The 129,574-nt window shown below is 38.0% G+C and overlaps 10 protein-coding genes across 15 annotated transcripts; 4 read left to right on the top strand and 6 right to left on the bottom strand.

Moving 5' to 3' along the window:
- Positions 1-7,919: 7,919 nt before the first annotated feature.
- On the top strand, positions 7,920-11,494 carry LOC116259028 (UDP-glucose 6-dehydrogenase 4). 2 transcript variants are annotated; one of them, XM_031636621.2, is made up of 2 exons: positions 7,920-8,064; positions 9,795-11,494. In XM_031636621.2, exon 2 carries the CDS (start codon positions 9,804-9,806, stop codon positions 11,244-11,246), a length of 1,443 nt encoding a protein of 480 aa, XP_031492481.1. In that variant the 5' UTR covers positions 7,920-8,064; positions 9,795-9,803; the 3' UTR covers positions 11,247-11,494. The 2 variants fall into 2 exon arrangements, with proteins under 2 accessions (XP_031492481.1, XP_031492482.1); XM_031636622.2 differs by lacking the exon at positions 7,920-8,064 and adding an exon at positions 8,086-8,209.
- Positions 11,495-19,409: 7,915 nt separating this feature from the next.
- Positions 19,410-23,779, bottom strand: LOC116259064 (uncharacterized). Of its 2 annotated transcripts, none has more exons than XM_031636670.2 (3): positions 22,986-23,779; positions 21,551-21,715; positions 19,410-21,463 (listed from the first exon to the last, which is right to left on the bottom strand). In XM_031636670.2, exons 2-3 carry the CDS (start codon positions 21,705-21,707, stop codon positions 19,899-19,901), a joined length of 1,722 nt encoding a protein of 573 aa, XP_031492530.1. In that variant the 5' UTR covers positions 21,708-21,715; positions 22,986-23,779; the 3' UTR covers positions 19,410-19,898. The 2 variants fall into 2 exon arrangements, with proteins under 2 accessions (XP_031492530.1, XP_031492531.1); XM_031636671.2 differs by having other exon boundaries at positions 19,410-21,388.
- A 10,642-nt stretch (positions 23,780-34,421) lies between these two features.
- LOC116258461 (uncharacterized) lies at positions 34,422-37,316 on the bottom strand. Of its 2 annotated transcripts, none has more exons than XM_031635625.2 (2): positions 37,184-37,316; positions 34,422-36,774 (listed from the first exon to the last, which is right to left on the bottom strand). In XM_031635625.2, exon 2 carries the CDS (start codon positions 36,563-36,565, stop codon positions 34,898-34,900), a length of 1,668 nt encoding a protein of 555 aa, XP_031491485.1. In that variant the 5' UTR covers positions 36,566-36,774; positions 37,184-37,316; the 3' UTR covers positions 34,422-34,897. The 2 variants fall into 2 exon arrangements, with proteins under 2 accessions (XP_031491485.1, XP_049934946.1); XM_050078989.1 differs by lacking the exon at positions 37,184-37,316 and adding an exon at positions 36,902-37,157.
- Positions 37,317-60,447: 23,131 nt separating this feature from the next.
- LOC116258740 (alpha-1,4 glucan phosphorylase L isozyme, chloroplastic/amyloplastic-like) lies at positions 60,448-72,064 on the bottom strand. Its single transcript, XM_031636097.2, has 15 exons — positions 71,747-72,064; positions 69,932-70,161; positions 69,745-69,846; positions 69,204-69,380; positions 68,750-69,025; positions 68,098-68,369; positions 66,761-66,878; positions 66,207-66,656; positions 65,909-66,061; positions 65,064-65,192; positions 64,737-64,973; positions 63,291-63,367; positions 61,797-61,983; positions 61,430-61,630; positions 60,448-60,858 (listed from the first exon to the last, which is right to left on the bottom strand). Exons 1-15 carry the CDS (start codon positions 71,970-71,972, stop codon positions 60,742-60,744), a joined length of 2,952 nt encoding a protein of 983 aa, XP_031491957.1. The 5' UTR covers positions 71,973-72,064; the 3' UTR covers positions 60,448-60,741.
- Positions 72,065-84,964: 12,900 nt separating this feature from the next.
- Positions 84,965-88,321, top strand: LOC116259070 (SNAP25 homologous protein SNAP33-like). 2 transcript variants are annotated; one of them, XM_031636684.2, is made up of 6 exons: positions 84,965-85,182; positions 85,419-86,236; positions 87,327-87,423; positions 87,515-87,642; positions 87,730-87,827; positions 87,965-88,321. In XM_031636684.2, the coding sequence occupies exons 2-6, from the start codon at positions 85,424-85,426 to the stop codon at positions 88,062-88,064; spliced, it is 1,236 nt and encodes a 411-aa protein (XP_031492544.1). In that variant the 5' UTR covers positions 84,965-85,182; positions 85,419-85,423; the 3' UTR covers positions 88,065-88,321. The 2 variants fall into 2 exon arrangements, with proteins under 2 accessions (XP_031492544.1, XP_031492543.1); XM_031636683.2 differs by having other exon boundaries at positions 84,965-85,302.
- A 1,116-nt stretch (positions 88,322-89,437) lies between these two features.
- Positions 89,438-91,370, bottom strand: LOC116258490 (BAG family molecular chaperone regulator 8, chloroplastic-like). Of its 2 annotated transcripts, XM_031635656.2 has the most exons (3): positions 91,215-91,370; positions 90,254-91,096; positions 89,438-90,150 (listed from the first exon to the last, which is right to left on the bottom strand). In XM_031635656.2, exons 2-3 carry the CDS (start codon positions 90,911-90,913, stop codon positions 89,644-89,646), a joined length of 1,167 nt encoding a protein of 388 aa, XP_031491516.1. In that variant the 5' UTR covers positions 90,914-91,096; positions 91,215-91,370; the 3' UTR covers positions 89,438-89,643. The 2 variants fall into 2 exon arrangements, with proteins under 2 accessions (XP_031491516.1, XP_049935143.1); XM_050079186.1 differs by lacking the exon at positions 91,215-91,370 and having other exon boundaries at positions 90,254-91,183.
- A 2,449-nt stretch (positions 91,371-93,819) lies between these two features.
- Positions 93,820-96,962, bottom strand: LOC116259406 (UDP-glucuronate 4-epimerase 2-like). Its single transcript, XM_031637202.2, has one exon. The coding sequence runs from the start codon at positions 96,083-96,085 to the stop codon at positions 94,727-94,729; it is 1,359 nt and encodes a 452-aa protein (XP_031493062.1). The 5' UTR covers positions 96,086-96,962; the 3' UTR covers positions 93,820-94,726.
- A 2,521-nt stretch (positions 96,963-99,483) lies between these two features.
- Positions 99,484-100,949, top strand: LOC116258835 (NAC domain-containing protein 19-like). Its single transcript, XM_031636248.1, has 2 exons — positions 99,484-99,670; positions 100,078-100,949. Exons 1-2 carry the CDS (start codon positions 99,484-99,486, stop codon positions 100,947-100,949), a joined length of 1,059 nt encoding a protein of 352 aa, XP_031492108.1.
- Positions 100,950-111,550: 10,601 nt separating this feature from the next.
- Positions 111,551-113,621, bottom strand: LOC116258897 (UDP-glycosyltransferase 83A1-like). The gene is made up of 2 exons (XM_031636344.2): positions 112,737-113,621; positions 111,551-112,603 (listed from the first exon to the last, which is right to left on the bottom strand). Exons 1-2 carry the CDS (start codon positions 113,266-113,268, stop codon positions 111,732-111,734), a joined length of 1,404 nt encoding a protein of 467 aa, XP_031492204.1. The 5' UTR covers positions 113,269-113,621; the 3' UTR covers positions 111,551-111,731.
- A 27-nt stretch (positions 113,622-113,648) lies between these two features.
- On the top strand, positions 113,649-114,414 carry LOC116258899 (ETHYLENE INSENSITIVE 3-like 1 protein). Its single transcript, XM_050079318.1, is given in 2 exon segments — positions 113,649-113,967; positions 113,969-114,414. Coding segments are annotated over 2 exon segments (597 nt in total). The 5' UTR covers positions 113,649-113,724; the 3' UTR covers positions 114,323-114,414.
- The last annotated feature ends 15,160 nt before the right edge of the window (positions 114,415-129,574 follow it).

The raw sequence follows: 129,574 nt of genomic DNA, 5'->3' as shown, positions 1-129,574 counted from the left end.
ATAGATGATCAGTTTATTGGTGTTAGTACTTCACAACAGAACATAGTGATTGAAAGGAAAAATTGACATCTTCTTGAGGTTACTCCAGGTTTGTTTTTCAAAGTGAATGTTCCCGACATTTTCTGAAGTGATGCAATTGTGAATCCTTGTTATATTATCAATTGTCATTGCCTGAAAAAGTGTGCCCATCTTGATATGGTTCGAGTCCAACTCAGGCCTAATACCAAATCCGGTCTGGCAGGTCCTCATTCAAGCAGACCCGGCCTAACCCGTTGTCCACCTATCATTTGAGTAAGCCTGGGCAATGGGCCTCCGTACCCAGCCCGATCGGGTTTGAAAAAACCGACCCGCACCGGCCCGATCGGGCCTAGTTTTTTTTTTATGATTTTTAATTAATAATAATACACATTTTATTATTAAAACTGTACTTTATATTCAAAAACTTTTATTTTATATTTTAAAAATATTTTTTATTTTAATCAGGCCAAACCCAAAACTCGGCTATCGAGCCCAAGCCGGGGCTCAGGTTCCGAGCGTCGGGTGGACCCGAAGCCCACACTTATCGGGCCGGGCCAGCCGGATGCCCAGATCTACATTTGAGGCACATGAAACTTCAAATTTTTTATAATTTTTCAGTTAAAATGTGTGTTGTTTTTGCCCTTTATATAAAACAGTGCGTAGTGCTGCCATTTCATTCGGACAAATTAAATATGAAGCAACGGTTGAAGTAAACTCTTATTCTTGTCAATGTAAGTAAGATAAAGTAGAAAAAACTAGTAAGATAAAGTGGAAAAAACTGAAGCTCTTAGATTAAATGCGCCTTTTTTGCTTACTTAAATATTTATTTCCCTCTACCACATGCATTTATGCTCCCCTTGCTACCTACCTCATAAACATATGGACTTTGCAATTTTAAAATAATAATCTATAGTATAGTTTATAATCCATAATTCGGACAGCTGAATTCTCGTTGCTTATTAATAAAAATAATCTATCTAAGAAGGAACCAGCACATGGGTAGAAAAATAAAATTTAAAAAAATTAGATGATTTCTGTCAGTATTGAGAAAAGCCAATAGAGAATAAGAACAAAAGGGTAGGTGAATAGAAAATTCAACTGAACCAATAGGCAATATCCTCGGCAACCTTTATGACTTCCACGAGTTTTTAATGCAAAGCGAGTTGGAAGCAGTGTCGGCCGAGACAATTGGGTGATTCTAAGGTTGTTAGTATCGGTATTGGAGCTGTATCGGTTGACTCACATACGACTGTATCAGACTTTTCTTACATTAATTTTTTTTGAAAATTTTTAAAATATTTTAAATTTTTATATAAATAAAAAAAAACCAGACATGATATCGTCAGGGGGCGCTCAATTGGATTCGCATCAATTTGACTGAGTTTTAGAACGACGTTATTTTTTCTGAAATTTTGAAATTAAAAATTGTTTTGAAAAATACCAATTTAGGATAATTGAACAACTTAGTAGTTAGTATCAGTTCAGTCGAGTTTCTTCGTGAAATTCACTTTGAATTTAACGGACGAGAGAGCGATCGACTTCTCTACCTTACTATCTTCTCTTAAGTATGCTAAAAAATTAGATGAAGTTTAAGGATCTCATTTTAGTATATGATACTTACAATATTTGTATTTAAGCCAACTGACCCTAGTTTCAACTCCAAAGTAGGGGTGAACATCCGTAAGAGCCGGCTCAATTGGGAGTCAGGCTCGGGCCGGCCTGAAACCCATTTTGTTGGCCCGGTTTTCCCTTAGGCCCGACTTACTTAAAAAAAATTAAATATATATATATACATATTTATTTACATAGAAATATGTATTAAAATATAATAAAAAATAAAAAAAATTACTGGGCCCAGGCCAGGCCCAACCTGATTTCTTCAAGCGTCCATGCCTGGCCCGATGCGCACCCCTCCTCCCAAGAGCGCATGCTCTCTTTTCCTCTTTCCTTTTTGCTTGTGATTGAAGGTAGAACCTAACTTGGCATATATATATATATATATATATATATATATATATATATATATATATATATATATATATAACAAGAACACTATATTAGTTTCCATAAATATGTCTTAAAGATATCAATGAATAGGACATATTCATAGGACACTACAATCTAGTGTCTGAAAAGGATTAATACAGTGTTTATATGCTGTTTAACAGTCTTTTGAGGGGATGTTGGTAGCGGAAAAAGTCTGTTTTATAAAGAACACTATGTTATATTGTTTCATGAATTTGTTTTGCTCCAGAGTAGGTTCATGAAATAGCAACAAATTGCTCAAGAATTAGATCCATAGGAATGTCTGCTTTCAAATATTAAGGAGGTCAGGTTTTTCCTGAATAACTGCTTCCTTATTTGATAAATCTTGGTTTATAGATCTCTAACTCAAGCACGACCCTCCGCAATAGTTGGATCATGTGGGCCTGATGGGATTCGGATCTATTTTTGCATGGTTAATGCGAGTCCGAAGATATATTTTCTGAATCCCCTATTTAAATTTGTCTTGGAGTTTTTTCAGATTCCTATTACGAACAATAACTCTTAAATTGCCGGTCAAATTTATGAGGCATTAAATGCAAGTTACGTCGATGGTAGCGCTATGGAGCCACAAAGTATGAGAAGTTTATTAAAAAGTAAGGGATTTGCATTTTCTTTTCCTTGTCAATTCTGCTTAAGTTTCTATATAGATTCAGATACCAACCTAAGTCGGACCCGTTTGAATACATAAACCTAAATACCTGGACTTAAAACTACTGGGTATTTAATACCAGACATTTTTTTTTTGGTAGAATTTTTGTTGTACTTTCCATTGGCTCTATTTGTTTGATTTCATGGAACTTTTGTTTGGGTATTGAAAAGTTGATGGACAAAAAATTCCTCCTAGTATAAAAATTCCTCCAAACACTAAAGTTCTGTGTTTGTCTGCAACTGGAACTTTCTGTCGTTTCGGCTCTATAGTAAAGTTCCATAGATTTAAACAGGCCTTAAGATCTAGAGCCCTTAAGAGAATGGCATCTCCTGCAGTAAGCTCGGACCCCTCTGTCTGGTGGATCCCAACCCGCTTAGTAGCACTGGTTCATACATCACAAGTATATTAAGAACTACTTAACCCCTTATGAGTCTCGCAACTCGCAAGATTACTCACAATCTTAAATGCAAGACTAAATTTCATACGTAAACAAAAAATGTGTTGATAAAATATTGCACATAAGGCTGATATGATACGTATCAGCAGATAGAGGCCGTACAAGTAAACATATTTTTTTTGCCTTTTTCACTATTTTTCAAGTTTAAGATCTTTAGAGTAATACGAGCCAATGCACAATGATACACATGAGATGATACAATCTATCAATAAGCAAACAATATGGTAACCAGGGTAATATTCACAACACCTTAAATCTCCTAACCTTGGGTTCTTTCTGTCATGCGGAACTTGTGCTACTCGGATCTGAATTCATTTTCACAACACATGATCCAAATCCAATTACATAAAATCGGATTAAGTTGAATTTGATCGATCAGATCTATTCTTAATCAGATCCACTTTTCAAATGTTAGCACTCTCGAATCTAAATTTGTTTTTTATATTCATCTCCAAATCCGAATCTAAATTTTAAACTGAACTTGATCGATTTTCAAAATATAAGAGCGTTGGATGTTTATGTAAATCCAAATCTGATTATGATCACATGTCATTTCTTAAATCTGAAATGGGTCAGATTTTTCAGGTAACATCTGGTTTGGTTAAATATATGATTTAAATGGCGTACATTGACATCCTTAATCCAACCTCAAATATGAGGTAGAAGACATTGATGAGGTGGTTGCAAGTAAGTCTCGGCATCGGGCTGGCTCGGCCTGGCAACGAGTCGGGCCTGGGCCTACCCGACATCGAAAACCCAGGCCTGGCTCGACTTTGAAATCCCGAGCTCTGCCCGACTCGAAAAACCAGAGCTCGGCCCGAGTAAATTAAAAATTATTTTTTAAATATAAAATAATATATAAATATAATTACTCATAATAAAAAATTATGAATATATATACAAATTAATAAAAAAAAATAAAAACTAATTATGAGGCCCACCTATACTTATAGGGCCAGCCTAGATCTCTTTTTTTTTTTGGGCTGGAGCCGGTGCCCTAGTCGACAGCAGCCTGGCCCCATGCCAAAGTTTAATTGCAAGCCAAGCTCGGAGCGGGGTGTCGGCCGATGATGTGCAAAAGAAAAGACAAAAATATCAAGGTTGTTTTGGTAATTGTGTATGATATCAACATACTTTGTGTCGTTTCCGTTTGAAAGGTGTGTACATCGCCAAGCTTCGTAGACCACCTGTCCATGTCTGTCACTGTCCAACTTGGGTATGACATCCAAGTCTCCCTCCATTCCATGCGGGTGTTTGTTTACTCGAGATTTTAGATCTAGAGATATGATGTTCGTATGCTTTCATTGACGAGTACTCAGTAAAAGATGGTCCGGTAAAATCTATAGTCTACTAAATTAAAAATGTAAGCTAGAAAAAATGTAAGCTAGAATTGAGTTCGAGTCTGATTAGGTTGTGTTTGGTAGCTTTAGATCTTAAATTCAAGACTGCATAAAAAAGTATATTTTGAGAGTTTAAACTCAAGATCTCAGTAGCATCAATTTTAAATCTATGTTACATGTTAAAAACCATGAATTTATGGTCAAATGAAAGATAAAGTGTTCAACCCACGGATCTGAGATCTTAAGGGTCTTAAATCACCAAGAAACTGAGATCCGTGTTGAAACAAATACAGCCTTAAAGGAAAAGGACTATACTACTGTTCAATACAAAGAATAATACATTTCAAACATCGAAAATTTTATGTTTTATCACATGAATACACTGTCGAAAATCTATGTCTAGATCAGGTTGATTTTATGTGGGCAGGGAGGGGGGTTGATTTTTAATTGCGTCATGTAATTTTTGAATTAGAATTCAATTTGGCCCTATCCAGATCTAGAGGTTGGACTGTCGGCCCACCCCTGAAGAAAATCCTGGCTTTGCTCCTGAGTAGGGGTGCAAGTGGTTTGGATCCGTGATGTAGATTAGGGTTTTTGCTTAATCCCCACATAGGGAAAATTGAAAGGAATGCAACAACAAATGACGGGTGGAGGGAATAAACTTATGGCCACTTAGAAATGAGGTAGGCTTGAAAATCTCATGCAAGGAAGGAAGGTTAGAGGTTTCGGCCTTTTTGTTGGGCAGTAGCTCATGCTACAAATTTTTCCTAGACTTCTTTTACCTTCAAATTAACTAAAGTCCTATCGAATCTTAAACCGTCATCAGAAATCTTGGTAGCAAAGCTTTTCGCTGGGAAAACTTGTCACAAGTGCTAAAAGGGCCACGACATCCATCTTAAATGAATATCTTATGGAAATTCTGAAACCTAATGATTTCCTCACTTCTCCAAAAACATGACGACAAAAGGTCCCTGCAATTTCAAACGAAGAAAAAGTTACACTTGATCAAGTTGTAGGAAACCAAACACGGGTTTTCACACAAAGTTGTGAGAGTTTTGAAGTCAGTCACCTGTTCTAAGCATCTGGCTGAACCCAGTCAGTGAAAAAAAAATATTTTCTTGACAGCTTAGTCCCTCGAAGGCTAAGTGGAAGCTATAATAATTCGAGAACAGCACTCCAAACTATAAAAATTAAAGAGTTAATGAGGTACACATTTTTTTTATTTAATTTATACTTATGGGTAGGGGCGGAGCCAGAAATTTTTCATTTTTCATGAAGAAAGCCGATTTAAAGTTTATAAATTTTGACTATGGCTTAAATATCATTTTTCAAAACTTTTATATAAAATAAATGAAGTTTTCATAAATTCACATGTAATTTTTTTTTTTTTTTGAGGTGGGGCTAGGGCCCATGCGATCCCTACCTTGGGTTCGCCCCTGCTTATGGGAAACCATTCCAAGTTCATGCCCTTATGCCTCAAAAGTTTTGGCTTGTTTGGGAGCCTGAGTTAACCTAAATTACATCATACATCATTCAACTCGAGTGTCACACTTATCGAATATAACCCAAAAAAGTTACCACATTAGAGCATAACAACGACTATAAAGTTCAAACCACATACTTGAGTGAGGGGTTGAGGTAGATTTTTTTTTTTGGTTGTAGGAGTCAAAACTATATTTTTAAAATTTTAATAGGGATCAAACTATATTTTTTTCAAAATTTTTTATATAGATTAAACTAAAGTTGTGAAAATTTGATTTCCTGGTGTCCAGATCCAGTTTTGGTGGTCTGTGGTCACAACAAGTGGATTATTTCTGGAGCTGAACTGCATCCAACGCCTTTACAGCCCTCAGTTTGAAGCATCAGATGCCCACTTGCTATTTATTGCCATCTTACACCCGATGTGGCCTTTCAATGCTTTGCTGAGACGTCCTCATAAAAGGAGTCGGTTTTTAGGGTGGCTCCCCATAAGATCTGGGATTTTCAATGCACCGTTGCCTATAATTTGCATGCATAATATAATATAATGCACCCCTATCCATGATTTCATGAATTCCTGCCACATTTTCAAAACAAATTTATTGATTTCTTTAAAAATTGGGTCCAATTTTGAAGAAAAAAGAAAATTAACACTGGCAAAACCTATTATTTTGCATGTCAATACCTGCAATAAGAAGGTCCGGCAAAGGCCATTCTTTACTGCAGCAGAGTCTAAGTCAATGACAGAGCTAGAATTTTTTTTTGGAGAAACATTAATTTACAGATTTGTATACTCGAAGGGGGCACTTATATATAACAAAGTAAATATTAAATAATCTTAAAGTATATATATCAAAATTTTTCGGATCAAATACGAATAAAGAAAAGTCATATCCGAATCCAAACCTGAAATCTGTTTCACAATTCTCATTTCAATTTTACATTCATATCTGAATCAGAATCCGAGTTTTAAACCAAATCTGGCCGATTTTCAAAAATGTAAGAGCACTGAACATAAGATATTTATTTAAAATTAAATTTGATTAGAATCTTAATCAAATAAAATATTTAATTGGATATCAACTTTTTTTTTTCATATCTGATTTTCCAGAATGGTTCAGCCAAAGATAGCGATCCAAATCAGATATATTGAGTATTGACATCCCTACTTAAACTTCCTAGTTCCTATCAATAAAAATCAAACAAGACGTTAGACAAGGTAGTAAATCTTATTGCGACATCTATTTGAAAGATAGAATTCAAGACAGACACTTTTTCAAATTCTTGGTCATTTCTGGTACTAATTTGTATTATTGAAGAAACAACTTTTGTTTTGTTTTTATTTGTAAATGAGTTCCATGTTCTTCTCCCCCTGATTGAAACGTATGGAGTCGGTCCACATCTCCTTTTCTATGCCATTTTCCCATGCATCTTCCTCTCGTTGACAAATCAACCGTTCACACATAGCATACTCAAAGCTTCTTTTTTCTTTCTTTGCTTTCTTTTTACTCATTTACCCAACAGAGCCGACACCAACCATTGAAATTTCCTTCCTTCTGGCCAAAGGCTTCAGGGTGGTAGATGCTCCACATGACCCGCAATCTCTTCATCAACACATAAAAAGTAAAACAAAATTAACTGCTTGGGCAAGAGGTTAAAACAAAGAAGAAGAAGAAGAAGATCTTATGGTGAATAGCCCGACGTAATAATATCTCAAACAAAAAGGTTCTGGTTTTTTCAATGTGGGGTTTCCTAGATCTTGCTCATTATTTTATGTGGTTTTTTGCTTATGCATTTTATAATGTGGGATTTTCTAGTTTTTGCTGACATGATATGTGGTTTCGATTAGCGCGCTACATGTCGTGCATTTGCTCTTCCTGCTTTCTTTTTTTGATCATAGAATAATAATGGGTCCCCCTTAAACCGTTTGTTCGTTAAAGAAGGTAAAAAAAGATTTACGGGGAGGGGAGGGGTTAGATCTCAGGTGGGCGTTCTGTATATAAGGGGTCGAGTGCCTCCAGATCTCTGAGCATACAGAAGATCTGGTTTTTCCTCTCTGCCCTTTCTGTGCTTAGGTAAGGTCTTCTTGATCTTTTTCTTGTTCTTCTTATGTGCATGTGAATTCTGGAGTTCTTAGGAACTTCCAGCTTTTGATCTTCCGGGAAGAGGAGTTAGCGGCAGCGCGGTGACTCTATTGCTCCATTGATTTTGGTGGCACTGGTTTGTGTTGTTGGTCCCTTAATTTGGCCTTTGCTGTGAGCTTGTGATTCGGATCTCGGCTTCTGTTCTCTGATTTTACGTGTGCTTCGTGGGGTTGTTTTCTTTTCGAATTTGTTGGTAGAGGAATATATTTTATTTGGTTTTGGGTCGGATTATTTTCTCCCCGTCGCTGATGAATAAATTGCTGATTTTACCATCTGGGTTGTTCTTTTATATAGTGGTGTTGCTATGAGATTTTCCTGGCAACCATGTTGGGAGATCTGAAGATTTTGATCGATTCATCAACGAGTTTCATAATATGTAGCCGGATCTGGTGTTTTCACGACGTCTTTCACATATTTGAAGCTGAAAAACGAAAGTCAAGTTGAATGCATTTCGACCCTGGCTAATTCGTTTTTTTTCCCTGTTGCACTCGTTCTGATCCTTTTCGAGATCATGCTCTTCTCTATGATCCATTGAGATCTTTCAGATTATTGTTGCGGAGATGATAAATGCCATTACTGCATTTTACCTGTTGATTTTTAAAATTGTTTAGGTAGCAATCTCTTTTATGTTGGTGACCGAAGATCTGTTTCAGATCTGCTTCCTTTATCCCCTGCTGCTTGTTTGTTTTAGTTAGGTCTGTCATCCGCTTTCTAATGATCGTGATTCGTGCGACTTCTTATTGTATTTATTTCACTTCATAAAACTTCCGTTGCATTTTCTAGCGCGCGTTTTGGTAGATATGCTATGTTTTACCAGATTCAGACATTAGCACTCTTTCATTTGCAACCAGGACGGACGGAACAACCTTCCATATCGAACCCTTATCACTTTTCAGAATGCTCATTTATTTTTCAGCATCTCCTCATCCCTCCCTCTCCCTCTTCTTAGTATCAAAGTGTAGGTTTCTCATCTTGGTAAAAAATAAAACTGTGTAAACTTCTATATTCCTATTTGGTTTTTTAATACTTTTTTTTTATGAAATGAAGGATCCTGATGGTTCAGGCGTCCCAGCAACGGGCTAAGAGGTGCCTTGTTGGCCGTACGATACAGTTGCTTGGATTCTTGTTCTTTGAGAAAAAAAAGAATTTTGGCGTCATTGTCTCTGTTCAAACTTCTGTTCTCATTTCTCTCTTGAATTACTTCTATCAATTGCCCTTCTCCTTTCTGCCAAAGGAATGTCAATTTTAATGTTGGCCTTCATCAAATCTCAAAAACAGAGATCTGAACTCAAGGAACAGTTGCCTTCAAAGAAACTGTTATTCACCATGGTCCTTTGAGCAAGGATCTATTTCTATCGTTGACCTTCTCCTGAAGCATGAAAATTGCCATGCTTTCATCTTCCATGGTAGGTTTTTTTTTGTTACAAAATCAAAATTTTAATTAGTTAAGCTAGTTTGGAATCTATTTATTAGTTTAATATCTACTGTATCTACCTGCATCTTTGTCAAGGTAAATGTTGTAACTCTTAATTTAGTTTGTTGTCGGCTATACTGCATGTTTGCAAACTCCTTAATATGTACTAACGGTTTTTGTGAAATTCCCTTTGTTGAATTTCTATAGTGACTGTTCTTGTGAATTTGTGTCTTTGTTCATCTTATAGATCAACAAAATGGTGAAGATCTGCTGCCTTGGTGCTGGCTATGTTGGTGGCCCAACCATGGCCGTGATTGCCCTGAAGTGCCCAAAAATTGAAGTGGTTGTAGTTGATATATCTGTAGCTCGGATATCTGCCTGGAATTCTGATCAACTTCCGATCTATGAGCCAGGCCTTGACGATGTTGTCAAGAGTTGCAGGGGGAGGAACCTTTTCTTCAGCACTGACATAGAGAAGCATATCTCCGAAGCTGACATAATATTTGTCTCTGTCAATACACCTACAAAAACCAGAGGTCTTGGAGCTGGCAAGGCAGCTGATCTCACATACTGGGAGAGTGCTGCTCGCATGATAGCTGATGTCTCAACATCTGACAAGATTGTGGTTGAGAAATCAACAGTGCCAGTTAAGACTGCAGAAGCAATCGAGAAGATCCTCACCCACAATCGCAAAGGCATAAACTTTCAGATCCTCTCAAACCCTGAATTTCTGGCAGAAGGCACAGCAATTCAAGATCTCTTTCAGCCTGACAGGGTGCTGATTGGTGGGCGGGAGACACCTGATGGCAGGAAAGCCGTGCAGGCTCTCAAAGAAGTTTATGCGCACTGGGTCCCTGAAGATAGGATCATCACCACCAATCTGTGGTCAGCTGAGTTGACTAAGCTGGCTGCCAATGCCTTCTTGGCACAGAGGATCTCCTCTACGAATGCAATGTCTGCACTTTGTGAAGCCACAGGAGCAGATATTACAGAAGTTTCCCATGCTGTGGGGAAGGATTCAAGAATTGGTCCGAAGTTCTTGAATGCTAGTGTTGGATTTGGTGGATCATGCTTCCAGAAGGACATCCTGAACCTGGTATACATCTGTGAGTGCAACGGCTTGCCTGAGGTTGCTAATTATTGGAAGCAGGTCATCAAGATCAATGACTACCAGAAGAGCCGGTTCGTTAACCGGGTAGTTTCGTCCATGTTCAACACTGTTGCTGGTAAAAAAATTGCGGTTCTCGGCTTTGCATTCAAGAAAGACACAGGAGACACCAGGGAGACACCTGCAATTGATGTCTGCAATGGCCTTCTTGGTGACAAGGCAAACGTCAGCATCTATGATCCTCAAGTGACTGAGGATCAGATCCAAAGGGACCTTTCCATGAAGAAATTTGACTGGGACCATCCAATTCATCTGCAGCCAAGAAGCCCCACTGCCGTCAAGCAGGTGAGTGTTGTGTGGGATGCATATGAAGCAACAAAGGATGCACATGCCATCTGCATCTTAACTGAGTGGGATGAGTTCAAGAACCTAGATTACCAAAAGATCTATGATAACATGCAGAAGCCTGCATTCGTGTTTGATGGCCGAAATGTTGTTGACACTGAGCACCTGAGGAACATTGGTTTCATAGTTTACTCAATTGGCAAGCCGCTGGATCCATGGCTCAAGGACATGCCTGTTATGGCATAGAGTGAAGAATGGAAGTAGTAGTACACTCTAGGATGATATTCATTTCAGACAGGGCATTTGATTTGCTATTCTACGCCTCTTTTGGCTATTGTTTCTCTTTGAGTGTTGCCTCCTCGCGTTCAGCTTTTGCCTGCCTTGCTGCAGTTTCCTTTTCTTTTGTTTCCCATACAATGAAATGACCTTTCAAAGGGTTGCAATTTATCAATTGCACTAGTTTTTCACTAAACAATGGTATGAGTATCTGTTTACTGGCTTGTAAATTTTTCTCTTAGAGCATTAGATCCCTATCGCCTGGACCGTTAACGGTTAAGCCCTTTAAGACCAACAATCTTCATACTCCTGGAAGTCGGTGGTTAAAACATGTGACCCTGGCCTTGTGAATCCTGCCATGTTCTCTTACTCCCAGGTAAGGGAAATCTTCTGGTAGATTAAGAATGTGATTTTCTGATGGAAATGTTGGACTTAGCTTATTCAAATGTAAGAAAAATATAAAAATATATAGGAAAAAAATACACAGATACACACGAAACTGTAAAACTTTATATTGCATTAATATCGTGATAATCTGAAATAATTTATATTGGGTTTCAAAAGATCTTGTCATAAAATTGCATGAACCTAAAGAACAGTGTGCCAACCGTCTTTTGATGCATGAGGGCAACTTCTTGATCTGGTTTGAATATTGAACAGAACTCTACTACTTGCATCAGCTTGTAATCCATCATAGATACAGAAAAGTAGATGTTTCAACTTGAAAGCTTAAGTCTTAAACTTCAAAGGCTGGAGCCTAGATTCCATGAATACCAGACGAGATCAAATGGTGCAAATGAAGTTCATTTCACCGGATGTATGATCTCATACAGCGAGTTTGGAGGCAGACATGGAATACAAAATAATCCATTCATAAAGTTGGTTGGATATGCACTAATTTACCAACTTCACCAACTTGCAGCAGCTTTATGTTTTCTTGATGATTCATGTTCTCAAGATTTTCCTGGGTTCAGTGAGTTACTGTGAAGTATGGGAAGATGACCAGATTGGCATCGCCTAAACTGGAGGGCCTCACTATGAGGCCATTAATGGCTAGCATGTGGACTTGAAGTGGCTGGAAATGGAAAGGGCGAACGGGGGTTGAGGAGTGCTGTGGCTGTCAGCTGTAAAAAAGCGCAAAAACTGAAAGCTCCCCAAGTTATGTAACTTCGTTCCTTATCAGCCAAACAAAGAAAGAACCAGGTTAATTGAACGCTTGTTTATTATTTCAGCCAAAAAAAAGAAACAATGAACCAGGTTTTTGCTACTAACTAAAGCTGGGTTTGACACCCAAATGACAGAAAAGACGGAATCGACAATTTTGTTTTTGCCCACAAACTGATATAAATCAATTCTGACAGAAAAAGAAAGGCAGAGAACGACTGAACGAGCAAGAAGACTTCTTTAATTTGTTAAACAAAAGGATCGACGTCACAAAGAAATCTTATATTTTGAAAATACGTGATATTGTCGTCGTTTCACAGCCAATCAATAATATATCGGCAGAATATCTCAATATGTTCGGCACATCACAGAAAGAAGGAAAATAATGTGCTCTATTATGATATTATTCTAAATTATTTGAGTCTTCCGTAGAAGTTTCAGTTCTTTCATGTTACGTTGTTTTCAAATTTTTTTTCCTACTACTGCATTTTTGCAAGAAAGGCATTAGTACCCAAGTCTCTCTCTCTCTCTCTCTCTCTGAGTGTGTGTGTGTGTGTGTGCGTTGTATGAACAAAGAAAATGCAAATATCTTCCTCCAACTAAGTACCCAAAGATTCTATCTGGCTTTCAATGAAACCATTAGAATAAGGATTTGGACTAAGAGAGATTGAATTAAGGAAACAATTAGTACTGACTACTGTGCATTAAGAGAAAGGACTAACAAACAACTGGTCCAGTACCATGATCACGATCACATACCAGTGTGGTGGGCTCTCCTCCTGCCATTGGTTCACAACAAAATGAGAAACCGAGTTATGCAATACGAAACTCAGATACATAGTTGTTTCCAATTGAAGCCATTAATGCCTGATAAACCTTGTTTATTATTGAGACGAATGGAACATAAACTACCTAGCTCCTAATCTATACGTGGCTTGTAGATGATTCAAATGTGACAGGTTCCACCTGGATCGAGGATGAAAATTAGATTGAATCCTCTTTCACAAATGGAGCATACCCCTTGCACATCAGGAAGAGCGTTGAGGTGTAAAGTGAATAAGAAAGCGTGAATTAAAAATGAAAAGCATGTATATGAGAAGATCGGGATAGCTGTCATCGTTCAATCTAAGCGTATTCAGGCCTTTCTACAAAAATGCAATAGTAGATCGGGATATAAAAGTGAAAGGCATGTATATGAGAAGATCGGGATAGCTGCATTTCGAGTTGAGAAGAATGAAATGTTTATTGTCCCGAAAAAGATTCATTTACGAGAAAACAAATATGATCTACGCAAGATGAATATGTTTCTCATATCCCGACCAAATACACGAGGATACGTTGAAAGGAAGAAGTTGAAATGGATACTCATATTGACCCTCTTCGATTGTAAGAAAGAATTTAACGTGGTAAATTTATTATGATAATTTTTTTTGAAAAAAAAATACAGGATAAAATTTTACCCTTTTCAGATTCGATGCCCTGTTTGATTGCAGGAAGTTTTTTGTAAAATAAAATTAATCGTATTTGATGCACAAGAAGGAAGAGGAAGATAAAGACGGCTTCAACAGCTCCAAAAGAGGAACAGACAGCGATAAAAAGGAAGAGGCAGCGACAGAGGGGATCTCCTCTTCGACAAAGAGGAAGACACAGAGATGGAGAGCTTAGATTGCCAGCTTCAGGAGGCAGACGAAAGCCTTCGACGGAGAGGAAGAGGCAGCAATAGAGAGGAATAGGCAGCGACAGAGGAGAAGGGGGCTTCGGTGGAACGGGAAAGACGAGAAAAAAAGGACAAAAGGAGAGAGCCCTAATAGCTTTCAAATTTGTCCGTGCAAAAAAGTCAGACATGAAGAGGTCTGACTTTTTTCCGCGTTAACTTTTCCTGAGTCGCACAAACTTTTGCGCGTTAATTGTTTTGGCATTTGATGCACTCATCTTAAACCGGTTGAAAATTCTCTTCGTCGTCGCAGTTTTCACCCGCTCATCAAATTTTACCCCGGCAATCAAACAGTGCCTAATTTCTTTGTGAAATCATGACTATTTGTCCCCTTTGTGTGCTGATCAAGATTACTGAAGCCATTAGTCACGCCGGTAAAACATAGAGCCCGATCCTTTTATGGCCTGAAGTGCAGTCAAACACTTAATGGAAGGATGAAATTCTCCGTTGAGCAGAACTATGTCGGCTAAAGGAAACAATGCAGAGTCTTCCCGATCATAGAAACATTGAGGTTGAACCTGATGCACTCACTCCTTGCGACAACCATGTCAGGCAACTTGGATATTAATGGGTAATGTGCATGCATCATAGTGGATATAGAAGAGCAGAAAAGCTATGCATCAATGTTGTACGATACGTACAATATGAGGTTGATACGCACGATATCATATGTATCTTTTACAAAATACGATACGATACACACTTCGTATGGTACGATACAGGTTGATTTCAAAAAATGAAGGCTGGAACCCCCCTTTTCGAGCTTTTTTTTTTTATAAAAACTCAACCCTTCTTCATTTTTAACCTAGATATTGTGCTACCGTGGAGGGAAATTATTGATTTTCATCATTAAATCATCCATTAAACCATGAATTTGTACGTGGATAGCTGATTCTCATTAGGAGGAAAGAGATTTTTTTTAATCATGAAGATAAAAATGAAGAAGAAGATGGAGATGATGATGAGAATGAATATGATGAAGATTATGAATGAAAGTCGAAAGTGCTTTCATTTTATATGTATTGACATTGAACATTTTAACAATTTCATTATCTTGTGATGTAATACATAACATCTAAAACTTTTTACATCTCATAGACTTTATGACTTATAAATATGTGTTTTTTATAAAAAACATATTATTCTTGTTTTTATTGATTTTTTTTTTATTTTTTTTTATTTTTTTTAATTTATTAAAAAAATGATACAGTTATGATATTTTACGATACAACGTATCTTAAAACCAAACCGATACGACTTACAATATGCTTTTTACAACATTGGTTACCAGAGCTAAAAAATAGTTAGTTCGCGCTGCAGATTTGAAGCTTAATTCAGTCCTGTTAATCCATTGCGCTATGCGGTCAACTTAATTCTGTCCCGTTGGATATCATTGGCTGGTCCTTCTCGAGCGGCACACCCATCTGTACAATCACGTTAACAGGGACGCAAAATTAACCTTACCTGCTTCTTGGAAAAATATACTGAGTTAAATTGCCAACTCTCGCAGAAATTGAAAAGGCGACATGGTAATGGCAATGACAGTGGAAAAACATTGTAAAGCTGCTTTAAGGATGGTAACATTCTTTAGCCTATTACACATAGAATACTCAATACTGACTTTGCCCTGATCCATCCTATGAATCCAACTTTCTTGCATCCAGTCAATTTGTGGCTAAAAATATTTCCCCGACATGCACTGCTTACAAATTTTTTTAAGGACAATGTTATCATGAATATATCTGCAAAAAAGAGTAAATAATCTTTTGTTGTGTATGCATATGCCAGGGAGAGAAAGGTTCTTTTTCTGTACGCTTGACTGCTTTTCTATTCCTTAAGACAAAACAAGTGTTGTGTCATATCGGGTCTCTAGATTGAAGTATTGGTCGCAACAACCACTTTTCTGGATCATCTAATGAGATCAAATGGACCGGTTCCAGCTGTTTCAAGAATAGCAACCAAACAAGCTACTGATGAACACAAACTCTAGAAAATCAACGTAAGCATTCTGAAATTACTTCTTCCCCATAAACATACTCCAAACAATCCATAAACACAAACCAACTGCTAATCGCTTGGCACACCTCACTTTGCATGGCTTATGAAACACAAACAATCCATAAACACAAACCAACTGCTAATCGCTTGGCACACCTCACTTTGCATGGCTTATGAAACACCAGCAAGCTCCAGAAAATCAATGTAAACATTCTAAGATTATTTCTTCAGCCACAGAAAAATACAAACAATCTATAAACATTTGGCATGGCTTATGAAATGCCAGCCTTACTATAAAATGAAGACACCAACTTGTCCCAAGTGCTGAATTAGAACATTCATTCATCAAGCTTCCATTTAGATTCTTATTTTCTTTTGTAGGGACCATATCCAACAACTTCAAAAGTGACCACAACAAAAGAATCAATGACCTTTTTCTCAGGATTTATCTTCAAATCCTACCAAAACGAGCAATACCATAAAAAAGGAACTTGCCACTCTTCCATATGAACAAGAAACGAAGTTATGGTAGAATTAGCACTATCATGTATAGGCCTATTCTAACTTTTGGAAGGGAAGCAGTGCAAGGAGGGACAGAATGAACACAACAATGTACTGGAACTTAAGGATCGCACACTGGGGATGGCCTTCGGCAGGTTTGGCAGTCTAACATGAGCTCTGTAAACATGAGCATCTCCAATAACATGAACAAATTACTTAGGAACAAAAAAAACTAAGAATGGAGAAGAACAAAAGAAAGAAATTCGATTAGGCAGCCTCACAACAGGTACAGGTAGTTCACCTTCTAGAACCAAAAGTTTTAGCTACACTCAGCTGACCATGCCTTTTGTTCTAAAACCATATAAACCAAATTATTCTAACCATTGCAGAAAAAGGGAAACAAGCATGATTCTTATTTCTGATCTCAAAATGTCTCACTGCACGGGCCAGTCTAAAAGGAAACAAAGCATGAATAAATCAAATCAGAAAGTTGTTCCCACAAAGGTCAATATCTATTAATTATTCAGGATTTGGGTTCAACAAGGGATATCCCTTTCAACTTGGAACGAGGTCTATGGACTTAAACCCCAAGGAACCGGATTAAGAGAAGTACAAAGTTAGTTGCCAAAAGCACCTCGTGGGCCTAAACAGTGGAATTACAAAAAGGCCTAAGCAGGCACTCTGGCAACCCAAAAACAGTATATGAAAGGAAAAAAGATGAGGATGAAGAAGGAGAAGAAAAAAGGGATAAAAAAAGAAGAAATTAATGGAAAAAGATGCAGTTAGAGGAAGAAAATAGGAGAGAACTTCTGAAACTTTTTTTTTTTTTTGTTTAACTTAGACACATACATGCGCCATGGCCCAGCCTAGATGAAAAGGTGGGGGTCCCTAGAACCTAGGAACAAGTGTTTCAGAACTGTCAAACCAATTGTTTCTTTGCAAGGTTTCCTAACGGGACATATCAACAAGAAATAGAGGGCATACCACCAATGTTGTAAAAAGCGTATCGTAAGCCGTATCGGTCTGGCTTTAAGATACGCTGTATCGTAAAATATCGTATGTTTTTTAAAAAAATAATAAAAAATTCTCAAAAAGTAATAAAAAATCAATAAAAATTACCGTATTGTACCTGTATCGTAACCGTATAGTACGATACGATGCCTGTATCGTAACTGTACGATACAGGTGGTGTATTGTATTACATTTTTGAAACACGACGATACGTATCGTACGATACGACCCCAGTATCATACGATACATACAACACGGCATACCACAGACATGAGCAATCATGTACTTGGGAGAATATATGAAGTTATCCTGAATGGCATGCTAAGACACATTTCAGCAGACAAAATGGTACATGATAGCAAATAAGGACACAGAAAACTAATGAAGAGTAGAACACAAAGCTCCCATTGGGCACATAAAACTATGAAGGTAAGTGATAGTAAATATGGACAATGAACTGAGCACACAACCACAAACTTCCACTTATTAACTAGATAAAAAAATCAACCTCGGCAATTCTTAATGGAAACACAGTTCTCAGGAGCCATACAACCTTTAGAGTTTACAGTCTAGACTCTAGACTACCCAATTAGTTCTTAAAACTGAATAAAGATAGACTAAAACAGCAAGGATATACAAACAAAAAGAAAAAAGAATAGGTCCAGAGTTAAAGACAAATATCATTCACTAGAGTACATAAATAAACTTGCAGATTACATAGGCAAAAATATCAATGAATAACAGAGGACTTCCATAGACACAAAATTAACACTTTAGAGCCAAGAGCTTGAGTTAACCCAAACCTGAAGTCCAATAAGGAACTTAAAGGATTTTTCCATATCTTCAATAGAAACAAACAACTAACTGCATCAACATATATTTACCAAGCTCCAGTAAAAAATTTTCAAAATAAGAACTACACTTTATTAATCTAACTAGGAACAAGCAACTAAAGTGAATCAGATACACACACTATCAAGTTAAGAGGACAAATGAACCAATGAAAACATCTCCCTGAAACACTTGTTGACAACTGTACAAGAGTGGTCAAAAGAGCAATTATTCAGTAATTTAAACTAACAGCAATTACAAGAAAAAACACTTGCCCCACCTGTCCATTGGCTTGAGAGCACTGATTGGCTTCTGAATCAGAGATCAGCTACTGAATGAAGGGTTCTCAATTCTTGCTGCAACTGCACAAACAGACAGACAGACAGAGAGAGAGAGAGAGAGAGAGAAAGAGAGAGAGAGAGAGAGAGAGAGAGAGAGAGAGAGAGAGAGAGAGAGAGAGTGGCATTTTAAGGATTGGAATTCTCATGGACTTTTTCTCTTTTCCCTTGCATTTGAATCAGACAATGAGGCTTTCAGAGTTTTTTGCTCAACAAGAAAATGGTACCTTCATAAGTGCTGAGTAACATGGATTGGATGCACCTGATTGTGGAATCAGACAATTTGCTTCATTTTTTTTTTTTGAGAGATTAATTGATGCAATTATAGCTTTTTAGTTGTTAATTTGGTTGTTTCTTTTTTAAAAAAGGGCCCGCACCCCGCACCTGCGTGACATAGCACAGACATGATTCACTTGAAAACAGTTGCCCGAGGAACACTGCCACAACCAAGTCATAAGCTCACATGAAAACCACAGAGCTAGAAGGCACCCTTCAAAATCCAGCAACACCACTAAAAATGAGAACATAACCATGGTGATCTCTCCAGGTTTTGCATTATAGATATGGCTCAGATGCTTATAACAAGTAAATAAAAAATTTACATCAAAAATTGATTTCCACATTCATTTCTTACATCAGGGAGAAGGGTTTATATCGAACATCCTACAAGTGAGGACAAGAGATTCCAAGAAAAAGGACTTGGGATGGGATAACAAGCAAAAATTTAACTTCTTCTAGACTTGTATACATAGACCAACAAAAGAAAAAAAACATAAACAATTAACATTCAAAGAAAAGGAAAAAATGAGGACGACACGATTGGTACTCTTAAGAGATGTGAAAAGTATCCCTGTATTCTTCTCGAGATTTGAGCAGTATCCTTAAAAGAGGCAGTGGGAGGACGTCGTCAATTTTCATAGTAGAAGATAATTTGACCTTCCACCATGAACATACAGAGAGAGTCTACCCTTGCAACCATTCACTAGTATTAGAGTAATGTCTTAAAACTCTTAACCAACAAGTATGGATGCAGAAGCAGCAAGAGCATAATACTTGAACACGCATCTAGCTGATTCTAGAACTGTCCCTCAGCACCTCATTATTCCAGGCTTCATCACCAAACACTTCCTTCATCATACTACAGGTAGGTAGGATGTCAACATCTTTCCCAGACATTGAAACAAACCCAATATCCCAGATCTTTGAATCACAAGGATGTTCACAGAGGAACCCTTCCCCAAACACACCACCAGACTCCTTGTTGCCACATGTACGTGCTTCAGCCATATTACCTTGAGCCTTGACAGTAGCTTCAGGACATGGACATGGCATAGCTGAAGTATCTATAGCAGTTTGGAAATCATTGCCATGATGGCAACACTCACATGGCACAGAAGACGCATTGCGTGTGTCTTGAGCATCTGTACATCTGTCCTGATTTGCTTCATCAAGATGGATATCTAGACCAGAAACACAACCACCATCAGGTGAGTTTGTAAAACAGTTTTGGGCATCAAGTTCTCCAGAAACATCTTCAGTCACAGCCTCCTCCTCCTCCTCCTCCTCCTCCCATTTTTCATTCCCCTCAATTCCTTCCTCCTCACCATCATCATCATCATCATCATCATCATCATCATATTCTTCCTCATTCTCACAAACATGATAGACAGAAGTGAGCTCATCATGATCAACTGCTTCAGACTCCATAACAGAATCTTCATCTTCTTCTGATTCTGCTAACTCATTATAATCACCGCCCTGCCACTCATCATTATCACTGTCAACATCACAAGTCTCCCATCGATTCTGAAGAGTTCTTTTGCCAAGGATAAAGACATTAAAATAATAACTGACTAATTCTTTCTTGGACCTTGCGGGGAATGCTAGAGAGAGTTCAGCCCAAAAATTTTTTCCCATTGACACAGGATTTGAATAGACAACTTCCTGGAACAAGTTTACTTCGTCCATGCTCCAGCGTCTTGCAACATCCTCCCCCATCTCATCAAACCCCAACTCCATTAATATATTTTGCCCAAGAAGTGACTTCAGCTTTTCCTTCTCTTCTGCTATGTGCTGTCTGACACACCTCACAGATCCTTGGTCGAGGCAGGTACAGTGAACTCTACTGCTCCCAATATTTTTGTCATGGTAAGAATCTGATTCCATGTCAGGCATTTGGATTATACAAGAACCCATTTTCCTCTGATCATCTTCCTCAAACACAATATCCATCTTTCTTGAAGAGAATGGTGAATTCAGAAGCTCTGGCTCCCATACAGGCACATGTGCTTGATGATCAGGCCCAATGGCTACAGGTTTCCGAGGATAATAATCAAGCAATGCAAATTCAGGCTCCTTGATGCGTGTTAAAACATGTCTTGAGCAATAGTCATGCAGGCCACAGGTTCCTGATTCCTCTACTGGCGAATCACAGCCCACTTCATGTCCACGGAAGGCATTGATCTGGTTACTAGGAACTCCAGAAGTATCGGTGGTGGGTGGGAAGGAGGAACTAAAAATGTCATGAACACCCTTGTTCTGGGATACTCTTCCACCTGGAACCACAGACCCAATGAAGGTATCAGCTACGAGCATATTGTTGTCTTCACATCTTAAAGGCCATTTAACACCTTCAATAAATTTTCAGATGAAAGGATGTTCAGGAGGAAAAAACCCAAAAAATAGATAACTTGGAAACAGAAAGATATCTTTGTTACCTGAATCAAATAGCTCATGAGGTAAATTGTTGCACTGGAAGATTTCTTCAAAAGTAGGCAGACGATTGTTGCATTCCAACTGCCCAGCATGCTTCTTGGAAGTAAGTTGGCATGACTCATCCTCACAAAATGGCCGCTTCTTATGCTCAAGAACCATATTTTAACCTGCAAGAGGAATCATTCAGATAATACATCCAAGGCAAAGAGCAAGTCCTCATACACTTATTTGATTGGGAAGGAACTTAACATCAAATTGTTACACAGTGACGTATAGTGCCAGGTGGCTTTTTTGACCAATCCAACAAAAAAAAAAAAAAGAAAGGAGGAGGAAAAAGAAACCATGCCCACATGATGCAGTAGAAAAGCAAAGAATAGATATCCTTGCACAAGGATGGCCTTGGGAGGAAAGGACACACGTCTACAAGATGGCAAGAAAAAAGTTTGGAACTATGGCGCACACTAATGTCCAGGAGAGCTTTTAACATCCTATATTAATCATTGAATGAATGTTTTTTCAGGGTAGGAAACCATGAAAACAAGAACAAGTACAAGCAACAAGTAGAATCCCAGACGATGATTCAACCAGACCAGACAAACATGTTCTGCCTTCAACTTTTTTAAACCAAAAGGAGACATGAAATCCCACGAAAAATGCATCAAGAGTCCGTCAACAAAAGCACATAACCATAGCATGTAGGCTTCCACACAATTTATGTGCTGTGTTCGCAAGTAGTTTTTACGACCAAACTCTGGTCACTCAACCGAGTCCCCTGTACAAGCCATCCAGATAATTATCATCTACTGTGATTTGTTACTCATGTGTGTCCATGATAGATGACCAAATTATATTCTGGTCATTATGCCCTTTACCTTAGGAACAGTAATAGGAAGCAAAGAAGGTAAGTTTCTAATGCGTGATGTTTGGACCAAACTCTGGTCACTCAACCCAGTCCGCTGTACAACCCGTCCAGATAATTATCAGCTACTGTGATTTGTTACTCATGTGTCCGTGACAGATGACCAAATTACACTCTGGTCACTATGAACCTTACATAGGAACAGTAATAAGAATCAAAGAAGCTAATTTTCTAATGCGTGATGTTTGACTGTTTAGCACACGGCCGAGACAAAAAACATCTAAAAGTATAATATGACAAGATCAAACGGCATGGCCACACAATCACCTATAGTGAGCTGGCCGGCGCTTCCAAAACCTTGAAATAAACTGGTTTTCAATTCCTTAATTCACACAAGTTCAGTGACAAAATCCAAGCATGCTCTGTCCAAAATTCAGCATGCAAAGAATGAGTAAGCGAAACAAAACACCAGAAGATAACAGCCATGGAGAAATGCAGCTATTGTTGTCACAAAAACTACAACAATCAAGCTAACCACAAGCTCTAACAAACATGCGCAGAATAACAATCCAACTTACCTTGGAAGAACACTCCAGGCAAGAATCCTCAGGCAACGGACCCAAATGGTAATTATCTACGAAATTAAAGAGCCTATTGTACAAATTGGAGTCAAGTAATGAAACAATTATTAAAGCCCCAAAATGATTGTTCAACAACCCCAGAAACTGAGGATCAGATCAGATGGGAGCAAAAACTTGGAAGTGCTGTACAGATAAGAGAGTAAAAACGAAATCGATAAAAGGGAGCTAGCAATCAGACGAAGGATTACTTGACATAGGCAGGACACCACGAGATCAAGCGATGATTAGACAGATCGACTTAATCCCCCAATTAGGGCCACAGACAATGGGAAAACCCCGAAAATTTCACCCAATCAAATCCTCAAACGACGAACAGATGAAAAGAAGACAAGTGACGCACAACGATACCTGACGGACATAGGGCGGAGCGAGAAGCCCCAAACCCTAACCCTAAATTCGAATCACCAACAGAGAACACCAAATCAAGGACGGATCTAGAGGCTAAACTATCACAGATCGAACGGCCTTTTACGCAAAACGCGAGATCTAAATATCGATTGAAGAAGGACGAACCCAACAAGAAACCCTAACCCTAAATTCGTCCGACGCGGAGTGAAAAATAGGGGAAATCGGTATCAATCGGAAGAGGGGAAAGGAAGGAGACGTGGAAAGGAAAGAAGGGAAGCGATCGAGACGGGAAGCCGATGAAGGATATTGACGGAATCTAATCTCCGGCCGATCGACGGGGGAAGGGAAAGGGGAAAAGGGAAACTTTAGGGCTTGAAGTTACAGGAACTCGTTAAAATCCCCCGAGGACTCTTTTCACTCTCGACGTCGGGCGTTAACCGGGTCGGGTCCGCTTGGCCTTTTCAGATCCGAGTTCAACAAAATCTATCAATGAATAAGGTTCATATCCAGGTTTCGGTAACGACTGAAAATGCGGATCCATATCCGATAACAGGAACCAGTGCAATCCCGATCTTAAAAATAAATAGGCTTTCTGGTCATGAATGATCTTTTAACTGGGTCCAAAATAGTGAAAATCCAAAGTATACCGAACTTGTTCTGAACGACGATTTGACCTTGTTGGGAAAACTAATAGGTTCAAATGCGAACAAATGTTAGAATCCATCTAGTCCTAATATTTTTTCTCGAGTGAACAAAGGTTAACAATCCACTACCCCCTTATTTCGAGACCATTGAGGTCCTGGACTGCATTGAGATCTGAATGAGATATGATACACTTTGTAAGATAAGTGTCGTGAACCCATCATTTCCGATTTAACAAAATAGCATTCATAGGAATTGACTCGGGGATGTTGAGACCTAAATGAGATATGATACACTTTGTAAGACAAGTGTCGTGAACCCACCATTTCCGGTTTAAGAAAGTAGCACTCATAGGAATTGACTCGGGGATGTGTTTTCTATGCATCTTTCTGTCGACCAATGCTACACCCCTCGAAACCTCTTCATCAAGTTTGGGTCTGAGTTTGATTAACTAATATTATCCCCACATGTGCTGTTTAGAGATGCAAGTATAAAACGGTAGGAAGCTTACCAAGAAATTAATTTTTTTGTTATAGAGGATATTTTACTAACTCAACTCAAGTTTGACAAGCCACTCTTTAGATTATCTTGACGTTATAAAAGGTCATTTGACAGTACTGATACTTTGTGAATGTTTTATAAATGTACCTGCCTTTAAGATTGAGCGAGATTCAACGAACGTTAGTTCTATTATTTCAAGAATTTGCTCCAATCTTTAGGCATATTCATGAGACACTCACAGAGCATTCTAGCTGTCGCTCTATGAATATGACTTAATATTTGAGTTAGATTCATGAGATACTTACAAAGTGTTCTTCTTACCAAACAACACGAGGAACTACAGTGGTGTAGAAGTAAGTAGATGTGCACCCACTCTCACATTTAAGAACCTTTGGAATCATCTATTTTTTCAACAGACTTTTTAAGGCTTGTAAAAAAATTCAAACTTAAAGAACTAACTTTTGAAATCATCTATTTGCAATCGAGACTTTGCGGCTAGAGAGAGAGAGAGAGAGAGAGAGAAAAATGGTTAATTTTGCAAGATGGACCTTTTAAGTAGTGCTGTTGTTGGGCACGGCTCTGAACATAGGTTCAAACTTCATTGTAGCTTGTTGGAAATTTCGAAGATGAAGGAAAATAGGTTTGGCAAATGTAATAATTGGACCAATAGTTGGTAGGCGGTCAGTTGCTGGTTCGAATCTTAGAGGCACTGGCAACCAACAAACTTTTTTGAAAGAAACCTTCGAGTAATGTGAGGATTCTTGCCTTTCTTCAAATCTTGGGTTTCGCAAAAACCTTCGAGCCTGCCTACTTTCTATCTATGTTCGAGTCATAACACTAAAATTGCATACACCAGCTAGATTATGTTGAATTTAAGCTTACCGAGAACAATACACAATTACAATTTTAAACGGCAATAAGATTTCAAGTCAAAATTTGTTGGCACTCAAACAACATCTACAAGGTGAAGTACAATTTTTTTTGTTCAAATTTTGAAGTTGCAAAGTTGTTGACGCAAGTTAAATAAGGATGCACATGACACATGAGGAAATATATCCCATTGCCCACATGTATGAAACGGGAGAAAACAATGAACTTCAAGAAGAAAAAGAAACTAACCGCATTAAGCCTACCAAACCTTGTTCTAGTGCAAATCTTACAGTAAGATCCAAAGCAAATGATAAATACTGATGATGTCCAAATCCAAAACAAGAAATGAACATGGTTTATGAATCAAAATCTAAACATAGTGGATCCAATTGATTTTGGATCTTGTTTTTAATTTCAACCTGCCAAACCTTGTTCTAGTGCAAATCTTATAGTAAGATCCAAAGAAAATGATAAATACTATTGTCCAAATCTAAAACAAGAAAAATGGACATGGTTTATGAATCGAAGTCTAGACATAGTGTGTCCAATTGCTTTTGGTTCTTCTTCTTAATTTCCTTTCTACAAGCTCACTGGTGCATTATTCTTTTGTGGATTTTGGATAAAACTTGAATATGAAGAATATGCATGTTTATATGACCTGGAGATCAACATCACAATGATCTTACGATTGATGCCATTGTCATCCATAATAACCTCTTCCAACTCTTTTCAACCATTTTTCGTCAATCTCATCATCTTAGACATGACCAATCGGAAGGAGGCGGAAGGATGTGTGTGGGCAATTGCCCACATGAAACCAAAAAACAATAATAATATTAGCATTTAAGGTAATTTTTCTCAATTACATGCTTATGCCTATTAAAAATTTAAAATTTATTATCAGTATTCTTTAATAAAAAATTTCCAACTTTCACGTCAATCAGTGAGTGGCTGATGTTGGTTGGTAAGAAACAATGTCCTACGTCCATAGTTTGTCTGTTTTCATCTCGGGGCGGGTGTATCAGTAAACATGAGCTATCTTATCGTGATAAGGAACACCTTTTTCTTTTCTTTTTTTTTTTTTTTTTTGAAGTACAAGGGACTTCTTTAGGGGTTGAAAAGACATCTCTATGCTTTGTGCTTGTGATCAGTGGATGTCACTCCAAAGAGTTCAATTAGGCACTACTTCTGGTTCCAGGCATTAATTCAGAAAAATCTTAGTCCTTTTAAATACAAAGTAAAATAACGTATATATATATATATATATATATATATATATATATATATATATATATATATATATATATATATATATATATAGAGAGAGAGAGAGAGAGAGAGAGAGAGAGAGAGTAAAAACTGTTGGAAAAAGTAAATTGACAATGACCAGTGCTTGACCATGGTTTTTAACGAGATAATGCATCTTTTGTGATGATTTTTAGAAACACAAAATTAAAAAGCAACTATATGATCACAAGGGTAGCCAGTTGGTTTCAATTATATATATATATATATATATATATATATATATATATATATATATATATATATTTAAGTGGGTAGTTAGATAATTAAGGGGGTGTTTGATTAGACCAAAGTTGTGAAATTCCAGAGTTAAAATCCTCATTTTTTATGAAATAAGAATTGTGTCATGAGATGAAGCATTTTGATTCCGGAATTATACACTCACTCTAGAATCAAAATTCCTGAATTGTGATTCTACCTTTGAGGGGTGAAATTATGATTCTAGAATTTTAGAAAGTTTTTCATCTTTTTTTAGGACACATGTCATGATCATTCTAAACATCAAATTTAAAATTTTTATTCATGTTTTATCAAACACATTATTCCCAATTCTAGAATAAAAAATCCATACTATCAAACACAAAGAGAAATTAGAACTGGAATTTTCATTCAAATTCCAGTTTGATGTGAAATTTTGTTTTTTAGAATTCTAGTTCAGTAATCAAAATTCAAGGGCATCAAACACCACATAAGGGTGCGGGTTAAGATAAATCAGATCTAATGAGAGGTTTTGGATCTAGCATACGCTAATTTTATAAGTATAAGAGGGGTATTGAAATGGATAAGCAAGTCAGTTTCGTGGGTTTGGACAAGAACTGGTTTAAAAAATTGGAACTAGATTTGGATGATAAGCAAGATCCACTTAGATATGTATTTTTGGAGCTTCTTCGATAAGATTACTACAACCGGCACACTGCAACCACATAAAGTAAGGATTCTACTTGTTGAAAATATAATTACATTAATTCCAAACAGAATGCTACATTACCAAATCCAAGTTATTGAGACGCTTGGTTATGGTTTTTGTGGCCCATTGCTTTAGAAACTTTATGATTGTGATTTATGATTGTGATTAGGGATGTCAATATATCCGATTTGAATCGGATATCCGACCGATCCGATCCGAAAAAAACGGATATGAATAAAAATTTAATATCCGATTAAGAAATCGGATCGGATTCAGATTTAATAAATGACATCCGATCGGATTCGGATATACATGAATATCAGATCGGATACGGATTCGGATCAGATTCAATTTTAGACAAATATCCTCTATCTAATACTTGAAAAATGGCAAAATCCAGTTCAAAATTCGGATTCGGATATAAATATAAAAATCAGATTTGGATCGGATTCGGATTGTAAAATCGGATTTCGGATTCGGATTCAGATATGACTTTGCTTTATCCGAATTCAAATCCGAATCCGAATCCGAATCCGAATATATGAATATCAGAAAAAACGGATATGGTTGAAGATGTATCTGATCCGAATCCGATCCGTTGACATCCCTAATTGTGATTGTTTTCTAGTGCTTTTGGAGGCAAAACGAATGAAAAGTCCATATCACATGTTTGATTCACTTGGAATCAATGGAGTTTTAGAATCGTTATTCTCATTTTTCATAAATGAGAATTAGTTACAAAACAAAGAATTTTAATTCTAGAATTATAGACTCATTCAAGAATCAAATTTCCGGAATTATAATCCAACATAGGGGGTTGAATTGGGGCGTTTGATATACCCATAATCATGGCATTTTAGAATCAAAATGCTCATTTTTTAAGAATTTGAAATTATTAAGCAAACAGGGTATTTTGTTTCTGTAATTAGGAAACAAAAACCTAGAATTTTGGTTCTATTCCAGTTTGAAGAGGAATTTTGATTCTGGAATGTTCATTATCGAATCAAAATTCCAAGCCGTCAAACGCCCCATTAAGAGAAGCATCTATTCCTTCTAATAATATCTTCTTACCTTGAAGGAAATATTTTTTGTGTTTGAGTGCAAAAAAAAAAAAAACTTATATTTGATAGCTAGCTTACATATGACATGCCCTTCACTTTAAAATTTCTATTTTTAGTTGCTTTATAAATGACAATGAGACAAGACATATGGTAATCAAGTAAGAATGGAGGATTGTTTGCTATTAATGGCAGACCAATTATTTTGTTCTCCAATCATTTTCAACATATATCTAAAGTAGTTTGGCATCAATGACTTGGAACCTACACATAGAAATTATGTGACAATCAAAATAACTTATGGGTTGTATTTCAAAAAGCATTGGAAATTTCATGTCGTCGTCATAGTTGTCAGTGGTGTTACCTTCATTGATGATTTCATAAGTTTAAATCAACTTGATCCAATGCAGCATTAGTTAGATTGTTTCACTTGTTTTTCTCTTTTTAAATGCTTGCTAGTTACATTGGCTATATGCTTGTCTCATTACTTAAAAAATTTTGGCATAAAAGAACAACTATTTCGTCCTCACACTTAATTTCAAGTTGGACTTACTGAGAAAAAAACCTACAAATGTCATTAACTCAGTTTGACAATGATTTTCATTATCAATATTCCAAGAGATTCTGGTTTGAAGCTTTTAGTTTTGTAGTATTTTTAATTTGTTAGTTAACTCCTTTGTGCTTTTATGGAATTATTGTTTCCTTAGTGTTCAAAATGAGTTTGGTTTTAAATCTTTGGTTTGGAAGTTCTCCATCTAGAATTTTTATTATAAAGGATATGTTTGCTTGTATATGTGAACTGGCCACTTATGCATATCGAGGCACGTAAATTTTCATTGAAGCCCCTGCATAACCCCTTAGAGTATGTGGCCTGTCTTTTGTGCATCGGGTTGCCGCCCTCGTCGCGCTTCAATTCGCATGTCAGTGGCCTCCTGTTTACACCATACAATGTTGATGCTCAATGATTAAAAACGGAGACTGGCTGCTTACCATATCCTATCCCGTCTATTGTGTCATCACTCTTGGATATAACCCTCCTTCACTTTATAATTCTCTTGAGCAATAATTAATCCTATCACCTATACTGATTAAGGTTCCTTAAATATTTAACATATTGAACAACCACTCTTTACCACAAATGTTAAAAAGTTGTAAGGCATTTTAAGATGACAATTCAATGAGAGGTCGAAACCGCCTCCTCCCTCACCTTCGAGCTGCTTCAGAACTTGGGTGGGAAGCGGAATACTCATCAATTGAGGTGCAACACACATTCACTGTTTGCAGTCCAGAAGATACAACTCTGGGCATCGGGCTGGCTAGACATCCAAAACCCGAGCCCGGGCCCAACCCGACTCGAAAAACCCTAGCCCGAGCCTGGCTCGATTTTATTTAAAAATATATATTTTAAATAAAAAATTATATAAATATAATTAATTATAATAAATATTATAAATATATATCAAAATTGATAAAAAAATTAAAAAATAATTCATTATCGGGCCCATTCGAGCCGGCCCTATCTTGATAAATTATTGGGCTGACCCGGGCCGACTCAATAAATTAGAGGGCCGGCCCGGGTTCCCCTTTTTCGGGGCCCGGGCATGAGTGGAGCCAGTATCGAGTACCCAGCAATGGCCCTGTCCGGTGCCCAGGCTTAAGTACATATGAGAATGAAGTTAACGACCGACCTTTAAATAGCCTTCAAATATGATTTTTCTTTATTCATATTCAAATCCAAATATGTGAATATAAAAAAAAACGGATATGGTTAAAAGGGTATTTTCAATTAGAATATGATCAATTTACATTCTATGTCACCAGAGTAGGGTGCAGGTGCCGGAGCTGGAGCGGTACATCCCAAAAAATTTAGGTGCGACGGTGCGAAGAGGGTATTTTATTATTATTATTTTTTAATTTATTATATATATAACAGAATACGTATGTATATATTATTATTACAATTTAGTTATTAATGTATATAACACACTTGAATAATTGTATTGCATAGAAAAATATCAAAACAACATATATTATATAAGTAATTTAGTAATATGACATTTTAATTGGGCTCGGGTGTGAGTTGGAGCAGCACCCATGTTCGGTGGTGCGCACCCGACTCGATGCGACTTGGGTGCGACAGTAAAATAGAAGAGTCTGGTGACTTAGTTTACATCCCTAGCTATTCTTGCACCCAACAAAGTATGTCTGGACTATAGGGCAGGGGAGTGACCTTGAGCTCTGGGTGCGCAACAAAACTTCTCGACCAGAGGTGGTATACCCTAAGTAAGATATAAAATTCAAAAGGTGAAAGTTGTTCCGATCCATGGTAATCCTATTTGCACGTGAAAATTTAGAATAGCAAATTTCCCATTGCAACAAGTGGATACTAGAAAAAAGATTTGAAGAGGCAGGAGCAAGGAAGATGTAAAATTTATCATGGTATTAATGAATGTGAAGTTAGACATAACCCTACCAAGGTTTGTTTATACATAAACATCCAGTCAGATTCAGATCCGGATTCAGGTCAGATTTAGTTTTAAACAAATATCTTATATCTAGTGCCCTTACATTTTGAAAGTCAGTTGGATTCGGTTTAAATTTTAGATTTGGATTTGGATTTGGATTTGAATTCAAATATCAGATTCATATTGAGAAATCAAATTTCAAAGTTGGATTGAGATATGCTTCTTCATTCACATTTGAATTTAAATTCTAATCCAAATACGTGAACACCCTGAAAGCAGATACAATTAATAACATTTGATTACAATCCAATCAGTCTCTGATCATTCATCTAGTTAGCATTAGTGTGCGAATTACCTTTTTCTCATTTGTATTTAGAACATAAATCGTAGACATGAAGAGGCAAAAGTATCCATGTTCTCGTACCTCTATGAAAATTATTCTTGCAAATGTGTCTGGTCGAACAAAAAATATTGCCCATATAGATTTTCATATGTTTTCATAAATGGTAGTTAAGTTCACAATTATTAAAACCCATTCATATATTATTCAACAATTTGCCTTATCCAACCTTTTTCATATACAATTACACATGGTTTTTTGGTGATCTATGGTCAACTGGACCTTTTTTTGCTATTAAACAAACAAAAATGGCCAATTGCTATGCGGTAGAACACTTAAGGTGGAGCTAGGGTTGTGTCGGTTTGTGTAGGGGTTGATGCCCATGAAAGTTGAACCAAGGACTGGCTACCTACCAGTCACTGGTCCGACCAGCTATTATTAGAGGAACTCCATATAAGCTGGCGTGGCCCACTCCAGCAAAATTTTTTTTATTTATTTTTCATATTTTTACATAGATTTCTTACAATTATTTATTTATTTATATAGATTATGCACCTTCAAAAATGAGAATTTCTATAAGAGTGCCCCATAGCCAAAAAATTGTGGATCCACCACTGATTGAATATTTCTTATTATGAAAATTTGAAATCAGCCGGCTACCTACCTCTGTATCTGGATGGTTGTGTGTGTGTGTGTGTTCTTTTTTTAAATTTTGTGTATTGAAAACTGCTGCAAAAATACATTCCATCACTAATATGTGTGGTCAAACAACCGATTGTCGTTGTTAATGCACATTTTAAGATGGTTTTTAGTTACACAAAACAGAAAAACACCATCCAACCATAAAGGTAACTAGCCATTTTTGATTCCTCCTTGTATTATATATATTCAATTGTTTATAGTCAAAACGGCGGAAAACATAGAAAATTTAAAATTTCTACATACATCCAAATCTTAAACAGCAATGTACCGTCTGGTTTTTCCTTTTTCTTCAAGTTCTTTCGAAAGAAAAAGAGTCCCACATTTGTCATTGTGCTTCTTGGCTTTTAAAGCTGTGGTTAATTCTTAGATTGCAAACCAAGCAGAGTAACAATAAGTACTGTCAAGTAAAGGAAAAGCAGGGAGCCAAGATCCCCATATTATAAAAAAGAGATGGTTAGGCTTTTGGCAGGTAAAAGCCAACTCACTAGAGGGTCACATGCCCTTTCACATATAAAATTCAAGTCCCATGTTCCCTGTTTGCTGTGCTCACAACCCAATTATTGCCCTCCAAAGCTTATTTCCACAAACTTCAAATTCTCACTGATCCCTATGCATTTAGCAAAAGAAAGGCAGGCAACAAGGGGGCAGTGGATCAATTACTTTACTCTCATGTGTGTTGCTTCACTTGCATTCATGGAAGCACAGAAAGAGAGACTTGTATTTACCACACTCTGACTTTCAAAGAACCAGACAAGGTCATCTATTCTGCAAGGAGCAGCTTCAAGTACACTTTACTGAGAAAAAAGGAAGTTGCCCCCACAAGAGCCCTTTTGCTTCATCAGCATGATGGGGCAGAATTCTTAAGCAACAATCTAACTTTAGGCTAAAAAAACTGGCTCCAGATTAGCTGCTTTTTGGGGAGTTTTGGACTGAGATGATCCCTCACATGACTGGAAGAAACAAGGAGATCAAGCAAGCCTAGACACAACCTGGCAGTCCAGAATATCAGGAATCTGTAGAAAGAGACGCTGTCGAGTGTTTCTTTCTCAGTGGAGTACTAGAGAGAGAGAGAGAGAGAGAGATTCCATCTGCTTATATTTTCATTTTTTAAATGGGACTGTCGGAGAGATGAAGATCCTCAGAAGCATCAGAAACGGTGTTAAACTAAAGGTATGGAGAGTGAGTTATTAATCTAATTAAGAAAAAAAGAGTCCCACTTAATTTTTCCCAAGTTGGTAGTGAAGACGAGCAACAATCAGAAAAAAATTAATGTTTCAAGCCAATAATAAAATGCGCGCAGTTGTAAGTTGTAACATTTACCAAACAAAGAATGACAAGGATCCTTGCATGAATTGCATACCATTCAGCTCTAATACTGCAAAAACAGAGGGCCTGTGATCTCAATATACGACTGGTAGGGCTTCGACGTGTTACATTTCCTGCAGAAGTAGGGAAGCTAAGTAGCAGAGATCATATGGTCTTGGTTTAGTTCCGCCAAGAAACAAGCAGTTGGGTATCTGGCCTCTGCATCCCACTGTTTCAAGGATGCTCTTCGGGTAGTACTGGTCTTGAACATGAGGACAAAGCTCTAAATAAACAGTAAAGTACAATTAACAATAATCAGCTATTATTGACACAATTAAAAAGAATCATCCATTATCGAGCATGAAAAAGATATCCACGTGTATGCCACATGTCTCCCCTTCAGAAGCACAAGCCTTAAAATTATCAAGAAGGCCCATGATGATGAGCACTTCCTTGAACCTGGCAATGGCTAAACGCAGTAACACTGTGCCAAGAAATTTATAGTTTATGGTGTTACATTCCAGACCATAAAAAATATATCAAGAAAAAGCAATTCTACTATGCCTCTTTGCAGTACGATTTGGGGAAACTATCATTTACAGTGGCAACCAGTACCATCTTGATCTTCCAAAACATTCTTACTGCAACAACTTACTGGGGAAAAACACAGATGAATTCTCTACTATGAAGGATGCTGCACATTGATGAAGAGTTCCTAAAAACGTCCTGTACTGTAGGGAAGAGAATTCCTAAGACATTCTAAAAATTAGTCGACTACAGATAGCCACTGAGACAAGCCAAACATTAGCCAGATAACATTCATTTGAAAGAAGATACATTATATGATAATGGTCACCACTCGCCACAGACTAAGAAATTTAACAGAAATAACAGATATCAGCTACACAATTTGAATCAGTGGCTGCTTGCTTGCAGTAAATGAGCTTCATTAACAATTCAAATAACAATGTAACATCTCTCTCACCTTAGCACGTTATTCGCAATCGAAATTCTTAAGAGTACTGACAGTATAAAAAGAAGAGTGAAAAAGAGAGAAACAGGTACTGAACGTATACAAGAAAAGAGGAAGGAGAAACAGAGGACCGCTGCCAGGCGCTTGATGAGGAGATCTCACCCTGTTACCTTTCCGGCATAGCAATTCAAGAAAAAATGAATTAGAAAAGAGGAAAACGAAGAAAAGAACCATGAAGCATATTTACACTCTTGTTTCCTATCGAAACTCCGCTATTGTCTGCATCAAACTCCGTTCATAAGACCCAGGTAGATGAAGAACGGAATAGGCATGGGGGAAAAAAATAACGCCAAATGAGCCTTCAACTTGCATCATTTCCTGCCAACTAAAACAAAATTAATTCGCTTCATCTCGATTTCCGTCAAGTTTGAGTCTAAACTTGCAGGCATGGTGGTGGAAGAGGCCGTATACGATGTAGATCAGCACGCTTTCTGCTGACGATAGAATTCTCTGCAGCAAGTTGGGCTTCCTCCTTCTTTTCGATCACATTACGCTTCTGATCATCACTGCCCCACAAAGATTTAAATTCAGAATGACCATTGACTTCTTCATCATGAGGAGCAGGAAGGTTAAGATCGAGAAGATCTGCAATTACAGGCATCTGCTGTGGAATCCCGACTGGCCTACAAGCATTTTCTCTGAACTCAGCATCTCCATTTGGGAAAAGATGGGACCTCTTGTGTCCTCCTAATGCTTGCCCAGAAGCGAATACCTTCAAACACATTGGGCACTGATGCAATTTTGCCCTCTTCACCGATCCATTGTCCGCTTCATCATCGGCTTTCGCGTTCTCTATCAAGGGCTTCTTTTCTGCCATGGCTGTATCAACTTGGTCTGGAAGCAAGTCGTTGTTCTCAGCGCTACTGTTCTCACTGTAGTCGATCTTTGAGAAACAGCCTTTCACCTTCTTGTGACTTGCCCTGTGCCCCCCAAGTGCCTGGTACGAATGAAAAACCTTGTTGCAAGTAGTACACTCATATCTTGCTTGCTTGAACGGCTGCTTTCCCAAACTCGAGTCAGAGGAATCATGCCTCGTACTTTTGTGGGCAGTCCTTCCTTGTTCGCTAGCAAAGAAATTCAATCTACCATGTCTAAAAGAATCCCTCTCCAGTTCTGAATCCGAAAATTCAGACCCCAGTTCTTCACAATCATTGACCGGCTCTTTCTTGAATCCATTTAGAGAGACAGCATTGTTCCTGCGCTCATACGATCCGCTACGGACATCGGATTTAGCCTTTTTAGACACATTGAACGCATGTCTACTAGTACCATTCTCATCAACATCCAGCTGTGACTGGAAAAAATCATTCCTGTGCTTCTTCTGCGGACGAACATCGGCATCGACATGTTTCATGTTTTCTTCATCAGCTTCCTTCTTAAAGCCTGATCTAAGCTCCCGTGACGCAGAAGCATCATCAGAAGAGTCCAGTAAGTTCTCTCGCGAAGTATCGTTCCAAACATCCCTAGACAACATCATCAAAGAAATAGCTACATCTTCCTGCTCTTGCTCAATATCACAAGAAGAATTCACGCCGGAAAAACCAGAGACGGACGAAGATGCAGTTTGCCTAGAGATTCTCTTCGATCGCCTCCTCTTCAGTCCACATTCGTTATCGGAATGACCGTCCACAACGTTCATCTGCTTCTGCTCTTCCACACACGGCCCCTCGACGAAGCTCTGTTGTGAACTCTTCCCTCTGGAATGGCTCCTCATATGACCAAACAGTGCCCTCAACGAAGGGAACCACTTACCGCAATCTTTACAAATTCTGCTGTCTTTAGCAGCTAAACGAACCGAATCGGAGAACCTCCATGACTTCTTGGGGTTCTCCCTCAATCCATACGCACCCTGCTTGTGACTCTCAGAACCACCCGCTTCCTCGTCCCCTCCATTACCAACCTTCCCCATCGGGCACCCCTCATCTGCATCAGTCGATGGCATCGTCATGTGAGACCTCATGTGCCCACCAAGCGCCCTCCCACACATGAACTTCTTCTTGCAGTACTTGCAAGAATGCCTGTACTCTCGCTTATCCTCCATCCCAGAACCACTCAGAATTCGCCACCCCCAGAAACAGACAAGAAGTCTAGCCAACCGGTACCGAATTAAGAGAAAATTCTCAACTTGGTTGGATCCCTCAGTTCGAAATAAGAAACGAAAAAAGCCCCAAATGAAGTATGGAGTTTGCAGAGGCACCAAGCTTCAGTTTCCGAGAAAGAACAAGATCCAAGAACAAGATCACTCGCTTCCTGCAAATGGGTAGTCGGAATTCCGAATCAGAAGACTGATCGAAGCAAAACCTTCTATTGGACAGAGCAAATGACAACAGAAGAAACAAATCAAAATCACTAAAAAGATGTTACAGAAGAAACCAACTTCTCAACAAGCAGGAACAAGATCCTAACAGCTGAAAACTGCTAAATTGCACAACCCCGATTCATCTTTTCCTGGTGCAAGGAGATCAAATTCAATGATGGAGGTAGCAGAGAAACGAGTAAAAGCTCCCTCCCTCATTCTCTCCCCTTCTCTCTGCGGAAGGAGAAGAAGAAGCAGGGCTGCCGAAGAAAAATACCATGCATGGAAGCAAAGATAAAAGAAAAAAAGGAAAGCAAAGATAGGAAGCGGAGCACGTGTAGAGGAGTGAGATGCGTACGCCACCTCATCCAACGGCCTTGCTTTGTAGGATCTTCCACTTAGCATCCCTATGTGGGGAATGGACCAAACCGTCCGCTAACTATTCCTTCCCTTTTGTCCTTCTCTTTCTCCCCCTCCTCCTCCTCATCATCGGAAGCCAACACCCCCCGACTGCAAGGGTTCGAACCTCCGCTACCGTTATTCTTTTGGACTTTTCTTGTGGCCACCCTCCTCTCCCTCTCTCCGTCCCCTTCCCCCTCTCTTCATTTATCTTCAATTTCTTCCCACACCAATGAAATGTTTGTATCATGAGTCCGTTTTCACAGAAAAAATTCATGGGAAAGGAAATCTCAGGAATTTGATGATTCGATCGCCAATTACTTTCTGTATATGCCAACAAACAAAAACTCTGTTTCTCTATCAAGAGGAATTAAGTTTAAGAGTTTCGTGTTAAATGGAAATCGAGGGTTCAAATTTCGAAACTACTCGATCTTTATATACCAACAAACAGAAACTCTATTTCTTCTGCATCAAGAGGAATTGAGCTTAACATTTTCATGTTAAAAGGAAGTTGGGAGTTCGAATTACTTGATCTTTATATGCCAACTAACAAAAACTCTACTTCCCTGTCGAGAGAAATTAGACTTAAGCATTTCTTGTTAAAAGGAAGTCGAGAGCTAAAATTTCAAAACTACTCTCTCTTTATGTACCAACGAACAGAAACACTGTTTCTTCTGCATCAAGAGGAAGCGCGCTTAAGATTTTCATGTTAAAAGCAAGTGGGGTGTTCGAATTACTTGATCTTTATATGCCAACAAACCAAAAACTCTGTTTCTCTATCTCTATCAAGAGGAATCGTGCTTAAGAGTTTCATGTTAATTAAAAGGAAGTTGGGGGTTCGAACTTTTTTCGAACACTCACCGCATATCTCGGCATAGAACTTAGCAGAGGTCAGCCTAACCTCAGCTTACCCCATAAAAAGAAGCGCCTTCTTTAGATTACGTAACTCGCCAACCATTGCCATTTATTTATCATGTTCGTTGCCTTGTTGTTACTGATCTTCATTATTTCATTTGGGTGGTCCTCTTCTTCTTCCTCAAGGAAAGTGTTCATGTGCAGGTTAAGTGGAGCAGACAATTATCCACAGTAGTACATCAAGCTGATTCACGGACCGTATCGGTTTGATTTTTAATTCGTTAGATATCGATTGACGAATTCAAATGGTCGATTAGTTTATTAGAGAGTAAGCATTATTATATGCAAAGTAGCAACAATTCAATATATTGTTAGACCTAATGGTGTACTAGTGGTCAAATATATATATGTATGGTTAAGTTGGCGTCTGCAAACTGGTAAGTGAGGATGTCTCTGTTTGTTTCCATGATTTGTTGAGCTTCTAGCAATCAATGCATATATATATATATATATATATATATATATATATATATATATATATATATATATATATATATATATATATATAATCTGATGTTAAAAATAGGAAAGTGTTGATACAAACGTTTGGTTTATATTAACTTTTTACGTTTGGTCAGATTCAACAGTACACAGTTTTTTACTGTTCAGTTACATTTTGACCAGGTTTTTTGAAACTGATTTCACTTATAATAAACTCGAAAGGCTCGCAAGTCTGAAAGAGGGGTGAAAATTTAATGCCTCTCAGTATTTCATAGATTCAAACCAATGTAGAACGATCGACCGTAAATCCTCATAAAATCTTTGTTGCGTCTGGATCGCGAGGTTTCTCTTGCGAAACTAATGAATTCCCTCATAAGGATATGTTTCAAAATTAAAGATTAAAGGACCTGTGAAAATTCGACATACAAATTGAAACTTATGAGACAACAAATATTAAATCATATTTTATTTTGTAATGTTTGATCAATACAGTACATTTTTGAGATTCTTTTAGAATTCTGTTATTTTATACATCCCAACTGCACGTATCAAGTTGGTTTCATCAGAATTACAATAATTTCAGGTGGCAAAAAAAATAATGACAACTAAGAATTCATATTTAGTGACCATTATGACAAGTTTTAAATATTTAGTGATCCGGTAACATCCATGATAATTTCAATTTCTCACTACTAGCAAGCCTACCACACAAGGGCATAGGCAATTTCTTTCATATTTATAAAATTTATATGTAAATTTTATAAATTCTAGTTTAATCTATATAAAAAAATATGAAAAATTATATTTTGGTCTTTGTTAAAAAATTTGAAAGTATAGTTTCGGTCCCTGCAACTAAAAATTTGCTAACGAAAGAATTCCTCGCTCTGCTGCCAACTAGGTGAGCCAGAGATGAAAAGAGACTAAAAATTGAAAGCTAAATTAAGGTGTTTGCATGGAGTTGGAGCAGTGAACCTGAGACTTCAAAATGTGCAAGGTTCTGCTTAAGAGTGTTTCACGAGCCCAGTTAGACTGTTACCCTGGGCCAGCTTGAGCTCAAAACTTAAGAGTTGAGCTCCGCTTCACTTAGCTCGAGACTCATGAAGCTTAAAGCAAAGAACTGTTCTAAATAAACACCCAGTATATGAATAATACATTTTCTAAGGAAAAACAGTTAATGTGGAAGGTTAATTTTCTAAATATGTGATTAAACAAGCTAATTAATGGCCTATGCAAGCTGAGTCCTCATTTTTTGCTCTAATTCAATTTATGCAACACTTGCCTTTCAACTCATTTGCATGACTAGACTTTAAAAACTACTTTTGTTAATTTCGGCAACACCCAGAGCCAATGCCTTCGCCCTCCCTTTATCCCTTTAGGTATCAGGCTCAAGGTGATACTTCTCTATATGCTTTAATGCGTATATCAGCAGGGGCAGAGCCATAATTTTTTCATGAAGCATGCCAAATTAAAGTTTTTAGATTTTGATTAGGGCTGAAATATCATTTTTCAAAATTTTTATACAAAACAAGTGAAATTTTTTAAAATTTACATGTAATTTTTAAAAGAACTTTTTTGAGGTGGGGAGGCCCAAGCGGGCCCTACATTGGCTCAGCCCCCCTGTACATCAGTGTTCTCTTTCCTTTTACAGCACAGAGAGTTGAACATAGAAACTGCCTACCAACCAGTGTCCGTTGTGCCGACTCCCTTAGTTAGGACTAATTTTTTGTTAATTAAGATAATGGTGTTGGTATTTTCTTAAAAACAAAATGAACATTCTCTTGAACGCTTGAATATGGAAGAACTGCGACTTGTTCAACCGTAAGGCCCTTCATTTCCATTGTTACGTGTTTGAATCCATGTGTGGGATAACTTTTTCTAGTTACCAAACAACCTTTGCCATTCCACTTCCGTTAAATTGTTTCCATCGCCCGATCGATCAGTTTCAAGGGTGGAGTACGTACACTGCACAACTCTGATGCGCCACCATTCTCTGCATATAATATTCCTTGATTATTTAAATAAGAAGTAGTTGTTCCTGTCGCATTGATTATTTTAAAACCATGCCTGACCTCATTATGATTCTAAGCGCAAGAGATTCCTAAATCCAAATAGTAAATGGCTCATTTTATAATATATGAGAGGCCAATCTAATTTAAAGGTAAGATAGAAGCGTTCGTTTGGCTTTGTCATTTTATTTAATGACACTTGAGATCATATCCTTAAGAACTTGACCAATATATATATATATATATATATATATATATATATATATATATATATATATATATATATATATGTATAATAATGTATTAGAAGATATGCTACCTCTCATTATATGTATGCCTTTTAGATGGCATGGTTAAAAGTTAAAAATTTGTCACTAAAAAAACAGCCACTATATTGACATTAGCAAAAGTTTATGGTGTGACTACTTTTATGATGTTTTTAGCAATTTTTTTCTTCTTAACAATAATTTTTTAAATTTTAGTCACCCAGCAGTATTCAACAACGTTAACTTTTCTTATGTACATATAATTTATGAATTTCTTTGTTCAGGTCTAGATGGAGGAATCTTCTACCTCTTATAGCATATCTTCTAATATATATATATATATATATATATATATATATATATATAGAGAGAGAGAGAGAGAGAGAAAACCAGTTACAAGGTTGAATTTGCCCTTTTATTAGCATTTAAATGGAGCTTTTAAGAAGCAAGCTCACGCGGACGCCATTGCAAGGAGTTGGTGATATCATGCTTGCATTTCCTTGCACTTACGGCTTGGAAATGGACAAGGCAACCTGGTTCTTTCCGGTTACCAAAATTGGACATGCACCGGCAGCCTACCAGTCTACCTAACACCTTCCTTCAAAGGGCAATCATGTCCAATGTTGTTAATAATGATTCCGGAGGCCAATCGTTGGCTTGTATGATGTTTCTGCTTACCAGGTTGGCGTGACATCTTTAGATACATTATTATTGTTGTTGTTGGTGTGGTGTTTAAGCCCGGGCATCGGGTTGACCCGTTGCTCTTTTTTTTGAGCTCAAGCCTAGGTTTGATTCTGAGTCGAGCCGGGTACTGGGTACCCACCGGCAGCCCGGCCTGGTGCCCAGGCTTAGTGGTGTTGCCGTTTGTTGATTTTTTCCAGTGAACCAAAGGGAATTTCAAGTCCAAAACTACAAGGAAAGGTGAGTGGTTCTACGATACACCTTTCAACCTACATGTAACACTATTTTTAGTTTAACATCTATATGTATCAAAATAAAAACACATTGTCAGCCCACAAGTTATGCTACACCTTCTGAAGACAGATGGTCCATGATTAAATTAAGCTGTGAGTAAAACCCTAGGATTTCAATCATTACGGACATCAAATCGATGTAGCTTTCATTGTCATTGAGAAGATGGGTTGACATGATGTGAAATTGGCTGATCACAAAGCTGCCATCAGCTAAACCCCAAAGGGTTTAAAAATTAGAAATTAGATCAAATATCCCAAATTATAATATTTTTTAAAATAAACAGAAAATATATAAAAAACCAAAAAAATAAGCAAAATTATGATCAATATATGGCAGCTCCTGCTGGTAACCAATCACATCAAGTTGCCACCTAGTTCATGCAGGCCATTTTTTCCTCCAGTGGTGGTTCTAACATAATTGGTTTATAGTCATGGTTCAGATCTCATTGGTACAAGCTAAAAGTTCAAATGTTAGTGGTCATTTGGATTTGGAGCAAGAACACTTCGTGAATGTTTCATGAGTTTATTCCAAATTTCAAAACAGATTTATAAAACAATAATATTTCATGAACGTACTCTAATGTTTTTGAGACGGGTTTATAAAACACTTACGAAATATTTTCAATGCCAAACAACCCCTAAGAGATCATTTGACAACAATCTTTATTTTATAATCTTTGAGACATATTCATAAGACACTTACGTGTTCCATAAATACACCTCAATCAATCTTTATATCATAATCTTTAAGACAGATTCATAAAACACTTACGAAGTATTCCCAATGTCAAACAACCCCTAAGAGATCATTTGACAGCAGACACACATTATAGATATTTCATGAACCTATCCTAAAATTAGGGCAAATTCATGGAGCATCAAAACAATTGTTTCATGAATACATCTCAATCTTTAGGTCAGATTTATACAATGCTTATAAATTGTTTTTACTGCCAAACAACACTCTCAAGGATCCTAAAAAAAAAAAACACTAAGAGAGTTTTATTATTAAGCATGAGATGATTCCATTACGGATTTTCCATCGATCCAAAAAGAAAAGTTGAAGTTCTACATCAATTGAGGAGCAAATGGTTGCTGTTCAAGTAAACACACCAACACCAACTCATTTAATAGTCAGATTAAACAGATCAATGCACACCAACAATAGCATTTTAGATGAAGAAGGGCATTTTCCCTCCAAAATGTTGCTTTGAGGGTGTTTGGGTGCATTCTAAATGTGATTTTAAGAAACATGGTTTCTTAAAAACACATTCTTTTAACATAAGGTTGTGTTTGATAGCCTTGGATTTAAAAAATTCAACGCTGCATAAAAAAGGTATGTTTTGAGAGATCTCATTTAAACTGAGGTATATATATATATATATATATATATATATATATTATATTGGGGGTGGTGAACCATGGATCTGAACTCCTCATATCACGGTGGACCTAAGTGAAACAAACACAACCTAAGTGAAAAAAAATGGTGTTTTTTGACAAATCTGTCACGCCCATTTTTTCAAAAACTCATTAAAGAAAAAGCTTTTGCAAATCCAGGATTTAGGAAAATTGACATTTTCAAGGTGTTATCCAAACGCTAACTAAAAATTGGAATCTGATTATTAATAAACCTGGTTTACTTGGCATTAAATTCTTGGTTGCCATGTCCAAATCTGGATGCAAGACAGCAGTACCTGCTTCTTTTTTTTCTTCTGAAAAATGAGGCAACTGGATCTGATCATCGTCCAGATCAAGAATAGATCTGACGCAAAATACTGGTCCAAATCCTGATCACCGTTCGAAGTATTCACAATTTAAATGAATGCACATTAAGACGCTGAATTTGCAAACTATCCCAACCCCGTATCTATAATATTCGGATCCAAAACCGACACAAAAGGGATCGATGGGACCCAGATCTATATTGGAAGGCAATAACGAGAGATGCAATAGGAAAACAAAAAGTCTTTTGGCATGTGAGAAAAATATTCTACCTTATCTTGATCCAAATCTAAACTAGATCCACTAAAACCATGAACTGGAGGGCATCAAATTAACAACATTTCGAAAACCCAAATCAGATTACACCACATTTTTTACGAAATAAAATTAATAGTTAGATAAGCTAGCTGTTTTTCAAGCACAATAAGCTCAGTTGCAAAATCATTATCTTATGTTTATTTCACTGCAGATCTCAGATCCAAAGTGATTCGAGATCTCGATGGATTTAAGGTCCGACCTCCCCTCCATCTGACCTTAAATCCATGGTTTTTAATATATAGCATAGATTTAATCCATGCTACTGAGATCCTAGTTTGTTAAAATTGACCATCTCCCAAAGCACACCTTTTAATGCAGTCTCAAATTTAAGATCTAAGGCTATCAAATGCAACCTAAGGTGTTCTATGCAAGTCACCAGCTTCAAAATCCAACCTCTGCTTTGTAGAATACTTTCAAGATATAATTCTTAAAGGTTAATAGATAAATTATGAGATTTAGTCCATTAAATTCTTGTTAACTTGTCACTTGATATTCCTATCTCATTGAAATTTCATTGCCAACATATAAATACAACAAACAGGCCTAAATCCGAGATGCTTTACTTCACGAGCCAAATAAGTACCAGCTTACTCAAATTCAAGAGCTGGCCCAACAAAAAGCACTTTGGCTTTTATAAAATATAAGTATATTATCAGAATGGCAAGATGTCACAAGACAAAAAAAAAATATATGCAAAAGAAATGGGAAGAGAAAGAGAGATGGGGGAGAAGAGAGAGAAACAAGAACCGGTTCACTTAACCTCCATATAAGCACTCATAATCCCAAAACATTCCACAGTCAAGATAACACCTTCTAAGGTTTGAATTGAGGACCTAGTTATAGCATGCCACCCAACCCAATTGGTTGCGCTACCTATCACTTGGCAGAAAAAGAGAGAGAAAGTGTGTGTGTATGTGTATGCAGCAAAATGAAGGTACCAAAAGTGAGATCACTTTGTGAGTGCTCGGGGCCGAGCATCAAATAAGGGTGGAGCATGGAAAAAGGCGGAATCTAGTACTCAAACCAAGTAGTCAAGTACCTTTCTCCTTTTTGTAAGAACACTGTGCAATAGTAGGCCCTATAGCCCTTGGCCGGGTCCATACGCATAGTTGGAGGAGAAGGTGCACCGAGTGGCTAAGCTACATGTGGGCCTATGTAGGCAGTAAATAGAAAATGGACTTAGGCCCCCAGTCCAGCCATAGGAGCTGCCCCAACTGGACTCAGGAGTGCCTTTGTCTCACAAAAGCATTATAGATCATCAGGCCGAGTGCACCCATTTAGATAGCATATATGGTCTGTTGTAGGGGCGGAGCCAAGTGAGGGTGGGCAGGAGCCATTATCTGCGCTCAAATTTTGGAAAGTTAAAATTTTATATGCATAATTATAAAAAATTTTCATTTGGCATCGGGCTGAGCGGGGCCAGGCTGGCTCGGTTCGGAGTTGGGCCCGGGATCCAATTTGGTGGCCTGGTTCAGCTTAGGCTAGGTTTAATTTAAGAAAATAAATAAAATAAATAAATAAATATATATATATATATAATAAAAAAATAAAAAACTTATCGGGCCCGGAACTGGCCTGAAAGCCCGACAGGCCCGCAGCCCGACGCTCACCCTTATGGACACGCCCCTGGCATGATACTTACCTTCCAAACAAAGAGTTTGGAAATTCATGGATTCTGAGTTAACCCCAAGGGGGGCAAAGAAAACAGGTCAAAAAACTCAAGCCACAGTCATACCAGCAGAGAAAAAAGAGGGTTCATGAACTTGGTGTCTAAAAGAATGCTGCTGGTGTTCTTCGGTCTTGTTGTTTTTGGATTCACTATATTTGAATCTGGATCTGGATATGATCTCGTTGTAGTTACCTGAAAAATAGAGGCATTGTTGGAATGAAGTTGGCTATATATATATCCAAACCAATTTGTGGGGTTTTTTCATCTTTCTAGGAGATGGAAGAGAATATGATTCATGGCAACCATTCATCTCTTCACATATCCATTACTTGTGAACTAAGTCACACGGGTACGCGCACGTGACCTGTCCAAGAACTCGTATCTGTGGGTACGGCGACACAGGTATGTGGGTAATGACTATATTCTAAAACTTAAAAACTTAATACTTAAATTTTGATTTTTCCTTTTTCTTGGTTTTCCATCTGTCTAGAGTTTATATTTTTCTCTGATTTTTCTTTAATTTTGAGAATAATTTGTGGATTATAATATATGTAATAGATGCATTTATACTGTACTCATACTTGCCTCGCTATACTCATACCCGTATCTACGTGACTGTCATTTAAGAATGTGATACTTGTAAATGTACCAAATTTATGAAATGTCACTAAGTCCGAATGCACACATAAGATCAAAACTGTATGCACTCTATAAATACATATATATAGCCACAATCATTCTTTGACAGAAGACTTGTCAGATTGTAGCTCTCTCTGAACGAAAATGGGAAGTTTTCTGAGATCGAGTTCCACAATGTTGCTTAGTGTTTATTATATTTCATTTGCTTCACATCTTCTCTCATTTTCATGCCAAAAGTGAGCTTATCGATGTGACTTTTAGTAATCTGCTTGGGCTTCCTCGTGATATTATAATTTACCTTTTATACCTCTTTTTTCCTCTCTCTCTCTCTCTCTCTCTCTCTCTCTCTCTCTATATATATATATATATATATATATATATATATATATATATATATATATATATATATAGCCATTATTAGACAGAAGACTTGTCAGATTGCCACTCACTCTAACGGAAATGGGATGTTTTCTGAGATCGAGTTTCACATTGTCGCTTAGTATTTATTTTATTTCATTTGTTTTACATCTTCCCTCATTTTGATCCCAAAAAAAGTGTGCCTATCGATGTGATCTCTCGTTGCCTGCTTGGCTCCTTCGTGAGATCATATTTCTCCTTCAATACCTCTTTTTCCTCTCTCTCTCTCTCTCTCTCTCTATATATATATATATATATATACACACACACACAACCATTCTTTGATAGAAGACTTGCCAGATTGCCACTCACTCTGAACGTAAATGGGAAGTTTTCTAAGATTGAGTTCCACATTGTCGCTTAGTGTTTATTTTATATATATATATATATATATATATATATATATATATATATATAGAGAGAGAGAGAGAGAGAGAGAGAGGGAGGGAGAGGAAAAAAGAGATAAAAAGTAAAATATGATATGATATCACGAAGGAGTCCAAGCAAGTAACGAGAAGTATAAGCTCACTTTTAGCATGAAAATGAGGGAAGATGTGAAGCAAATGAAATATAATAAACACTAAGCGACAGTGTGGAACTCGATTTCAGAAAACTTCCCCTTTCCATTTAGAGAGAGTGACAATCTGGCAAGTCTTCTTTCAAAAAATGGTTGTGGCTATATATATATGTATATAGAGAGAGAGGGAGAGAGGAAAAAAGAAGTATAAAAAGTAAAATATGATATCACGAAAGAGCCCAAGCAGTGAACGAAAAGTCACATCGATAGGATGTAAATCAAGTGAAATAAAATAAGCACTAAGCGACAATGTGACACTCGATCTCAGAAAACATCCCATTCCGTTTTTGAGTGAGCGGCAATCTGACAAGTCTTCTATCCAAAAATGGCTATGGCTAGGTATATATATAGGGAGAGAGAGAGAGAGAGAGAGAGGAAAAAAGTGGTATGAAAAGAGAAATATGATCTCACGAAGGAGCCCAAACAGGTAACGAGAAGTCAGACACACTTTTGGCAAAGTATAGCGGTGGCAAAGTGGTGTTGGAGTGAGATTTGAATTTCTTTCTTTTAAGATTCAGAAATTATGCAATAACAACAGCGATCTAGCAGCCAAAGTGGCTGAATGGCGATGATAGTGCATATTGGTCATGGGGGCATTGTCAGCAAAATCAACAAAGGTAAATACACTCGAAGAAGTTGAATGCGCTGATCTCTAGAAGCCTAAGCCGGCAAGCTGCTTATATATATCACTTGTCTCGTACACACAGCCCAATGCAATGCATCCAATTATGTGATTCCTATTTTGTGGAATCCACATTATATATATATAGCACTGGATTCCTCCAATGGCCTCGCTATATATAGAAAATGTGGATTCCTTTAATCTATCACAAATACCGATATATATATATATGATTTTAGTTTTTCAAATGACTAACCTTTTAATCAAAGTCGTATAATTTATTATGATGGAAAAAATTGAGTATTAATTCCTACTTTTTTTTATATATTTTTTTTCTTAACCATGACGACCTTTGTTAGATGACTAGCTATAGTTACCATTCACTCACTCACTAAAAGAATCCAGGTATATATAGATATATATATATATCTTATGTAGATGGATTGCTAAAAAAATATATATATAAAAAAATGGGAACTAATACTCAATTTTTAGTCTTTGTTTTTTCTTTAACCGTCCATCATAATAAATTATATGACTTTAATTAAAAGGTTAATCATTTGAAAAACTAGAATCACCAAATGTATATATATATATATATATATATATATATAGAGAGAGAGAGAGAGAGAGAGATTGTGACTGGGCAAATGCTTTCGTTAAATGTTTAATTTTTATTTATCCTTTTCGATTTTGAATTTGTTCATTTTTATTTATTAGTTTAAAATTTAGAGTAGTAGCACTCCTTGGCCAAAACTTTTTTTTGGGCCACCATTGCCTTTGTGTGCCTCTCTCTCTCTATCTCTCTCTCTAACCTTGGAAGAGACACTTTGCCTCAATTTGCGCAAAGGAATTGATGCCCATAAGAATTAAACGGGAATGTTGTGTCCTAATAGTGAACAATGCTTCCAACAGGGGTAGAGACATAATTTTTTTTTTTAATGAAGAACACTAATTCATCACATTCTTAAAACGTAATTGGTGTATAAATAATTAAATAGTCATTAAAGTTGTCAATAGATCAGATTTGAATAGAATGTACACTTTACCACATCCATTTTTTCCAACATATAAAGATTTATACCATATTTGGATAAAAAATATGAACTCATAAATTTGCATATGATCCGAATCTAAATCACATTTTTAAACTGAACCGAAACCACATTATCTACAAGATATTTAGTTAAAATTATACATAATCTAAGACTGAATACGGAACCCAATCCAGATAATATTCATTTAAACCTGAATATAAATCCAATCATATGTCATTTTTTATATTTGAATCTGGATTCTTCATCGAATATAAAAAAAATTATATATTCAATGCTTTTATGTGGTTCAATTGTATGTCATATTTAAGTAAAACTTGTCGACATTCCTACTTCAATGCTAAGTTTAGGCATCAGGCCGATACCCGACTTACTCGTGCCAAAAAAAAGAGCATTGCATCGGACCGACCTGGGTGGGTCCAACTAATCTGGGTTGATTCCATAAAATTTGTTGAATATTGTTTTTATTGATTTTTATGTATAATTGTAATATTTTATTACGATTAATTATATATATATATATATAAATTTTAATAAGGTCGCAAACTCAAGCTTGAAGAGTCAACCAGTTGTCCAGGCCCCACGATTTGGCAGAACGCAAACACGGTGCTTTTTAGGAGGTTTGTTTCGCTGGCGGTTCATTCCGTTCATCCGCACGTCTCCTCCTTTCCACGGACACGGATCGTCCTGTTTGGACCGAGGACAACGGTTGTTCTTGAGACATCAGGAACAGCGTCCCCCAAACGAAAATCAAACAGGCCCACGCTTTCTTGCGTAGCGACCTGTTTGATTGACGCGGGGATGCGTTTGGTCTTCAGTTCTCAAAAATAAAAAAAAAGTTTTGATAAGAGGTCTCTTTAACCGAGGGAATGGATGTCAGAGATGGCTTTGAGACTCCAAGATAGAAGAAAGTTCAAAAACAAATAGGAGAAGGAACGAAGTGTGTCAGGACTGGGAATAATTAAGAAAAGGCCAAACTGGGATCCGACTCTTTTCTGTGCCGTCAATGTCAGCGATGGCTGCCAACTTCTCAAAGACAAAGAACAGTAACTCATGCAAACATTTGCGATAAGGAGCTCAATATTTAGCATAATACCAAATATGTGCCTAGAACTTTTAAAGTTTCTTTTATGATGAATTATTGAACTTTTGTCAACATCTACCAAACAGAAGGAGATATCTCGAAAAGGCTGTAGCCATAGTTGGCTGACTCACCGAGTTGAATCGGGAATCACCCTCGTCAGCTCCGATTGCTAGAAAACCTAGCCAAGAGTCAACATGCACCAAGATGTTTTGACTCATAAAGATGTAAAAGCGGATTAGGTTCAGGTCCCATATCTGGTCCCGCCCTTGTTCACCAAAGCGCATCTAGTGAGAGACACTTGAGTCATTGGCCTACGTCTGGCGTAGACATCACATATGACTGGAGATGTAATAGTCTGACCCATTCCTGGGCTCGGGTTTCAATCTTAAAAAAGCTAGGAACCAGGACAATCATCTCATTAATGACTCATTTTATAAACCCTTCGATACAGAACTAAACTTATAGGGTGTTACAGAACAAGAGTTTGGTTTTATCATAATGAGACTAGAATTAGATTTTTGACTGGTTGGTATAGGTATTCGCCCAAACTGTAATGGGCTTGAAACATGTGTTTTTTAAGCATATATGTTTTCAAAACATGATATTCTTCTTATGAAAAAGCACCTTATGGAACATCAAGTATGAACCAGATCCAGATCCCAACACTCATAAATATTTGTACTTGTTTAATGCAATGACATAGCTTTTGTTATTTCATTTCTAATTAGAACCTAAGTCTATAATAGTGGCTTGTGCATTTCCCATATTTACTCAGTCCGAGGGTGGTCCTTTATTGCATCATTCATCTCGAGCATTGTGTATACCACTGTTTGGTGGTCCAAAAAGTAACGCTCACGAGAATCAAGACACATCGTTAGCATTATCAGACTGATCAATTATGTTGTGCCCCTCGAACCCTAAGATGCGAACATTAGATTCAATATGACTGGGTCTGCATCATATCCAAAAGTTTTTTTTTGACACTTAGAACCTCTTGGGTGGTGAGGTTAGATATTGATCCCCTGACCTCATTCTATTGCTAAGCAGGTAGGTAGTGACTCTGACATTGGTCAAGTGGATGTACCTAACCCTTCTTGTTCATTCACGCACGCAGTTAAAATATTTACTTGGTCAGATGCTAAATTTGAATCGGTCTCTTGACTCGCCACTCAAGTAGGAAACAAGGTGCTCAGATGTCCATTTTGGGGTTTAACTTTTGACCGTAATTTCAGAAATGTAGTTTCATATTTTCAATTTTTTTTTACCCGGCCAATATTTTCTAATGACAACATTTGAATATTGAGTTTCAACCATCTAAGCGGTATAGTGAGTCAAGATAAGTCAGAGCTCAGTCAAGGCTAGTTGGGCCAAGTCAAGGGAAAGCCAGGGATGAGCCGAGACAACCTTGACTCGTGGCTAGGTTTTCTAGCAATCTAAGCGGACTAGGGAGAGTCAGCCAACCATGGCTACGAGATATCTCCTTCTATTTGGTAGATGTTGACAAAAGTTCAAAAAAAAACTTAAAAAGTTGAATGCACGTTTTTTGTATTATGCCAAATAATGAGCTCCTTATCGTAAATGTTTGCAGCAATGAAGTTACTGTTCTTTGTCTTTAAGAAGTTGGCAGCTATCGCTGACACCGACGGCACAGAAAAGACCAGGATTCCAGTTTGGGCTTTCCTTAATTATTCCCAGTCCTGACAGAGTCTTCGTTCCTGCTCCTATTTGTTTTTGAACTTTTTTGTCTCTGAAAAGAAAAAGATACCTTGGAGTCTCTGACATCCAATCCCTCGGTTAAAGGGACCTCTACAACTAAAGAGTAAAGACTATTTTTTATTTTTGAGAACTGAAGAACAAACGCTTCCCCGCGTCAATCAAACAGGACGCTACGCAAAAAGCCGTGGGCCTGTTTGATTTTTCGTTTTCGGGACGCTGTTCCTGGTGTCTCAAGACCGGGAACAGCAACCGTTGCCCTGGGTCGACACAAGACTACCAAATCAGTTGATTAGGCCTGGACACTTCACGAGTTTGTAAAAAATGATATTAAATTAGTAAAATAATATTATAATTGCACATAAAAATTAATAAAAATAATATTAAACAAATCTTATAGAGTCAAACCGAGTTTAGTTGGACCCACCCGGGCCGGGTCGATGCCTTTGGTTTTTTTTTTTTTTTTTTGGCAAGAGTCAAGCCAGGTATCCGTCCTGATGCTCAATAAGTTCTATTTAGATCTGACATACAATTTATTGAACCACATAAAAGCATTGAATATTTGAATATAGATTTTTTTTTTTAATTTCCCATGAAGAATTCAGATATATTCAAATATAAAAAGTGACATGTGATTGGATTTATATTCAGATGTAAATAAATATTATCTGGATTGAGTTTCGCATTCAGTCTTAGATTATATATAAGTTTAACTAGATATCATATAGTTAGTGTTGATAATATGGTTTGGGTTCAGTTAAAACAATCTAATTTAGATTTTGATCCAAATATGGTATAAATCTTTATCATCGGAATATGAATTCAAATCCGAATATATAAATATTTGAAAAAATGGATATGACAAAGTATACATTCCATTAAAATCTGATCTATTGACAAACTTTAATGGCTATTTAATTATTTATACACTAACTACACTTTAAGAATGTTATGAATTAGTGTGCTTCAGTAGAAAAAATGATGTCTCTGCCCCTGTTGGAAGCATTTATTCACTATTAGGACCCAACATTCCCGTTTAATTCTTATGGGCATCAATTCCTTTCTGCAAATTGGCCGAGTGTCTCTCCCAAGGTTAGAGAGAGAGAGAGAGAGGCACACCAAAGCAATGGTGGCCCAAAAAAAAGTTTTGGCCAAAGAGTACTGAAACTCTAAATTTTGAACCTCTATCGGGTACTAATATGTAATAAATGAAAATAGACAAATTCAAACCCGAAAAGGATAAATAAAAATTCAACATTTAATGTAAGTAATTTGTGTTGCCCACACTGGTCAAGCACTAGTTCTGTAGGGTGGATCGGGTCTAGGTTTTTGTCTTGGGTCATCCAAAATCCGAATTTAGTACAACCAACCAAATTGACAAAATCATGAAGTCCGGAATGTCAATATGTTTATTTTGAATTGGACATCGGAGCGAACCGTTCTGAAAAAAGCAGGTACGAATAAAATTCCACTAAGAAATCATATCATATTTGGATTTAAAAAATGACATCTCAGATTCGGATTCACATTCAGTTATACATAAATATCTGATTGGATTCGGATTTGGATCGGCTTTACTTTAAAGTAAATATCATATATTCAGTTCTCCTACATTTTGAAAATCACCATGATTTAGTTCAAAATTTGGATTAGGATTCAAATATGAGTACAAAAATCGGATTCAGATTGTGAAATCAAAATTCAAGTTCAGATTCAGATATGACATTTGTTCATCTGTATTCGAATCAAAGCATATGAATTTTTGAAAAGACGGATATAGTTAATAGTATATCCGATTAAAATCGGATCAGTTGACATCCCTACTACCAAGAAAAATCATGATTAATTCCAAGAAATTTGCTAAGTGTGGCTCTTCTTAACATAACCAGGAGATCTTTATTTCAACGCTTAAACTATACTGTTTTTTTTTTTTTGTGCATAGCCATTGGGGTGATGTAATGATCCTAATTTTATATAGAGTAGGTTCATACTAAATAATCATTTAAAGTGGGCATACACAGCCCTCACCCGCGCATAGGCGGAGGCACATGGGGGCTGGTCAACGAGCCGACTCGAACTCATTCGACAAACTTGGCTCGAACTCGACTGGTTTATTAAAAGAGTCGAGTTAAGAAATGAACTCGACAAGCTAAACGAATCGTGCTCAAGTTAAGTGGGCGCGGCTCAGTTAAACTTGGTTAAGCTCAAGAAAGAAAATATATAAAATACGTCTCATAAAATGATCAAGAAAAGTAGATCGTTCAAATGGGTATGCACGAAACTGCTATGTGGGAGGTTCCTCTTTTGAAAAAATATAAATTTTTTTAATGAAATGCTTGGCTCGGCTCAAGCCAATCTTCGGCTCGAGCTTAATCCAGTCGAATCGAGCCGAGTTTGAGTTTAAATAACTTGAGTTGAATCGAGCTAGAACTATTGAAATGGAACTCAAGCTTTCAAGACACAAGAGCCGAGTTTGAGTTGGCTCAACTCGCTCGAACTCGCTCATGAACAGCCCTACAGTCAATATTGAGATTAAAATAGGCACCACCATGGGGTTGGTCTCAGTTATGGCTGGAAGTGAGTTGGATTTGATTTAAAGTTTCTCTCTTATTATTTATTCTACCGGATCCGAGTCCGGGCCAACTTCTGATGTGTTTCATTGCCTTGGATCTGATCCATTTGTTACCTTAGCGTCGCTCAAGGCACTAGAATGTGCCTTCTTTTCAATTTAGGAGCAGAGTGGATAATAATACTCAAATTTTAGATTTTCAAGGGGAAGAACCATGTAAAGAAAAAAAAAATGGCTCCGAAGTACCAATATAGAAATAACGAATTTTTGTTGGCCTGTGTGGGCAACTGCCTACACAAGCGCACACCTGCCTCCGCCCCCTGTTTGATCATTTTTTGCCTATATTTCTCCTCCAAATTAAGGTTTAGGTCATTCTTGCTGCTCATCTTAGGATCTTATATAGTTGTTTATTCAAACTCGGATTCGTGTCCTATCTTTTTAAAAGTGATTTTGGATCTGAGTATCATAAGGTATCCGACATACAAAAATATTTGGGATGGATATTTTATCAGACCCTAGGTGAATATTGGACCCAGATTTGGATTAGTTTGTGAAACTGCATACCGGATCCAAATCTAATGAAACCTGAATCCCCTTGCAAAGTCCAACTAAACAGATCCAAAATCGGATGTCCACGATCCACTTGCATCCCTCAACTTAGTCCATCTTTGGCTTTTTTTGGTTGTTTTTATGTGAAGAATGTCATGTGGAAACTGCTTTCTTCCACTAGATGTTAACATGTTCAGACTGTTGGAGTTTGTGAGGGCATTGAATTGGAGTGGACAAATTTGATACCTCATGTCTACTATTCATTGATGTGGAGACAAGTTTGATGCAACCTACCTATTTGGCAACATGCTATGAAGAGAAAAACAACATAGAGACAGGGACAATATATCTGCAGAAGCCTTAGGACAATATATCTTACTTTTTTATATTATCTGATGTATGAACATATACTCTCTCTCTCTAAGGGACTCATATCCCTATCTCATTCTTATCTTCCACACCACCAATCATATTGGAACACAATATGGGGTCCATGGCAGTTTTGTCGACCCCATTAACGATGTCAACGGATCGGATTCAAATCAGATAGAGAAAAGACCATATCCAACTACCCAGATATGACTTATTTTGATTTGATATATTGCAAAAATTCAAATTTGAATGCAAAGACTACACATACTTATTTCATCATTTTAAGGGCAAATTTGGTGTCTCAATGGAATTTTAGCATTGAAAGAACATGAGGCTCACATTAGAAACATTGAAAGAGAGAGAGAGAGAGAGAGAGATTGCACTCTCCAAGATTCGAACTAATGATGTGGTTAAAATCAGGGGCAGAGCTAGGATTTTTTTCAAGGGTGGGCCAAATGGTCGTTTGACCGGGCCAAACGGTCAAACGAATTTATCTGGGTAAGGCCAAATTAAACCAGAATACAAAAAATACATTACACAACTAAAGATTTTCAAATTTTTTAATGTACATTTTTTTTTAGTTAGCTAGGGTGATAATTAATGACTTCAAATTTTTTTCATTCAAAAACTATAGTCAATGACTTCATCCTTAAAACCAAGAAACATGATAATTATTCAACTAAGATAAGGTTGGCTTCTTTTCAATTACGTATATAAATGACCGTTCATTAAACTCAGTACGGGTTTTTGCTAAAAGAAACGAGATTCTGCGCACTAGTAAACTGATTAATTTCCTCGGCCCTAAAGCAAGTTGTCCATTAAACACTAAGCTAAAGATATTTAATATCATGTATTCTATATATAATCAGTTTCTCATTCCTATAGTGGGGTAGATACAATGGCCTCCCCTCAAGTTTTGGAAACTCAAATTTTATCTATCGAAAATTTTAGTTCCGCTCCGTAAAACTTTTGAAAAAGTAGAAGTTGGGAAGGTGAAATCATCTACCCAAGTTTTGAAAAATTAAATTTTATCTATTAAAATGTTCATCACTTTTAGTTCAACCCTGAAAAAACTTTTGAAAAAGATAGTGAATAGTTGAGGGTTGGCACAACCGTTGGGATGGTAGCTCCAGTTCTTATTTCAAATCCCTGAGGGACCAACTTTCTTGTGTTGTAAATAAGGGACACTTGACACCCGACACTAAAAGTTTCGAAATATTCTTCCTGTTCACCTTGGTAACCTTGGTAGTGATTAATCTCTGTAAAAAAGTTTTCAAAAAAAATTCTACTTAATTGGCAGAATTATTCGGCCTTTTTAAAGATTGAATTAATCCTATCTCTGACCTGCGCATGATGTTTACTAATAATCCTTCGCTGTTGGCTGCAACTTTGCAAATCGTCTCGTCAACGTGATTATGATCATGATCATGTTCTTTCTGCTGTTGTCAAATCGGACGATGGTGGTAGTGAAGCACCGCACCAGCACTAGCGTCCTTTGATCTTAAGACTGCTTCCGGTGCCAAACCTGGTGATGCTGCCGGAATCCGGTAGTTCGAAGTTCGGCGGCGGTGTTTCCCTTCGTAAGTCGCTATTACGATGCCGGGATCCTCCAATGAACGCTTGCTTCTGATACAAGATCGGCCTTTTACTTGCCATGATATGTGTGGGGATGGAAAAACGGTCCGCATTACAAGTAGCTGGCGATTTCTACTGGAGAAACTAGTCGCAACTCACAACCGATTTTTACTTCTTTTTTTTTTTTGGTTAGTTTTCTTGTAAAATCTGCGATATGGCCATATGGATGAATGCGATCTTCATAACTGATTAAACACTAGAAAACTATGTAAAAAAATGTCTATTTTTGTACATATGAAATTGAGATTTTATAAAAGTTTAATAAAAATAAACAGTCAGAATTGTTTAATTGACATATAAAACTCATATCTTACATGCTAAAAAATATGGGTTTTATGTTAATTTGCATATTTTAATACATTAAGAGTATATCTCATAATTATTATTTTTTTAATGGCAAACATATGTAACTTGACAGACACTTCCTTTATAGCTCAAAGAATTTATGAAAGTATACAAAGAAAAGGAAAAAAAAAAAACAGACAAACCACTAAAAACATATGAAATCCCAAACAAGGTATGAATTAGGTTAATCGGCCCCAATCATCTAGAAAGAAAAATCCCAAAGGGGAGGTGAAAATTCTTATTAAAGTGCAAATTTTTTAAGAGGCACCAATACATAAATAAGAAAAATTGTTAAAAAATATCAATATAAAAATGACAAGTTTTTTGAGGGGTGAATATTCTCATTTGTTGTTTTTGAGAAAGAAATTAGAGGAACATTGTTCACTTGAAACCCCTATTATAAATGGGATTAGATAGATCTTATTACTAATTTAATTTCAAACTCATTCCATTGAATCTAGAAATTTTAAATCTGGTTTCATAATATAAATAGTTTGTACGTTCAAGTAAGAACGGCATCACCAATTTACATTATCTGTTGTATTCAATTTTTATTGGAATATACACATTCTCTGACTCGCTTTGAGCTCATCTTCTAGCTAGATAATTTTAAATAATAGCACTTCCAAAAGTTAAACATAAAAATTCTCGCGTCTTCCAATGCCACTAAATCCCCTGCAAGGGCTCCAACTCTATAGAAATTTGGTCCATAAGAACTAAGAAGTAATCTTGATCATTACTCTTTCTAATATGAATGATAGGAATTAGAAAATCAAGGAGGAAAAGAAGATAGAATACTTTAGTCATCCAGCAATTAGTTAACAACTTTCTTTTTTTTTGTTTTCTCTTAGAAAAGTCAATAGTCAACATGATTCCTTAAGAATCTATACCTATCAATTTCTTACACACACACACACACACATATATATATATATATATAGTAGTTGGTAAATGTGAGACCACTTGGTTGGTTGAGAAATAAAAATCAGACCACTTAAATTTGTGTTGACAATTATTTTAAGTAAACTGTTGACATTGTTCATGGACACCAATTTAATATAAACCATGTTTCTATTTAATATATTATTTTTTGTACAAAAAATTTCAAATTTTCTGTTATCATAATTTTTGATATTATAAGAGCGCAATACAAAAGATACATGTTTTTCTGACGCAAGAAAAATGTTGGCGAAAGCATAATAACATCGGCAAAACTATTTACAACATTGAAGACAAAAGTGATGCTAGTAAAAGCTTTTCTGACATTTTTAAAAAAATTGTCAGTATGCTCATATGTTTTGGTCGTCGATGAATATAACTAATCGGTGTAGAGGTTTTACAGCACAGTTCATTTTTTATCATGAAAAAAAAAATTATCGAAGTAAAAAAAAAATGACCAACTTAATACATGTTATTATAGGCGCCTCATACCAAATCTAACGACTCATTTGCATGCTTTGCCCCGCGCAGACATCTTCAGTGATCAAGTTGGAGGTGGTTTTGTAGTGAGCAGGAGAATTAATCTTATATGGGCGAGAACCGAAGCCCTCCTTCCTGTTGACCATTGACAAAAGTAGGCCTAGGCATTGGGTGGGGCCATAGCCCATGACTGTGGACTAAACCCAGCTTGACACTTGAAACACCAACTTGAGACCCAGTTAAAATTAATATATATATATATTAATAAGTGCCCCAAATTCACCTATTTTATATGATATAATATGGTAAAGTAGTTAATGTACTAGATCTCGGGATCGGTGCTAAGTTTGCATGGGTTGCACCCATTTTTATTTTTTAATTAAAACTACTCTAAAATAATTTAAATTGATTTTAAACTAAAAATAAAAAAATAAACAACGCCCTGCATTTTATCGGCGCGCGCACGATATTGCATATCGGCAAGATACAAGCTAGTGTAGATAGATGGATATTAGCGAGAGTGCTTTTAGTTATTTTATCAATAAAGAAATATTTTTATTGCCAATAAGCACCTTATTCAATAGCTTTCCTAAGTTCCTAAGTGATAAGAGGAACACAAATTTAGGATTCGTGGATTATCAATCTGAGAAATCATCCAAACTCTTCTAAGCTATCGTTCAATGCAATGCATTGGTGCTTAATCACACACATCAGATACAATGCATTGAGTAGAGTGATTGGATGAAAAACCCGAAGATTTCAATTCTTCCTTTGGCAAACTGATAGCACATGGAGAAGCTGCGGATGGTAAGAAGAAAAATTAACATGGGAAAGCGAGTTGTAGAAATCCACGGGGTCTGGCCTTAAATCCACGGTTTTCAAATCCAAGGCTCAAACTCCGTAACTATATGGTCATTTAGTTGAACAAAGTAGAAGATTCAAGATGCCTGAAGTTTTAGCAGATTTAAAACTTGAACATGTAAAGGGAAACAATTCTAATTACTTATCCTTACTTTTGTTTCACCGCAGATTCCACAGATTTCAGACCAGCTGTGATTTGAGATCCATCATTAGATTGATCCCCACCCCCCAACAACCCAACCTTAAATCCATGGTTTTTAACATGCAACATGGATTTAAGATCCACGCTACAGAGATCATCAGTGAAATGCATCTTTTTATGGAGGCTCGAGTCTGAGGCTATCAAGCACAACCTAAGGCTCTAATGAACAAGGAATAAAAATCTAATTGTCTTGACTGGCAGCTTCAACTTATGCAGAGCCTCATAGGTATATAGAAGCCAGCCTTTGTTTTACACATGCTTCAGCTTGTAATAGGTGAGAAGTTGGAGTTGTCAGTTCACGACACAGAATCTGCCTCTAAGATATGACATGGAAACACGTGGATCTCGAGTGAACAATCTTATCCAGAAAGGTTCAATAGTTTCCATTGCCGACGGAAAAAATTCCCAGTGGAAAAACATTTTCTGTTTTCTAGCAGCAGAACTTGTCTAATTATAGGTGGCCCTGCCCGGCCATACTAAATCCATTAATATAGCTAAATTAAGAAGGAGATCTAATTACTTTGAGCTCACAATGCCATAGAGTTCAGGGTGGTTCATAAAGCTTGACAGAAAACCAGGAACTCAAGTCTCAACTAAGATGAGCAAATTCCAGGAAAGATTACTCGTCTCGAATCAAGAAGGTGATCTAACGACGTTGCCAGGCTCTCCAAAATTAGCCATTTAGGCAAAATCTAGCCGCAGGATCACCCAAACAGAAGGAATCCAATTCACACGCCCAATGGCTAGTTTTTGCCTCTCATGAGACATACCATCTCAAAGCAGATGTTTTTCCTACAATCTGAGATGTTCTATCTATGACCTCCTGAAAATTGTTACACGTCATAAGTTGCATCATTATTTTGCTGGAGGAAATAGTTCATGATATTATTGCAACCATCAGCTTTATGACTAAATACAAGATAAAAAAGAGTGTTGTTTGTGATGGGCATGCAGAATCCCTTGACAGAAAAGTATCAGCTTGCCTATTCATTATTTATCGCAAGATATACAGGCTTCCTTAGTGTCGTAGGCTTGGACACGGCGCTCAGATAAGCTTAGCTAGAGTAGCTAACCATGGTGGAGGATGAAAAACAAACTACCTTCCAAAGAGAAGCAAGCGATCAGGTTCGGCCTTCAGACATCCACATCTCAAGACAAGTGAGCAGGGTGGATGCCCCATATGTCTCTGGCATACTCGTGTATGGTTCTATCGCTGCTAAACTTGTAGGAGCCTGCGGTGTTCATGATTGACATTTTTGTCCATCTCTGCACGGAAGGAATAACAGAAAGAGAAAGTTCAAAGAGGTCAGCATTTTCTAGTGAAAGACAGTGCAAAGACTTAGCACTTTGTAATGCTAATGTTTAGACAAGCTGCAACCGAGGGGTCGTTTGGCCGAGGGGTCGTTTGGCAGTTGGAACACTCTTATGAGTGTTCCATAAATGTACTCCAAAGATTGTGGCAGATTCATGCAACACTAACTAGGTGTTCATTTCCAACAACCCCAAAATGTTGGGGAGGCAATTGAATGTCTAAAAAAGCTTCTAGAAAACACAATCATGGTTCCTTTTCCTGCTAATATTCATTAACCTTGTGAGCATTGTCTGTGTACAAAGTCTTAACACAAACAACAAGCTCAGTGATTGATGCAATCCATGGGAATCGTGGCAGCTAAGTTATATGCCCGCAGCATATGAGACTAATGACAACTAAGGCACACTTAGGCGCATATATGGCTTTTAAGCAGGGCTAAAGTCTTGTGCAAAACAATACATGCACACAATGAGATAAAACTGTATGAAGAGAATCAAAATTTGCTGCTCTATGGATTCAACTTACTTTCTGGTCTCTGTAAGCAGCATCAACTTCCTGTTGACATTCGATATAACTTGGAAAGTCCTTACCAACAAGGAAATAGTCTCCTCGGCCATACCCCACATTCCCTTCCAAGGATCCAAGCAAAGAAGAGTAATCGTACTTTCCAAAGGCCCCACTTAGGATAAATTCTTTTGCCTCCTCAAATCGAGGATCAGGTTCAAACTGTAAAAAATAATATAAATTAGAGGAAAAGAAAATAGCCTCAACGCAGCACATTTTCATCCATTCTTTTTCTACATAAAAGGAAAGTCCAAACTAGATAAAGCACCAGAAACCAAAATAAGAAAGTGAATGGTTGGATATAGATGTTTTGACTAGATGCTGATACCTTTCCTTCAGCTCTTTCTTTCCTCAATCCAGCAATCTCATGAGCTTGTGCACCAAACAGGAAAAAGTTCTCTGCACCAACCTCTTCACGTATTTCGACATTAGCCCCATCAAGTGTCCCAATCAAAACACAGCCATTCATTGCAAACTTCATATTACTCGTGCCACTAGCCTCCATCCCAGCAGTACTGTGTTAAACAACCACAGATAAGTATTTAGTGACATGCATGAATACTTACGTGCACCTCTTAGGAAATCTGGTGTAGTTAAGAACTAGTGGGGTCAGCTTGCCAGAACAAGTCAGACAAAACAAAGTTCCTTTCGCAGAAACTCAAAAGCCTTACCTTCTACACAACCTGATGTAGTTCCCATCAAGCAATAAATTTGTGGCATACAAAATCACAAATGCTTTAGCCTTTTAATTTTAGCTAGTTTCATGAGAACTGAAACATAACACCATTAGTTCACCTGTTCATCGAAATATTTTGTTCTTTCTAACTGTGATTTTCAGACTTTCACTAATATTAGTTGGATGAGGATCCTGTCACAATGAATGGCGATACTGTGTGTGTTTGTTTCCATGAAGCTAACAGTACCAGTCCAACATACTGCTAATCTGCAGTTTTTTACCTACAATAAGTCAATAACCTCGTTCACTCAGAAATTTTCATCTTGTTCACTCAGTTTTTTCCATTTGAAAATTTGAACCATATTGTTCAGGGATTTTTTTTTTTATAGTATTAGTCTGGAAGTTCATTTTCTTGGAAACTCAAATACAGAAAAGAAATAATATAAATTTTTAAAATTTGACTTAACATCTAATCATCTTCAAAAGCATGTACTTTAATAGTATTTAAAAACATAAAATTTTTAAAATATATTAAAATTCACTTTTCTCTGAAAAAAGGGAAAGACACGAAAGAAATACACTTTTTTCATTTTGGTTCTTTTTCAATATAGTGCAATTCTCCTTTTTCGTTGCTCTTTAAGTTTCCTTTTTTTGCGTTCTGAAACTTTGATATTTGTGACAGTGATTTGGCTTGGGAACATCTCACACCAAGTAGGGACGTCAATGGGCCAGGGTCAAATCAGACCCATGCATTAGCAAGTTCTTCAACCTGACCTGATTGCATTTCAATTTGAACATCAAGGACATGAGTATGTAAATACAAACCCAAGTCCAAATCGAAGATCTACATGCATTCCACACTTCCAGTTCAAGTTCTTTAAAGATCTGAATTTGGGTTTGAGTCAGATTTGTACTGTGTGCAAAACCATTTACCAGAAACTAGTTTTGATTACTAATCATAACATATTTTATTGTCAAAGAACTAGCTAGGTTTGAGTTCATTTTCATAATCGTCTAAATCTGAACCAGCAAACACCCAAAATGAGGTACACACTAATGTATGAAAGCAGCCGGAAGTGAAAGAGTTTCTTACCAAGTACATAATCCTACATCAACTTTGACAGCATATGATCTTATTACAAGTACCTGATGTGCTGAGATAGTTCACTGGCAGGAATGAGCAGTTCTGCAACACTGACATTGTAGTTAGGAACAAAAATTACCTGTATAAACAGAAAGATCAGTTAACTCCCATGAAGTTGATGAAGAAAAAAGAGGTGTGCTAAAAGCACCTATAACAACACCCAAGAATTATATATGTTATATACATGGAGACATGAGCAGTGCATTGTGGCATCAGGCAGGGTCAAAGACCTGATTTACATGAGGGCCTGATTGACCAACTTTAAAGTTACTTGCTGAAAAATTCACCTGATTATTGCCAGGTAGAGATCAGCCCAAGTGTTATGAGGCGAAGATTGAATTTTACCTGTTGTTCAATTCCACCACCAACACTGCACCCCCCCCCCCCCCCCCAACCAAAAAAAAAAAAACCTTCTTTGTGATAACTAGCAGATTCAGCCTAACTTCTGATGAGAGGGAGTGGGTTTCTATCACCAACAGCAAAAGATGGCAGGTGTACTAGTTTTGCAACTTGCCAATCAACCCCCATTCCCTTAAGCACAACCTTAAAAAATTTAACCATATATAACTACATCACATTTATAATTAGCACAGTGTAACTATACTGAGGGCCCAGCTGAATGGTGCTTAACCAGTTCAACAACCTACTGTGTCAGGTTTCATCTCACCTCCCAATTAAGGACAAATATGTTGCCCAGAAATGACCGGTATTGGCAGCCATAGGATATGCAGACAAAGCAGGCAGCTAAAATGTAAATAACACCTTTTCCCAACATTTCTAGAAAAGTTTCAAGTCAAAAAAAGTGTACACATGTGGAACTGAATCACCAAGCCTCTGGTGGAAAGATAGACTTGACATATTGCAACATATCCCTTAAAGCTCAGCATGGTCTTTTTTTTTTTTTTTTTCCTTTTTTCCACGTTCATTTCTCTAAGAAGATAAGTTGTGATATGAACGTAATGCACTGGGCCAGAGGTTAACCAGAAGAGTTCATGAGGGAGAAAAAGGCTGGGTTTCAGCATGTTCACATAATAATTAAGCTGAAAATTACAAATCCAAACTTACACTAGGTGAACAACAAAGTACTTGAACTCCAAATCTGCAAAAAATTGACTGCACTAACCAAGATAAGAAATGTGCCATGAAATGATGTTGGCCATATATCAACAAGAAGAGGTTATGTCTTTTTTTTTTCTTTTCTTTTCTCAGGGTTAAAACATTATGACCCCAACAATGAACCGATATTAGAAATCTGGATAACAGTTAGCGTCAACCTCCAGGAGTTCAAATTTCAGATATTATCTAAAATAAGAATGAAACATATTCCATGCTTCATGAATAAAGAGATTAAATAAATACTGAAAACTTAAAATTGAAGTTGTTCGTCGTTGCCTTGCAATGGAAATTGTCCTGCAGCTATTACACATCATATCTGATGGACATCATACCTTCAGCAGATCACCAATATCAGGATCATGATTTATAACAGCTCCAACATCATTGACTAGTTTTACTATTCTCTTTGCTTGCACATATGTAGCAAAAGCCTTTCCTCCAAGTATGCATACCCGTGGAACAAATTCTGCATTTCTTTCTTCAGGACTCATCTCCTTCATTTTCTTATACCGGTATACAATGCCTAGGATATTCAACAACTGCCGCTTATATTCGTGGATGCGCTTCACCTGAAAAAAAAAAAAATAGAAGGATGAGAGTCATGAGACAGTAACTCCCACGTAACGCAAACATAAAAGAACACCAGAACAAGAGGCTACCTGAATATCAAACATTGCGTCTGGGCTGACAACATAGCCTGTCTTTTCTTTGATGAATGAAACTAACTTTAATTTGTTGCTTCTTTTTGCAGAAATCCACTCAGCATGCAGTTCTTCATTCTCAGAAAACTGTAAAAAGAAATCAAAATGAGAAAGGATCCATGTCAATGATAATGTCCACAGAGACCGTTGTCTGTTGCTCAGCATTGTCTTAAATAAACATGTCAGTTTGTTAACCATACATAAAAACAGGTGATTGTGCAACACAACATGCCTTTAGATGTGATTGTCCTGTTTGGATGAATTTGTGCCTATATTGCCCTTTCTTCTATTTTATGAGGTTACTTAAACAACATGGCATAGACCATGGATTTCAAATACCACTTTTTCCTTTAGATGTATTAAGCTCCTAACAGATGATTGATAACGGTGCACTTGAAGGCCACAAAAAAACTTAGTCCAGGGACCGGATGTAGCTAGGAAACCACACAATAGTACTTGATTCTTCAAATTCGGGATCATAGCTCATACCTAAGAAGCACCTAAGTTTTACTCTTCTACTTCACTTCTTCTACTTCACTTTAGGTCTGATCTAAGAACAGAGGGGAGGGAGTCTGATCGTGAAGCCATGAATCTAAAGATCTGAGGCTCCTGAGATTGGAACAGATCTGAGGCAATCAGATGCACCTCAACTGAAGAAAAAAATGAGATGAACACGAAGTAGCATTCCAAAAAGTAAAACCATATTCCCCAGTTTCCTTCAACCAACAGAAGTTTCAGCTAAGAACAGAAGCAAGAATAAGATGCAAAGATCAAAAAGTAAAATAACAGTACAAAAAGGTCACCTGCCGAAGCTCGGCTAGTTTCTCAGTGTTCAGTATCCAGTCCTCCGTACCAAGCCATTTGGTAATTATTCCACTCAGCCCTGGATTGCAGAAACGCATCCATCGCCTTGGGGTTACTCCATTCGTCTTATTTTGGAACTTCTCAGGCCACAGCTGCAGAGAGAGAGAGAGAGAGAGAGAGAGAGAGAGAGAGAGAGGGCACATGACAGGCCATTTGGACATCATTCACAAGCTGGAATGCAGAAATTAGCAGCATATTTGTTTTCCATAAAAAAGAGGAGCATGACTGGACGTTAACCTTGTAAAAGTCATTGAAAACTTCATTTTTTACTATGTCACTGTGTATTTCAGCAACACCATTTACAGCATGGCCTGCAACAACACACAGATTTGCCATGCGAACAGTCTTCGGGAGTTGGATTTCTGGCACTTTAGCTTTTTCTTCCTCTTCGTTCTGTTTTGGTTTATCAGTTGTAGCTTTCATCTCCGAAGATTCCAGGGTTTGGACCTCTGGTCCTTTACCTTCTGTCAGCTCTTCATTCATAATTTTGTTCTCAGTAGATTTGATTTCCCCATCTGCACTAACTGCAGTTTCCTCAGCCTTTTCTTCTTTCACTTCAGGTTTAATGAATAATGGTGCAACTGATGCAGGAAAAGGAGAATTTTCTAGTATCCTCATTTCAGAGATCTTTTTCTCCAATAAGTCAATATCCTCCGTGCCATATTCTGTAACAAGCTTCCCAATTAACTGCATGAAGTGCACAGAACTACATTAAAAGTTAAAAGTTAAAACAAATCATGAAACCACTCAGAAAATTTCTGAAACAAGAAACTGCACTTTGTAATGTCAACCTCCTCATCTATCCTTTCTATGATCTCCACATGCCGTGGCAGCAGATTTTGCATGATCTCTAAGCTCCACTTCTCCAGTGCCTCGGGAAGAACTGTGTGATTTGTGTAGGCAACAGTTCTGCAAAATTGAACTATTATTGCAATTTGCATGAAGACCATGCCAAATGCAAAATCACTGCTTGTAGATACCATGTTAACAAGAAAGCTTCGCTTCTTAACCATTAGGTTGGGCTGAATTCCTCATAGGTTACAGAACTACAGATAGAAAGAAATGATTATCATTCCCCTTGAACACCATTTACTATTAATAGTTCACTATCACTCTTTAGCACTGAAAAGACAAGGTTTTGGTCATAGCACATGAGAATTTCTCTATGTTGGAGAAACCAGATTCAGTCTTGAAACAGGTTATTAATAAAGGGAGATTAAGGGGTTTCCACCAACGGGAAATAGGATTATCTCGCAAGAATGATGATTCCCATGATCATGATTTTTTATTCTAATTTGCAACCATGAGTCCTGCTTGACACAGTTGGCAGTCATAACCCATGAAGATACCAATTATTATGACTGCAACTCGAACTTACAAGACCAAAGACCCCGATTTCATCAGGAATTCAAATTCTATGACTGCTAAATGGAAACCTACTTCTCTAAAGAAAGCACCTTTTTTCCATAAAATCACGCTTCTTTCAGGAACTTCTGTTCTTATGCTCATACATTGTATACACAACTTCCAAGTTCCACATATCTCCTTTAGTTGAATCCTCAAAAATAATATACTATCTATCTCTAGCTTCAATGCCCAAAAAACTTCCTACCTAAAATACCTGCCAAAATATGACTCACACCAACACAAACACACACACACTCCCCCACCCCCGGCCAGTGGCAATCCTTTACATTTAACAGACACCTAGAAATAGAAAAACTAAACTTAAAAATGAAGCATTTTGTTAAAAACAATCACACATCAACAGGAAAATTAGTTCTTTTTGCTAGAATGACAAAAGTGAGAAATTCATAAATTTGATATGCAGAAATTGCTTCATTGGCTTTGTTGCCCTGGTTGGCTGAATCTAGACACATAAAAACTGCCTGAATGCAACTTTCACTACTGAAACACAAAGTTTGTCTTCATATTGTCCTTTAATATAAAATTATAAATAACTGCTTTACTATGCAATGACAAATTTGCCTTGAATTAAGCCACTAATAGATATGATACATACATGGAGGCACACACACACACAGAGATACATACATACATACATACAGATGCCAATAGGGCTTTGTGTGTGTGTGTTCATATATATAGATTGAGAGAGAAGAGAGACCTTTGTGTAATTTTCCAAGCTTCCTCCCAGCTCAAATCTTTGACATCAATTAATATCCTGAGCAGCTCCGGTATGCACAGTGTTGGGTGCGTATCGTTCATTTGAACAGCAACCTTTGAAGGGAACTCTTCCCAATTGACAACATCTCCAGATCTCCTCTCAAAACGAGCAATGATGTCTTGAAGAGAGGCAGAACACAGGGTGTATTGCTGCTTTAGTCGTAGAATCTTTCCCTCAACAGACTCATCCCCAGGATATAATATATAGCAAATCTGTTAACATAAATAACTATGACAGGGCATTTTGTGACCGAATAATGATAAAAATAATGAGAACCTAAAACCTATTCTAACAAAATAAAACTAAAACTTAAGGTTGTCCATCAAACAGCTACATGCTTGTCCTTTGCATTTATTGGGACATACTATAGAACCCAAAAATGAAGTTGTTGCAAAGCTGGAACCCCAATTATTCCCATAAAAATAGTTACACTAGAATGAAACCTGAGCCCTGAACCCTTGCAAATACAATGTGTTTGAACGTTTTTCAAATCGAAAAATACTCTCCTGAGATCAAGTGAGAGAAAATGCAATGCAGTTGCTTAAAGTAGATTATGCAGGAAGAGAAAAACAAAAATAGGAAACACTTGGACCTTTTCAGCATTTGTCTGGCCCTCAATTGCCTTCGAATGGTCTCCAGCATTGAAAGCTTGCAAATCAAAATCTTGGGCTGGAACTTTTGTGGACCACAAACGGAGGCTAAGTGTCGTTTTAGTTTTGTAACCAGGTATAGGAACATCATAAGCAACAGCATCAATATCTTCTCCACCAACCCAACGTTTTCTCCCATCCAAACCTTCCACAACTTTGCCATAGAACTTCACAGGATAGGTAACATCATATCTTACAATCTCCCAGGGGTTCCCCATCTGCAAGTCAAGTTCTCTACAATCAGTGCATAAAAACTTGTAATGTCATATCTGCCAGTAGGTATGACTTGAATGACAGCACGAAACCATGAGGCAAAATAACATAAAATGGTAGCTTTTAAAAGGAATTAAATAGTGCTGGCATAGAATGTTTTTGAAGATGTCCACAGGGACGTACCTCAAGCCAACTTTCTGCAACCTCTTCTTGACCATCTTTTGTTATGCGCTGGTGAAATAACCCATACTTATACCTGAGGCCATAGCCCCATGCAGGGTAGTCCAATGATGCCAGGGAGTCCAAGAAACATGAAGCTAACCGACCAAGGCCTCCATTCCCAAGTGCAGCATCTGGTTCCTGTTAGTTGACAAGCATGAACATCATTTAGCAACTAAGATCAAATATAAGTGTAGATGGTCAAGGCTCGAAGTAATGCAGACAAAATGAGGAAGGTGAAAAAGTAACATAATCAATCTGGTTTAAACAAAGAAATAAATGCAAGAAAAAGGACATGAAAACAATCACATTCATTTAAGTGAGGATATCACATGAGGACAATGATAAAAAATTTGAGGGAAGACAGTGGGATGGAAATGGCTCTGGCACCAGCTAGCTATCCTCAACTGACCTGAATCTGATTAGTTAGGTGTGGTTTACAAAACCACTATACAGAACAAACATGAGGAACCACGAAAAAGAAAAATGGAGAAAAGGACCTGACCTGTTCCGCAATGTTTTCCAGATCATGGCCAAGCTGCTTCAGTGCTTCTGCATAAGCACCGGTGAGCTCTAAATTCCCTACAGCATTCAAAAGTGCCCTACCCTGCACAAATTGAAAAACTAATGCAACCAGACCCTAGCCACCCCAAGTGGCTTCACAAATCAAAAATAAGAAATAGGAAAATCACCTGTAGAAATTCCATGGATAAATAACATGCCTCCTTTCCATTTATCTTCTCATAATGCTCATATGTTTCATTCAAGTTTTTTATTAGAGAATCACGAACACTCAATGAAGTTGCCTGGTAAGCTTTGGGTAAACCAAAGTCCTTTGGAGAGAATGAAGGAGTGAATTCAGCATGAAATTGGATATTTGATGCAATAGAAGAAGAGTCAAGTGAGGAGGAACTTGAGACAGCTGGAAAAAAAAAATTGTCATTCAAATGGGGGCACTTAAATATTGGAAACATCAGCATACAACTTGTAGCAACAATAATGTAAAACACATTTTTCCAGCTTTTGTATGACACATTTCACAGGTCCACAAGTTCAAAAGGATCAGACCAAGCCATAGCTTGTTGGCACAGGAAAGGGAGGAAAAAGAAGTGAAAACCCACAAGCATGACCGCAAGCACTGCATAAATCATCTGAATAAATTACTAAGTGCATCAAAAATGCAAAAATGAAATCTTCAGATTCTATACTTGATGCAACAAAAGCAGCACTTGAGAGTTAACCTCTCGTAACCTCACTTCGTATGCATGTAACAGCTGCTTTACATTCCCACAGTCACAATGGTTGAATGTTTATAATTATCTGTATAATAATGCATGCACATTTGAGAGCTAACCTCTCATAGACGTGATTCAGAAAAGTTTGTATAGGCTAGTCCAAAAGTGGCACTTCTGGCTTTCCTGAAAGGCAACTATGTAGAATGGAAAAGATTCTAAGACAAATAAATGTGAAAAACAACGAAGATAAAAATGCAGTGTGACAGATGAGCACCATAATCGAAGATTTTAAGAAGAAAATTAAAAAAAGAACAGGAAAGTTTGAAAGAGTAAGGTTCGCATCGGATGTAATGCTGGAAGTTTACTGGCAGGATTCCCCTTAATATCGTTAAAGTTTACTGGCAGGATTCCCCTTAATATCGTTAATCAACCACGAGGAATCATGAAGCCATCATGGTCGGGTTCCCTGTATGGACTCGACAAAAGTTTCGCTGTAATGAGTGATTGAGGTTAACGGTAAGTGGAGCATCTCCTCCAATCGATCGCGGAAACAATGGCGACCTTATGCCGTTCACCTTGGTCCATGAACGGTAATACAAAACGAGAAAGCCCCAAACGCAAATCGTCATGAGTAGCTCTCGCGCGATCCTCACTCACTTAAAGCGACAAACTTGATCAGGGTGACATGCCAATCACGGTTAAACGACATAACAATGACATATCAATGAAGCGTATTCATCAAAATGGCAATCCTATAGGAATTTCAATCTAGGCGATGGTTGAAAAAGGTGAACCAAATATTTCAGTAACTAATACCCTCAAAACGATTAAAAAAACATAATGTTCAAGAAGAAAAAGGGCAGAAGATGATAACCAAAGAAAAAGAGCACGTGACGTCAATGAAGCAAAAGATACAAATGGATATAGTAAAAGTTAAGCATGTCAGCAAAAGAACGACAGTTGATATCTAAAAGCCGTCAAATAGAAAGAAAAAGAGAGAGAAAAAAAAAAGGCAATGAGCACGAAATATACGTGGGCGGAGCGTCAAAAAGCACATAATCCGCAATGGATTCTGAAAAGATCACCATTGCTCAGCCGCATGACATCCTGGATCGTGCCCAGAAGCTCATAAATTCCCAAAATTTCCACAGGTCCACCGGAATTCAAGCATCGTCAACAAACGGAACACTTCCAAGATTTTCAAGAAACATCCCAAAGAAAAACATGAAACAAGCAGAGACCGCACGGAACGGATAAGAGAATGGAACGAACCTACGGCAGGGATCGCAGTCTGCACACTCTGATCGCCCGAGGCGTTCCGGATCACCCGGATCCTTCGGGAACGCCGGTTTCTCCGAGCATTGCATGGAAGAAGGTTCCGGTTCCAAATCCCGGAACTCAGATCACCGATTCCGAGCAGAGAGCTCCGGGAGATCAGGGTTTTGGAGACCTTCCTGGAGACTAGGGTTTGCGAGGGAGGTAAGGAAGACGCAGACATGGCTTACGCAGAGGAAAGATGACACGCTCCCTCTCCCCACTTCCACTTCCCCTTCCTCTCAAGAGTGTGCAACGGAGAAGAAAGGTGACGGAGGGAGAGTGAAGATCACGAGCCGTATTTATGGCGAGAAAAATGACATTGAGCTCCCCAAATTCATAGTCAAGGACGACAAAGACCTTTTGTTACTTTCAATCACAAAAATGCCCTTTGGCTGTTTGTCGTCCGTGCGTGAGAGTTGGCCCAGTCGGGGATTTTAGAGGTCTAATTTCCGAAAATAACCTCATTGATTTTGAACACTAACGAGAATGCCATTGGTCTCACGGTTTCAAAGTGTGAGTTTTCCAAACAATATTTTTTGCAAAAAATACTTGAAGCTTTGGAGAAATAATGAAAGTAAGCTCGTGTTTTTCTAGGTTCCCACGATATCGCTTGAAATGGTTAGAAAAAAAAGTGGTTAAACGAAAAAAAAATAAAGTTTTTTCGTTGTATTTGAATTATGAAGGATGTTAATATATATGAATCGAACATATGATCAAACAGACCCGAACAAACCGGATATGAAGAAAAATTATTATGCGATTAAGAAATTCGATCAGATTCAGATTTAATAAATGGCATTTGATCGGATTTAGATCAGATTTATTTTTAGACAAATATCATGTATCTAATTTTGTTACGTTTTGAAAATTGACAAAATCCGATTCAAAATTTAGATTTAAATTGACAAAATCGGATTCAAAATTTAGATTTAGATTCAGATCTTTATTGAATCAAACATGGTTTGACTCTTGAGAATATTATATTAAAGGTAGAAGGTTGATAGATTCATAAATATGAGATCGGTGGCTATGAAGCACTTTGACGTGACCTTCAAAAGCTTGAGCAATTTGAAGTTGAGTTTTTTTTATGATTTCAAAACAAATTTTTTTCATGTCAATTTTTTTATGCAAATCAAAAGACCAATTCACTTAAATATTTGTTTATGGAAAGAAAAAAAAAAAACTTATGAAATGGAATTAAACGTTCGTAAAAAATGTGAGGGTAAATTTGTAAAAAGCTTTTAGAAAGATCCACTGATCGATGGGGAGGGAGGTCATGGACGGACTTGGAGCAGGTGGGTCCCACCCAGGTGAGGTTTAGCGGTCCGAGAGCGAAGGAGTGGGACAACGGGGAACAGAAAAAGAGGAAAAAGGAAGTGAGGGCATTCAAACTGAAACTGATTCGCCTTTCACGTCCGCTTTTCTCTCTTCCTTTTTTTTTTTTTTTATCGCTTCCTCTTTTCCTTTCCCTTGGCTTCTTTGTGCACCGCGAGACTTTTTTTTCCAGGTGAATTTTGTTTCGGATGACCAACTAGAAAAGCTGGTTAGCATTTGGGTAGCCGGTGTTACCGGAATTGATTTGAATCGGTTCATCAGCATGCTCTACGATTTGTTTTTTATTTTCTCAAATTTTAAAAGTTTTTTTATTTTTATAATTATTCTTATACATAATTAAGAAAATTTATTAATTTGTGTGACCGACTTAAGCCTGACAAATTCAATTCAAATTTTCAATTTTTGGGAAGGTTAGGAAATGTGAAAAAATATATTAAAAACATTTCTACATTATTTATTCAAGACGTGTTAACATTTGCTCAACCATTATCCATAAACAAACTTTTGTGAGCTTTGAAAGTCAATTTCGTGTCTTTACTGACGTTTCCGTCAGAATGTCAGTAAAGGGAACTCATTACGGATGTGTAGTGAGAATAATTATTGGTGGCTATTGTTCTCCATCAATTTCATATATGATCCCTAAATGAAGCCAGACTTGAATTTAAAACATACTGATTGAATCCTAACCAAACTCAGTTCAAAAAGTTGTGTTTCCCATAGGGCTATGTCTATTATTTGGCACAATGTATAATGTCTTTGCCATAAGGATACGTTTATTATTTGGCATTATGTATAATGTCTTCATGTAGTAGGACTGCAGCAATCAAAAGATGACATTTGATCCATGGTTCCCATGCAGCACTTCGTCACATGGTGTATACTCTTCATTCATTAAACAATCTCGGATAATTGTACACAGGGGTGGAGTCAGAATTTTTTCATGAGAAAGACCGAATTAAAGTTTCTAAATTTTGACACTAACCGAGATATCATTTTTTAAAGTTTTTATATAAGGCAACTAAACTTTTTAAAATTTACATGTGACTTTTTTTTTTAAAAAAAATCTGAATTGAGGCCAGGGCCCATACGGGTCTCCCTTTAGCTCTGCACCAGCTTGGAGATCAATAAGACACCATCAGGCTGGGTCTAATAAAGAGAGCACTACTTGAATGATACTTTAAAGTCTTAGGAAATTTGATGCTATATGCTACTAAATTACTTTACTTTGAGATAATTTTAGGATCATCCAACAGGCCAGCCATTTTGTGCACTCATAAAAAACATTACCGTCCCTTCAACTAGTCGAATTAGTAGGCCGGTGCAAGTACATTCATCAGTTCGATTTCTATGGCATTATTCATCTGGACTGTAAATGGTATATGGTATATGCACGATCTTCTGGTTGATAAATATCCCGTACCTTACCTAAGCCCATAAAGGGTTCTAAATACGAAGAGTAGAGAAAAAGTGGATGAGATTTCGGCATATTCGAAATATTCCTTAAAATATAAAAATTTTATTTAAACAAAATGCTGTTTTGGATGAAAGTGGTAAATTATTATTTTTATTATTATAGTAGTGCTACATTACTAATTGTTTGCATAAGAAACAAAAATGCCCTGATGATGAGATTGTTTAACAGTACACCACCATTATTATTATAATCAAAATCAAGCAGCTTGCTCCATCTGGATCGCTATGGATCGTCAACTTGAAGATGGCTGCTGATTGACGGCACTTGCCCCCCTTGCTCATCAAGATAAGATTTTCGTTTAATAACCTATCTTTTAGCCGTAATGTTAAAAGAAACCTTATTCTTTAAACATTTTCACAGCGCGGTTTATGCAGAGAATTAATCAAAAAAAGAGCCGCGAATTAAAGTACATGCCTGTTTGAAGCATGTAAACTTTTGTTCTTTTTTCGTGCTATTTTTTTTACTTGAAGGACATTGAAATTGGTCTATGCTTTTAGTTAGGGTGAAAGCTTTTTGAAAGATTTTTTCGTATTTGAAAAATTTCAAGCTAGGAGGGTCATTTTAGCATTACGGCAAAAAAATGAGTGTTCTTAAGTGAATTTTTTTGTCTCGCTTTAATGACCGTTCGTGCTTGGGACCCATGGAAGGCGCAGGTTTCCGTTTGGAGTTTTCATGAGGGCGTGGCGACAAAGAATATTCCTGCAATGGCTTCATTAATCAATGCACGAAGACAATGGAAGACTGATCACTTGCCCCATGTGGAATATATATATATATGTGGAATATATATATATATGGACGACGCTGCTTCACTTGCTTTTAAGAAATTTGAGACCAAACAATTTATAACTGGAAATAAAACTGCCAAACTTTGCTTTCATTCTATATGTATATGTTTGGCTGCTTTTTTTGATAAAATCATTTATTGTCCCATTATCTTTCGCAATTTAGAACGAGAGCAGATATATGGATTTGAATTTACCTATAACCAATACCAATGGATGAGCCAGAAAAAAAAAAAAAAAAAAAAAATATATATATATATATATATATATATATATATATATATATATATATATATATATATATATATATATATCATGAGCAAATATACTTCAAAAATCAACAGCTAGATTTGAATTTACCTATAACCGATGCCAATGGATGGGGCACTAACTAAAAAACCATCATACCTTAAGATGTGGCGGACCCAGGAATTTTGGGTTGAGAGACACTAATTAAAAAGCCTTCAGATATTAAATGACATCACTTTTATAAATGAGCAAATTTTTTATAGTACCAATATAAAAATAGAGGTTTTTTTTTAGGCTGGTGTGAGCAATTGTCGAGGCCTGCTTATACGTGACTCTGCTGCTGAACTTAAGGGGCACCGCCACAAAATCTTTTAAGTCACATGTATGAAAATAAAGAGATTTTGTGGGGCTGGTGCGGGTAACTGCTCACATATTGTAGTAAATGGCCCCGCTACTGACTGATATGGATAAATACTATAGAGATCTATGATTCACCCAAAAAAAAAAATTATAACGGGACTGGAGCCTCTAATGCAAAGATTACAAATTAATGATGTAAACATTTGCAAGATTTTAGACATCTTTCAAATAAAAGATTTTAGATTCTTATTAGAAAATAATGATATGAAATCATAAATTGCAAGATTTTAAGATCTCGTATCAACCTTGAATTTTAGATTCCATGTAATTAAATGCACCCTTACTGGCCGTTTTGTATTAGGAACAACATGCAAATGTTTTATCTTGGGGTAGATTCATATGACACTTGTTCAAGTGTTTTGGAAAAATGTTTCAATTTTGAGACAAATTCATGAAACACTTGTACCTTGTTCATAATATCAAATGGCCTCTTAGGGAACATGCCAATGAATATTGGAACTGTGGTTCATTTTGTATCATTCCTATTAGCATGATTCAACTTAAATTAATGTGTTTATAATGTTATGCTCAATAAATCATATTAAATTAGACGGTTTTAACATTTATATGTGCTTTCTTAAGACCGCGAAAAAAATGGAGATCGATCAATCTATTTCAAAATTCATGACAACAAAGTCAAAACGTTTTCATTAAACTAACTTGATTTAAATTGTTCTTTGTGAATAAGCACTAAGGCATACATTGTAGAAGCTCAAATAAGACAAAATTTCTCCATCAGCCATGCTTTTTGCCTACTAAAGAACAAACCTATCTTCAATTGTCTATATCCAAATTAGATGCAGGATGTGGTTTTCAGTGTTTTTTAATAACTTGATTTTATAATCTAATCCTCTATATAAACTTGATTTTATAGGAAAAAAGAAAAAAATGAAATGAATTGGCTCCTATATATTACTTTCAAGCCTGATAATAAAAATGCAATCATTTAAGTAAACTTCATTCAATTGATGGTTGGGTCTGAAATTGTTTGGTTGTGTGCATTTATAGAAATGACCTTGGTCATTTTTGTGAAAGACAAACAAATTAAATTTCTCTAGAAGGAAGCTAGGCAAGAAACAGTGGTAATTTAGCTTGAACGGTACTCATTTACAAACATTCATATCTTGGGCAAAAACCAGTGGCAGAGCCAAAAAAATTAGCGAGGGGTGTTCATTTATCAACTTTCATATCTTAAGGGGCAAGAACCAGTGACAGAACCAAAAAAATTAGCAAGGAGTACTCATTCATAAACTTTCTTAGCTTAAGGGGAAAGAACCAATGGCAAAGCTAGAAAAATTAATGAGGGGTACTCATCCATAAACTTTCATATCTTAAGGGATATATATATATATATATATATATATATATATATATATATATATATATATATATATATCAAAGAGCAAATATTTGAAGATGTCAATATAAAAATAAAGAAATTTTGAGGGGATTGTGTGGGCAACTGACCACACCAGTCCTCATATGGCTCCACCACTGACAAGAGCATTATCCATACATGGGGTTTTATGATATAGAGTGAGTGACTAAGTTTGTAAGTCAATTTAGTTATCCTCATTTTCATCATTGCTAAAACATCATTTTTATGATTTTATCAAGTTATTTTTTATGTTTTCCTATTAGTTTTTCATGTACTTTACTGTTTTCTAATTTTTTGGATTTTCTAAATTTTCAAAAATTTTTCCAAGATTGTCAACTTTACCTAAAAATATTTGAGAAAAACCTCACCATTTAAAACTCATTAACGATATTACTTTGAATGAAGAGTGTCATGCATGAAGCATGTATGGAAAAGTTTAACTTCCTCCAAAATTTGAAGACACCTAAGCTTGTGCACGTTTACAAGACACAATGTAAAGAAAACCATTTTGGACCATCTCCGGCTCTTATTTTCCATGGTCATTCATATTAGTCTATATGAATGTACTTCATGGCACCAAATGGGTGAGAAGAGTTAGAGATTTGCCTTTCGGATCGACAGATATATATTTGATTGTTTTAGCTTGGTACTATGACATATAATTAGACCAGATAATGAATTCATTCTTGTTCCAGCACTCAAATTGTAAAAATCTACGAGGGCAATACTTGAATGCATAAAATGAATTGCATTGTATTAGCACAATACCATTGAGACCTTTATGTACATCAATAGAAAAGGAAAGTTAACAAATTCTGTATACAAAGAGTCAAGAAAATGATTGCATGATCAGGTTGTTACTGAGTTTGGTGACTCAACGCACTTCCTTCAAATATTTTAAAATGAATATGCTTGGCTGTGAGATGGGTATGGATTATAGGCTGATACTTGAATTTGATCCATACCACCAAGAGTTGAAGAGAGTTCTCAACACTCACTCTCAAACTAGAGAATACATGTCTTGTATACCCAGTTTGTGTTTGATAAAGTGAAACTATTCTTTCCCAAGAGCCTTTGTAAAGATGTTTGCAAGCTAATTCTTTGAAGGTACATAAGTTGTTTGCAAGACTCCAACCTTGTTGAGAACTTGAATGAGGTGACTATCCACCTCGATGTGCTTAATATGCTCGCGACAAACATGATTTGCAACAATATGTAGTGCTGCTTGATTGTCACAATACACATCCACATGGGTTATATGATTGAGGCCCAAATTAGATAGAAGAGATTTGAGTCATACCTCTTCACATGCAACATTGGCTAAAGATCTATACTTAGCTTCTATTGATGTCCTTGAGACAACTTGTTGCCTTTTAGTTTTCCATGAAATCAAGTTTTGTCCCAAGAAGACACTGTAACCTGATGTTGATCCGTTTGTCTCTTTACAAGATGTGCAATCAACATCACAGAAAGCTCTCAAATGAAGTTCATTTTCACTCTTCATCATAATGCCTTGACTTAGACTCGTTTTTGAGGAATCTGACCACTCTCAAGACTATGTCCTAGTGTATGGTTCTTAGTTCTCTACATGTATCTGCTAAGAATATTGACCTCAAATAAAATCTCAGGATTGGTTATGGTTAGGTAAATATGCTCACCCACCAAGCGACAATATGTACTAGGAATTTTTTCGATTTTCATCGTCTTGAGCTGTCACTGTCTTGAGTTGTCACTGAATCATTTTGCTCCATTGGCGTATTATTTGGTTTAGCTTGAAGCAAGCATGTTTATTCAAGTATATTAAAAAAATACTTCATTTGAGATAGATAAATTCTGTTTTTGTTTTTTTGCAAGTTCAATACCTAAAAAATATTTTAGGCACCAGATCCTTCATATGGAATACGTTCCTGAGATACTTCTATACCTTGTCAATTTTCTCATTGCTATTTCCCACAACCACCAAATCATTAACATATACCAAAATTGTTGTGAAGCTTTCACCTTTATTTAGGGTGAAGAGCGAGTGGCCATACTTGATTAATGAAGTGGATAGTTTCTGAAACTAGTTTGTTGGTGTTTGGCGTACACCGTATAGTGACTTTTTCAGCATACAAACCTTGTTCTCCCCCTTACCATCATACCTAGGTGGTAAGTCCATGTACACCTGTTCTTGCAAATCCCATGCAAGAAAGCATTGTACACGTCTATATGCTCAAGATGCCAATTTAATTTAGCTACAAAAAGATAACAAGCATCTGACATTTTGAACTACATGAGTTAAGGTCTCACTAAAGTCTATCCATTCAATTTGTGAGTAACCCTTTGCAACCAGTCTTGCCTTATGTCTATCTAATTCTCCATTTCCTTTAAACTTAGTTTTGTAAACCCACTTGCATCCAGTGGGTAGTGGGTGTAACATTTGGTAGACAGTCAATAACACTCCTTGTCTGATTTTTTTTCAATGCCCTGTTCACCTATTCAGCCTTCTTTGTCTCTCACTTGCATTGATAATGCCATACATCATCATAGAATTTTGGATCTGTGGTGGTCGATATACTTAATAGAAATATTGAAAGGTAAAAGCTGAGATAATGGGTAGTGAGACGAACCTTGTTTTCTTTGACTCCAATTGAGTTGTTGAATTAAGCAAGGCAGTACTGCAGTAAAGTTCGTTTAACAGAATAAAGGGTTTACTAATTTTGGTTGAGCGACAGTTTTGGTATAATTGCAGGTTGTGTAGTAGAGATGGGTTGAACTTCACGATGATTGAAATTCGACGCTTGAGAATTCAGCTCTACTTTAGTGGTTGGTGAGAGTCGTCCATAATTTTCAGTGGTAAGAGAGATTGATTTTGGTTCACTCCTACTTATATCCTGATTTTTGTTTGCCTCATATGTCAGCTCCTTTATGGGCAAAGGAATGGTAGCACCATGATTTTCTTTTTGAACTCTAGCAAATGGAAATGTATTCTCATAAAATTTACATCTCTGCTAATCATTAACCTTTATATTTGAAGATTATACACAAGGTAAGCTTTCTTCCCAAACGGATACCTTACAACACATCTATAGTCAAGCAATTTAATGATGGAGACAGAGTTCTATTAATCAAATATGTTGTAGCATTACACATTCTCCCCAAAATTTCAACATAAGACTAATTTGAAATTTCAATGCTCGTGCAATTATCAAAAGATGTCTATGTTTCCTTTCTACAACATTGTTTTGGTGGTGTGTAAACATACTGGTTTTATGAACAATTCCCTTACTCTGAAACAAATTGTCATTTCATTGACAAGAAACTCAGTTCCATTATCACTTCTTAGGACTTCTTAGGATTAAAACTGAAGATTTCAATTGGCATTCTCAACAAGATTCAAGAACAATTGCAAATTATTCCTTGTTTCATATTTGCGTCAAATTAAAAAACCCAAGTACATCGATTATATTTAAGAAATAAAATGCTCCTATTAGTGAGGCCTTAGAGTAAGGACTCCAGATATGACAATGAACTAGTTCAATGGTTTTGTAGATGAGGTTTAGCTAATGCTAACGGGTAGACGTGTCTACTTGGACATCAAGCAACCACTACATTAGTGATTCCTAAATTCTATTTGAACATCATATGAGGCAAACATCTTATTTCTAGAGATAACAGGGTGACCTAATCTTAGATGCTAGACGTCAGTTTCATATTAGGATATATTGGTGGCCACATAAAGGGAGTTGTTTGAGTTTTAAGATGGTCTGAACATGCTTCGACAGTGATAAAATCTTTTATGCAATACACACCAACCTTGAGTTCAGTAATCCCAATCAGAGTCTTGGAAATTTAGTCATGAATAAGACAACATTGTTATTAAACAAAAATAGAACAATTGTGATGTTGAGTAAGCTTGCTCACAGAAAGAAGGTTAAATCCAAAATTAGGAACAAAGAGCACATTATTAAGTGTAATGAGAGATGAAACGACAATACTACCTTGATGTGTAGCATAGGCAGTCTTGTTATTAGGCATTCTAATGGGAAATGGGGAATCAAATTTGAAAGTATTATTTAGCTAAGAAAGGAATGATGTGATGTGATCACTAGCCCCACTATTCATATCCACACATCCATGGTTGATATAAAATACATGCAAAATTGCCAATGCAATAGGACAGTTTGTCCTTTAGAAATTGCAGAAGTTGGTTGTATTATTCTACGGTGAATGCAAGAACATTATCATTGCTGGTTTGATAAATAATTTTTGTCGAACCAAGGATGGAATTCATGACAGTAGCAGTCACATTTTCTTCAATTGTTTTTATAGGATTAAATAACTTGTCATTGGGACTTTCCTGTTTCAATCGATTTGGTTTAAAACTAGTAGGATAACTATGAAGTCTAAAGCACTTGTCTTTGGTATGGACAAGACCTTGGCAATAAGTGCACTATGGACGTATCTGAGGTTGTCCCTTACTGATCTTTTAATTTGAATTAATAACATCAAGACTTATATGATCTGTGAAAATGACAACCTTGCCTCTCTTTGCTTTTCTTCTTGTAGAATGAGAGAGTAAGCCTTGTTAATTGAGGGAAAAAGATCCACAAGAAGATTTCTACTCTTATGGCACTATAGGAATCATTCAATCTCATGAGAAATTGGATAAGCTTCTCTTCCTGTAGTTTTATAGTAAGTACATTCATAGCTCCACATAAACAATTAGGTAATGAATTGAATAACTCTAGCTCATCCCATAACGATTTAAGCCTCATGTAATATACAATTATACTTTGAGTTTTTTACAAGTTTCTACATATGGCTGCCTTGATATGGTATTTTCTCAGAGCTATGCTTGCTTTCATGCAAATCAATCCATGTTTCATAAGCAGTGGTAGCATACATCACACTGCTTGTAATATCCTTTAAAAGCAAATTAATGATCCATGATAATATCATTTGTGTTGCATCTTCTCCACAGTGTGTGATCTACAGAAGATCGATCTGGTTCTCTTAATGAGCCATCAATAAATCCAAGTTTATTTTTTGTTGTCAAGGCCATGTTAAAAGATATACTCCACGTGGGATAATTGTCCCCAATCAGAGGTTACGATACTAGAGCAGCACTAGGATTATCTGAATGACAAAGATAAAGTGAGCTGTAGAGTTCAATTGTGCTGATATTATGAGTGCGATTGTTGTCACCAACATTCTCAGAATGTGATTCAAAAGTGAAAGAATGAAGGTCATCTGATCCTTCAAAAGATGTAGCCATAGTAACAATATAGAAGAAGCAAATGCTTACTTATCACACATTGAAAACCTTAATAACAAACTGTTACTAATGAGGAGGACATCAGGACAATGAGTGCTCTAATATCATGGAAAAGTTTAATGAACAGAGCAATGGAACATGGCATAGAGAAGACGAGTGTAATATTTGAACACCCAAAATGAATCCCATTGTATTAGCACAATACCATTGATGTCTTTATATACATCAACAGAAAATGAACATAACAAATTCTATACACAAAGAACGATTAGGTTGTTGCTGAGTTTGGTGACTCAACATACTCCCTTCACATATTTTAAAACTGATATGCTCTATTGTGAGAATAGTATGGATTATAGGCTGATACATGAATTTGATTCATACCATCAAGGCCTGATGAGAGGAGTTGTCAACACAAATAAGCAAAGTTTGATATAGATGTTATGCTTCTTAAGTATAAAAGAAGTAGATGGCTGTAGTTTTTCTAATATACTAAAAGATAGTTTTTGTGTTGGTAAAATATGATTAAAAGGTCAATTACGATGAAGCAGAATATAAGGAACTTATGCATCCAATAGAACATGAACAAAATCTCTGAAGGAGTTGGTGGAATAGATAGTGTGGGGGCTGGTAGGCAGCTAGTCTCTGTTTTGAGCTTTTGAGATGTCTACTTTTCTGTGCTACAAAAGAATGACACCGATATGCAAGTTGAAGCATTGCCAAGGCATCATCCCAAGACACCGAAGGCAGGTTTGGTATCTTGGGAGGCGGAGGGAAGGGTGGAGGCTTCACTCTCTTTTTGGTAGGATGAAATACTCTATTTACTCACCCGACAATATTAGAAAATGGACTGTAGTTTAATACCTTTGAACACAGGGTTTGAAATGCACCCACAGGTTAAAAAACTAGAGATTAATTTGCAAAACCACACATGACAGTTTGCAATATAACTCGAGTAAATATCATTTTACAAAGAAACCCCTTTTCAGGTTGAGAGGAAATTCACAATGTTTCCAAGAGGCTTATGATGAGTAGAAAATTTTTACTCTAATGTGAATTCTAATCAGTTGTCATGCATGGTATTAAGGAGACAAGTCCATCTATCCATCAGATAGAGGTATCGACTTTTATGATGAATAAGTAAATATTGACATCGGAAACACAATTAAAATTACATAATGCAAGATTCAATTCTACATCCGATTCACATTTCAAATTGACAATACGACTCACGTTAGATTACCAATCAAACATGGATTTTGTATAGGTTCTTTCTTACCAAATCTCATTGATATCCAATTCTGAGGACATTTGAATTTGATTGCGTGACACAATTTGGATACCATTTTTTTATATTTTCTTATTCTTTGATTCTAGATCCAATTATGCAATCGAACTAAGAAAACCAAACAATAGTTGCTGTAGCCGACTGGTGGACATCCCTAAATCTAATTCTTTCTCCCTCTGTTTATTAATGGACAAGGTGCATCCAACCTAGAGATTCATCTCTTTTCTGGCAATGTGAGATCACATACTAGTTATGTATGCTTTTGCTTCTACATTAAATGGTCACTTGACAACAAAAACATTTTGTGAGTGTCCTACGAGTTTACCCCAAAAATTGACGCATGCTTATTGTATGCTATGACAATTGTTATATTGACCTGCTTCACTCTTGAGGGCAAATTTATAAGACACATAGGCGTCTCTGCTGCCAAACTATCTTTTGAAGACTGACACTGGTTTGTTTGGCTGCAGAGACATTATGTGAATGTTACATGAATTTTTTTAAAAGTTGAGATTGATTTATGAAATACTAGAACTAATGTTTCACAAATATGAATTAAGTCAGATTTATAAAACACTCACAAAGTGAATGTTGCCTATCAACCAGATAAAAAACCAGATAAAATTCAATCATGCAAGTTTCAAGCATATATACACGTATGACGTTTTGGCCAACTCTAATTGATTTAGGAGAATACATGATTCGGCCGATACATTGAGTCGGCAGCCAGGCCGACTCGGTTCTGTATCTGATCCTTAAAATGTTGTTGTACACGTCCAACGGTGAGGGTCCGAAACCACGTGAGCGCGCCATTTTCTTTCTATGCTAAAAGCTGATGACGGGTCCAAGTTTGGCCCGACCCGAAAACTGTGGTATCCGTTCCTCAATAATTCATGGCCAGATTTCGGAGAAATTTTTTAAAATAATTTTGAAAAAGAACAAAATGGCAGTCGCTCGGCTGCAACGGTCATGTCTCTCTCTCTCGTACCAATCTAGTTCGTTTGGGAGAGTTCGAAGAGTGTTGTCCCCTTTCTTCCCATCTTCCTACATTAGCCTTGTTGGTCGCTGGTAATCGATCAAAATCCTGGTCTCCTCCTCTCTCCTCTTCATCTTCAGGAGCCTTGCTTGGGACTGATCCTACCTGCAATAGGCAAGAAATCTTGGAAGCGTGGCACTGCAAAGCTCTCCATTCCACTCGTTCTTTGGTTGTTATCTTCGTGATTTCTGCTCCTTGATAGACTACACTTCATTTTCTTTTGGAATTTCGTTGTGATTTCTTCCTTTTAGTGGACTACCCAGTTCCTGAGTTTCGTTTCTGATTTGATGTAAGGCTGGAAAACCCTCTGCCGCACAGTCTTTGTAGTTTATTCTTCGCCCCCATTTTCGTTTTGCTCCAGTATTAGTTTCCTTTGATTTACCGCTTGCTGTTTCTTGTGACAAGACACTATGTCAAGATTGGGTGAAGATAACAAGGCCAAACACTTTGGTTACGATTCTGAGAATCATGCGACCAATCCATTTGATTCTGATTCCGATTCGGAGGCTGCTGCAACAACCCCTGTGAAGCCCCTCGGATCTTCAACTAAGCCCTTTGTTGAGGTCTCATCTAAGAATCCCTTTGGTGATGAAGATACCACGCCTGCAAAGAAGGAGCCTTTTGGTCAGGCAAGTGGTGACAAGAAATCCAGTTCCATGAACCGTCATACCGAAGATGAAAATGATTCTCAGGCAAATAAATCTCTGAGCGGTAGTAGTCTGTACAGAATCAATAGTGCCAGATTTGTTGCTCAAGTGATGGAGAAGGCTGTTTCTTTTGGTGAATCTGCTGTCAAAACAGCCGAGAGATTGAAGGAAGCCGGGATTGTTCAATCTCAAAGACTTATGGCGCGGAATGCTGCCGAAGAGCAGAAGAGGCAGCGTGACGAATTGTTCTCGGTTCATAAAGAGAAGAGTGCTATTGCAGCTGCTTCTCCTGCCGCTGTTTCTAGTTCGCCATTTTCTCTCTGGTGGGCATCGAGAAGCAGATACAAGAATGACTCTCGCGATGAGGGTGCATTTGAAAATCAGACCGTTGAGGACTTGGAGAATTATTCACTCTGCAAGTCTAAGGAGACGACAGAGACGGTAAATGGCTGCATGAAAATTGCAGAAGAGATTAGGGAAGAAGCAACAAAGACGTTGGTCAGTCTTCATCATCAAGGCGATCAGATCACAAGGGCACACGCGGACGCAGCCACCATTGACTATGATCTTAGCAGGGTAAATGATTCTTCTTTCTTCACATTCTACGGCTCTTTACTACCATCTTTAAGACATGCCAGGATCGATGTCTGTTTTTCTGCCGCGTAGTCCTACCACTGAGATGATTGGTTTGTTTACTTTGTGCTTGCGCAGTTCATAGCACAAGTGTGCTGTTTTTGGATGTTATTTTCTTGGAACGTGTCATTTTAGTCCTTGCAGCATGATTTGTCATTGTGTCTCAGAATTAATCAAGTTGCGGATGATAATAATGATGTTCATTTGGCTTAGTTAATTTCTCATTTGATGCATGGGAAGAGAACTATAATAGTAGAATTCCATGCCTCAAATTATGGAAGGAAAATTAAAAAAGAAAAGATTCTCGACCAAAGCAGATTATGCTTACAGAAAGTGTATTGGAGGCAACCGTGAGTTTCGTCCACATGCTGAATTCATACTTAACTGTGGTAAGAAGATAAATCCAGAAAAAGCTTGATTGTTTGGGAACTAAACAACCTAGCACATAATTTTTGGGATATTAAGTAGCCTATACTTGTAACCTTTAGAAGGGAAACTTCTATTTCACAATAGAAGTAGCTGATTTTCTGGTACCTTTAAAATAAAAAATGCACCTACGGATTTGTTTATGCATGTGAAAACTTCCTTTCTCAAAGCAATTAATTGATGAGGCAGAACTCTCTTGACGACTTTTTCTTCTTTCTGTTGCTTTAAATAGGTCGGTGCCTAGAAGTTTTTTTGCAATTGCAGGTTTGGCAGTCCTACAGTTGCTTATTGGCATTGTCATAAAAAAATATCTTGTGTTGTTCTAGCATTTCCATCTTTTTCCTGGTTATTGAAAATACAACAATCTATCGTACACCTACTCAAATGGGACAGTGGCAGCTAAAAAATAGAAAAAGTTATTGAAGCACTTCGGATTTCATTGGAACCCACTAATCTCTGAAGAACTTTTGAAGATTATGGTCAGCTTGCTTGAGGGAGGAAGGGGTGGTATAAGAATCCTAATAAGCATTTATTTTTTCATTACTTCTAAAGCGTTGTCTTTCTTCAAGCTTATGGTTTTCTCAAATACATCAATATTCTTCATCAGGGGGAGAAGCTGCTTGGTAGTCTGGGTGGAATCTTCTCAAAAACATGGAGACCAACTAAGACCCGACCAATCTCTGGTCCTGCGATTATGGCAGAAGGTTTGCTGAAGCACTGAACTGCTCTGCATGTTTTCCAAGCTTCCCCTTTCACGTGGACCACAGTTTGTTGATTTTCTTTCCTGATTGACAGATAGGACAGTGAAGAGAACGGTTCACTTAGAACAGAAGGAGCAGTTGGGAATATCCCATAGTCCCAAACGATGTTCTAAAGCTCAACAGTATTCAAATTCACAAACAACTGTTGGGGAAAGAATTGAGGTCTGACTCTGAACATTTTGATGGGTTTACATCCGGATTTACATAGTGCCAGTGGAATCCAATTGTACTTTTCTCTCTTATCAACAGATAGAAAATGCAAAGCAGGACGATGCGCTTTCTGATTTGAGCAACTTGCTGGGGGAGCTGAAGGTTATGGCCATTGATATGGGGTCGGAGATAGAAAGGTGAGCAGACAAAGCCAGTTATCATGCATAGATTTTTAGTATCTCATAACATATTCCATATATTAGTATAGCGACATAACTTCTGTACCACATTGATGCTTTATTTTGTAACACTCCACTAATTCTGATATTTGTAGACAACATAAGGCATTGGATCACTTTCACAGTGATGTGGAAGAACTGAACTACAGAGTGAAAGGTGCCAATGTTCGTAGTCGGCGGTTGTTGGGAAAGTAAGCCACAGTGCTGCAATAGCACCAAATTTCTCCGTTATCCCGGATTGTTGTAATGCATTTGTTTGTTATCAATTTATGATCATACACGTCAACTTTAGCATAATATTCTTTTTCATTTCATTCTATGTAACAATATAATAAACTCTAGATACTGCATCTCCTTAGAGAGCAGTTTATTCTTCATCTGTAATATGTTTTGCTTCATTTATTCAAATAGAGAAGATATTAATTTATTGTCAGGAAATTTTATCTAGTTTTTGTGATTCCTAACCTTTTCAGATGTAGATAGGTCTGTTTCAGCAAATTTCCATCACATCACGCTGCACATATATAGAAGAAGACCCAAAAACATGTTTTGCCTAAACCATAATTCCAATTCAAAAGTTTGAACTTTTTCATTTTCCACTAGTTCAATTAAATCAAGTTTCTGAATCACCTTAATGCTGGCGAAGGTTTTCCTGCAGAGAGATCAATCTGTATTTGTTCACAATAAATGCATGCATCGCTTGAATTGGAATTATGGTTTAGGAAGTTAGCCATTTTATGAGTCCAAACAAGCTTTAAATGGGCCAAACATAACCATCTCACCAATTGTGGTCTGCAAATGCAAAAGACATAAACAACAAAGGATCACCACCGTCTCTACCGCAAATTCGAAGCAAGCATTTGCCTACGCTGGCATTTGTATGAAGGCAAAACGGTATTCCAGTCTTGTTAAGAAAGAATGTCATTCATTTCAATCGTAAAACTAAAACCTGCTTTGGCACCTCGAAGTTGTAACTCTCAACAGGAGCGTGCATAATGTTTTGTGAATCGCTTTGGGGAGAAAGGAATCAAAAAAAGTGCAAAGGGCTTGCTCTCATAAGTTTGGTGATTGGAACTTGGAAGCAGATAAGTGGTTTCTCCAATTTTTTTTTTTTTTCAGATGTGGCATGCTACAAAAAAACTACGACTGGAATGGAGTGTTCAACGATTACCTCATTTCAACACCCTGCACAAACCACACACACAGGGAGAGAGAGAGAAATTGAGATCTATAAAACTAGAGGCTTATATATATGTCGGGTATGATTCATTTGAAGACATACATACAAGAATAGGCCTCAAAGTTCCGTAGGCTCTTAAGCCTTATGCAAATAAGCTTCATACTTGCACTAATGCCATTTCAGTTTTAATTGATTTCACTACACTAAATACTGAATGTAGGCTAACTTCCTTTCACTGATGGCACGTATTTTCAGATCGGAGACAAATCCACGTCACTGTCATTCTATCTGCTTTGCATTTATCAAAGTCTATCCATTGATGAATCCATATGTAATTCGACTGCTTTTATCTACTTTTCTTAATATCTTGCGATATGCATCAAGGAAGTAGAAACAAAAATCACTCTTCAATTGTTCATAAAACCATAAATTGGAGGAGCAGACATTTCTGCTTCTAAAAGGTTCCAAAAGTGAGGGGAAAAAATTTCCCAAAAATTACAGCTCCAACAAATAAGCAAAAAGCAGATCAGTTCATCGTCAAGGAGAAAAAGCAAAATACACAAAGTCAACAAACTTTTTTTGGCAAACCAAACATTATAGTTGTTTAGCAAATTCCTGCAGCAACTCGGTGCTTCTAGGCTCCATCTGGAGCGGCAATGGTGCGGCCAACCCGAAACTGTTACCTTCCCAGTGAACAGGGAGCCGATCCTCCTCAGATTTCTCTTCAAAAGAAAAACCACCATTGTCACCAGCATCAAGAGCCTCCACAATTTTTTTCACATTTGGTGCATCATTGTTCACATGGCTCTTGCATTCGGTCCCATCTCTGCCACCAATATCTGGAGAGAACTCACCAGCTTTCCCCAATCCGATAAACCCAGTCTCTCTTCCGGAACCAGCGTGCTCTCTCACATCATGATTGAAGGATCCATCACAACTGAAATGCCTCCCCACCTTCTCTGCACCGCCATTGTTGGATTCACTAGCTACCCACCTCCTTGTATGGTCATTTGTGGAAAAAGACCCGTTTAGAACGTCTAAAACCCCAGCCAGATCTCTGCTCACCGATCTCTTCGCCTCCATAATCATTGAATCTCCAGTCTGCCAAGCAACCAGCAGAACATGAACAACAAATAAGCCATAGACCCAGTTCAGAAACCAATGGAAGACCAAGGAACGGAAGATGGATTCAATCGAGTTTTACCCGAATTGCATCGACCTTGGCGAGGAGATCCGCGGTTCTCTCCACGAGCTCTCGCCTGGCTTCCTCTTTCCGGCAAAGGAGGGCGAGCTGGGTTTGATCAGAGAGCCTGAGTCTGAGGTTGTTTAAAAAGGTTTGGGCGAAAGCGATGAGCTTGAGGTGGCGGAGCATCTGGGATCGCCGCAACAGGAAGGCGCGGAAATGGGTCTGGATGGTGCGAGCCGCATGGTCCCTAAGCGAATGAGCCATGGAGTTATTGTACGATCTCGGTGGCGTCTGAATCTGGGTATTCTTGGCATGGGGACGAGGAGGGGTTGAAGAAGCTGGCGGCGGCGATGGTGATGCTGGTATCAGAGAGAGGCGGCGGAGTGCAGACTCCATGGTCGAGACGCGATGGAGAAGGGATTGAAGATCAAGGGGATCTGCCTTCGACTGTGGTGGCGATGGTGGAGTTGCTGTTGGTGGTGGTGGAGGTGGCGACTGCGGTTGCTGGAGGGAAGCGGCAAGGTAGCTTGCGATGGTTAACAGACCAGAATCGATGGTGGTTGGTGGTGGTGATGGTGGGGGAATAAAACTGGAAGTGGAACAGCAGTAGCAGCAGCAGCAGCAGCACTGCTGTTGGTGGTGGTGGTGATGATGGTGGCAGTAGTGGTTTCCGGCCATGAGGTATTGGAAGAGACGGAAAATCTCGAACCAGGGTTTTGGCAAAAAAATTGCTTATCTGAGACGAGGGATGTGGACCTTGGTTTTCCTCTTTCTTTCTCCGAGGCCCGACAGCGCTCTGATCTGCTCTTCCCTTTCTATCTCCAGCAATTGAAGCGTGTCAGAACTGGTTTTGGGCAGGCGCTGAGAAGGAAGTTGAAGCACATATTAAGGCGGATTTTGAAAATAAAATCACTTCCCAAGTAGATTTCAGAGTCATTATTTTGAGAAGGCTTAAACTTGGCAGAACTAATACAAATACCTTAGCTTTCTAAAATCCTCCCTTTTTCATCCGATGGGCGTACGAACCCGCTTCCCCGGCACCGTTTGATGGCAGATTTAGTATTGTTAAGTGCGTTCGCACCACGGTGTTGGTAAGTGCGTGCGTGGTGCGCATGCTTCACAACGCATCAAGATTCTCCATGCATCAAAAGCAACGGTGTGGTTACTGGTGAGGCGCAATATCACCTAATGCATGCGCCTCAATGGTGGTGTGAGGCGCACGCTTGTGGTGCTTGAAATGTGCGCTTAAGTCACCTTTTTTCTTTTTTTTTTTGTTTCTAAAAGCATGTTTAAAACGCTTACATTTTCCCTGCCCAATCCTTCTGTGCCCAAGATTTGTAATGAAGGGAGATCTGTCTCTGGTATCTCTTGTAATATGATTCATGATGCCCAAGAGTTGCCATGAGCATTTCGCAGGCTAGGGCCAAAATGAGAGAGAAACGTTGTTTTCACCCTCGGAACTCCGCTCATTTGTCCAGATCCATAGTTGCTTCGCCTCCCCCTGATGGTTGGTGGATGAGAGAAAGAAGCCGAAGCCCCATATACAGCCCAATCTTTGTTTATTTAGGGGCTGTCTGACATTAAGAACACTAGTGAATGTTTGATGAATGTGTCCTAAACTATTGATAATTTCGTAGAACACTTATTCAAGAGTGAATCTACCTCAACTTTAGAGCAATTCAAGGAACACTAACACTTGATGTTTCTAACGTCAAACAACCTCTAAATATACTAGACTTGCTCTTGTATAGACTTTTGGATTAATAAAACCTGTTTCGTCAATTAAGATCACTACATCCACGTTGGAAACCCAATCACACATACTTCTCATGTGTGATTAAGTTTCCTCTCCATGCTACTCCACGATCTTCCAATCAGCAAAGAGAAGAAAGAAAGGAAGGGCTATAGGAAGAAGAAAGTTATGAAGAAATGAGAGAGAGAAGAGAAAGGGAGGTCACCCAAAAATCATGTCAGCTGCTGGCAAAGAAGGGTGGAGATCGTTGGCTCTCATAGCATGTTACAGCCGGCAGTTTTAGATAGAGAAAAATTGATCATTAATTAACCCTAATATCTATAATAAAGAAATTATGGCTGCGGTAAAGCCATACAAATAACATCAATGAAAAAAAAAATGTTTAAAGAGAAATCCTATCTATTAAATCTTGCAAAGGACCACCTAGAAACTTAAAACTTTCTAATTCCACATGATTAACAAGAAAGCAATGAATCCACAGACAGGAAATGTGTGTACACGGACACTGTGGTGCGGGAAAATTGAGGACCGAGGGGAAATATGCAACAAGCCTCGAGATTGGCTTCGTCTCTTACATAGTCCATCTTAAATTTACATCTATCATGAATAGGAAGTGCAGTAGTGTCCAGCAAAAGTTGGTATGAATATCTTAGCAGAAGTGTATTCTTTGTTGTGAAAATGTGTTTCTGGAATGACCAATTTTTTGGCTGCAGATGTAGAGCAGTTCCATAACGTTTGCAGTACGACTGTCATACATAAAAGGATCTAACTGCATCAAAATATCATGCCTGAATACAAACATAGCCGAAGTTTGTAAAAATCTGACAGCTTGTCACCCGATCTTGTTTAATGCATCTTTCCATTTGATTGGCATTCCTGAATACAACCATAATTGGCGAAACAGAAACTCATAAAATGTAGAAGCTTTTTAGCTGGACAAGATGAAAAAAAGAAAAATTATAAAGGATTCGAATCAGATATGAGACAACAGGTACCAGGTTTAGGGGCAAAAGCAAAAGAGAACTACCCATTTTCAAACTTGAACAGGGTTGAGAAAAAAAAGCTGTCAGGTGCAAGGTTCACTCTGTTCATCAGGCAGGCATCTCGTACATAGCCATCTTTTATCAATAGAGGAGGGGAAACCCCCAGCACTTTCCGGATGAAAAAAAAAAAAACTAGGCATAACACTAGAGTTTTAGGGGCTCTTAGTCCTTATGCATAAAAGCTCCATACATGTGTATATCTTGGTGTGAATATCTTAATGGAAGTGTATCCTTTGCTGTGAAAAAGTGTTTCTGAAACAACCAATTCTTGGTTTGTAGATGTCATAAAATCCTATATACTTTTGGAATTTAAGACGCTAAGTTTTTATGAAATCAAATAATGTAGATGGCATCTTTATGGTATTAAATTTGATCATAACAGCTTGAAACATTGAGTTAAAGTACATCTGTAACATAATCGGAAGCATTTGAGAAGGCAGCATAACTTTGTTTAAAAGAAAGGCTAGGATCGAAAAGTTACTTATCTAAAAGAAGCACTAGAAAGAAACATGCTGTATCGAACATGCACAATCACATCAATAACCTGCGTCACAGGAATGTCGTTAAAGGTACACTAAGATAGAGCAATTCTGTAAAGTATGCAGCCTGACTGTCGTACATAAAAGGATCATGATTGCCATCAAAATATCATGCATAAATACAACCGTGGCCGAATTTTACAGAATCGGCCACAGCTTGTCGGCTGTCGCGCAATTTTGTTTTAATGTATCTTTCCATTTCATTGGCAGCACGACTGAATACAACCACAATTAGCAAAACAAGAGTTTGTAAAATGAACAAGTCTTTTTGCTGGACAAGATGAAAGAAAGAAGAACTGAAGGATTCAGACCATGTCTAAGGACACGAGAGCAAGGCTTAGGGACAAAGGGAAAAAGGAGCTACGCATTTTCAACTTGAATAGCAGTAAAAAAAAAAAAGGGTGCCAGACTTCTACGAACAAGCATGGATGTCATGGAAATCAAGGGATCAGCTCAATCAGGGGAGATCTAGTCAATTAGAGCTGCTGCAGTTGAACCAAGTAAAGGTTTTGGGGGTCGAGGAACCTTTTCTTTTGAGCTCTACACCCTCCAAAAGGCAATTACAAGTACATTAGATAAATCAGCGTAACCATGATTCCCACCATCTTGAGAAAGTGTTTCTCCATAATTGAAAAAAGGAACACAAAATACAGAGGTTGAGAAACAAACAGTGCAGTTCAGTTCAGACATTCATTTTGTTAGTCTCATGAACTGCACACCTCTTATCACCAAAGCTTGTCACCTCTGCAAGAACCAGAAGTGGTTCAGAGGGCAGATACTCTCATGTGCCATGTTCAAGTGCAGACTAGCCATCTACAAATGAATTGTATCCATCCATCCTCCATACAAATTTTGAAACCCACCAAAAAAAAAAAAAAAGAGGAGCGAACAGTGCTATCTGCCAACCCAGTGGAGATCTTTTATCCCCTTGACAATAATATTTTGCGCAGCAATGATCTATTACAATGAAGAATAAGAGGTTCCGGCGTTTTCTAGCTCCATTATCACCCTTATGAATCACAAGCAATCGAGAACAAAACTCAAACAACAGGGATCAATCACAGGCCTTTATATGATTGTCACTAAAAAATGGAAGCAGTGAGACTACTATCAAAATCAATAAGTTTTCAGGCAGTTCTACCATCAAAACCATGAATCAGAGCCCAAAACTACTGCCCGCACGACGCTTCCTACCAGAATTTTTGTAGTAGTCTAGATACCATTTCACGAACTTCTTCAATCCAGTTTGCAAGTCTGTCGTCGGCCTATAGCCCAACTCTTCTTGTGCGAGGCTGATGTTCGCGTGCGTGAACGGCACATCTCCATTCCTCGGCAACTTCATCACTTTCCTCTTTGCCTTCACCTTCAATAGTTTCTCCAAGATGTTGACCAATTCGGTCACAGGAGCTGGCGAGGTGTTCCCCAGATTGAAGGTTCTCAACTGGGCAGGACCCCTCTTCTTCCCACCGCTGCCTGTGCTCTTCTTAGCTGTGTCCAATGAGGCCAGACACCCCTTGACAATATCATCAATGTAGGTGAAGTCCCTGGCGACAGCACCATGATCAGCATCTTCGAAGATGGGTATGCTTTTCCCTTTCAAGATGTCTCTTGTAAAGAAGAAATAAGCCATGTCTGGCCTACCCCAAGGCCCATAAACTGTGAAAAACCTCAGCCCAGTAATGGAGAGGCCATGAATATGGTTATACGTGTGGGCTATCTCTTCCCCTGCCTTTTTGGTGGCCGCATAGAGGCTCGCTGGCTGGTCCGTTCGATCAGACTCTGAAAATGGCACCTTTGTGTTCAATCCATAGACCGAACTGGAAGATGCCCATACGATGGCAGGCTGCGGATTCGCCATTCGACATGCTTCGAAGAGGTTCACCAAGCCGGCGACATTGCTCTGGACGTAGGAGCTCGGGTTCTGCAATGCGTACCTCACGCCGGCTTGGGCAGCGAGGTGGAGGACGTGAGTGAACGGGACGACATCGAAGAGCTTCGCCAAGAGGGCGGCGTCATTGATGTCTCCTTCGACGATGTAGACGCCGACGGATTTTTGGAGTTGGAGTTGCCGTGCACGCTTCAGAGAGGGCTCGTAGTAATCGTTGAAGTTGTCAAGGCCAAGCACGCCATCGCCTCGGCGCTTCAGGGCGGCGGAGACGTGTGATCCCACGAAGCCGGCGGCGCCGGTAACCAGTACGGTCGGAGCGTTGGGCCGCTTGGTCCTGATGGAGGAGCGGACGAGCTTCTCCCATGATCGCCCTCCATAGGAGGCGTGAATGGTGAAGAAGGAAGGAGAGGCGGAAGATGGGGATGGTCGGAGGAAGAAGAAGAGGATTGCGCTGATGATGACGGCCGACCAGAAAGCCAGTTTATAGAAGGAGGATTGGAAGCGGAGGTTGCGACGGAAGGAAAAGGGAGCAGACTTCTCCAGTTTGAATTTGCCTGGCGTGGAAGGAATGCCATTGACGTCCTCCGTGTCTAGATCTTCGGGAAAGGGTTTTAGCAGTTGAGACATCTCTCCCTCTTGTTTCCGTAAATCTGCTCTTATTCAAGGATTGAATAGGGAAAGATGAGCGAAAGGAGAAACATGCCCCTGCTAGTTTCTGAACTTTTCCTGTGTGCACAAGAAAAAACGATGGGGATATTCGAGGTTGGCGTCTGAAATGGGTTTCTATATTATCAAAATGACTAGGAATATGATAGTTTTGACCTACACGGAAATGGTCGAGAGCTAGAGTGAGAGAGAGAATCAGAGGAAATGGTCAGAAGAGGCCTGGGCGTTGAACATTGTCTTAAGAAATGGGGAATCTTGATATCGCTTCAGGGCTTCAGGTTGAATAAGATCAAGAACAGAAGAAATTGGGGTTCTTCTTGGAAAGTTGTTGGAAAGGCGTCTGCCCCTTGATGCAAAGAACGTGGTGGGCTGAAAGTATGTATCTAATACGACAATGGCAGCGAGCAAAACAAGCAAGAGAAGAGACAAGCCTTTCCGGCAGAGACTGCAGAGAAGGAAAGAGGGCAGGCTTTCAGGACGGGGAGAAAGGCAAGAGAAATTGTAATTGACTTCTTCCCCTTCTTCCGTCATATATTTGCTTCTGCTGATAGCACTTGCCAAAAAGTGGTGCAGAGAGGAGCACAGCACATCATTGCGTTAGCAAGAAGGCGAGGCGACGAGGGAGTAAGGATCGGACGCAGAGAAGAAAAATCTATTCAAGTCAAACAGCCGATAATAAATGAGGGTCGTTGCGAACAGATTCCTTGGGTTTTACACTTCCATTGTTTAATGGCACCCTTAATTGCCCAAGAAAATTCGTCTGTGCGAGCATGAAAGAGAGGCGGGCGATTGGGTGGAAGGCCATGAATTTCTGTAGGGATCATGTGGATGGACAAAGAACTCATTGACATTCATTATAAAGGGTGGTTGTTTTTTTAAGAGGAAAGACCATGGTGGTAATATATATATATATATATATATATATATATATATATATATATATATATATATAGAGAGAGAGAGAGAGAGAGATATTGTAACGAGTTGTAAGTGACAAGTCGACCTCATTTAAGGGTTCAACCTGTCTATTATTCATTTTCATTATTTTTTTAAGATTTTCTAATTTTTTTCCCTTTGTATTATTCTTATATATTCTTTTCTAGAAATATACGTAGCTTATATACTTTTCTTTTCTAGAAACATATGTATTAAAGTTTTATGTTGATTCCTAATTGATTCAATTAAATTCAATCCATCATTAAATCGGCAGTCTAGCTAATTGATCCCATTCACTTTTTGACGTCACTGTTTGCGATTGTTCCAAGAAAAGTTACAAAAGAGCTTAAGCACAACGTGCCAACAAGAACTCATCAAAGTAAAGCTTGCTTATGAAACAATTTACCTCAAATAATGGTAGACAGGTAGAGCCAGAAATTGAAGTGATGGGGAGCATAAATATATAAGTCAATTTGTAGATGAAACAAGTTACTGTTACTCATGTGTATATAGATAAAGTTGCAAAATAAAATTTTGGTAACTTGGAGAGGCATGTGCCCCTCCAAACCTTCCACAAGCTTATATGTGGTAATGCCATTGTCCCTCGCTTCAAGGGGTCATTTGACACGCATATCATATTGTTACTGTCTATGTAAAGGGTTTTATGAATCTGCTTTAATTTCTATCTAAAAATTAGGGATAGATTCATGGAACACTATGTAAAGGGTTTTATGAATCTGCTTTAATCTTTTTTGTTGAATAATAACGATTTGACGATTTGTTTCCAGTGCCAAACAACCTCCAAATAAACATGCGAGAATGAGAATAGATGCTCTTTTTGAGAGAAAAGCTCAAGAAAGGTAAAAACTTTAGAAAAAGATGAACATGCAATGTCAGTTGAAGTGTAGACTCTGTCACGTTCTTTCTCTTTTCATCGAAACATTTGGTTCAAGTTTTAAAAACTAAGTTTTTAATCAAGTATTCATAAAACTTGATTTTCATAAAACCAAATTTTCCTAAGGACTTATTCAAAAGTCTAGTTCAAGTAAGTTGTTATGTAGCCCTCTTATAAGCCCCTTAATTTCGTACAATTTTAGATATAAAACTAAAATTTTCAAAATAAACCAGGTTTTAGCCTCACTAGCTCCCAAATCCACGACATGAAATAGCTGCCAAAACAATGTGAGATAAAGATACAAATGAGAAACACTAATGCACGGGAAAACAAAAGAAAAATGTTTATTTTCATGCCTATTTTTCTTTATAAAATTAAAAAAAACATGTTTTTGTAATTCATGCTTCTTATGAAAACCTATCAAATAAAAAGAGAGGTACTTTATTATGACATTCCATATGCAGTACCTAATTTAAAATGAATCTTCCTCAACCTATAAAATAAAATAAAAAATGTTAGCTGCGACTACTTATTAATGGGAAGGAAAGGGCCTAGTTTGAGAACAAGAGGACTGAGATAAGGTGACCGGCTTTCTTCCTATTTGTTTCTCACATTTATGGACAGTCTGACCCGAACGAACTATTGCAGTGAAAAATAAGCTGAAGCACATTTAAATGAAAGAAAGTTTGAACAGTAAGTAAGGAGGAAAGAATATTTTGGTAATTTATTAAAAAAAATGTCTTTCTAGCTTTTTTTTTTTTTCGTGTGAACTAAGGGTATTTTAGTCATTAACTATCGATAGAACAACGTAGACCTCTCTCGAAAGTTTGCTCTTTAGAAACACATTTTCATAATGATTAAATGACATTTTTACCCTTCCAAGCGACATATTGGATCTAAATGAAAATCTAAGTTGTTTGTTAGTGTTTCCCGTTTTTTCAATTAAGTTCCTACTTTAGTTGTTCAAACCTACAAGACTAAGATCTAATGATCACAATCTATTTACATCAATTTGGGATAGAGCTAGGCTTTTCAAGTTCAACCATTTATATAGAATTCGATCATATGTCATTTTTTTTTTGTATCTGATCTGATTTCTTAATCATGATATCAAATTTTTTTATGTTCAATTTTTTCCAAATGGTTTGGTCGGATGTCTTGGATGTGATTCATAAGATCCAAAACCGATATCTAACATTTGCATGTAATTGGACATTCATCCGATTCATATATCCGACAGATTTGGAGAGTCATTAGGTGCAGGCAGGATCCTGGCCCCCTCCCAAACAAATTAGACATAAATTTTTATTATAAAAATTAAAAAAATAATATTTTAACTTTTATCAAAATTTTAAAACCATAATTCTGCTCCCTCATACTGCCCTGGGTTCAAAGCCCAGGACGTTGACACTTGAAGTCCGCCTCATGTAACATTCTCGTGCATTCTGAGCATTTCTCTTCCGAATCTCTTGTTTTGGCTGAATCTTGACGTTCTTGGGCTTCTTTCTCAGTTGGCTGTGCTGTGAGGATGGGGAAACCAAGGCAGCCCCGCAAAACAAAAAGGGTAGCAAGGTTCGACTTCGACGATGCAGATCGTCTCTTGATTTACTACCTCCGGAAGAAAGTGTATGATCCAGACGGCCTGCACTCCGAGTACGGCGACCTCATCCCCACCGTCGACATGTTCTCCATCGATCCAGATACCTTCATTCGAGGTTCTCCCTCTCACTCTCTAAGTTAACTAATTTGCTTACCATGGTCATCAAGTTAGGCAAGACGGATAAAACATGCTTTGTAAACCTGTACTTTCTCTGAATTGTCATTGAGTTAGTCGATTCGAAGAATCTTCATGCTCCACTGACTTCGTTGCAAAGAAGACTGATGTTAATTAGTTGTAACAAATCACGGCAAAATAAACGAATTCGCTTGCTTAATCCATTGATAACAAGAAATTCATTCTCTTCTCCGGCGCCAATGGTTTAATTTCACCGTTCTTGACATCTAACGCCTAATAAACAGTTCTACACAGCTACATTTTCTGGTTGATTTCTGCATCTGTTCGTCGTTCTTGATATCTAAGCAATGGAAATTCGCACGTTGATGTGTAAGCGTTTGATTACAGTGAAAACACCCAATCAGAAGGAGGTCTGGTACTTCTTCTCTCCAATTGATAGACCACCGGGGAGCGGGCCGATTCCCTCAGATCGACCAGTTGGTGACGGCTTTTGGATGATGAGCGCTCCCCAAGAAGACATTGTTGACGAACAAGGCCACAAGATCGGCGAGAGAAGGAGCCGACGCTACCGTAACTGGACCATGCACGAATACCGACTCATTGATTCTCAACATGCTGAGACGAGCACTGCCAAGAAGACGATCGAGGACAACGCGCCCCATAACTATGTACTCTGCAAGATTTTTGAAGAAGAAGCTGCAAAGCAGGAAGACGATGAAGCGGAAGGTGGTGGAATCCAACAGGAAGCAAGTGCTGCAACCCCAAGTCATGCGGGGCAGTCGATATCTTCGCCGGATATTACGTCGGACGATCTTTTAGACTGGAAAGATCCGGCGGAGGATTATGATGAGCAGATTGAGACAGAGCCCTCGGCCATGGGTTCTCCAGAGAGCGTAGAACCGAGTTTCAGCACGAACACAACAGGTGCCTGGCGGCCTCGTGAGTCCTGTGTCCCGTACACGCCGGACCGAGCTGTACCAGCCGGCGAGTGTGGCGGCGCCACCGAATTACCGGTTATCAAGGAGCATCATCTGTGGACGGACCTGCGGCTTGAACCACTGCCCTGGTTGGGCCAGCCTCCGACTAAGAGTAAAACCAACACAAACCCTCGGCTGCACACTCGTGATGATCCAGAGTGCACCATAAGTGTGCCAAATCCAAGCTCGCCACACGACTTGGTTGAAATGGGGTCAGCCAAGGGGACAAGTTTTGCAGGGAGCTCTACTTCATCTACAGCAGAACAGAAAGATGATACTTAGATACAATGAATTTCAGATGATATTGGTTAGACTCTTATGCTCCAGTGCAACTTGTTTCGATCAGAGGACTTCATGATTTCCATGCTTGGCTTAACGATCTACTTGTTTTTCATCATGAGATGTTAGAGCCAAATTAAAGAAGTTTGATTTTGTTTCAAGCCATCACAATTTACAGACAAGCACCTTCTTTTACTAGTCATGAATTCACTTTATGATCATTGTCATCCTGCTCCACACACACACACACACACACACACACATATATATATATATATGATTTTTTTTTTCATGAAACCCACTGTCAACCAAGGCAAAAATTTTTGGTTCAGAAGATACACTTTTGGGAGAAAATAAACTCATGCATAATAAACTGATTTCTTAATATTGTGATTGTTGAATGGTAGCTCACGTCGTCCTCAACAACAGTTTCCAAACTCTTTTGATCGTTAAATCAGGATTAGTCAGCCAATAAATCAGTCAATTAAGCCTCTTATTTCAATCCCCTCAAAAAGTTAGAACATTTATTTTCAAATCCTGTCGAATTATATGTATATATTGAAAGAGAGAGAGAGAGAGAGAGAACCATTTAAATTAAAATATATGCCGGGATAATCAGATTATTCTTGAACTATTTAAATAACAAAATTAGTTTAGTAAGTAAAATCGCTGCTAACTTCTAATGAAAGTGGAACAACCAGGTCGTGTTTGATAGCCTCAGACTCGGATATGATGCTGATCCGAGATTCATGCCGCATCCGGCAAATAGTGGATTGCATGAATTCTCAAATTTGTAGATTTAAGATCCAAACTGGTCATTAATGGGCTACTAACTATTTATCAATTCCAAATGCACCCTGATCAAGTCTTCCTCTAGTAAAAGCTACAAATGACTAATATTTTTCCTTTGTGTTTGAAATGTCGTTTGCACAAGCAAATGAACAATTTAACAATATCTGTGAAAAAATATGTAAGCCTTTGTCGAATAACAGTACTAGGAAATACAAAATGAACACAATTATACAAATGTGACGATCCATGTGATCCACTATTTGTTCAAAACTATAAACAACGAGACTCATGCAGCATGAATTTCAGATCAGCCTTAACTGAAGTTATCAAACACCATCTGGTTGTTCAGCTTTTCCGTTAAATAAAGCTATTAGCTTGTACATACTGAACTAATTCACCCCTATATATACATGTCCGTGTGTGATACTAGGCTACGTAAGAGATGAAACCATACTTCTCAATTTTATATTAAAAATATTATAAACAAATTATGAACATCCTAACGTATTCATAAGCAGCAACCAATGTAATCATGTTTTAATTCAGTTATCTTTGTAAAAAAACGCTGATTTTTCCTACTATAAAAAGTTGAAGCCATAAGAATGCCTATTCATTTTTTGACTATTAAAAAAACATGATTAAAATGTAAAATGACTTAACTTAATACATGTTCCCCATTAAATCACTCTTGAGGTCATATCATAAGGTTAGATTGCAAGAAAAGATTTAATAATTATTTTTGGTAGGTCTAGTTGCTGTGTCTTGCCTAAATGGTCAAGTATTTACCAATCTCTCCCTTTTTCGCTATATACACACACACACACACATATATATATATATCACTTGAAACAAAATGAAACTTCTTAATTTTGGCACTAACATTTAAAGATGAAGCATATGTACACACCAACCAGGTGATTGTTAAACCAAGCATGGGAACCATGAAGTCCTCTGATCCAAACAAGTTACAGTGGAGCATAAGAATCTAACCAATATCATCTGAAATTCATTGTATCTAAGCACCATCTTTCTGTTCTGCTGTAGATGAAGGAGAGCTTCCTGCCAAACTTGAGCCAAAGTCTGACCCCAGTCCAACCAAGCGGAGTGGCGAGCCGGGATTCGGCCCACTTGTGGTGTCTTCTGCATCAGCACGAGTCTGATCTACAGCCGGTGTTTGTCATGGTTTTTGCTTAAGTCGGACGCCTGCCCAACCAGGGCTGTGGTTCAAATGGCTGTTTCATCGACAGATGATGCTCCTTAAGAACTGCTGGTAACGCAAGAATATACAGACCATCGGAATCATGGTGCAGCTCTGTCCGGCGTTTACAGACCACCGGAATCATGGTGAGGCAACTCGGGCTCTACGCCTGCGCATTCCTGAGACCCCATGGCCGAAGGACCCTGGAATATACAGTGAAGGGATTGATCGTCCAGCATTCCTGAGATCGCTTTTCCCTTTTGCTTCCCATCGTCAAGTTTACAATCAAGATGATCCGATGGTCTGAAACAGGCGCACTCCCTGCCCACTGATCCAAGTTTACAATCCAAGAAACTTTATGCTCTACCGACTTCAGTAAAAGAAAAGGGATCTTTAATTGAAAGAAAAAAATCATGGTGGCAAAATGAATAACAAAATCATGCGCATAAATCATCGATAACCAAGAAACTACGAGAGTAGATATATTCTTCCCGTTGGTTTCATGACGTTCTTGGTATCTAAGCACATGGAGGATCTGATTTGCGCTGCTACCGCTTCTGGTTTCTGCATCGGTTGGTCTTTCTTTATCACTTCTCGGTTGAGAAATCTGGCGCCATTTGGCTGCGTGAGCGTCTGATTACCTGGAGTGGTCGGATAACCTTTTCTCTTCAATAGAATGACCAAAGAAGGGGCTGAGAAAGAAGAAGAGGAGGAGGAGGAGAAGGAGGTTGTGAAACCTATATCTATGGTGGCTCTGCCACTCTGGTGCAGCTCTCTCTCCTGCGTTTATAGACCACCGGATTCATGGTGACCACCGGAATCATGGTGAGGCAACTCGGCTCTGCGCCTGTGCATTCCGGAGACCCCATGGTCGAAGGACCCTGGAATATACAGTGGAGGGATTGATCATCCAGCATTTCTCTATCTTTCTCTCTCTCGCTTTCCCCGTTTGCTTCCCATCGTCAAGTTTACAGTCAAGATGATCCGATGGTCTGAAACAGACGCACCGCTGGCCACTGATCCAAGTTTACAATCAAAGAAACTTTATGCTCCACTGGCTTCCTTAAAAGAAAACGGATCTTTAATGGTAAGAAATAAATCATGTTGGCCAAATGATTAACAAAATCCTGCGCATAAATCATCGATGACCAAGAAACTACAAGAGTTAATGTCTTCTTCCCTTTGGTTTCATGATCGTTTTTGGTATCTAAGCACACGGATGATCTGATTTGCGCTGCTACCGCTTCTGGTTTCTGCATCGGTTGGTCATTCTTTATCACATCTCGGTTGAGAAATCTGGCGCCATTTTGCCGCGTGAGCGTCTGATTACCTGGAGGTCTGATAACCTTTTCTTTTCAATAGAACGACCAAAGTAGGGGCTGAAAGAAGAAGAAGAAGAGAAGGACACCATGTTGTGAGACCTATATCTATGGTGGCTGCTCGAAATACCAATTCTTCCATCGACTGTCTCATTTATAGCTACTTATTTTCTTGTTTACTGCTTCTTAGATGATTGTTTTCTGGTTGTACAATATCTTTTGATTTGAAAATATGCTCATTCGGTTCGTTGTTTCTATCCTTTTCCGCAGATATCAACCTTATCTTGAGCGTTGCAGCCGACCACGAATATGTGCGCAAGTTTCAGTTGGAGATTCTTTTCTTTGCGTCACTGATCAAGCCAAACTCCTTTCTAAGCTTGTGCTTGAATGGAAAATCAGAAAATCACGGCCATTGGTTTAGTGAAGCCACGGGATTTGAAGGATTCCCTTACCCTAGACAATTTAGTTTGATTGCCCCTAACATTTGGCAGCTTGCCCCTAACATTTGGCAGCCTGAGTTGTGTGCGACGCATATGTTGGCCATAAAATTTTGGTACGTCAGTATGATTAATGATAAAAATATGATTAATGATGAAAATATCATTTAATTTACGCAAAGAGATTGAAGCATCCTTTGCGTGTTTGGCTGTAGCATTAACGATTCGTCCATATTCTGCTTAATACTTGACCACTATACAATATATTATTTCTTTGAGCTCCAAGATTTGGATTTTTCTATCACTTAAGCCACGTTTGATCACATCTCTCTAATGTCTCTCTCCCTCTCTTCCTCAAGAATTCCAGCTGTTTAGGTGGAATTCTAATGCTGGAATAAAAATACCAAGACTGGGCAAAAACATCATGGATTAAAGTTTCCTAGATTTTTGAGCCCTAGTTCAACTTCAGAATACCAATCAAAATTAATTACTGGAGCCAATCCCATAGAGCATATCAATTCTAATGCTTGTGAAAATGAAAATTTTTCATGAGATGAATATCAAATGGCATTAATTTATGGTTTTTTTTAGCTTGTCAACCTGCAGCATGAAATTTATTTATACAGTTCAAAGCATACGAAGATGGTAAATCAAATCTATCGTGCACTTTGAAAGCTTCTCAAGAATGGTTTCACTTTAACAAGCTTTATATTTAATACAAAGATGGATGATCTTTAAAAATCTGAGCTTGCAAATGCATGACATGGTTTTGGTTTGGCAATTATTTCACTCTCTCCCCAACGGGCTTAGCAAAGTTTGCCCGTTTGATGGGCAGACAGAGTGTGTGACAATACCAGTTATATTTTAGTGGCCATTATGCTTTTGAAGCTAAGTTAAGTCTTTCCTTTTCTGTCTAAGCAATGTTCTTTGCAAGGAGGGATGTCAACGAATTAGATTTAAAGTGGATATATTCTTAACCATATCCGCTTCTTTAGGTATTCACATAGTCATATTCGAATTCAAATTTTAGTACCAATGAAGAAATATCAGAATCTGAATCCAAGATCTGGTTTCACAATCCGAATCCAAATTTTAAACTGTATCCAAAGATTTTCAAAAGGTAAGAGCATTGAATATGAGTAATTACTTAAAACTAAATCTGATCTGAATCTGTATCCGATCAGATGTCCTCCACATGATTTATTCCTTAATCAGAGATTATATTTTTTCCCATTTCTGTTCTTCTTTTTTTTCGAAACGGTTCGATTGGACGTGCGAGAAAATGTCATTTAAAGGTTATCCATCTTACCAACATTTAGGGCTACACTGTGTTGCCTCAAGTGAAGGACAAGGCAGTTCCAATTTTTTTTTGCTTATTTTACTTGGAAAGGTGGAAAGGCGTGACATCTAGATAAAAGTAGAAAGAGAAAGAAAAAGGGGGCATTTTGAAATTACAGAAAAAGCGGTGTCTTTTTGAGTCTTTTCACCTTTTCCAATTTTTTTTCATCTGTAAAACATATTTCTTTTATTCTATCTAAACAAGAGCATATTTGTCCACACAAAATTTTCGTGGACTAAAAAAATAGCATGTTTGGTGCAATGTGTTATTACTTACAAGCATGAACATGCATTCCACCTCTACAGTAGAGTTCCGCCTTTTCAAACGGGCTTTGAGATATTTAAATCAGGCGAGGACGACTCTTCTTTAACCCAATGCAGAGCGGAGATAATGGCATGATGGATTTTTGGGCTCTTCGCATCAAGCCTAACGCAGATAGAAGATCTCAGACCCAAGGACTGTGGAATCGAGTCGAGTTGAATCAGCTCAAGTTCGACGGGACTTAAAAAAGTGACGCTTAAACTGGATTTGAATTCAAGTTGAGCTCGCTTGAATTTGAATCGATGATACAGTGTTGAGTTCGAACTCGACTGTTAAGTATATATTGTTTCTTTTAACTTGTTAAATTAGTTAATTCGTTTAGTTGATAATCATTTAATCATTTTTTCAATATAATTTCACATTTTTTATATAGTCCACGTTTAATCCAAACATTTCCTACTAGAGTACGAGGAGCATGGAATACACGAGACAACTTGCTAAGTGATTTGATATCTTTTTCTGTGAATGAGATCTCAATTCCAGCTATGTTTCATTAGATATCTTACAACTAGAATCCCTCTTTTTTCCAATTCAGTTCCTCCACCACCGTGAGATTGGGAGGACCCAATTACTCTCTTTCGAATGCATGAAACAACTCTCTGAGATTTTTTTTCCTTTTAAAAGATACATGAATGAAACAACCTATTGATATTGGAATACCAAAAAGATTCTTTCAATGTATCAACGAATTGGGATACCAAATAGATTCTTTCAAATGCATCATTTTTTGGTCCAACTGAATTCATAGGTAAGGCTGTATTGGGTTGCTTTTTGGTGGGCAATAGGGTTACGAGTAGTTCAATGAACATTAGGGTCAAGAAAGCTAATGGGTAGGTGTGTATGCTGTATATCATGATTTGGGTCAATAGTAGCTGCAAGATGAAAGAGAAAGATGGCTGGATGAATTCTTTCACCTTTGGGTGAGACTGACAGCCTTCGATAGATCCGTTGGAGGATGGCTGGCTGCCACGAGCCTTTGGTTTTTCTGCTCCATCATTGTGCTTTCCACCATGAATATGGGCCCTGTAGAGTTGCATGAAAGTGAGAGCTAGCAAAATGCTTTTCTCTACCATAGAACCTTGTTCTTCTTCTGTATAATATAATGACATGAAAGGATGAGTCGTTGTGCGGCTGTTGGAGATTCTATGGCTGGTTCTTTCGTCACAGGCCACCTTTTTGGGCAGAAACTGGTTAACCTACCTATCTAATTGAGGAAGTTGGGTAAGATGCGGTAGTTGGTGAGTGAGGAGAGTGTGCAAGCGAAGGCAAGGCATGGAAGAGAACCAAAACTGCTAGAGCCAATGGAGATTACCAGACAACCATGAGCCATGCCATTGACAGGTTAGTTCCCCTTTGCCGACCTTGGGCAGTTTACTATAGGCCCAGAAATCTCAGGCGATCATCTTCTTGGCTAGTCTTGGGAGGATCTTGCTTCAATCCTATAACAGGTTGCCTGAACCAGACTTGTTTCTGTCCAGTTAGCACTCCGCGAACATGGCCAACCCCTGATCCCCAAACCCCACAATTTCTCTTGGCCACCCCTTTGCAAGCACTCATATAATTAAAATTCTGACCTGCGGACCCGTTGGTGGCTGGGAAAAGCTAGGAATCTGGTAGGTGGTTGGGAAACACCTTTAGAAAACCCTCATTCTGCCTGTCGTCCATTTGTTTGTTTCTTTGGCCTGTTTTCTTGCTGGCTCATGGTTGAACCTAGGTTGAGGAAGAGGTGGCCACTGGTTGGTTGGTTGAGTAAGCTTGGCTTGTTTGCTTGGTAGCTTGGCCGCCAAGCCTAAGCAAGGTGTCCTGGCTGTCGATGGCGTCTAAGGGCCGAAGGCTTGGCTGCTTAGAGCATGGTCGACGCTTGGCCTGACCAAGGCTGGGGCTTACAATATGAATCTTAGGCAAGGCAGGCACCATTTCTATGGTTTTATGGCTGTCTGCTTGACCTAGGACCTCCACATGAGGCACGACTTAGAACAAGCCTCAAGCACCATGGAAGTTGGTTGGCAAGAGTGCCTGGACTCCAAAAGAGGGTTGTCTGAGCTTTCTCAACTATTTGGGCTTGCAAGCTTAGAAATAGGGCAAGTGGGATGTTGGCAAGTATTCAATTGAAAGTATATCTCGTTAAGTGTCAAGGTTGAGGATAGTTAAGGTCTATCAGCATAAGGAGAAATTTAATCCAAGAAAGCTCCTTGATTTGGAGATGTTTATCTCATGTATGATGCAATGCTGTGCCTATCCACTTGAGAGTTATGATGTGGGGTCGTATTTGTGCATTTGAGGTTTTGGGATCCCCTCCAGGATGGAGAGCTCTGGTGCTATGCTGTAGTTGCTAAAGGAAATGAGGGAACAAATTGGAAATTGTCCATTAATAGTTGAAGGAAAATAATCCATCTCATTACATGATTCGATGATCCTTAGAAGAGTGAGGTTCATACGAATTATAGTGAAAGCAAGGCAAAGAAAGTGATTACAAACCGGGTTAGGTTAATCAAAAGAGAGCACACTACTTAGTTCCTAGTAAGGGAATTGGTGGAACCTCTTCTTAGCATGTGGTCATCTTGGTTGGAGTTCAAGTTAAATAACAGTCGAATAGCATGGGAAGGTCCATGTGCTAGTAAATGGTAGCATGGTAGTCTTTCTTGTTTATATGAACTCTCCCTTTCCGCTTCATTAATGGTTGCCCATTACTCAACCAATCAGCTTCTCCTTTTCTAGGATAAGAAGATGGTGGCAAAGTAAACCCTTCTTCATCATGCACATAATAAGTGGGTCCCATAGCTTTATCTGTGCGCTGCTGGAGGACTTCATTAATTGCTTGTAAGGGCGACATCTGATAAGGTTCAAGCTTTAAAAGGGAAAGAGAGATGGAGGAGAGGTCCTCCCATTTCTGTGTAGTCTGCATTAGTTATAATTTCTTTTGGCTAAACAACTTGGTGAAGTCAAGAATAGTAGGCTGCTCTCTTCTCTGATGAGTTTCCCATGTGAAGCTTCATTTAATGCATGACCAAGCTCCAGCCAACAGTGTTTAGAACTTGGAAAGTAGTGGTGGACAGTAGAGAGATGCTCTCCTTTGTCTGCACAATCAAGGGAGAGACACGGCATCTGTCTTTTGTGTTCCTCGTGTGCGTGCCCATGAAATGAAGGTCAAGGACGACAAAATAGGGGCTGTCCTCATGGGCAGGTCCCACATTAAGGCCTTTGAAGAGGTGGAAGCCTTGTTGGAGTAGTATGCACCTTGTTTTGTCTAGTCTGATATTTTTTGTATAATCTGGGCTGCTTTCTGCAGCAAATATCTTAAATATTATTCTTAGTCTAGGAATTTGAGAGTTTAGGTTGCTTTTAAGCTTTTCTAGTAGGTAGTTCACATGCACTTTTTGCATTGTTATTTGGCCTCTTCGAAGTGCATGTAGGGGAAGGAGATGACTACAAGGAGAAACTCAAGAATGGTAGGAAAGTTCTGAAGCCTTGTTTATCAAGCATTATAGAACCTAACCAATTGCTAACCACCACAATAATCATGTGAGGGGCCATTATAAAGGCCACATTAGATCTCTTAGGGAGTATTTCTGCTTACGGAATTTCTGATCACGAAACCCATGTAGGAGCTCCTCAACATGAAACCAAATCATCAGTACAAATGCTACCATCTTTTTATCGACATAGTTATGAAGACCCTTACTATCATATTGATGAATTTGTTGAAGTATGATCTATAGTGCATGTTATTTTTGGACATGATGCCCTCATAAGTATATTTGGACAAATCACTGTAGAAAAGCCACAATTAGTTTTGTATACTATGAGGGGGATCTGTTCCATGAGTCACAGGAGAGTCTCAAGGAGCGTATGAGACATTGTCCCCTTCATTAGGTACCAAGATGGTAGTTAGGGCATGTTTTTATGAGGGTCAGAATGAAAAGCATAGTCAAATGGTATATGTTGCATGTTTGGCACATTCATATTGAAGTGATGATGATTTATGGACATTGTTTAAGACTTGTAATGACAACTTTGTGCAGCATGTTTCTTCATCGAGATCAGAGAGAGCACCACAAGCATTTGTAGGAGCACCCAAGAAAGGAGGAATGTATATGGTAGGATGATCCCAGGATTGAAAAAGGGTGTATAAAATTGAAGATCAGTTGCAGCAAATATTTGTGCAGTGAATGATACATGCTTGATTTTGTTCAACCACTGCAAATTCTTACAGCAGCGTCCTGTGGCACCCTTGGTCAGGATAACCTGACAAGGTTTTGAGAAATAAAAGTCTTGACAAGTGCGAGAGCATGATGGACATGGTCAATTCTCACACTTGAAGCTGGGGAATTGTTGACAAGGAGTGTTGGAAACGAGTATTAAAGATGGGTTTATTGGAAATTAGAAAATATCCTGGTAGTCTTGATATTTTTGTTTTCTCTTGGAGGGCTGTATTTTAACCCTTTCGCCGACCCCAATCCCTTATTTGGGGGCGATTGGGCTTAATTGCATTAATGATTCTTCGGTATTAGAGCCGGCCTCACTTCGAAGGCTTGAACATCAGCCTATTGCTGGGTTTTTTTTTCTTTCCTTTTCCACTGTCCTCTTCTTCATCTTCCTCTAGGTAATAGGTTGCGTCGTTGATTGATTGTTTTTTTTTTTTTTTGGGCATAAAATTTTTTGTAATCACTTATCGCAAGTCCAATCATTTGAATTGATATGAAATGTCAAGGAAAATGACAAGTAGGTGAGGCAGAAAAGTTTGGGGCAAAGAAACCTGCCTCAAAATAAAACATTAAAACTAGTTGAACCCAACCTTTTCAGATCGGTTTCTAAACATTAAACCCCCATTAAATCATGTTGTTTAACCTTGGGAAATTGTACCATGTGCCCACAAGTGTGTGCCAATATGCTTAATGACCAAAATATTAAGAGAACTTTTTGTAGGAATATAAAAGAAAACTAAAGAAATTAAAAGTTTAAAAATGACATTTCTTTTTAAATGATTTCCACAATACCCCAACTTTTACCCTGTTTCGAGTTTTTTTGCATACACGTCTTGCACGACCTGAGTGAGTGGTGCGTGCAACTCACTCTCTCAGTCGTTGGCCCCTTTTAGCGTTGCAGGGAAAAGGGCATAACTCCCTAAGTGGCATTCTCATTTGAGTTTGCAGAAATGAGGAAGAAAATGAAAATAGATGAGAGGGTACAATACAAGAGAAAAACGAATGAAAAATATTATTAGGTATATGTATACAACACACACTCACATACGCACACATGCACATGTGTGTGCGTGGGCACACATAAACACTCAAACACGCTGCATGCTGGAATTAAATTTCGTTGCTTGAAAGAGTATAGTGTTAACCCTAAAAGACATACCCAAGTAGTTCTCTTTCAGCTGATGAGATCCACAAAAGTAGTAAAGTTCTTCCAGGAATCACCACCCTCCATCACATTCTTCCTCGCCCTGACCTTCATCTCCATCGCCCTCATCCTTATTCTTTCGTCTTTCAACAGCTTCTCAAGCATGTCCTTCATTTCTTCTTTCCTAACTATTCCATCCTTGCCTTTTGACACCCTCAGTCCCACCTTCCACACCTCAACTATGAAGTACTCATTCAAGTGTTGGTCAGCAAAGCATGACCAACATAGGAGAGGAAGGCCATGGTACAGGCCTTCCATGGTTGAGTTCCATCCGCAGTGGGTTAAGAAGCAAGCAATAGAAGGATGAGAGAGCACTTCCTGCTGGGGAGCCCACTCAACCACGCACCCGCGACCCGCGGCCAAAGTTCCGGCAAACCCATCTGGGTAGACCGCGGGTGACCCATCCATGAGGTCTGGCCTAGAAACCCAGAGGAATGGCCTGCCGGTGAGCTCGAGCCCATGAGCTAGCTCAAGAAGTTGGCGCTGGTTCAGTAAGGTGAGGCTTCCAAAGGAAACATATATGACTGAGCGAGCAGGTTGCCGGTCAAGCCAATCAAGACAGCTCGTGTCCTCCGTCCACAGCTTGGAAGGTTGCAAATGCATATCTGATAGCAGAGGCCCAATTGGCATGACATTTTTTATGAGGTTGATCGCAGGGAATTCGATCTCGGGAAAGGAATTACACAAGATATGATCGCTCCGAATTGATTGGAGGCATAACAAAAGAAACTGGAAGGACTCTTTCTCGTTTTCCTGTCCGACGTTAAGCCAGACAAACCAAGCAGGATCCATGGCTGGCATCGTGTCTGATAAGTGTACAGGTCTCTTCTCTATCAGAAATCCTGTGAAAAGCCGAAATTAATCTTATAAATGCAATGGGTAATGCACTTACATTCAGATTTCAGATGTCAATTCAATCTGCAGAAAAATTGGTTGCCAAATTTTTGCTACCCAAATTTGATGGGAGCTTCTTACCGTTCGAATCTATAACTCGTTTTTCCAGCAGCTGGGGAATACTGGCCACGACGGAGAAGGTAGCAGCAGATGCCGGCCAGAAAGCCACCCTGGTAATGTTTAGCTTCTCGGCTACCTCGAGCGCCCAGAACATATGCACATCGGCTATCACACAAGTAATCTTCTGGGCGTCTCTGATGTTGGTGTCGAGAATCAGGTTCTCCAGGGGCCCGGGCATCTCCTTCAGCATGATATTGCTGAACGTGCCGAACTTCTTCCGGTCAGATCCGTTAGCACATCCATCAGGAATAGACACCAACTTGATTTCTCCGGCGAAATCTTGAGAAGAAGGCTTTCCAGGTTGTTCTGCAGCCATCAGTCGCTCATGAATGTGCTCTGTATTGACGAAGGTAACAAGGAAGCCCCGGCGGATGAGGCGATGAGAGAGCTGCATTAAGGGCATGATATGGCCTTGTGCTGGGAAGGGGATTGCAAGGACGTGCGGCTTAGTACTGCTGCTCATGGTGGATCCACTGGGCACAAGACTGTTCATGAGCTTCTGAGTGGATCTTCAAATTTTGGACGCTCGCTTCGTTGTTACATTGCAACAAAGCAAATAGTGTCGGCTTTAATGAGGGGGAAAAGAAAGGTAAAACCATCATAACAAGGAAAACGAAAACATTTTCTTCAGGGGGCGTTTGATGCGCCGGAAATACACTATTCACCGAGATAAAAAATTCAAAAATTTAAAATTTTTCCATTGTATCAAACATAGAAAATTTTTTTCTACCGTTAAAGTCGATTCCGGAAATTTTTTGAAAAAAATTTCCACCTGCAGAGACGGAAATTTTTTTTCGGAAAAAAATTTTTGCCCGTCAGGGCACGCAAGCGCGTCTTCCTTCCTTCTCCTCGTCTTGTCACTCCGCGAGCAATTGGGCACGAAGAACAGGTGCTGCAGGATGACGACGAGAGTGAGGAGGAGATTGATGTCGATGAGCTTGAGCGGAGGATGTGGAGGGACCGAATCCGGTTGAGGCGGCTGAAGGAGCAGAATAAGGCCAAGGAGAACGGAGACATCGCCAAGCAGAGGCAGCCGCCGGAGAAGGCACGGCGGAAGAAGATGTCCAGGGCGCAGAAGTATCAGGCGGAGAACGCTATTCCCGAAAGCCCGGCCATGGTCTCTACACCTCAGACTCTTCAGGAGCTACAGGACACCACGCTGGGGTCTCTGTTGTCTCCCCTTATGCAGCAGTTGCAAACCGCCTCAGAGGCGGTTCCCGCTGGAGAAAGGGTTAGCTCCACCGTGGTGGCCGACCGGCAAGGAGGATTGGTGGCCTCAGTTGGGGCTGCGGAAGGACCAGGGTCCTCCCCCTTACAAGAAGCCTCACAACCTCAAGAAGGCATGGAAGGTTGGTGTGCTCACTGCTGTGATAAAGCACATCTCTCCGGACATGGACAAGATCCGGAGGCTTGTTCGGCAGTCAAAATGCCTGCAGGACAAGATGACAGCAAAGGAAAGTTCTACGTGGTCGGCTATGAAAGAAACCCCTCTTTTGAGAGCTGTGCTTCTGAGAACAGGACCCTGTTCTTGGGGAAAAACAGTGTAGCAGTATGTACTGTAGAGACATTTACTGTTGAAATTAAATCTGCATCACTCAACACTGATATGAGCATTTACTCATGTTGAAGTTCCATTTGATAGCATTGTGTATTGGTGGACCAAGTTTCTGCTCTTTCTTTTTTTTAATATATAGCATCTTTGTTCGAGTTCACAAACATAACCTACTTCCTAATTCCTGAAATTTTTAAGAATACTACTTTAGGCAGATGGATGGTTGCACGGTTAGTTCGGAAGCGGCAACGGCTTATCTGGTGCTTAAAGGCGGTGATTTTTTTATATATTTGTTATTGGTATTTTTTTCATTTCATTTTCCCATACCATCAAACTCAGAAATATAGAATTGGAAATATATTTCTGAGTCATCACACACACCAAAATTAGAATTGGAAAACATTTTTCCATTTCTTATATTTTCAGAAATATATTTCCAGGCCATCAAAGGCCCTCAATGAAGAGAGAAAAAAGAATCCTCTATATTAAGCATAATCTAGAGGACCACCATGTTCACTTTCTAATTTTCCTTTTGAACAATGCAGAAGTGCTTTGAGAAGCATCGATAATGTAATGGCACGTAAATGACAAAAGCTAAATCAATAGACTTTTCCGAGTAAAATGCAGAGGCTTCTCTGCTGCATTGGCTGTAGACGACCGACCGTGAGACCGACGCGCTGAGAGCTAGAGAGATCTAGGGAAAAAGAAAAGATGGAGGCTGCCGAAGCACGACAAAAGAGTTGGACGGAGAAACTTACAAGCGTCGACGAGCACACCGCCGGATTGAGGTTGATCAGTAGCGGCGAAGGTTCACAGGTTCGGACCTTTTCATTGGCCCTTCTTTTAACATATGGTACGGACATTAGGTATGAATTTGATATCCATGTTCTCTCGAATCATACATTTTTTTTTTTTAACGCAGCTTCAAACCTAATATTCGAGGCCATCTATATTTAATATCAAAGGCGACCTATATTTTAACGCTCTTTTATATGTTTATGATTAAAAATATGTCTTTTAAAAGGTTACGGCAGACATTTAACTACACTGTAGTCTGGAATTTAATTAAAACAAGGACAACATGCAGTCGGCTATAGTAGGTAAAAACAAACGAGGAACAGACAGGGAAAGTAATTTTTTTTTTTTTTTTTTTTTTTTTAAGGTGAGCAGTTCATTTTCACAAAATAACAAGGAAACTAATAGCGAGTAGTACATTGTCATTGCTAAATAGAAGTGAAAGGCATTTTAATTATTTTTGAAAAAAGATTTGTCTTTTCACTTTCCACCTTTTGTCTTTATATTCGTCGTTTTCATGCACCATGCATGAAAGATACATAAAGTGCGTGGTGCACCCGCACCCGGACCGGTATCAGGGTCAATTAAATTTGGGTGTCAGGATGGCCTAGTAAGTTTCTACTGTGCCTGCCCTTACCTTGTTTATTATTTTATTTAAATAAATGTATATTGTTATCATTAATCATATATGCATTACATTTTTGTATATATTATATTTTCATTAATCATATATGTATTACAATTTTGTATATATTATATTATACATATATAATTTTACTGTAATCGGGTCAAGTTGAGGGGAGCTCAAACCTTGGTTGCAGACTGTTGAGCTGCGCCTGGGCTGCTGGCATAAGCTGCAGCTTTGTCCAATTTCTTATCGGACCGGGCATGCCTAACCCGATGCCCACAAAGATGGTGCATGTAACCAGCTTTGAAAATGCATTACAGTGTGACCCTAATAAAAAGTAAGGAGAAAATGTTGGATCAGGATCCGCTAATAATGGGCTGGACCCAGATCCATTCCCTTAAAAGGAGAGAAATAAAAAAGAAGATGATCATGAAAATAATGATGAGATCATCAAAATCAGGGAATAAACCTCGCCAACATTAGAGAAGAAAAATCTTAACTAATTTTTCATCACAAGGCCGTTATGGTTTATTTCCATTAATATTAACGCAGCCCGTAGTTTTTCATTTGTGTGAATTGGTTTTTTCCAGTCGCGCCCTCAAAATCGAACCCCTTGGGAATGTAATTAATTAGAGAAGTATTATTTTCTTAATCAATGTTTTGTTGGCGATGATGAAGATGATGCTATATATATATAGCATCAGGATTCCTACAATTGATATTAGAGCCTTAGTGTAAATTTTAATTGGATTAATGATTGTGGTGCGCATGTGAATGCGCCATTTTTTTTAACAATTGGTATTAGTGCTTGCTGGCTCCATTGGTTTTATACTTTTAGGATTTTTCTTTTTTCTGTTTCATGTGATCGTTCTCTCTCATGTGAGTGTGACTAGAAGTTAACAGCCTACCACATTGCCTGCATTTGGAGTCATGATCTGCATGGGCGCCAGTGATGATGGTAGTGATGGATTCTGCAACTTAAGTGCCACACCTTGCTAGTTAATACACAGATACATAGCATTCATTGGACTCAACTAAAAACCTGCTTTTCACATGTCCATAGCTCGATCAGCTACACTACGAACCTTACTCTAATTTTGATTTTCACATTCATATGTAAATCCAAATCTAAAGTTTCAACCAAACTTAACCAATTTTCAAAATGCAAAAGCATTCGTATGCAATTTTCACTACCCTTTTATCTCTTCATGTTCACAGAACATGTTTGGAGCCATAAAAGAATAGTGTATTAAGTCGTGACAGTGACCAAAGGATTTGTACCTTGTGCTATAACCTTCGCCTCATATAACCTTTGTCTCATCTGATGGTTTATTATAAACATTTCCGGCATTCTTCCACCATTTTAAATCTATTTGATGTGAAATGTGAAAACAAGAAAAACGTAAGGCAGAAAAAGATGGAGTGGTTTACCTGCCAACCTCTTGAGATTCCACACCCTTCGTCGCTATCTTTACCCCCCAATAATTGGACTTGATGTGAAATGCAATAACAAGAAAAACTTAAAAGACAGAAAAGATGGGGAGAAGAAAACCTGCCAACCTCTTGAGATTGGTTTTTCAAGTCCTCACCGACACTGGAAACCATAAATATTGAGGTGGACAATATGGTTGTTAAAGAAATAAAAGATCAAAAAATAAGGAAGAAGAAAAATAGTCAATAATCTTACATGTTTTTGTGTTAAGTTAGGTCTGACAGTAAAAAAGCACCAATGAACATCAGCTCTAGTTTTAAAATAAAGCCAGAACTGGCACCAGAGCAGGATACACAGTCATTATACACCCAGAATTCAGAGTAGACCTAGAAAGTCTTCGTTAAGAGGTCCTAAGTATTAAGTTTTATATTTTAAAGGTCACTAATATGTAAACGAGAAAAAAAAGTCACAAATATCAATATACAAATAAGAAGTTTTTATGGTTGCCCGCCCACACCTGCTTCCCTCCCTCGGATATAAAATTCATTGTTGAAAAGAGCGGAATATTACTAGCCAAAAAGAAAAACATACATATGGAAATAGTTCTCTTTTACCTGATGAGATCAACAAAAGTAATAAAGTTCTTTGAGGAATCACCACCATCCATCTCATTCTTCCTTGCCATGTCCTTCAGCTCCATCGCCCTCATCCTTATTCCTTCATCATGCAGCAGCTTCTCAAGCTTGTCCTTGATTTCTTCTTTCCTAACGACTCCATCCTTGTCCTTTGACACCCTTAGTCCCACCTTCCACACTTCAACTATGAAGTACTGATTCAAGTGTTGGTCAGCAAAGTATGACCAACATAGGAGGGGAAGGCCATTATACAGGCCTTCCATGGTTGAGTTCCACCCGTAGTGAGTTAAGAAGCAAGCAATGGAATTATGGAAGGATGAGACAACACTTCCTTCCGCGGAGCCCACTCAACCATGCAGCCGTGACCGGCGGCTACAATTCTGGCGAACCCATCTGGGTAGACCGCGGCCGACCCATCCATGAGGTCGGGCCTAGAGACCCAGAGGAATGGCCTGCCGGTGAGCTCGAGTCCATGCGCGAGCTCATGAAGTTGGTGCTGGTTCAGTAAGGTGATGCTACCAAAGGAAACATATATGACTGAGCGTGCTGGTTGCTGGTCAAGCCAACCAAGACAGCTTGAATCTTCTGTCCACAGCATGGGAAATTGCAAGTGGTTGTGTGATAGCAGAGGCCGAATTGGCATGAGATTTTTCATGAGGTTGATAGCCAGGAATTCGATCTCAGGAAAGGAATTGCATAACACAAGATCGTCCTGAATTGATTGGAGGCATATTAGAAGATACTGAAACATCTCCTTCTCATCTTCCTTTCCGATATGAAGCCAGCCAAATAAAGCAGGGTCAACGGCTGGCATTGTGTCAGATAAATGTACAGGCCTCTTCTCTATCAGAAATCATGTGGAAAACGGTTCACGAAGCTGCGAGAGCGTTAGGATAGTTTTTTGGAGATTTGTAGCAGTAGTAAATTGAGCGTTCGGAAATTGACCTCCTCTTATTCCCAATATGTCGAAATTGGAGCAAACTTGGGTTCAAGTTTGTCGCATGGAAGACTTATATATATATATATGAGTGATTGGTAGGTGTCGGATTACTTGGGTAAGGGATAAAAACCAGACCTGTCATTCATGTTAAAATGTGTGTTAAACAACCTATGAGAGCCATCTAATGTGTTTGTAAAAGCTAATTTAAAATAAATCATGCTTTAGTTCAAGTCATTTTTGTAAAAAAATTTGAGCTTATACTACCAAAATGTTGATGTCATAAGAGCAGTTTAAAGTAAGAAAATAACTAATTTAATATATGTTTTCTATCGAGTCACTCTTAAGATCATATCTACAAGATTAGATTTAAAAAAAAAGCATAATTATTGTAATTAATTTTAATAGGTTTGATTTTTGTTTGTAAGCCGAGTGGTCTTAAGATAACTAATTGACTATTGAAGGGTTTTTAATAAAAATCAATTACTTTCCCTTTTTTTTCCTCTCTCATACCAAGTGATGGGTGACTCAACGGGTTGGGTGGCATCTTATATTATTCCTCAGTTCGATTTTTCAAGGGTACTATCCTTATGGAGTGACTCAAATATTTACATCAGCTTGTTGGTGAGACATCGGGATATATAGATAAATGGTTAAAGCAATTCAGTAACACTTTATATATACATAACTTTATATATACATAAGAGTTTTATGCTATCATGTGCCTAATGGTGCCTAATTGTTAAAATTTAAAACATTTATTACTAACAGGCAGTCATCAAATTGGCCACGTATCTAATAAGGTGATTGTTTATAATAGATTTATTCATCACGTGAAAAAATGGTTACGAAAAGCAACATAGAAAAATAGGCATATGAGTGTGTGTGAAATATCGAGATTGCCCAGTTCCTTTTAAGAATTTTTTTTTTACAGTTGTAGCAAGAAAAAAATAAAAAGAAAGAATAAATAGTAAAATAGCAGAAGACAATGAGAGTGAGGAACTGAGTTGTAAAATAAGACTTAATAAGCAACTAAGGGGCTGTTTGGATGATACCAATACCTGGTTTGGAGCTGTTTGGATGATACCATCATACCAATACCTGGTTTGGAGTTTTGCTATGTTTGAATGATATGAAAACAGGGTCTCTTTTAGACTCGGTTTTTATAAAACAGAGTTTTGAGATAAAACCTGAACCCTTCTATTTCATTCATTCAAAACTCAGTTTTGGCCACATATGATAACATAATATAAAAGGCTGTCCAATTTGTTAACACTGTAGACAATAAAATTTATATTTGGGAATGCTGTTAGTGTTATAGCTATCACATAACTCTATTCAATATTCAAAAACTCAAATTTTGTCATTCAAACACAAACCAGGTTTTTAAAAGGGTTTTCATTTTTAAAAACTTGATTTTTGCTTTGCCATCTAAATATGAAAGTTTTGACAAAACGGAGTTTAAGTTTTTTCAGACTTTCATCCAAACACCTACAATTTAAACACCAGTGCAAGTGGTTGAGTTGAACGCCTTACCGTTCGAATCTATGACTTGTTTTTCCAAAAGCCAGGGAATACTAGCCATGACTGAGAAGGTAGCAGCAGATGCCGGATAGAAGGCCACCCTCCTAATGCTTAGCTTCTCGGCTACCTCGAGCGCCCACGGCATATGCGCATCTGCGATCACCAAGGAAGATGCAAGTGATCTTCCGGTCGTCTCTGCGATTGATGTCGAGAATCAGGTTCTCCAGGTGCCCCGGCATCTCCTTCAGCGTAACATGGCAGAACGTGCCCAACTTGTTCCGGTCATCCCCACTAGGCCATCCATCAGTGAGAAAATAACAGTAAGGAAGAAGACGAAGAAGAGACTCAATTGGAAGAATCGTAACTTCTATGTATTGCTATTGACAACTTTTCATCCTAATATACACGGTAGCAAGAATTTAGGGATATGGAGTTACAACGGTTTCTTTGTTACAACAAAATTTGGAAACAATATCTTGACTAATAAAGAAGATTTTATCTTCAAAATCCAAACTGATTCGGTAGCCATCCTGCTAGTCATCCTACACTCCCCCTCAAGTTGGAGTGTGTAGATCTGTGACACCCAACTTGGCCTTCAAGCTTTGGAACATATCCCTACCCAATGGTTTTGTGAAAATATCAGCCAGCTGCAATGACGTGGATACATGCTGAGGTTGAATTACTTTTTGTTGAACCTTCTCTCGAACAAAGTGACAATCCAGTTCTATATGTTTTGTTCGTTCATGAAAAACTGGATTTTTGGAGATATACAAGGCTGCTCGATTGTCACAATATAGGCTTATTGGTTTGTGATGGTGTACATCTAAATCCTTTAATAGTGCCTTCAACCATACAATTTCGCATGCAGCAGTAGCCATCGCTCGATATTCCGCTTCTGCGGATGATCTGGCTACAGTAGTTTGCTTCTTTGACTTTCATGAGATTGGACTTTTATCGAGAAAAACCACAAAACCACTTACTGATTTCCGACTTGAAGGACAACTCGCCCAATCAGAATCACAATATGCTCTTAACTGCATTTCACTAGATGATGATAGAAAGATACCTTTTCCAGGAGATGATTTTAAGTATCTTAATATGCGAAGAGCTGCTTCATAATGTGGAAGTCGTGGTGATTGCATGAATTGACTTAACGTATGAACTGAATATGTTATTTCTGGATGAGTAATGGTCAAATAGATCAAGCGCCCTACTAACCTTCGATACATAGCTGGATCTTTATCGGTTCACCTTCTTCTGGAGTTAGTTTCAATTTTTGATCCATAGGAAAATCGGCTGGTTTTGCTCCTAATAGACCAGCGTCAGAAAGAATCACCAATGCATACTTTCTTTGATTTAAAAATATCCCGGATGGCGCTCGAGCAACCTCAATTCCTAGGAAATACTTGAGATTTCCTAGATCTTTTATATGGAATCTGGAGTGTAAGAAGGTCTTGATTGAAGAAATATCTTGTTCATCATTTCCTGTAATAATAAGATCATCCACATACACTAGGATAACAATAAACTGATTTCCAGAGTGTCGAGTGAATAATGTGTAATCTGCATTGGATTGAATAAAATGAGCATCCTTAAGGGCAGTCATGAGCTTGTGAAACCAGTTACGTGGTGATTGTTTAAGTCCGTACAAGGACTTATGGAGGCGACAAACAGTCGTACTGGAATACTCCCCCTCACGAAGAAGACCTGGAGGAATGGTCATATAAACTTCTTCGTGCAGCTCCCCATGTATGAATGCAACTCGTCAATGGTCCCTATATCAAATGGACGTTAGTAATGCATTCATACATGGGGAGCTGCACGAAAAAGTTTATATGACCATTCCTCCAGGTCTTCTTCGTGAGGGGGAGTATTCCAGTACGACTGTTTGTCGTACTGGAATATTCTGTATGAATGCATTACTAACGTCCATTTGATATAGGGACCATTGACGAGTTGCAGCAACCGCAAGTAAAGTCCTCATGGAAGTAAGCTTTGCGACTAGAGCAAAAGTCTCATGAAAATCAATACCCTCAATTTGTGTATACCCTTTTGCTACAAGTCGGGCTTTGTAGCGTTAGATGGTACCATCAGACCTCCGTTTCACTTTATATACCCAACGACAACCAATTGGAATTTTATTTGGAGGTAGGGTAGTAAGGGACCAGGTGGTATTTTGTTGGAGAGCATGGATCTCATCAGCCATAGCTTGGCGCCAGTGTTGATGTTGCACCGCTTCCGCATACGAGGTAGGTTCAGCATCACTCAAAATAGAGGTTAAAAATGCAAAGTATTGTGGAGAAAACTTAGAATTGTAAAGATAATTTTGAATGGGATACCGTGTACCTGAAGATGGCGTCATGGAGTGAGGATCCTTAGGCGGCGGATCTGATACCATTACGTTTGAGCACACATACTGATTGAGATATGAAGGTGGGTGTCTTGGGCAGCTTGATTTTCGTATGGTGGGTTCAGATTGGGATGAAAGGAAGAATTATAATGGTTGACTGGTTCAGTAGAAACGAGATGAGTAGGTGGAATGGATGGCGACATTGGTGGAGCTGGCTCGGGCACACTTACAATTGGAGAGTCACTTTCTTCACTCATATAGTCTTCTTGTGGTGTTGGCAGCACACGTGAGTTCAAACCATCATCATTTTGAAATTGGAATGGGAACCGGTCTTCATAAAATACCACATCGCGACTTATAAAAATTTCTTTGGAGTCAAGATTATAGACTTTATATCCTTTTTTATTTGAAGGATATCCTACAAAAATGCATCTATATGCACGTGTGGTAAATTTATCTCGGTGTACACTCATATTTCGAGCATAACATAGACATCCAAATACACGCAAATCTTCATAGATGGGTGTTTTATGAAACAAGAGTTCAAAAGGAGATTTATTATTCAAAATAGGGGATGGGAGACGATTAATCAAGAAAGTGGCTGTTAAAATACATTCGCCCCAAAACTTAATAGGTAAGTGTGCATGAAAACGAAGCGCTCGGGCGACTTCAAGTAAGTGACGATGTTTTCTTTCAACTCTTCCATTTTGTTGCGGTGTCGCAACACATGAAGTTTGGTGTTCGATCTCATGCATATAAAGAAATTCTTGCATATTATTTGCAAGAAATTCTGAACCATTGTCACTTCGAAGACATTTAATTTTGGTATGAAATTGGTTTTCTACCATAGCATGGAACCGAGTGAAACAAGAAAAAGTTTCAGACTTAAAACGCATCAAGAAGACCCAAGTTGCACGAGAGAAATCATCAACTATAGTGAGGAAGTAGTGCGCTCCAGTATGTGAGGGCGTGGCATATCCTCCCCAAACATCGCAGTGAAGTAATGCAAATGGAAAACTCGCTCTACTACTACTATGAGAAAAGGGCAAGCGAGAGAACTTAGCTTTATGACAAGCATCACATAGAAATTCATGCTTGGAAATAAGAACATCAGAATTCAAAGATTGAGTTTTGTCAAACGACGGGTGTCCAAGTCTCATATGCCAAACATGAGATTTATTAAGGGAAGTAACAGAAAGAGCATGAGAACTGGCCGGTAATCGTAGATGATACAGTCCGCCGCATAAGCTACCCACTCCAATCAGCCTCTTCGACAAACGGTCCTGAAAGAGACAACAAGATGAGAGAAAAACAGCAGCATAGTCAGTGGTTTTGGTGAGTTTAGGGATTGACAATAGATTGTATCTAAATTCTGGTATGTAAAGTACATCTATAAGTATGAGGTTCGGCTGGAGTTCTATGGTTCCTGTATGAGTAGCTGAAAGTTGTTGGCCATTTGGAAGATTAATAAGGCGAACTTCGGGTAGAGGAATGACATTGGTCATCAAGTGAAGTTGGGGAGTCATATGGTCTGAGGCTCCGGTATCAATAATCCATGGTAAATGATGGGAGGAATTGAGCATATGCTTACCTGCGACGTTTGCGGCAGCAGGTTTGTCATCAGCACTAAGCCATGCCGTTAATTTGCTGAGTTGATCTTCAGTCAACTGAGAGAGAACTATAGCAGCAGTAGTGACATTTGCCGAGGATCCATGTTGAGTGTGTCCGCCTTTACCCATTTCAGATGAAGCTTTAGATTTTGGATGGTTAGGCGGGTAGCCATGTAATGCATAGCAGCGTGCTTGGATATGCCCAAGTTGACCACAGTGGTCACATTTTGGACGTGGCCTGTTCTTCATGTACTGCTGTCCTCTTGGCAGAAATTTTTTGTTATAAGAAGGTAACAAATTTACTGCTAAAGCAGTATTTTCAGAACTCAAGAGCTGCGGAACTAGTAGTCGCCGAGTTTCCTCTTGCAGCACAAGAGAGTAAACCTTGTTAATATTGGGTAATGGATCTATGGCAAGAATCTGGCTTCTAATGTTGCCATACGATTCATTGAGTCCCATAAAAAATTGATACACTTTCTCACGATCTTGACAGGAATTAAACTCTTTAAAAGCACCACAAGAGCATGTAGGAACAGTAGAATATGAAGCAATTTCATCCCATAAAGTCTTTAGACGAGTAAAATAATTTGGTAAGGAATATTGCTCTTGTCGTAGATCAGAAACCATCTTCTCAATTGGTAAATACGGGAAGCATTACCTTGAGAAAAACGATCTTGTAGGTCATTCCATACCTCACGAGCCTCATTGGCATAGATAACGCTGTTAGCGATTTCCTTTGAAAGTGAGTTGAGAAGCCATGAATGCACCAAATCATTGCAGCGCATCCAAGCTTTGTAGTCTGGACTGTTTAACGGAGGTTTGGGAATGGAACCATCAATGAACCCAAATTTGTTCTTTGCACTTAAAGCCATCTTCATGACCCTCTGCCATGTTGCATAGTTGTCACCGGCTAAAGGACTGGTCACAAGGATAGCACCAGGATTATCCGAGTGATGCAGGAGAAAGGGTGACGCGTTGGCTTCAATTTGATCATCACCATTATTGTGAACACCCGACACAGTAGCCATGAGAGCAGGACAAAAAACAGGGCACAGCAGAATGAGAAACAGGGCACAAAACTGAGAAAATAACAATAACAGTAAGGAAGAAGACGAAGAAGAGACTCAATTGGAAGAATCGTAACTTCTATGTATTGCTATTGACAACTTTTCATCCTAATATACACGGTAGCAAAAATTTAGGGATATGGAGTTACAACGGTTTCTTTGTTACAACAAAATTTGGAAACAATATCTTGACTAATAAAGAAGATTTTATCTTCAAAATCCAAACTGATTCGGTAGCCATCCTGCTAGTCATCCTACAATCAGGAACGGCAACCATCTTCATTTTTCCGGCGAAATCGTCGGAAGAGGGCTTTCGATGGTATGCTGCTGCCATCAGTCGCTCATGAATGTGCTCGGTGTTGACGAAGGTAACTGGGAAGCCCTGGCCGGCCAGGCGATGGGAGAGCTCCATTAAGGGCATGATATGACCTTGTAATGGAAAGGGAATCACAAGGACATGCGGCTTAATACTGCTGCTCATGGTGGATCCTGGACCTGGAAGCAAGAGTTCTGGTGAGTTTCCGAGTGGAGACGCGTTTGCAGGCTGTCTACTTATCTATATATACAATCTCAAAAATTTGGACGTTGGATTCAGTCAGATTGCAGCAGTTGGCAAATCCAGTCTGAAAAAAAAGTAACCGAAAATCGTCGGCGTAAAGGAAAAGAAAAACATTTTCTTCAATTAAAATAAAAGAACCACCGATCTTGCTTGTTTGGTATTCTCGTGTGCCCTCCGAACGGTTTGAAGCGCGTCTGAGAACTTGGAAACAAAGCTAGCTATTTTTGTATTGGACGTGTTGAGCGTCGAGTGAGATGAAGATTAGGACATGTAAAGCACAAAAATCTAGTAAGATCATTTCAAATGTCATTAGATTTGGCTGTCGGTGGAAGCCAGATATCTGTTGGATTCTGCCTAGGAATCTGGTCGGTGATCGGATCCAAAGTTGAATCTAGCGTCATGAATATCAGAAGTAGATGATCAAGTTCAAATGGCCTTTTCGTGCCAACAATGAGGGGGAAGAGAACTCTGGAAAGCATGCATGCCTTCCGTCTCTCTCCGGATTTACTTTTCAAAATTAAAATAATTCTGTCTCAAGGTGAAATTGGATTCCTCCAGCCAGGGTTTGTAAATACTAATTTAACATAAAACCGGATTTGATTCAGGTTGTGTTTAAGAAAAACACTTGCTTTTCCAATATAAAACATTTGGTTCCATAAGAGAGCCGTTCGTCTTTTATTCCTAAAAAAAGAACATGTTAAACTCAAAAAATGACCGACTTAGTGTATGATTTTTATTAAAATATGATTAAAGATCATATCTATACAGTCAGATTATACAAGAAAACACTTTAACAATCAAACTTTATTGGTCCCGTTTTTGTCCTAAACCTATGGTCTGCGATCAAGAGTTCTATACTTGGTATTAGAGCCTTAGTTAACTTTTCTTTGGTTCGATTGTGGTGTAAATGAGAATGCACAATTTTCCTGAGTCATTAAAAAAAAAATCACTTTTTCTTTCCCCGGGTGACCATGCGGGTGGTGATAGGTGCTACCATTGGTGCTGGACGCTGGGGCAAAGCAGAGCCCAGTCTATAAAACCTTATTTCAGTGTTTGATTTAAGTGGATTTGGGTCCAGTTACATGAAGTAGCTCTAGAAAACCCAAGTTGCAGCTCATTTAACATTTGTAAACTAATTGTGTCCATGAAAAAAATTTCTGACTGGATGGGTACCTTGGTTTTCTCTCTTGACGTATTTTTCTCTTACTGTACATGTTTTTCTCCTCCTTACATTATTGTTTCTCTTCTTGACATTATTGTGGGGGTTCCCACCACCACAACAGGTGAAGGAGAATAAGGACGCACACCCACTAGAAGCTGGCTTAGGACGAGAGATGGCGTCTATTTTATTCTTATTTTTCACACATTACAATAAGTGCAGCTTAAGCTCGTTTATCTTTCTTCCATATAATTTTATATGCTTCATATATATATATATATATAATATATATATATATATATATATATATATATAATTACTATTCTCTCTCTATATATATATATATGTGTGTGTGTGAATGTTCAAATTTATGTTATAAATTTAATTCATTTAATTAATCTAATGAGTTTAACTTGTTATGACATATATATTGAATGATTTAAAGGATTATAATCACATGTTCTTATGAATATAAATGAGATTTAAGTTATTCATTTGCTTATTATAGTTAATCCAATGAGTTCAACTTTTTATTACATTTACATTGTTTGATTTAAAAGATTGAAATCACAAGTTCGTATGAACATGAATGAGATTTAAGTCATTCTTGTGATTATATATATATATATATATATATTATAAGTTCTTAGGAATAAGAATGAGATTTAAGTTACGCATTTACTCTATTATAGTTAATCCAATGAATTCAAATTATTGTTACATTTACATTGATTAACTTAAAATATTGAAATCACAAGTTCATGGAATTTAAGTCATTCATTTGATCCCTAGATATGTATATATATACACGTACACACATGCAAGCACAACACACATATATATAACCATCTATAACAACTTTTTGTATATATTATTTACTTTATGAATGCCATTTTTGTATCATGAGTTTATATGAAAAGATCTTTTGAAATTTAGGAGATTTTAAAATCTGACGCCTTATGTTGGTCATTACATAAATTAGCATGAGCAAATTTGATAAATATGGAAGCTCAATGTTCAATAACGAAAGTTAACTTATGGTATACATACGGCATTTTTTTGCATCTATAAGGATGCATATATATTGGCATGAATCAATAAAAATTTGCTTGCATTAAAAATGTATATGGTGGCCATGGTATGTTTTTTTTTCTAAGGCAATTTGCCGCTAGAAAGTTTACTAATGATCTCAAACATGGTGTACCTATATATAATTCCATTTTTGTTTGTGGAGTAGTTCATAAAGGAGCCTAAACAACATGGATGACAGAAATTGAGGGATCAAAGATCTCTAAGAGCTGGAAATTAGGTGGCCAATTGAGTAGGCATTCCTCCCTATAATCAAAATGTCTTCCACAATGTCATTGATAAAAATGTGAGTGAAACCAACTATGAAAATGAACAATGGAGCGTCGAAAAGTGAAGCTAGAAATGTTTTTATTACAATAAACATAAACTCCTTTCTCAATAACAAACATAAACTCCTTGCACTCGCTTATCATTGAACAAGAGATTAACTATGACCCTAGAAAAATCAATGACAAGCACAATAAAATTTTTAAGAAACCTCCTTACTAAATGTTCATCTTGTGTGCTCTTCTCAAATTTTGTAGCAGATGGGCTAATTGTGAATATGTCGGGTGCTCATCCGGCTTTTGGGCTGGGGTGGTCAGGGCTTCCATTTTTATTAAAAAAATAAATATATTTATATAATATATATATATATATATATATATATATATATATATAGATATATATATATATATATATATATATATATATATATACATATATTTCAAAATAAATCGGGCCAGGGCTGGACTAGGCTGTCACACCTCAACCATTTGACCCTTAAATAAATTTTTTTCTTTAAAACATAAAACATTGAGGTGCGATAACACAACGATTCAAAAGGAAATGAGTCATGCCATTCATACAATGGGGTAAACTTTTCATTATATAATCAATTCCGTTCATACAAAATTACATCACATTTCTCAATAATAGATATGACAAAAATGTTCCAAAACCATGACATTGATGCCTAACAAAAACAGGGCATTAATAATAGCAAAACAAGACGCGCCGACACTATAATTGACTCAAAATCTCCCTAATAGGATGTGAGTTCATCTGATCAATTTGCTACCCCAGGTCCGCCAAAAACTGAAAAATAAAACAACAAAAGGTTTATCCTTCGTAGTATGACAACAAGCCAGATAAATCCCTAACCCTCTTAGGTAAGGTTCCAACATGAGATATAGCAATTACGAAAACAAATTACTATCACGTCGTGATAAAACACTCAATCACATGACATGTCAAGAAGACCCCTCATATAAATCACGACACGTTTACAATTCACATGCAACTCATGCATAAACATATCATTCTCATTCATTTCATTTACAATAACTTTAGTGAATTGACAGTTCTTGTGGGTGCAAACACAGGCACGTGCACACCGTGGGCAGCTTACGGCCGAGAGACAATCCCCGCAGTGGCCTGAAACAATATGGATTCATTCACGCTATAGCGGAAGAGCAATCGT

Source organism: Nymphaea colorata, chromosome 8, assembly GCF_008831285.2.
Source record: "Nymphaea colorata isolate Beijing-Zhang1983 chromosome 8, ASM883128v2, whole genome shotgun sequence".
In the NCBI taxonomy this organism is placed as follows: Eukaryota; Viridiplantae; Streptophyta; class Magnoliopsida; order Nymphaeales; family Nymphaeaceae; genus Nymphaea; species Nymphaea colorata.
This window is presented reverse-complemented; position numbering and strand designations above follow the sequence as displayed.

Coding starts and splice junctions, on each gene's coding strand:
- LOC116258897 (XM_031636344.2), bottom strand. CDS start 113,268: ATGAACAGTCTTGTGCCCAGTGGATCCACCATGAGCAGCAGTACTAAG. Junction 112,604..112,736: donor ACGAGTTATAGATTCGAACG/GTAAGAAGCTCC, acceptor GGCTTTTCACAG/GATTTCTGATAGAGAAGAGA.
- LOC116258740 (XM_031636097.2), bottom strand. CDS start 71,972: ATGTCTGCGTCTTCCTTACCTCCCTCGCAAACCCTAGTCTCCAGGAAG. Junction 69,381..69,744: donor TGGAAAACATTGCGGAACAG/GTCAGGTCCTTT, acceptor GTCAACTAACAG/GAACCAGATGCTGCACTTGG. Junction 68,370..68,749: donor GCCAGACAAATGCTGAAAAG/GTCCAAGTGTTT, acceptor TTATGTTAACAG/ATTTGCTATATATTATATCC.
- LOC116259406 (XM_031637202.2), bottom strand. CDS start 96,085: ATGTCTCAACTGCTAAAACCCTTTCCCGAAGATCTAGACACGGAGGAC.
- LOC116259070 (XM_031636684.2), top strand. CDS start 85,424: ATGTCAAGATTGGGTGAAGATAACAAGGCCAAACACTTTGGTTACGAT. Junction 86,237..87,326: donor TTGACTATGATCTTAGCAGG/GTAAATGATTCT, acceptor ATTCTTCATCAG/GGGGAGAAGCTGCTTGGTAG. Junction 87,643..87,729: donor CTGTTGGGGAAAGAATTGAG/GTCTGACTCTGA, acceptor TCTTATCAACAG/ATAGAAAATGCAAAGCAGGA.
- LOC116258835 (XM_031636248.1), top strand. CDS start 99,484: ATGGGGAAACCAAGGCAGCCCCGCAAAACAAAAAGGGTAGCAAGGTTC. Junction 99,671..100,077: donor TCCAGATACCTTCATTCGAG/GTTCTCCCTCTC, acceptor GTTTGATTACAG/TGAAAACACCCAATCAGAAG.
- LOC116258461 (XM_031635625.2), bottom strand. CDS start 36,565: ATGGAGGATAAGCGAGAGTACAGGCATTCTTGCAAGTACTGCAAGAAG.
- LOC116259064 (XM_031636670.2), bottom strand. CDS start 21,707: ATGGTTCTTGAGCATAAGAAGCGGCCATTTTGTGAGGATGAGTCATGC. Junction 21,464..21,550: donor TCATGAGCTATTTGATTCAG/GTAACAAAGATA, acceptor AATTTATTGAAG/GTGTTAAATGGCCTTTAAGA.
- LOC116259028 (XM_031636621.2), top strand. CDS start 9,804: ATGGTGAAGATCTGCTGCCTTGGTGCTGGCTATGTTGGTGGCCCAACC.
- LOC116258490 (XM_031635656.2), bottom strand. CDS start 90,913: ATGGCCGGAAACCACTACTGCCACCATCATCACCACCACCACCAACAG. Junction 90,151..90,253: donor CCAAGGTCGATGCAATTCGG/GTAAAACTCGAT, acceptor GTTGCTTGGCAG/ACTGGAGATTCAATGATTAT.